The 144,179-nt window shown below is 38.0% G+C and overlaps 9 protein-coding genes and 5 long non-coding RNA genes across 19 annotated transcripts; 6 read left to right on the top strand and 8 right to left on the bottom strand.

Annotated features, from left to right (window-relative positions):
* Nucleotides 1-31,849: 31,849 nt before the first annotated feature.
* LOC122757346 lies at nucleotides 31,850-32,392 on the bottom strand. The gene is made up of 2 exons (XR_006357352.1): nucleotides 32,165-32,392; nucleotides 31,850-32,110 (listed from the first exon to the last, which is right to left on the bottom strand). It is a non-coding gene; the product is annotated as an uncharacterized LOC122757346 (long non-coding RNA).
* A 750-nt stretch (nucleotides 32,393-33,142) lies between these two features.
* On the bottom strand, nucleotides 33,143-33,793 carry LOC122757342. Its single transcript, XR_006357343.1, has 2 exons — nucleotides 33,655-33,793; nucleotides 33,143-33,584 (listed from the first exon to the last, which is right to left on the bottom strand). It is a non-coding gene; the product is annotated as an uncharacterized LOC122757342 (long non-coding RNA).
* Nucleotides 33,794-43,462: 9,669 nt separating this feature from the next.
* On the top strand, nucleotides 43,463-45,035 carry LOC122757338. The gene is made up of 2 exons (XR_006357337.1): nucleotides 43,463-43,512; nucleotides 43,626-45,035. It is a non-coding gene; the product is annotated as an uncharacterized LOC122757338 (long non-coding RNA).
* An 8,046-nt stretch (nucleotides 45,036-53,081) lies between these two features.
* On the top strand, nucleotides 53,082-56,231 carry LOC26527340. 2 transcript variants are annotated; one of them, XR_001449474.3, is made up of 3 exons: nucleotides 53,082-53,428; nucleotides 53,983-54,129; nucleotides 55,759-56,231. It is a non-coding gene; the product is annotated as an uncharacterized LOC26527340 (long non-coding RNA). The 2 variants fall into 2 exon arrangements; XR_001449475.3 differs by lacking the exon at nucleotides 55,759-56,231 and adding an exon at nucleotides 54,186-54,400.
* On the bottom strand, nucleotides 55,139-58,110 carry LOC122757352. Of its 2 annotated transcripts, none has more exons than XR_006357361.1 (2): nucleotides 57,917-58,110; nucleotides 55,139-55,301 (listed from the first exon to the last, which is right to left on the bottom strand). It is a non-coding gene; the product is annotated as an uncharacterized LOC122757352 (long non-coding RNA). The 2 variants fall into 2 exon arrangements; XR_006357360.1 differs by having other exon boundaries at nucleotides 57,928-58,110.
* A 395-nt stretch (nucleotides 58,111-58,505) lies between these two features.
* Nucleotides 58,506-60,793, bottom strand: LOC6577931 (conserved oligomeric Golgi complex subunit 8). The gene is made up of 5 exons (XM_002003826.4): nucleotides 60,655-60,793; nucleotides 60,114-60,589; nucleotides 59,798-60,011; nucleotides 59,557-59,735; nucleotides 58,506-59,500 (listed from the first exon to the last, which is right to left on the bottom strand). Exons 1-5 carry the CDS (start codon nucleotides 60,725-60,727, stop codon nucleotides 58,721-58,723), a joined length of 1,722 nt encoding a protein of 573 aa, XP_002003862.1. The 5' UTR covers nucleotides 60,728-60,793; the 3' UTR covers nucleotides 58,506-58,720.
* Nucleotides 60,794-62,895: 2,102 nt separating this feature from the next.
* LOC6577930 (protein spaetzle 4) lies at nucleotides 62,896-71,225 on the top strand. Its single transcript, XM_032728444.2, has 3 exons — nucleotides 62,896-63,948; nucleotides 68,949-70,258; nucleotides 70,333-71,225. The coding sequence occupies exons 1-3, from the start codon at nucleotides 63,898-63,900 to the stop codon at nucleotides 70,808-70,810; spliced, it is 1,839 nt and encodes a 612-aa protein (XP_032584335.1). The 5' UTR covers nucleotides 62,896-63,897; the 3' UTR covers nucleotides 70,811-71,225.
* On the bottom strand, nucleotides 71,226-81,490 carry LOC6577929 (disks large homolog 5). Of its 2 annotated transcripts, none has more exons than XM_015165904.3 (10): nucleotides 81,186-81,490; nucleotides 78,909-79,016; nucleotides 74,792-78,829; nucleotides 74,363-74,734; nucleotides 73,324-73,578; nucleotides 73,040-73,259; nucleotides 72,741-72,979; nucleotides 72,449-72,678; nucleotides 72,176-72,392; nucleotides 71,226-72,112 (listed from the first exon to the last, which is right to left on the bottom strand). In XM_015165904.3, the coding sequence occupies exons 2-10, from the start codon at nucleotides 78,961-78,963 to the stop codon at nucleotides 72,009-72,011; spliced, it is 5,730 nt and encodes a 1,909-aa protein (XP_015021390.1). In that variant the 5' UTR covers nucleotides 78,964-79,016; nucleotides 81,186-81,490; the 3' UTR covers nucleotides 71,226-72,008. The 2 variants fall into 2 exon arrangements, with proteins under 2 accessions (XP_015021390.1, XP_002003860.2); XM_002003824.4 differs by having other exon boundaries at nucleotides 81,248-81,490.
* Nucleotides 81,491-82,017: 527 nt separating this feature from the next.
* On the bottom strand, nucleotides 82,018-94,224 carry LOC6577928 (ALX homeobox protein 1). 2 transcript variants are annotated; one of them, XM_044009146.1, is made up of 6 exons: nucleotides 93,707-94,224; nucleotides 93,265-93,441; nucleotides 90,944-91,266; nucleotides 87,723-87,780; nucleotides 82,398-82,699; nucleotides 82,018-82,335 (listed from the first exon to the last, which is right to left on the bottom strand). In XM_044009146.1, the coding sequence occupies exons 1-6, from the start codon at nucleotides 94,128-94,130 to the stop codon at nucleotides 82,159-82,161; spliced, it is 1,461 nt and encodes a 486-aa protein (XP_043865081.1). In that variant the 5' UTR covers nucleotides 94,131-94,224; the 3' UTR covers nucleotides 82,018-82,158. The 2 variants fall into 2 exon arrangements, with proteins under 2 accessions (XP_043865081.1, XP_002003859.3); XM_002003823.4 differs by having other exon boundaries at nucleotides 82,020-82,335; nucleotides 90,944-91,272; nucleotides 93,707-94,192.
* Nucleotides 94,225-95,973: 1,749 nt separating this feature from the next.
* On the bottom strand, nucleotides 95,974-97,539 carry LOC6577927 (MOB kinase activator-like 3). Its single transcript, XM_002003822.4, has 6 exons — nucleotides 97,403-97,539; nucleotides 97,165-97,315; nucleotides 96,694-96,817; nucleotides 96,529-96,632; nucleotides 96,351-96,466; nucleotides 95,974-96,290 (listed from the first exon to the last, which is right to left on the bottom strand). Exons 1-6 carry the CDS (start codon nucleotides 97,442-97,444, stop codon nucleotides 96,162-96,164), a joined length of 666 nt encoding a protein of 221 aa, XP_002003858.1. The 5' UTR covers nucleotides 97,445-97,539; the 3' UTR covers nucleotides 95,974-96,161.
* Nucleotides 97,540-97,964: 425 nt separating this feature from the next.
* Nucleotides 97,965-100,906, top strand: LOC6577926 (double-strand-break repair protein rad21 homolog). The gene is made up of 2 exons (XM_032728810.2): nucleotides 97,965-100,586; nucleotides 100,643-100,906. The coding sequence occupies exon 1, from the start codon at nucleotides 98,054-98,056 to the stop codon at nucleotides 100,232-100,234; it is 2,181 nt and encodes a 726-aa protein (XP_032584701.1). The 5' UTR covers nucleotides 97,965-98,053; the 3' UTR covers nucleotides 100,235-100,586; nucleotides 100,643-100,906.
* Nucleotides 100,802-102,012, bottom strand: LOC6577925 (probable transcriptional regulatory protein Pmob_0807). 2 transcript variants are annotated; one of them, XM_002003820.4, is made up of 4 exons: nucleotides 101,524-102,008; nucleotides 101,274-101,448; nucleotides 101,081-101,176; nucleotides 100,802-101,026 (listed from the first exon to the last, which is right to left on the bottom strand). In XM_002003820.4, exons 1-4 carry the CDS (start codon nucleotides 101,955-101,957, stop codon nucleotides 100,922-100,924), a joined length of 810 nt encoding a protein of 269 aa, XP_002003856.2. In that variant the 5' UTR covers nucleotides 101,958-102,008; the 3' UTR covers nucleotides 100,802-100,921. The 2 variants fall into 2 exon arrangements, with proteins under 2 accessions (XP_002003856.2, XP_015021389.1); XM_015165903.3 differs by lacking the exons at nucleotides 100,802-101,026; nucleotides 101,081-101,176 and having other exon boundaries at nucleotides 101,338-101,465; nucleotides 101,524-102,012.
* A 1,877-nt stretch (nucleotides 102,013-103,889) lies between these two features.
* LOC6577924 (N-alpha-acetyltransferase 20) lies at nucleotides 103,890-104,734 on the top strand. The gene has a single exon (XM_002003819.4). The coding sequence runs from the start codon at nucleotides 104,026-104,028 to the stop codon at nucleotides 104,638-104,640; it is 615 nt and encodes a 204-aa protein (XP_002003855.1). The 5' UTR covers nucleotides 103,890-104,025; the 3' UTR covers nucleotides 104,641-104,734.
* Nucleotides 104,735-104,772: 38 nt separating this feature from the next.
* On the top strand, nucleotides 104,773-105,324 carry LOC6577923 (N-alpha-acetyltransferase 20). Its single transcript, XM_002003818.1, has one exon. The coding sequence runs from the start codon at nucleotides 104,773-104,775 to the stop codon at nucleotides 105,322-105,324; it is 552 nt and encodes a 183-aa protein (XP_002003854.1).
* Nucleotides 105,325-144,179: the final 38,855 nt, after the last annotated feature.

Genomic DNA, 144,179 nt, shown 5'->3' with positions numbered 1-144,179 from the left:
GGCAGCGTCAGCGACAGAGGCAGCGGCAGCGCTCTCCCTGCTCCTTCTGCTGTTTCCTTCCGCTTCTGTGGCTCGCTCACCTTTTGCGCCATTGTTTTTGTGATTGTGGTAAGCGTGCTCTTGGCGTTTTTAACAGCTACAGCTACATATGTACATTGATTCGGCTGCTCGGCACACTCGGGTGCGCTGTCTTCTGTCTGACGAGCTGCCCTCTCGCTCGCACTCGCACAGTCTTGGTTAATAATTTATCATAATTCATATGCCCCGGCAACTGGTTGTGTGAGCGCCCGCTTATAAATGTACGGCCCTTTTACAGCTGCCATCTCGCTTCCACGCACGCCTGCGCTTCGGTCGTGTGTAGCGCGTACTCTTCCCACCTTTGCCACTGCCGCACTCACTCTCTCGCTCTCACTCTGTCTCTCTTACGCGCAGTTATGAGCGCCGTTTCTGTTGTTGCTTTTTTAATTTCGGTTTTATAAGATTTTCGGTTCTTTGCTATTGTTCGCCCCCGACTCATTGGACCGTTCGTCCGCCTGTCTGCTTTGGGTGCTTCGCTTATTCGTCAATTTTGTTTTGTGCGTATGCGTGTGCCATGCATGTGTGTGCATATGTGTGTGTGCGCTGAGTATTATGAGCCATTCATCAAAACGTTTGGTTTCCTGTTTCCCTTCATTGTTGTTGTTGCTCTTTTTTTTTATACAACTTTGGGCAACTCCCACTTATTGTTTTTTATTTTTATTTTATTTTATTTATTTTTTATTATTATTATAGTCTTATTGTTCGATTCGAGGCTTTTTATGGGTTTAAGCTAGGCGAATAGTTTTAAACTAACAGCTCAAAAATGCTGAAACAAATAAAATTTTGCACTTAAAATTCGAATGAATTCTTTTGTGACTCAAAATTGCGGACATCTGTTGATAAGCTGGGAGAGTTCTGTTTTTGATATAAACATTAATCTTCTTTGTTTTTTATTCTTATTGTTTTCACGATTTTTGGTAGCTGCCAAATTTGAAAAGTACAAGAGAAACTCTTCAAAGCGCTTTGAGTAATTGCTAAAAACAATTGATGAATGATGGCTTTTTGATTACTAACTTGAATTGTTCAATTGCCAATTTAATCAAATGATTCAATATTTAATTTTAATTTATATATATTTAACATCCATATACATATATAAAATAAAACTCATGGCAAGGCAGAGCTGCTTAAAATAAATACTTATATATAGAAAGAGAGTTCGAATCGAGCTTAAAGTAAAGCAAAGAAAAGAGTCGAAGCGAGCGCAGCGAAAAAAAAAATAAGGAAAGAAAAAAGTCGACGCCAAAGCCAATCGCCACCTTGCGCACCAGTAAGAAAACAGAAAACGGCAAACGGCGCACTCATAAACCAACAACAAGACGCGGCGAAATGTATACAGTACGCCTCCTGCCCACTCATATCTCAGCTAGCATGCATATGTGTGTGTGAGTGTGAGGGTTTGTTTATGTACCAGACCAATACATAATTCATAACGCTCATATTCGCTCATTTTGCGCCGCCGTCAACAGCCAACCGCCAACCGCCGCTGCGAGCGTCGTGTATGTAGCTGCCCTTTTCATATCTGCCATTATACTCAAACTGATACGCCAATACAGATACGAGGCGGACACATAGTACGGTATGTTTTTTGATAGACTCTCATAATCATAACGAAACCAACAACAACAACAAGGAATACAGCGTTGCACGCTCTGTGAATTCTTACAGGTTGCTCGCCTGTCTCTCTTGCACTCTCTGGTGAGCGCATTTATGTTTACTACACTAAGGCAGCGGCAGCGCAACAGACGCTCTCATTTTCGAAAACAAAAAGCCTGCTATTTCAGTCACTCTCTCGATCTCTGTCATGCGCTGTTAGCAGTCAGTCTTATACGCTGTTAAAACGGTTTGTTCGAAAAACAAAGCACGCTGCTAGCGATTACCCCTCCGAAATGTTAAGATAACATGAGAGTGTTAAATTTTACATAGCACTGTGTGAGTGCGCGTGTGTATATGCGTGGCTGTGTATATGAATTGGCGTAAAGGTTTTTTTTTTTTTTTTAAATTACTGATGATGTTTCGGTTGGCCTTTTTTTTTATAAATTCCATTAGCTCATAATGCTAAACAATAAACTGATTTTTTTATATTCTATGACAGCCATAAAAAAACTTTATTTAGCAAAAAACATTTTACATTTTGACAACATTTTGGAATTCTTCAACCTCTATCTCTATAAAGATCTATAAACTATATCATCAATATGCAGCCTGGCAACCCATCCGATTTTCTCGCTCCATTTTAAGTACCCTTTTTTTTGGGTTGGGGTTATATTCTTCTTATCGTGGTTTCGGGATCTGGAGGTAAGCGGTCTCTTTGTTGCCCTAATTAAAAATCGAAGCAAAAGAAGTTAAGTGAAATAAAATATGTAATTTACAAAATGCAAACGAAAGTGAAATAAAAAACATGAAAAAAAAAAAAACGGAATCGCTTCCGCCTGATCGAAACGAATTTTATTCGTCGGTCTCCGCTCAAAGGCTCGAGGAAGCCGAATGGAAATGTGGAAAATAAATAAAAACAATTGAAAATGCTCCAGTCGGGTGCACCTGATCGGAATATTAACACGCACAACAAGGATATGAGGAAGGGGCGACATTTTTAGACATTTTCTAGCGGAAAAAGGCTGTCTTGGCATTCGATAGACAAACATAGCCGAAATTGGAAAAGGCTAGACAGCTGCGGAAAAGGCCAAGCTAAGATAAATATGATAGAATTCCAGAGATTTCCGTTTTCAAGCTGGCACAGTAGCAAGACACATATATATTTTATTCATAGTCATATTCTAGGATAACTTATGGCTATGCCTAAATAGCTAAAAGTTTAAATTGGCAACACTGACATCAGTTTCTATACCGCAACTTTCTGTAAAAAATAAATAGTGGAATTTGTCAGCTGAAAAGTATTTCAATGCTAATTCCGGGTCAGTCCTTAAGAAGATCTATTTTTATCTGATTACAAATCTGATTGAAATGCACATATCATTTCAAAAATTGGCTAAGTCACATATGATCAACTGAAGTTTACATAAAATGAATATAAATTTATGATTTAGCACTGGCTACTGGTCCCTTGTGCTTGAACTATTTGGGCATATATTATTAAAATTATATATTTTTTATTTCATATGAAACACTTTATTTTTAATAAGTATGGGCAAATTAGTCTAAATCTGAGAACTAACCAAACTAATTTTGAATTTCTTTATTTTATTTAATTATATATTATATAGATATAATATTATATCCATATTTTTAAACATATTTTAAAATGGCTATAGGCCCATTCAGGTAAAAACTCGCTACTCCGCAACTCTATGTTCTCACATCTCGCTCTTAAATTTAAATCAATTTTAAATAATTTAAATCAATTTAAATAATAAATTTAATAGTCTAAAACGCTAAAATGCTAACATAGCAGAACTGCTGCTGTCTATTCCTGCTTTAGATACCGTAAACTCAACCTACACTTAATTACACTGCTACAAACATATAGGCCTATCACATAGCATTAAGACAAGACATCTCGCCAAAAAAAACAGACATATTGGCAGCTTTAAAATTTTGACAAGCTAAACGGTTATTGATTTTTGCTAACAGACCTTTGGTAACTAGCTAAAAAAGGCTAGATATATATTTAATTGATAGCACTGCTGTTTACTCTTCAGACACACACACACTCATACACATATGGATATGCATGCACACATACATATTCATACATTCACATAGAGATGCACATGAATCTAGCTTTATTTAGCCATTTTCGCTGTCGGCTCACATGGGAGGCAAATCAAATAAATAAATAAATAAAAGTTATTGCCAGCTCGTTGCGCATGCGCAATGAATTCGAATTAGAAATGGAAATTCTCGGCGATCCTCGCTAAAGGATTTTCATTTGTTTTCCCGAATTTCCATTCGTTTGTTCGGCCCGCGTTTTTCACACTTGTTCGCCTCATCCGAAATTATGCCAAAAACAATTCTAAGACGCCGCTCTTTAGCGTCTCTCCAGACGTGCCTCTAGATGGGTTCGAGCTGGCCGAGAGTTATGGATGGGTTTTCTTTTAGGGGCATTTTATGGCCACGTCTCTTGCGCTTGTTTGCGTTACAGAATTTTAACAATTTAACAAATTTTTATTTGATTTTAATGTTCACTATTTTTGCCGCCTTCTTCGCTTCATTTCGAGTTATGGGCAAACGGGTTTCATGGGCATTACCCAGAGTAACCCGCAGATATATTACTTTGTATTCCAGGCGAGTGCTACGAAATTTCTATAGCAGCGCGAACTCGATTAAATGGCCGAGAAACACGTTTAATGTTTGCTTTATGAGCTTTGCTTAATTTCACCTCACAAATTGTATGCAATATGGATATGGATATACACAAACATAAATTATATATGTATATATGGATAGAGATATAATTGTATCAAAATATATGTGTATGTGACTAAGACATAAATCAATGCTTCAATATATTCATAGTTTACCCATCAAAAATGCTTGTAAAGAGGGCATACTGTTATATGCAAGTAGAAAATATATGAAGAAGCAGAAATAGATCTGTCTGTGCATGAATTGTGATCGAATTATCGATATCTCTAGAGTTACATATGATCATCTTAAGAGTTATCTTAGACAACAAATGTTAGTGGCAGATGTAATACTATTATAAGCTCATCCTTGTTAAGCACTACATATATTTATATATACTTTTTCTTTCAAATCATAAAAACTCGTATCTACAGTTACTTGAGTATGTCTGCCATATCTAGATGTCATATATATAGTACATATACATATATATATATATATATATATATATATCACTTTTATGTAAAGGGGCTTTTTCAACAGAGAGCACTTGTGACAAATCAAATGCAGTTACTCATAATTTCATCAGCTTCATTGTGTGGACAAATCAATCACATTGCATTTATTTGACGAATTCTGTCATTACTATAAAGCAATTACTTATATTGAACATTTCGATAGATTCACTGGAATTATAGCAGACACAACTGCAAATTGCATTGCAATCCGTTAAGAAACGCAGAAGTTATTAACGAAAACGTTTGCTCACATTAATCAAAGTGCACACACACGCACACACACACACATGCACACATAGGCAATTGGTACACACATACGCACACTCATTTAAATGCTTTATGAATTCTCTATTAATAGAATTAGGAGCGCATTTGTATTTGTGCAAGCTGTGATTCCGTTAGTTTTACACTGAAATTCTGAGTGTTGTTAGGTGGCGTTGTGGGTAGAGTTGATGGTTGAAGTTAAATCTATTGCCATGCAGGAGTCGTGGGCTCGAATCCTAAAAATGAAATCTAGTAAAACTTATTCTTTTTTTTTAAATTAATTTTATATATGAGCATGTCTATATGCATATGTAATGTCTAAAACACTTTAATTATTTTTTTATTTGGAGTTTCAGTCTGCAATCAGCGAGCCTCATCGGTAGCCGAAGGTAAATTGATTTTAAGTGTTTTGCTAAGAAGTGGTCAACATAAATCTGTCAATCAAGCATAGTTATGGCGTTTAAAAGTGTCCTTTAATGAACTCGAGCTGAAACGATTTTATAGAACACAATTTAAATATTGTTGTCAAGTGGTTCAGGTAAAAGGGAAACCAGAATCGAATAATTACGCATAAATCAATGCAGCGAGGGTTCCCAGCCGAAAATGCATAATGATATCTTCATAGAGGCACAAGCACAAGCACACACACACACGCACAGATAGTAAAACGAGTCGAACAATATTTCATTGATACGGCTTAAGGTTGAATTTACAATTGGAAAAGAGATAAGAAAAACGTCAACAAGTTTTTAAAGTCTGGCCCATAAATTTGGGCCAGCGGCTGCCCACAGCTGCCAATGCAGTTTAAACGATATTAAAAAAGGATTTCCTTTCGCCTTTGACCATTTTCCAAAATAATAATTACAGAAAACAAAAAAACAAAACGAGCCCTAAAGAAAACACACGAATCACCTTCTTCTGGTTTTTTACCTGCGGCTAGCGGCTAGCGGGCCTCTCAATGAAATGCAGACAATTGGCGACAACACTTGACAAAATTATGAAGGTGTGTTACGGATCAATATCAATGCGGATCAAGGGCAGCGAGTCCTTGGCAATTGCGCAATCCGGGCAGGTAAACGCAGTCACTGGGGAGAAAAGGAAACGTCGCTTAGGTTCGTGAGGCGCCGTTTAGCTCGCAGCAATTGTGAGAGGAGATTTAATAACCGTTAGTTTGCTTGCTTGCTGCCTGCTTTGCGCTCAATTGAGTGCGCAAGTAATTCAATAATAACTGTTCACTGGCCAGCCGACTCCACGCAACGGGAGTGACTGCGACCGCAACATGCCTTGACAGCTCTTCTCGCATGCACGCATAATTTCTGAAGAGCTCCTCGACTCGACTCTGGCTCATCAACTCAATTCACGTTTCCTTTGTCAATTGCACTCACTTAGCGCTCGCCTGCGGCCTCTCGCTCTCTTACGCACGCCACACACTGCCGCTCCTCCGCTCTCCCGCTCTCCAGCTCTCCCGCTCTATCGCTCTCCTTCTCCGTTTGCCCATCCACCCGCTTAATTCGTTTGCTGCATTTATATATTTGATGTGCAAATTATATTTGCACAAATTCTCAGCTCTCAGCTCTCAGCTCGCAGCTCTCGTCGAGTGCTTTTGCTTTAGCTTCTGCTGTGGCCAACCGCAGCACAAAACACTTCAAAACGAAAAGGAAGAAAATGTTGACAGGCGAGCGCAAGAGAGGAGGGGCGGCTCGCTCGCTTGCTCGCTCTCTCTCTTATGTTTGCCCATTGAGTGCGCAATTTGCGCTCTTTCAAATTAATATTTCTATTCAAAAAATTGAACTATTCTTATTCCATGCGAAGTTAAGGGCGCTTCATTTGTTTTGAGTGCACGACTAAGTGCTACCCTCTAAAGATACACGAAACAGTGGCTCAAGTGCCATTGACGCCTTTCTTCGAGCAGTTAAGCTCGACAGTTGATTAGAGCACAATTAGTCGCAATTAGCTACAGCTCCTCAGAGATAACAATATGGGAATTTGTGATAAAGGCTGAGCGAGCAATAAAAACTTTTAATTGTAGCGTTGCCAAGTATTAGAATATCTATTTACAAACTATACGTATACATATACACACGTATGGGTTTTATGAGGCCCAGAGAGATGTGTGAAGGATAATATGTAGACACTTGATGGGCTTGCGCCCAGGTAACACGCGCAATATCCTACCATTCGACGAAAGGATAAAGGATCGCTGGGCCGGCGGCAATAAACGGAGTGTTTACGACCAGCCCGGGTCGCTGATCGCGCATTGTGATGTCTGCTCTAAATGCAAACCAGACGATTTATCTTCTATTATTAGTAAACATGCCCACCCGTCCGTAGCTCCGCTGTCCGTCTGTCCCAAGGCCAAGGATGATCTGGCTGCACTCGGAGGAAAAATCAAATTTTTACGATCATGTTAGAGAAATGTTTCCTCGAGTCTGCGTAGTTGCGGAAACATTTGAAAAGCCATAAAAACTCAACCCTATGACACAAGTTCTCCGTCCGTCCCTCTGTCTGTCTGTCCCTGAGTTTCGGGAGCCGTTCGACCAGCGCTAAACAAATATCCATAAAAATGCGTGCGCTTTCCATCAAGACTTGTTTTCCTTCTGTAAAATTTGTTTCAATTTTCCCAAATTTTATGCGTTTTCTATTGAACCAATGACAGTTGATGATGAGACGGCTCATAGATCCAGGAGGGGGATCATTCCTAATACATATACATATTATTAACGAGTGTTCGGATCGAGCGACTCTACATGATCCGTTTTTATTATGCAACACAATTGTGGTTCATCATTGCCGTTGCCCTTTGCCCCCCTTCCTCATGCAGATGCAGTTGCAGTTGCCGTTGCAGTTGCAGTTGGAGTTCACCTTGCCACAGGCCGCGCTTTACGACTCGTAATTGATGTTAGTTTTAGCATAATTTATCGTTGCATTTAACGGCTTCAGCCGAAGCCTTTTAATGACACAAACGTGGCCTCTGCCATTCAGCGGAATCAAAAATTATGATATTTTTAAAAATTTTTATAGCCAACGCTTGCGGGACCACAAAATTCTGTTCTCTTCATCCCTGTCATCATCGGCATCATCGGCCGCAGCATCATCACGATTGCTCGATCGCCCACAATATTTATGGCATTTGTGTGGAAATATACGCAATATCGCATCGCTGGGGATTGAACATGATATAGTGTATACATTGAGTTAGACAGATATGGCTGTATATAGATCTTTATGCGTATATGTATGCTGGTATGTCAGATCCAGATGGAGTTCGATTTGATTCAACCACAACAATTTGAAATTTACCTTGAATTCATTGAAATTGGAAATTCAGGGTAATCTGTTTTTGGGGAATATATATGTATGTAACTGGCAGAGAAAAGCATGGGAAACTCCATACTATATTCTTCATAAGTTATACAGGTTGAGCCTATTTAACCATTTGTCCTTCGGTATGAATCCATCGATCTCGAAAACCAGGGGCTTGAGGTCTTACATATATATTCCTTAATAATAATTGCAACAAAAGCTTATTTATTTTTCGATAGCTCATCATATGAAGGGAATAGATAGTATAATATCGCTAGCAATCTAACATTATATCAGTTATTTAACTCTCACTTTGATACCACAATAGCTAGAAACTTATTATTAATATTTTTCAGTTCTATGTCTTTACACATATCTTCTTCTTTCTAACGCACACACACACATACATATAAAGACACAGTGTTTAGCCTTTTGCTTCTCACAGCTAACCGACTATTGGAATGACTTCTTCAGGACGTGAATAGGACATTTATATATAAGCCCTTGATGAAATAAAATTTTGCTTTCGATAATGAAGTTTTGAGATACTTTAAGTTTGGCCTTAGATTCAAAATCGTAATTTAAGTTGGTACGTTAGAACGACGCTAAAGCAATTATTTGAGATATAGAAATATATATATTTTGATTTATTTAGAGCTTATAGCTTTTATGAAATGAAAGCTCACTTAAAAGGTTAAGGGCTACAGCGACCTTCAGCTTGAGAAAGATTACATTTATTAAGGATTTTCGTAGTGCAAAATCATAAAATAGAAATTTCAAATATAGAGATACAAAACGAACAACCCGAGTATCCCGATAGTAAAATTCTAAGCTATTAATACATTAAAATTACTCCATGCAATTTAATACAATTCATGTTTTTTTTTTATTATCAGTCTTATTTTATTTTCCTTTTAATCATACATTTTAGCTTTGATCATGAAATATTTCGATTTGAGTTCTCTGAGCTGGTTCGTTTCCCGAATATTTCCCTTAAATTGTTGATATTAATTTGCTCTCATTTGGGGATCATCTGAAATTTAGATGAATGAGGTTTTTCAATCGTTCGATCGCACAATTTGCAAAGAATTTTATACATATGTATATGAAAAGTTCAATGACAACTTCGGCCGCATTCACTTGACATTGACGATGAATGGCGCCCGGAGCTCCCTCCGCTCCTGTCCCCCGAATCGCCGACCCTTTCAAATGACATTCTGGAAACCCGTTGCTTCAGTTGACGTCGACGCCGAAGATGAAGTTTAAGTGGCGCTTAGACTGGGCTGACAAAGTCCCAGCGCCAGCTCGAGTCCAACTTGAAGTCCGAGCTCGGGACAATTTTTGGACATTTTTCGGCTTTTTTGCTGGAGTTTTTAATAAGTTATGCGGCCTGGAGCGCACTCGTTCGTTCGTTTTATAATGTGGCCAAGTTAATATGATTTTTGTCCCCAGCGGACATTTCTGACATTCCAAAAACCCGCAGTCTTCAATGCTGCATTGCATCTATATATCTTTGAGTTGTCTCCGCTGTCTCGGGCCGTTTGTCAAGCTGTCATATGCTTGTCGCACGCTGGACCCGAAAACACACACACACACACACACACACTGATGTATGTATATACCTGAAGATATATATTAGCAGAAATTTTAATTACTAACTGAAGTTTTTTGTGCCGCTGCATTCGGGAAGTTTTATAAAAATTTAATTGATTGATTTATTTTGAGGCGAAGTTGTCATACGGGAGAGTGGCTCAGCTCGGCTGGGCTCCGGACTGGACTGGACTGGACTGCGGTAGTTCGGCCTCAGGTAGTTAGGTAGGTGGTCAACGGAACAGAATTTGACAAATCAATTGAGGTTGAGCAGGCAGCGAAAGCCGAGCTAAATGCACTGTAAACTGTCTCAATAGTAACGCCTACAATGGGCACTCTTCTCTAATCCCGGGCGCAGACTGGCACAGCTGGACTTAACCCGGACTTGGACAACAACGGGCGGCAACCTTTGTTGCCTTTAGAGCCGCCTCACCGCATCCCACAAAACAGGATCAATCAGCAAGAATGTCTCTGATCCTGCGGATCATGCGCGAAAATTAGTGCAAAATGTTGAGAATCCTTTTGAGACTTGCGAATCGAGAAGATGGTAGATGGTAGAGCTGCAGGTAGAGCTGGGTGACCGCTCGCTGACCGGAAAATCCGATCGAAGGGATTATAATTCTTCCTCTTCGCCTTTGGGTTTGCTTTCCACGACAATTACGGCAAATATTTTGCGTACTAATTAAGCAGGGCTCAAGCCGGAGCCAGAGCCGGATTGTTCGGCAGTCTGGAGTCTGAAAATTTGCATACAGCACGGATAGCGCATCGGATTTGCAGCAATTACCCTTTTTGTTGTCAAAGGATATGCCGGTGGGCGTTACGTTTGTCCCGTACAGGAATGCGAGCACGAACATTGCTTGACAATTTCCCAGAACTAAATGCAACGAAAATTATCAAAAAGAAACAAGATGAGAAAAGAAAAATCCTTCACGCTTCAGTCGATATGCAAATATTGACAGAAAATCATTTTTCAATTTCTCAAGCGTGAACGATTAGGCAAAAGGAGTGGAAATACGACTCTCAAGGTTGGGAAATCCTAGAAACTCCGAAAGTATTGAAGGTCGTGCGAGATCGTTGCATGCTTAAGCAGTTAACATAAATCAAAATTTTATTGCGTCTATATTTATAGTATTAATATTAGTTTTCAATCTGTATTGGCCCATTTAACAGTTATTGATAGGGGCTTTCGGGTAGATATTTTGCCATGTCATGACAGAGTTCCGGAAGGAAAGAAATCATTCGAGCAAAACGGGGATTGCAGCAGGCTAACAGTTGACTTGAGCAGCAGGCATGACTCCAGAGAAAGTTTTCCGTGCCCGCCCCAATCTGGCGCACAGATAGAGGACACGAGGAATATGTTCGCAGGATAATAGACGCTAAATAGTGACACGCGTCGCACATTTTCCGGCAGCTAGCGGCTTTATGAATATAGAATCGATTTGAGATATGCCAAACAGATAGAGAGAGACAGAGAGAGAGAGAGAGAGAGAAGACAAAGAATATGTTGACTTCTTGTTAACAAAAAAAAAAAAAAAAAAAGGAAGGAGGAACAGGACGAGGGGTGATACAAAAGGACACACGCTCATTATGGGAAATAATTTCATAACTTCTGGGGAGTGGGATGGAGAGGGGAGAGGGGGTTGTTGCAGCCAACCCTCGTACAATGTGCGAACAGGCGTCAACGTTGCACGAACAGCAACTTGCAACACGCAAGCGCTTGGTGTGGCTATAATTTTATGAGCGATTTCATTATTAATATGTTACGTAGTGCAAGCAGCAGGAGCTGGGGCAGCAGGAGCAGCAGGGGCATGTGGCACGTGGCACGTGGCAGGAAGGCGTTATGTTTACACAAAGCACTTGCCCACTCTGCCAGCAGGAGCAGCTACTGGGCGTTGCGAGATTTAATAAAATGATTTCGTGGCTAATGTAAATATTGGCTTTGCTGCCAGAAAGGATTCACACACATACACATAAATATACATATATATATGAGTTTGTATATATCCCCATTAATGCGCAGTTATTAAATGCCGCCAGCCTTTGAGCACTGATTTATTTGGCCCTGAAACGGAAGCAATAAAAAATAAAAGAGATTCGGCCACACGCCGGCTACAAATCAAATCGAGTGCAAATGTTGTCTGAGGCTCGAGACGCAGCGTAGCTTAAAGACCCCGAAAACTGTGCCCCAAAATCTGAGAGATAGCGAGAGTGCATGTGTGAGGGAGAGAGAGAGAGAGAGACAGAATGTTTGCCCCTCTGTCTGCTGGCATCTTCTAATGTGACAAACAAGCAAACGCATCTGTTGCCATTTCATTTTCATTTCGAATTCATTTTATTCGAGTGCTTTCACTTTCACTGCCAATGCAGGCGACCTACCCCCCTCCCCTCTCCCTCCCACAGACAACTACTTTGCCGCCCCACACCCCGCCAGCAGAGCACAGGTCGGCGGCATGTAAACAAGGAAGCGTGGTGTAAAATGTCGCTGGTGCCAATTGAACCTTCTCAAATGCCATCACTTGAGCATGGAAGCTGGGTCAACAAACTGTCTTCAGTTCCAGCTCCAGCCCCAGCCCCAGCACCACTCTCCGTCTGCTGCTGTTGCTGCTGCGGCTCACCTACCCTGAAAACTAAGTCCAAGTCGAATCGATGCTCGCCTCTGTTTTCTCTGTCCATGAAAACAAGCCGATGTTTAAATATAAGCAACTGTTAAGCGTGTGTGTGTGTGTGTGTGTGTGTGTGTTAAGGATATGTATCAGATAAATTGCCAAATGTTTTGAGAGAGAGGGGAGAGTGTTGAGGGAGTGCAGCTGAAGTACTTTAATACAAACATTCTTTGTTGAAGTTTGCATTTGGCTCTACAGCTGCGTAAAGCTGTCTCTGCATCCTTGTCAAATACCTTGCAAGTGCCGAGAAGCCTTGCTGAACTTTGGCTAATATTCTGCAAAAGAACTTTACTCTGCCGACTTTGTTGTACTTTTACGAAGATCGGAGTGCGGATCTTGATTTTGAAAAGTAGAGCAAAGGTAGTTAATTATTTTGTCTGCGATATTAGGTAGACGTCTACTTTGTCTTGTATTTTATCTTGTATAGACTTCTAAATATCCCTCTGTAAAGGCAGCAAAACAAAGTTAAACTTTGCGGCAATTACTAAATTAAAATTTCATATATATTAGTCTAGTTTCATATAAATTAGCTATTCCCTAAAAAAGAATACAATCATATTATTATTGAATTAATAGTCAATATTTCTGTAAATAATACAAAATAACAAAATATGAAACCAAATTTAATGTGTCGAACGCAGCAGTTAATAATCGGACCTCTAATCTACTGTTTTCAGTATTCATATAGAGTAGAGTCCGGTTATAACGACACTGAAGGCATCGTCGTTATACCCGGAGAGCGCTACAACCGTATAAGTTTGCTCATAAAAGTTTGTCTGGGGACCAGAATTTTCGTCGCTATAATCGTACCGTATATTCGGATTGTACTGTATATAATAACATATAATAATCATAATATAATAATATTATATTTATTTAATATTTTGCTGAACTCTCATCTAACAGAAGTTAGTAGTAGTAAAGTTAGTATAAAAGCAGTTTAAGCAGTTTATCTCTCTTCGATTAAATAATATTCTAATTCAATTAAAGAAACAACACCCTCACTTGAGTGATTGGATTCTGAATTTCTGAAAACAACTCTACAATCTTCTACACATTCTATTTATATATAGACGTCATATTAAACAAGTTATAACTGTTGATTCTTTTCTAAGTTATTTGTTTTTTGTTTTTTGTTTTTGATAAACCATAAACTTATAGTTTTGGGGTTTATTTCTCTTAATGACTAATGTTGACAATAATATTTAAGACCAGGAAATTCCATTCTAACGATCTCCTAAAATGTTCGACTCATAATGCATAGACATTGATCTTTTGTTCTTATAAGCGAGAGATTTTTATTAACAAATAGCCTGGCTAGAATTAGGCATATTAATTAGCTTTTAATATGACTGGGATCATATGCGGCTCCATTTCGAGGCCAAAACGAAAGAGAAAAGGATTAGTGTGGAGAGTTTTCTGGGTAGCCGAGAAACATTAACGTGGATTACGCTGCGGATGTGCAGCATCCGAAATACACTCGAAGAGCAAAACCCAAAATAGAAGTGATCATTAGTTGGAGAAATTTATTAGAGACGGAGGCAGGACCGAGGGGGTTCGAGCTTCGAAGCAGCAGCGGCACGTTCCAAAACAATTTAGAAAATAATAAATGGCAAGCATAAATTAAATTATTGTAATATGAAATTTTCGTTCTAAGCTTCAAAATGAGCCGCCTTAATTAACCAAACTGTCAACTGTGTCTAGTGCGCAATTTAATAGAATCTCGGGTCATTCCCCAAAGACGCGAGCTGCCCCAGCGCTATATATGGCGTATTCAGTTCTATTCTGGTGAGGCGAGCGAGAAATTATGGAATTGACAATGCGATGGGAATGTCAAAATCCGAAATTATTTGTACAGAAGAGGAAAACATTTTGAAATCAATTAGAAAATGTGGCGACGCATGGCAGCAGGCAGCAGGAGAGGGCAGCAGGCAGCAGGAGACGGCAATGCGCCTTCTTTGTTTATCCATGCGCTACAAATGAAGTGCTTCGATGCCCATTGAAGTGTTGCAGCCTGATTGTCTGCATCATTCGGGGGCAAGGCTGTTCTCTCAGCTCCTCGATACCTCCGTCCCTCCGTCCCTCCATCTCTCCATCCCTCACAGCGACCATAACGATGTCAATGACAAATCACGGGCGCACGTCAAAAATCTGTACTGAAATATTTGAGCTGTCAATCTATATGTATGTTGCACACACACGCACACACACATATCTGTGCGTGTGTGTCTGGCTCCCAAAAAAAAAAAAAAAAAAAAAATCTTCTGATTGCTTCGAATTCATTCATTTCTAAAATTAGTTATCAAATATTGTTACAAATGTGTTGATTCTAAAACAACTGGAAACTAATGATGCCTGCCTGCCTCACAGCTATTCCTCAAGTGGATGACAACAATTTATGCATTTTATGAAAGACGAGGGTTTGATCCCGCCACTAAGTGACTTAAATACACAAATACAAAAGCAAGACAACATAAACTAAATTCTATAAATATGCATTGGGAATGTCTAATACTAACTGATTGAAGCCACAAATTTGCAATAAAAATGAGAATTGAGATGGTTTGTAAAAGGATATTATCAATGTGTGTACCATATAATATCTATATATAACTATATATATATACCATCTGCCTTAATTCTGCAAGTAAGTTGAGTAATGCATTCACATGCATAGCATCTATATATTATCCGTCTGTATATATATTATCCGTCTAAGAGCTACAAATGTTTTGAGTCATCCATTCATTGCAATCCATTCCGTCTATCTATTCATTCAGGCCATAGTATCCTTCCTTTACTGACTTGATCAAGTTCGTACCATCTTTATGTCCTTTCTTCTCTTTTATATATCTTTAATAGAGTTGATCTCACCTACTTCATATATCTGACCTTTCGGCTTTTATATTCCATTTCAACAAATTCAATCACGAGGCTTCACTGCACTTAATAGAACTCATTTCATGTTTAATGAGCTAAATTTGGTATTTATAAGGGAATATTTCTATTAATAATTAAAATGTGTTTTCCCAAATATCCATCTTATAATGTTCATGGAACTTACTTACTCCTGTGTAGTATAAAATTCAAGCTGATGTAGTATATAAAATAAATAAAATGATATCTTCATATTGATAATCAATTTGTAATATAGATATTTCTTTGTGGATTACTTTAGGAAACCAGCTAAGGAGACTTAAGGATCTGCACTTGTGCACATGTATATGTATAGATTCTTTAGATACAAACTAAACTGGATAAATAGAATTTCATATAGCATGTTCAGTGAGTCTTCTAGTCGGGCACTTCCGATTAGCCCGTACTCTTGCTTGTTGTTGGGCCCAAGGCAATGGACTTTGGGCACACAGCTGCGGGGATTTAATATCAGCTCAAATACAGGGAATGCTCTCAAAAGAGAGCCTGTAGCCTATTGGAAAAGCATTTCTAAAGACGCGCATCAAATCCTTTGACAGTTGACATGAAAATTCGCTTTTTGCGCGAGATGACTCAACATTTTATGCCGTGTAATAGATACTCTGACACACACACACACACACACATGATGTTAAGTACGTGTCTATGTCGAGCTGGAAACCCTTTAGCAAAATTCTTTGCACACAACGAAGCAATATTAATCTCATGTTTTTCTTCTCTTTCTGTTCACGGTAATGCATCAAACAAGATTGACAACGCATTATTCAGATCAATAACTGGGCCTGGCCAGAAATTCAGTTAGCTGTCGTTGCGCCAACCCTCCACGTAGCCCGAGTTTGGTGACAGTTCGAGCTAAATGCGAAATGCGAAATGCGAAATAATGCGTGCAAGGTTGTCGCTTTTTTGCAACCCTTTCGGCAAACCGAATTTGAAACGGCGTAAAAAATTGCGCCACTCGAGGGCGAGCGGAACAAACAAGTGCTCTATACGGAGCCCTCTGTGGAGAGGTGGGGCAAATGCAGTGAAGCGGAAATGAAATTAAGCGAAATATGCTCACGACCCGCCGCCAACATTAAATTAATCAATTTAATCTGTTAAATGAAAGGAGCGAACGAGCTGCACTGGAATGGGAAGAGAGCGAAAGAGAGCGAGAGGGAGAGAGAGGCTGAGAGGATGCCCGATCGAGGCGGACTGGCGGCCATTAGCATGATTTAATACGGGCGCTCATTAGCATAGCAAGTTCTTATCGACATTCTTAGAAATTGTGGCCATCAACACTTTTCTTTCAAATTCTTGACCAATTTACAGCTTACAGATTGTGAAAGCTGCGTATCTCAAGGCGATGCGAGCCGAGGCGAACCGAGGTATCATCTCAATCGCTTACTGTATAATTTTTATGATATTGTGTGAGTGGTGTTTCTGTTTTTATTAGTCGTGCCTTTTGCTTTCAACATTTTATACTCAATTAATTCATCATTATTCGAGTTTTTCTTTTCAATTTTAAGTTTGATCCAGCAGTCACCTCAGCATCTCAGATGCTGCGACCTGTCCAGAGATCGTTCGTCTGTTCGACAGTCGTTCAACATCAGAAACGAAGCCATCAAATTTTGTTTTTATGATTTCAAGCGAATTTTTGTTCGTCTCTTTTATATTTTTTAATTTTTGTTGTTTCTTGCTTTTAGTTTATTGTGTGTGTGTTTGCTCGGTTTGAGGTTTTGTTTAATTTTAATTTATTTACTTTGAAATTCAATATTTGGTAAATGTATTTTTAATTTTATTGCTCTTGATAATTATTAACCCAAAATGGTGTTAGATAGGCGCGTATCGCTCCCTCCGATGTGGAGGAATTTGTAACAAAATTTGTTTTTTTGTTTTTTTTTTTTTTTTTCAGATGCTCCACAAGCCCACTGGAAATAGTTGAATAGGCTTATTTAGGCTATGTGTCAATGGATGAGCAGGCCGATTGAAATGATTGATCATGATAAAGATGATGATGGTGACGAACAATTTTAACGGTAATGGCGATGATGAGGTAATGATGATGAGTTTGACGATGTTATAAAGCTGACATGAGAATGATGTTAATTAGGATGATAGTTGATGTTGATGATGATGATGATGATCTGATGATGATGATGATGCTGATGTTTTTGATAATTATGACGACAACATGATGTGAATGATGATTATAAGCATGACGAAGCTGTTGATGATGATGTGTTGATGATGATGATGAAGAGTATTATGATTAAGATAAAATTACGATTATTTTATTATAGTAATTAGATTATGGTGAAAAGATAAGATGATATAAGATGATAGTGAAAATGAAGAGGATATTGATTATAGTAATAAGGATGATGATTATGATTAAGATAATGATGAGAGTAATACTTACAATGATGCGAGGGAGGATATGGATAATGGCAATGATCATAAATGGATACAGATAATTATGATAACTGTGAATTTAATAACGACAGTTTTATTATGATGCGGATTATTAATATATGATGAGTAGAATGAAGAAATACAAAAAATGGCATGCATATATGTGTGTATATAAGCATTTTAACGCCCACACATATATTACTAAACTTTAACCAGATTTATAAATATTTTTGTATTGACATCCGTTTCAAAGCTGTTAATAGTCACATTTATATTCACATAAAACATATTATACATAAAATTATTCATTAGCTTTTGGTTTACGTCAGTAAATTATGAATTTGAGGGCATTTCGTCATAGCAACTGATTGAGACAACAAATATGGATAACATAAATATAGCTGAATTTTAATATCGATTTTATTTGGGCTGTTTTTTTTTTTGTTTTTGTTTTGTTTAAAGCCCATTTGCTCAACTATAGGAAGTTTAATTGCATAAATCACTTGCGAAATTCCTAACAAATGCCGATAAGCTGCTGACTCGATCAGTTTCACGGTTTGAGCGGCCATCAAGTTACGAAATGTTCCAATCTGGGCCCACAAAAACGGAATAGGTAATGAGGGGGACGCACCAATGCACCACTGCACCGCTGCACCGCTGCACCACTGCACTATGGCACTATGGCACCATTGCAGTGAAAACCCCATTGCAATTTCAATATGCACCCAATACCAAACCTAAACAAAACTTTGAGTGTGTGTGCGTGTCCGAGGTCGAGTGTGGGCGTCCCTTCATCGAGTGGGCAGGGGCCGGTCGCGGTAGAGGTAGGTGCATTTGCGGAAATGTGTGCACAACATGCAACATACATAAATGGAAATGCCGTTTGGAAAACATATTGTTTTTGGGCTCCAAAATGCACTCATTTTCCTAACGCGCCCCCTGGGATTGGGTGTTGGGCCCGTTCCGAGGGACATTGGGCTGTGTTGCCTTAGCCAGCAGACAATTTAGAAATTGGACGGCATTTTTCGTTGAATTGTGTGCTGATTGTAATTCATTCGGTGCGTGTGTCTGTTTGAAGAGTGCACACAGTACCCCAAATGCTCTGTGAACGGCCCTTGACTCTGCTCTACCGCTCTACCGCCTACAGAGGGAAAATTTGAAAATTTTGATTGCATGTTTCGATACAAAATGGCAATGCAAAGCGAGCCGTTGCTGCTGCTGCTGCTGCTGCTGCTGCTGATGATGATGATGAGGCATGCCAATCCCGTTGACGACGAGGACGACGAGCTGGCTCTACGTCGAAGATTGCCAAAATGTTGGCCAAGGGACTGGGACGGCACCGGGGGAACTTACCAAATTGCAGTGCGTGTGTTTTGTGCATCGGTCTTTGGGATGCTTGTGCATTTTCAAACGACGAAGCGTAAATTAGGATTTCAAAATGACATTTGGAATATTTACGACTTTTCTAACGGAGACACAGCCAGGATACAGAGCACAGAGCACAGAGCACAGTGCACAGTGCCGGACGTTGTTGTTCATGGTAATTGCGTAGCCGGTTGCCTCGTTGCCAATAGTTGGATGATTGAGAAGGCGAGGGGTGTGGCGGTGCTGGTGCTGGTGGAGGTGGTGATGGGACGCATAGGCCTAGACCACTCACAGAGTTGGGCTGTGTTTGCACACAGGTAAACCTGTAACGGTACTAGGGGAACGGTAGCGGCGGACTGGGACTGGGTGAGCTGGGAGGTTATTGAGTGCGTTTGACGTTCTTTGTTGAATTATGCAACTTAAAAGTTGCACACGTCGACTCAAAATTGGCAAAATAGAAGCTTTTGATTGGAAAATTGTTTGATTGGTTGCAATTTCAAATTTAAATATTTTCACAAGCCCACAAAGGCACCTACTACAACAGCCATTGCTCTTGTTGGCTTTGCACTCACTCACACATACACACACACACACACACACACAACACAAATACAAATACAAATGCGAATGGGAATGTGAATGCGAATAGATTCCAAAAAAATATTTCATTTGAACATGTGAAAGCACTCACCGCTCCATGAGCTCTATGGGTAATCAATCTCTTTTTCATATAAGTCAAACTTGTCGTGTGTTCAAAGCGGAAAAAAATGAAATGGAAATCGGTAGACCAAACAATATAAAGATGAAGCTTCACACATACAAGTACTCACACACACACCCACACACACGGCACACAGCACACATAGACAATCTGCCTGGCAGGCTGAATAAGCTTCCATCAATGTCTCCTGACTATAAAATGTTTTGCAAAAAGAACAAAAATAAAACAAACTACAACAAAAAATAACAAAAATGACTAGAAAATCAAACATGGCAAAGAAAAATTACCAAGTACCAATATGCAAACAAACACATACACACACTAAGTCAGTGTGTGTGTGTGTATTTTGTGTATATTTTCCATTTTCACCAAAATAAGTAAACATCATCAATGTCAAATGGAAATCAAACGCATTGGGGAGGGCTGTCGCTGCTGTGGCTCTGGCTGTGGCTCTGGCTGTGGCTGTGGCTGGGGCTATGGCTGTGAGACAGGCATTTACTTTTTATGAAACTATTTCAAAATGCGAAAATCGTTTCGCATCAAATTTTGTCAGCGGCATGTGTCAACATGAAATAAAAGCAAATTCAGCAAACCAAATAAAATAAGAAAGTTTTGCTCTATGTGAAATAAATATATATATACAAAAAATAGAGTACCACAGGCACTGAAATAGAGAGAAGGGGAGGGAGAGAGAGAAACATACACACAATAGAAACAGAAATAAATAAAATAACAAAAATAAATTCCGTCCGAGTTTATTGACATTTTGGCAAACGCAAATTTAAATCTGAAATAGCGACAGGAGGACGCCGAATCACTGGGGAGATCGTCCGTATTATTATGCCCTATATCCACAGAGAGTGTGCGAAAGGGTATATCTATATATCTGGGCAGAAAGAACAAACAGTTGAGTCGACCAGTCATATCTCTTCGATTATATATTGATAACTTGGGAGCTGTAATCACTAGAGATATATAAGATTTAGAATTCGAAATATACTTTATCCTGCGGTATTTTAATCCATTTCTGATATGGATGAAAATAATAGAAATTGTTATATGACCTAATGCTTCAAGAATTACTCTAAGATAATCGAGGTATCGACTTCAAGGTAGGATTAAAGGTTTCCACCATTTGTTGCTTTTATGTACTCATTTCCACCTAAAATTATTACATAAAGTAAAGCTGAAGCTCTATGGAATATAGGAATATATATGTATATATGAACTCATGAATCAATTTTTATACCCTGAACCCATTGAAAATGGGAAATCAGGGTATAATGGTTTTGTTAAAAGTATGTAACAGACAGAAGGAGGCGTGGCAGACCCCACAAAGTATATATATTCTTGATCAGGGCGACGAGCTAAGTCGATTTGGCCCTGTCCGTCTGTCTGTCCGTCCGTATGTATGAACGCGTCGATTTCAGAAGATATAAGAGCTAGAGACTTGAATTTTTTTTTCCTAGGTCCGTGTATATCACGCGCATATCAAGTTTTTCTTTTTATATCGATAACTACTCCCGATAATTTATTATCGATCAAAAACCTTATCGAAAGCTAGTTATTTAATTATACCTCCTACACCTTTAGAGCTAGAGCTTCCAAATTTTAAATGTAGACTTATATGTATTTTATATAATTTCGATTTTTGTTGTAATTTACCCCCCACCCCTATATCCACCCCCTCACCATCACCTTTGTAAAAGGCGTATTTCAAGTACTAGAGACTTGTGCTTTGGAATGTACATACATTTTCACTATATAATTTCGCCCTGAAACTTTCATTAAGATTGTACGTCTAGAAATTAAAATATTCAACAAATAAATCCTTATAATGTTGCCCACACTGCAGCGCAGCACAAGCGCAGTCGCTGCTTACTGCGCAGCTAGCAGAGCGCGTTCTAATACGTGGATGTGTATGTACGTGTGCCGAAAAGAAGTGCAGAGTGATTAGAATATCAGATTAGAGGGTTCAGGGTATCTCCTAGTCGAGCAGTCTCGACTAGAGTCTTCTTACTTGTTTTTATTACTTTGTATAAAAAAATATATACTCCAAAAATATAATATATATTATATCTTTGCATATGGGAAAACATTTCAAAAACTAAATTGTAGATTGAAAAATATCCTTTCCGATGAGGTATATATCAATTTAGTATATTTAACAAAACTAACCAATATTAACATAACTACGGAAATACGGAATATTAATATTAATCATTGTATGTAAGCCAAATTTAATCAGCTCTAATCCTTTTTATGTATATATGTAAATATAGATATAGAGCATACTCTATATTTTTCAGTCATGATGGGATATTCTCTAGAAAGGCTTTCTCTCGACATATAGATAAATATCTCTATCCATACATAATAATATAGGATATTCTCTAGTCTGGCACTCTCCAATGGATCTAGCTCTCTTTATATATATCATATATTTTCCAGGATATTGCCTCTCGAACGATTCTCGCTCTCTCTCTCTCTCTCTCTATATATAAAAATATGTTCAGGGTATTCTCTAGTCGGGCACTCTCGACTGGCTTATGTTTTGCTTGTTTTTGGGCTCGATATCCTATGTTACTGCAAATATTTCAGAGCCATTGGCACATGTCCTTATGAATGATGTGTTAATGTGACAGCGAGTGACGAGCGCTCCCACCGCGTATCGCTGTGTGGGTGAAGTTTGAATTGACAGTCGAGCATCGAGCATCGAGCATGAGAACACAAGTACCCAGACATAATCGTACATCCCGCCCACCTTTCGCTGCTGTATATTCCCCTTGATTAAACGGAGTCTATTTTCTAACGGATATTCAGTATTTGGAGGCGAGCTAAAAATTGCCTGCGCTGCATTCGAGTCTCAGCGATCTCAATTACATTCCGACTTATTCGAACTAGAGCTAATTACAGACAATCTTTAAGCATTTACTACTCCTCCCCACACACACACACACACACACACTTATACTCACCCAAATCGTAAAAAATCAAAAATCTCCCCAGGGCTGCATAAATTAAAGGCTTGACTCGCAAGCTGTGTCGCAGCGTAGATTGCTCCAGCCACGTGCTCCAAAACAAAGCAACTGAAAGGAAACAAGCAACAGAGAGAGAGAGAGAGAGAGAGAAATACGAATAGAACAAAAAATCGCTCTGGGGCAATGGAGAGCCTCCTGAGCTGGCGCACAGGACACACATTGCTCTAAGTGTAATTTTGTATCCTTGGGAGATTTGATACCGCTGCTGCTGCTGCTGCTACACTCCGCATTCAATTCAAGGAAATGCGACAGTTTTCACTTTTGTGGGAAGCTGACAAAAAATACATTCGACACGCGTGCAACATTTATCAAAAAAAAGAAAAAAGAAAAGAAAAGCAAAAAGTATTGAATACATAAAAAAGAAACTTTTGATATGCGGAATTGTGATTGATCGATTGGTAAATGTATATGGTTTATATAATAAATGTAATTCAATATCATATGTATGAGGTTTTTTGACCTTTAGGCGTGCCATCAATAGCCTCTAACTAGAAACCCTTTTCTGCTTACCATTTTATTGAGGGAATCAATCACTCAACTCAACTCGCCTCAACTCTTATTGCCTAGAACACAAGCGCGAATTCTTGTTGGCAATTTAAGGCGATTGCGTCGATTTGGTGTTACCATAAACTCTTGGCCTTCTTTCCCCATAAATAATTTGATTGGCGTTCTCTTGCGATTTATTTTTAACTAGCCACGAATTTATTAATTGCCAAGTCTCATAAATACGAGGCAGCCGCTTTATGACCTTTGACGAACGTCATCAACGTCTGCCATTGCCACCACATGCTGCTCTGCTCACCTCTGGCCAATTGGGTTTTTCTATCGATTTATGTGCAGGGCTCCGTTGTCTTTGCCATAAAATTCGTATTGCATCATATTTTGTGACATGGCCATAACTTAGACAAGAGATAACTCCAAGTTCACAATTACACGCCGAATCGTTTAAAAACTGCAATTCCTTCCCTCTCTCTGCAGATCTATCTACCTGTTCTCCTGCGCACACTTATGTGGAGCACGCTGTGTCATATACTGCGACTGCGACTGCGACTGCATTCATTCATTTATAATTTAATAACGGCCGGTGTCGGAATCGTTCAGCCTCTGATGGATGGCCAGCCTGACTCGAGATGAAATGAGATGAGATGCTCCGCTGCATTGCTGGGACACTTGGGAATCGTAAAAGTTTATGTTTGCCTCGTTGCCAGGTTTATGGGCCGCAAGAGTTGCAGTTTCCACTCTCTCTCTCTCTCTCTCTCTCTCTCGCTCTCTGTCTCTCCAGCTATCGACTCATATTTTCGTGGCCTTTATGGCGTTTGGCAAATCGAAGGCCATAATTCACAATTTAATTAAGAGCCGTATATAAAGCGAAGTACATGTTTTCATCATCATCAACAGCAGCAGCAGCAGCAGCAGCAGCCGCTGCTTTATCACAGTGTCCCATCCATCGGATAGCGAATCGAATTTGCTGCTGATGTATCAAATATAGTTTCCGTGCCTTTCAGGCATCTTCATAAAAGATCTTGATTGAACACACATCTCGATAAAAGTTATTTGATGTTAAATTGTAGTTTGCGTCTAATAAGAAAGGTCGCTTGTATTGTCTTAGGACTCGACTTGCAATTTAAGTTTGAAACTTTTCGTATCTACGTCGTATCTGGTCTTAATTTCCGCAGAAACTTTTAACCGCACATAAAGAAGGCGCCGTATCTATCCGGGCATAAAGCAAAATGCGTAAAAGTAATTTTAATCGAAAATTGATTTATAATTGAAAAATCTCATTTGCAGAAATTGATTTACCGCATCAACCTCAGCGCCTTCTCTGCACAAGTTGCGTGGCTGCTGCCAGATGCGTGCATTATTTCTGCTGAAGCGGGTGCTGGAGCTGGAGCTGAAGCTGAAAGCAGTGGGAACGAGGTGTAATGGGTAGATAACCGAGCGTCAAGTGGTTGGGCCAACAAAAAGTTTCGCAAAGCAGAAAAATGTCTACTGAAGTCGAAGCAGCTGGGCAAAAAAACATCTTGCGGATAAGAGATACCGGCCTCGCAGCATCCTTTGCCTTCGCCAGTGCCTTTGCCAGGCGTCTTAGCTGCCTGCCCTGACAGCGCCAGCTCTTGGGCTTCTTTTGCTTCTGCTTTTGTTGCTGTTGGCGTCGACAACTTTTCCGATTGACTTTGCTTACGTTTAGATTTTTCTAGCTTCAATCTGAGGCTCCTCCTTCTGGTGCTGCTGCTCCTTCCTGCTCCTGCGCTCCTGCGGTAAGCGCATGCTTGCGGCAACATTGTAATTTTGAAAATGAGTAAAGTTTGAAAAACCTTGTGGTCTGAGATCCCAGTTGCTCACTATCCAGAATCCAGCTCAAACGCTTTGCTCCTGTCTTCGCTGCGGCCTGACTTCAGACAAATCAAATTCTTATACAAAAATCCCACTCACTGACTGCGTGTGGCACCACTTCCGGTTCCGCTTTGACACTTGTTTTGATGATGTGCTGACCCTCACCCCCAGTCCCATGCCAAAAGTGCACAAACTTTTAAGAATCCTTCAACAAAGTTTTTTTTTTTTGCGATTTATGTGCGCCGTCTCAAGTGTCATCTTCCATTGTCTCAAGCAATTGGCGTGTGAGAGCTCTTCGCTTGTCCTTTGACAATTATTACACTGTTCACGCTCAGCTCCTGAAATTAAAATTAATTTTCTTTCACAGGCGTCATTGTCTGGCTGAGCAGCAATCAAATTACTGAGCAATCACTTTTTCACAAAGTTAAGATGCTAACAAACGAAAGAGATTTCATTAGACAGTTTACGTCCGATGGTTTCCAGCGAATTAACAAAGATTTTTAAATATCTGGCCTAGCTACTAAAGACATTTCTTTCAAAACGCTGAATTATTATGTACAAATGTGTTTAGCACGCATGATTTCATAGCACGCGTCACACTTTAGACAAGGAATATTACAAATTAAGTAAAATTACTCAAACCAATTTGGAAATCAGCCGTCATTTGTTTAATGACAATCTACAATGCGCTTTGTGATGACGAAGCCTACAAATTGATTGACGGCTGTCGTTCTGAAATGGAAACGACACGGCAAGTAGAGCTGCCACAGATATAGATACACACATAAAGATACAGCCATTGATACATATGTATGTGTAAAGAGAAACAGATAAAGATAGACGCAGATTCAGATGCAGATACAGAGACAGATACAGATACAGATACAGATACAGATACAGATACAGATACAGATACAGATACAGATACAGATACAGATACAGATACAGATACAGATACAGATACAGATACAGATACAGATACAGATACAGATACATATACAGATACAGATACAGATACAGATACAGATAGAGATACAGATACAGATACAGATACAGATACAGATACAGATACAGATACAGATACAGATACAGATACAGATACAGATACAGATACAGATACAGATACAGATACAGATACAGATACAGATACAGATACAGATACAGATACAGATACAGATACAGATACAGATACAGATACAGATACAGATACAGATACAGATACAGATACAGATACAGATACAGATACAGATACAGATACAGATACAGATACAGATACAGATACAGATACAGATACAGATACAGATACAGATACAGATACAGATACAGATACAGATACAGATACAGATACAGATACAGATACAGATACAGATACAGATACAGATACAGATACAGATACAGATACAGATACAGATACAGATACAGATACAGATACAGATACAGATACAGATACAGATACAGATACAGATACAGATACAGATACAGATACAGATACAGATACAGATACAGATACAGATACAGATACAGATACAGATACAGATACAGATACAGATACAGATACAGATACAGATACAGATACAGATACAGATACAGATACAGATACAGATACAGATACAGATACAGATACAGATACAGATACAGATACAGATACAGATACAGATACAGATACAGATACAGATACAGATACAGATACAGATACAGATACAGATACAGATACAGATACAGATACAGATACAGATACAGATACAGATACAGATACAGATACAGATACAGATACAGATACAGATACAGATACAGATACAGATACAGATACAGATACAGATACAGATACAGATACAGATACAGATACAGATACAGATACAGATACAGATACAGATACAGATACAGATACAGATACAGAGACAGAGACAGACACAGATACAGATACAGATACAGATACTCCAACACTGTCAACGATTTCGACAAACGTGTTGGGTGCGACAGCCGTGACAATACGGAGAAAACTATAAAAAAAACTACAACCGTTCACTGAGTTGGGGCTGTATGTCAATCTGTGTATCTCTGGTTGCTGTTGATGCATCGATTTGAGTTTAATAAATTGAACAGTTTGCAAAAGCAGCTGTCCAATTCGGGCTGGCTTGGCAGTAAATCAAAAACAAGTTACGAAAATTTGTGTCACCTCTGATCAGCAATCGATCGCTGGAAATTGGCGACAACGGCATAGCAATCGTTTACGTACGTGATCATTTTATTGAGCACATTTGACTATTATTAGGGAAATTGCATTCGCTGTTTTCGGTATTTATGGAAACATGATTTATATGTATCGTCGCCCCATCGGCATTGCGCATACGCGCCGTGTTGCGCCCAAATTGGTCAAAATTGCATTTCGATTAAGTCAAGCGAGCTAAGCGATTACGATAAAGATTCTGACATGGACGCAGCCCATTCTCTGAACTTGTCTGACTTATGGATATATTAAATACATGCGATGGGAGCTAAGAGAAACAGATACTTCCATTCATGCTCTAGAGCCGATCAAACAAGTCCGATTGCACAAAAAATGCTAGTTATTATAGAAATACAAATAATTAAAGTCATAATGGTCTCGGCGTCAAAGGCAGTGCATGACAAACGGCTTTTCATTATATAAATACGTCTAATTAAAAATTAGTGCAGTTTTTAATTAGAGAAATACAAAAATGAGACTTCATAACCAGTTGCCAAAAATGGCACAAGAAAAAAAAAAATCAAATCAAAAAGAGAAACAGAAATTAAATAAAATAAAATTGAGCAAAAAAAATGAACTGAATACCGAAATGACGCAAAAAAGGCATAAGCGACAGCAGCAGCAACAACAACAACAACAAAGCAACAGCAGCAACAACAATAGAGAACATAAAGCGTTGACAAAACGCTGAGCGCTGCTGCCATTTATGAAAACCATGTTGACATGCGCCGGGCACAGGCGGCCAAGCATTTAGAGGGGGGAGATGCTGTCAGGGGGACTCGCTTTGGCGGGGGACTTTAAGCTGCAACTTGCAACGAGTATGAAATAATTTCTAACTTGGCCTGCGCTGGCATTTTTGCCACAATTTGCTGCTTTGCCGCCAGTTGCTGTTTTGCACTTTATGGTCATGCGTTGTGCCGACTCGCTCCAAATTCTTGAAGCGGCCAGCTGCTGCTGCTGGCCGAAGCGAGCCACAATTCGTACCGCAACGCAGGCCGAGAGGAACGTGCCATATAAATTGGCTAATCAAACTGATGCTTCGCTCGTTCTGTGCGTGGCAAAGCGACTGATTGTTGTCCCTGTTAAGATTCAATTTGGATATTGCAGCCACGTCCCCTGGGCCAGCGATTCGCGTGAGAATCATTGCGTCACTTTGTAATTGGAGACTTGTCACTTTTATTTACTTTATTTTGTGAGCCTGCCTAGTGGGCTAATAAAGCCAACAGCTGATGAACTCGTATACTCAAACGTTCATTGAAAAAATACACATAACATACAGTAAAGTAATAAAAATATAATTACACAAACTTCTTAACTTATCAAGAAAATCATTTGAAATTTTGAACCTGAATTGAAGTTTACTTTTACGAGTAATTTCTGCATACTGGAGTGGAATGTGGACAAAAATATTGATATCATCTTAAGTTATCGAGATAATCGTAGTTCAGTAGGTCATGTGATATGATATATCCTACTAGATTTTTATTTTTTGACATGAATTTAAATGTAAATAATACTAATGCTATAAGGTCTATTTTAAAATTATAAATAATTAGATTGTAGCAGCTGCCAAATACAATAGATCTTTCCACTACCCTATTGAAATTCCAATTAGAATTTTAGATAAGCGGTGTAAAAGTTGCAAATACTTTTTAAGAAATTGTTTCTGCTTTTCTTGAAACTAATATTCCGATGGGAAATTTAGCGCTTTTTTATTGGGATTATCTGGAGAAGCTTATTATCTGCTAATCTGGTTTGTAGTTTTATTCATTCAACTCAAAAATCTCAGCAATGTCGATAGAATACGTATATAATATTAAATTTAGTATCTAGTTTAGTATTTAGTGTTAATTATTATTAATTTTAAGTATATTAATTCTTATAAAAAATATGCATACATACGAAGTATATATTATACTATTTTGTATATTTTACAGTATCTAATATATAGCTCTATATTTAGTCTATAATGCAGTAATATAGTTCATAGTCTTTATGGTATAGTATAAATTATAATATTTCCGACGAACGACCCAATATGTACTTTTACTTGCTTATATTGCAGTATTTAGTATATTTTGTATTTAAAACTGTATTTAGTACAGCTGTACTATACAGCACTTAGTAAATGGAACAGCTTTAACATATAGTGAAATATTTAGTATCGACTTTAGTTTTAATCTCGTATTATATTATTATAAGGATTAGTACCGAGTATGCCTGACAGTATATAGTCGTTAATATCAGGTTAGTATAGTATTTGATATAGTATAATCAATTTTGCTATACATTAGTATATTTCCACATATGTACTAGAATTTTGTATATATAATATATTGTACTTTGCTTGATTATACCATTTTTAGTATTATTATAATGATTTTTGCATTATGTTGTATCTAGTGAGGAAAATAGTATTTATTAAGTTTCTGTAGCTATTTATTGGAAAACACACACTCATGCTTAAGTAACTTCTTAACATTTCTTTCATATGTAGGTTAGACTCTGCTGTCAGATATAGTATTTGCGCTTGTATAATATGTCAAATGTGGAATAGCTTATCTGCACATTGCCTGCACAGTGTTATACATATGTGTAGTAAGTAGCACTTACACTTGTGTAACCACGCAATTCCATATAAAATTGTTACTACTGGGCATACAAAGTATGACAAGTATGCGTGGTTTCACCTTGCGGCAGTTATCAACACGGTCGAGTTGGTCGAGTTGTCGGGTCAAATAGTCGTCGTTTGGGCACAAATTTATGCATTCAAGTCATAAAAAACAAATCCAAGTGAGCAGATAAGGTTAACGTGTTTTTATAGCTATTTCACATTATAATTTCACATACGCGCGGGTGAGCCGAGCTCAAGAACGTTCGTCATATAAAAATTCAACGACTTTTACAAGAAAAAGCGATAAAATTATGAAAATTTTAACGACTTTGTGCGTGTGCGTACCTTTAAAGAAAACAAGTAGAAATGCTGTGGTCGGGTGTAACCGACAGCTTAATACCCCTTTGTGAGTCTTAAACTGAATGCAATTCTATAATTGGCTTGATAGTGACAGTTATATAGAGATGGATATGGAGCTATATGAGGTAAAGGTTCTACAAAAGCAGATCAGGCTACTGATCTCAATATATAGAAGGAGTCTCAACTCTTTGAAAATCAACCAGGCGAACACTGCACAGAGCCCGTATACTCCTTTCACTCCACGAACGAGTATGAGAGTGAAAAAACCTCAATACATATTTAGCCATGAGCCGCATGCCTCGTATGTGGAGCGCGCTAAATGTACATGTAACTTGTCATAAGCGCAACTTAGTTCCCAGTTGCAGTTGGGCTTGAGCAAGTGGACCTGAACACGTTCCATGTTGTCGCTGCTTGGAGCTGTTGTCAATGATTCCGAGAATAACAGCCCAGCACGCGCGAGGCACTTCGAGCTGCGTTTGTCCGCCGGTCCGTTTGTCATACAAAAAATGACAAGCAGACCTATCGCGCCTTTTGAAGATCATCACGTAGCGTGCAGCCCGAGGGGCTCAGCATTAAAAAGTCGTTGCGTTCACGCAATAGCCAAAATTAAAATGAAATAACATAAATGCAGTAGAGGGGAAAAGTCAACACCTAGACAAGATTCCTTAATCGAATTTGCATTAAGCGATGAGCAGCTAATAATCTGTAAACTAAATTAAAAAGAACTTAAGAGCGCGTTCAACAGAAAAAACACCAACAACCAAAAGAGAAGGCCGACCCAAAAAATAAAAAGGGAGCTTGGGCTGGAAAATATTTCCAGAAAATTAAAGCTAATGAAAGTGCTTAGTTCCAGCAGAGCAAGGACCACCTTACGAAAACACTGAAAGCGATAATTCATGGATGTCTGCAAGGACGGAAGGAAGGAAGGACGCCTTCAGACAGCAACAGCTCCAGCTGCTGCGCCAGCTCCAGCTCCAGCGACTGACGCTGTGAAAAATGTGCCTTGCCTTGCCGGGCTAATGATAATGATAACAAACAGGCCTCAAGTCTTGAAGTCAGAAACTTTTTGACATGCCGCGCCTCGCAGCCGTCGACCCCACCCACCTCCACCTCGCTGCTGCCGCCGCCCACGCGCAGGGTATTCCGTAACTTGGGGTGTATTTGACGCATATTTACATATAATTCATTCATTTGCCCGTTCATCCATTTTGAAAATGTGAATTCTTGCGCATCATCATTGTTTGATTACTCGTGCTTTATTCCTATACATATATATTTCAAACTTTCTTCCTTCCATCCCCATCCACTCGCTTTCACTGCTTATTCGTTTTGTTTCGCCTTTCGCGGGGCTCGGGAGTTACGCAGCGACTTTTCATTTTCATTGAGCTCATTTTTTTGTTCGCTAGAAAATAGCTTGATAAATTGGGGTCGAAATCATTATAAGCGTTACAGTTACTCATAGCCATTAATTTTTTGTAAGATTGCCTTAGAGTATCGCATGAAGTACACCAATATACATACAGCATGCGAATATACCAAAGAGTTTTGAGTCGAATTTTATGCAGGGTTTACCTCGTTAATATTTGCTGTTTCAGTCAAACCTGAATATTGAATTTTAATATTTAATATAAAATTTGGTGATTCTAGGTTCATGGAATGTTCGAATTGGTGAATTGGTAAGTATTTGTTTTTTGCTATTTTATAGTTTTGTAACTAATGAAAATAATTCCCATTGGATTTTCTATCCTAAAATGTGTATATATAATTGTAAATATACGGAAAAGTAAAATAAAAAAAATTGTTTTTCTTTTAAATTTTAAAAACCATAACGATTATAACTTTTTTTTTTTAATTATTAAGAAAAAAGATTTATTAAATCTAATTTATATGACAAATATAATTAATTAAAATTTCGATCAAGATAAGATATATTCAAAAATTAATAATTATAAAAATGTTAAATATTGACAAACTTATTTCCATCAATCAAAAATAAGAAATAAAATACAAAATCCATATAAGAAATATATTTAAAAAAAATAAATTTAGTAATATTATGAATATATGTATTTTGTGTCAGAAATTATAATACAAATAATTATTCATTATTATTTTGCTTAGTAATGTATATTTTTATAAAATTTATTTCTATAAATATATATTTTTTATTATGTATATTTTAATAAATAAATATATTTTAAGTTTATTTTCAATATTTTTATATTCAAAATATTTCAAGAGAAATCGCACCGAAAATCTCGAAAATAATCAACACTTTTATAAAATATATTTATATTTATCTTTATTAAATAACGAAAAAAATACTGAACATAAAATATTGTGAAAACTAAATAATAAGAATAATAAGTAAACTTATTTCTATACATATTTGTTTTTTGGCTTGAAGCTTCAAATATAAATATCAACATGGATATTTCTGCTTAGTCAAGCATTTCGCCAACGTATTATTCTAAAAGTTTTCATATGTATGTAGCTCTACAATGTGTTCACACCCTTCGTAGCCATAGGAAAACAAACAAACAGCCAAATGCGAAACACCCGAGCGAACACCGTCTCTTAGGGTGACTTTGTGCATGGATTACTTTTTAAGTGACCCATTCCCAAACAGCCTGGACCATGCCCGAGGCCGAGGTGGTGTTAAAAGGACAAGTGTTAGGACAAGCCGTTATGAAAATTCAATTTTGTGTCGAACTTATTAAAAGCAGCTTAAAAATCGCAAGCACATTTCAAAGTAGACATTTGGGAATTTCGACAAGTGCAGTTTCCATCAAACACGGTCTTCATCTGGGGGCGGGTTTTCATTTCACTTCTCAGTAGCAAGTTCCAGCCTTATGCTTTATGCCGCAGGGTTTGCCCTAATGGAATAATTTAGGTATTAAGTTAATCAAATAAAAGCGAACAATGCGAGTCGAGCATAATTTTTACAGCTATCACTGATGACATTTTGAATACTTAAATAAAATTTTCGATCATGTGTATACCAAGAAAAGTTTAATGTTGAACTAGAAAGTGAGGTCTAAGGCAGAGAAGTTAAATTTCATTTTAGAAAGGTGTTTCAAATGCCCTTAGTTGAATCCTTTGTAATATTTAAGAAATTTCGGAATAGTATAACTACTCCTATTTCTCTATTATTTGATCAACTTTTCTCAATAATCATTAAATTATTTAAAATTCAATTTAATTTACTTATAATTAACTTTGCCTATTATTAATGCTTAATTAACAAGTATCTAAAATGGGCAGTTGGATATCTCTGTTTTCCGAAAAATGAAAGTCTGTTAAAATGTTCATACAAACAAAGAATCCAGAGAGTGCGTTAGTATAAAAAGAACGGACGTTGAGGGTTAATTCCGCCCTGCCTATTATATGTAGCTCATCTCTTAGCGTTTCATCATTTACTAAACCAGAATTAGTATTAATCTATCGGAAAATCATAATATTACTCGTTTCTTTTTAGTTTCCGAATAATTTTAATCTTTTAATTTCCTTTGAAATAAATAGAGAATCAAATTGACTAATTTAAGTTTCGACTGTTAACGATTTCCTCACGAATATAACTACTTCAATTCATTCATTATTTTCATAAATGTATCTTTCATCATCAATGGTATTTAAATTACAGAAATTATCGTCTTATATAATACTAAACATTAATTTAAAATTTATTCAGTTCTTAAATATTTTCAGTTTTACTCAAACTAGAACTAGTGCTGACTACTTAAAAACATTAGAAAGAGAATGTTTGGGGTTCGTTTTCATTTTTTATAGGTTTACTTTTCTTTAATTAAAGTTAAATAATTTAATTAATGCCATTGAGTTGAGGATCAATTTGGGTTCTAGTTTCAAACTTATTCAGATAAGCAAAAAATATTCCACAAGCTATGTGAAGCTAATTATGAAATCAAAACTTTGACATACCATTAAAGAGCTCTCGCTATTTTTCCATTAATAGAGCTCTCGAATAAAACGGAGATATACTCTTATGCTATAGAAACGACGACAAAAGTAAAAATATTTAAACAGGGTTCATCAAGGCTATTCAGTTGAGCAGGACTGTATATATCTGTATGACTTTTCTACATATTAGTCAAATCTTCTGTTTTCAGTTTTATTACTATCAGCTAAGAGCCTGCATAAAAGTTTAGTCTACTGTCTCTATATACTTTTTATTCAATTTGGATCATTTCAATTCACTTAAAAATAATGTATATATTCCAAAAATATATTCACTCAACCTTCAGTTCATAAGCATTTCAGGAATATTTAAATTTCTACCCCCAAAGAATGGCGACCACGCCTTCTAGCACCCTAAACACTTTGCCAACACTTGCTGGATTATTAAGAGCATACTCCGAGGCGAACAAGTGCATAATATTCCAGTTGCTTTGTTTTATTTGTGACGTTTTTTTGGGGATGTTCCGTTCGGTTCCGTTCCTTTATGGTCGTACAATGTAAACAACAAGACTTTCAAAATTGCATTCATTATATTAATTTAATATGCAAAAAGCAGAAACGAAAAGGGAACGTCACGAGGGTTAACAGACATTTTGACATATTTTCATTTTCATTTTCATTTCTTCACTTACCATAATTTCCCTTTTCATTGTGGAGATTTTAAAACCAGCCTCGAGGGTGGTCCACGGACCCACAAGTGCGCAATTTCAAACGCAGTCGACAGGTTGACTTCTCGCAGGGGTCTGTGGGTAGCAACCCTATGGATGGATGCAGAGCAGAGGGTTGAAATATGTTAGAGAAGATGCCGTGCTTATGATTATGATATTATTTCGAAATTATCCGCTTAGTTTCACGGTGTGGAAGCCAGCCATATGTGCTGACTATTGTAAGCAAACGAAATCATTTCGCTGTTAATAATGATGACATATGATTTTCATTGTCAAATTTGTTCATGTTCCGATTGTTGTTGTTGCTGTTGTTGTTGTTGTTGTTGTTGCTGTTAAGCGAATTAGGCGTTTTACCATTTTATTGAGTTGCGTTGGGCACAAAGTCAACTCGTCCACTTCGTCTGGTTACGACTCCCGGAGGGGGGTTTGTAAACGGGTAAAGTCTAGCCGGTTGCGTTAAATTTGTTGGCACATCATTAGTCATTGACATTAGGGCACGATGGTAAGGTGCATGGGCGTCTATCTACGCATCTGTCCTGAAATTTGTTTTTTTAGCTGAGTCTATTTTGAGAGAACAGTGACAATGCTACTAGGTTTTTGGGTTGAATTGATATTGGTGGGAGGGGGCGGATACATTAATGAGTTTGATTTATTATTACCATATTCAGCATCGATTGATTGGAAAAAAACAAGCATTTAACAAAAGAGTTAAAGTTTTCGGTAGTTCACAAACTGAGGAGAATATATTAGCTTTGGACAATTTTGTCCTACACTCTGAGACTAGAAGCTAAATGAATGTTAGTGACATGTATGTATAGTATTATTGTACAATACGAAGGGTTTAGTATAGTGCGTTAGTTAAGTAAAAGACTACAATTCTAAAATATACTATACATCTTCCTGGACTGGAGCTAAGTGGTTCGTGAGAAACATAGTTCTACATAGGGACCTAGAAGTTACAGCAATTGCAGAACTGATTGATTTAGCCTCGAGAATCCAGAATCTGGATCGTTGGGGATCCAACTGATCTTTAAATAGAATTAGGTTTAAGTAAAAAATACCGGTATTCTAGCCAACTACTTGTTTGGGGTTTTGAGCAAAGTGCGCTGTAGTGCCTTACAAAATAAATAATAGTACAATAGAAACTTGTAAAGGAAAACAATAACAAAAAAATCTTCATGTTCTATTTATATCCTATTTAATATCAAATTCAGAGTGTGGTAAATTATCTGTCATTTAGCTAAGGCCTCCACACAGCTAAAACGGCTTAGATCTCAAGTCTATATATGTAGGTCAGCCCATCCATCGTGCCTTAATTGTGATGAACTTTAATGTATCAAGTATCTCCGAACTATCTTTAGGTTTACTCATTTCAGCTTTTAACAAGAGAGACAGAGATAAACTCTTAGCTCTTTGAGGTGAGGAAAATCTAAATACTAATTTTTAAAACGTGAACATGATCTTGATGATGATCTGATCTATGATTTATGTACGACGAATGTAGGATGTACAGTCATAGAAAAACCAGGTACTTATAGACGAATCGCTTGTATAAAAGAATTCATCAAAAATAAATTAAATATTATATGCACAATAAAACTCGCAGCTGGGCTCATTTATTCAAGGATTTAAAAGTGATTCAATGTAACAGATTTTAATATAAATTAAAATTTTTATAAATAATTTGTAACCCTTAATATAGGTTTACATATATGTATACTCACTGTGACTTTATCTAAATGCTGTAAGCGAATTAAGTCCACATCATCAATCACTTGCCCGGCTCGGAGGCACTCGCAAAATTTTTAATGGCCGCCAATCACGGCGTAGTCGAAAATTACGTTATGTCACACAGTGACCAGAGCCCCCTCGCCCCACTCTCCCACTGTTACACTCTGTTTCATATAGGCCTATGTTTCAGTTTCACCTGCTGTGCAGAAAATTCTATAAATGTGTGTGTATGTGTGTGTGTGTGTGTGTGTAGCACGTGGATAAACGCACAATTCACTGGCTAGGATCAAGCCTTGGCCAGGAGTGGACTCAACGTATGCATGTATATAGGGGTATTGGGGGATTAGGTTTACTGCCGAGCAGTACATGACAATGCGTTCTTGCTGGACACAGACGGCGGAGGCTCTGGCTCTCTAGGCAAATTAATAAATAGACTGCAAAGGAGGAGAAGAAGTGCCAAAAGGAAACCGCTTGACAATAGACATTTACAAATTTCGTGCTATATGTTTCGCTGAGTTTTTGTATCCGCAACTTCCGTGTCCGTGCGGCGTCTTCGTTGCTCGTTGCTCGTGGCTCGTTGCTCGGAAGGAGGGTTATAAAAATAAAACCTGCCTTTTGCCATATGCCATTTAAATGATAAAAGGATTTTAACGTTCCCCACACACACACACACACATACACACACAAACATACAGTTAACAGTTACACGCTGACCACCCCAAAACGGTAAAGCACACGTGGTCAATTGCGTTTGGGGTCAACCCTTTCGCACGAACGCCATCATTCTGCACCGGCCACTGCCGACCGCCCCACGTTTATATTCCGGCCTCGAAGTGTCAGCACATTTTTCAAAAGGAGCATATAAAATGGCAGTCATACATTATGCCCATATCTGCCCGCCGGCCGTTGTCCTCTGTCCTTTGTCCATTTTGCCCATTGTGCCCGCTGTGTCCGCCTCAGGGGGGCGCTGGGACAAATGTGAACGCTTCTTCCCCACATTTTCAGTGTGTGTGTGTGTGTGTGTGTGTGGGAGTGTGTGTGTGTTACCTCGAACAGATTATGCATTAAGCGCTTATTTAGCATTTTTATACCCTGCACCCCATCGAAAATGAAAAATGCAGGCTATATCGCTTAACTCTAAATGTTTGTAACAGGCAATGAATAAGCTGATGTAGAGAAATTCGTATTGTCCGACCGACCGTTTGTCAATCTAGACAGATCTATTCGACAGAGATCTTAGTGACCACAAATACTAGAAGGCATGACAGGTCTGTGAGTCCGTTCCTCGTCTAACTGTCTCAGCGATCTCAGCATCTATAAATACTGGAAAGCCCAAGAGACACGGTTGAGTTGAGTCGAACAGCTGTCTCAGCGATCTCAGCATTTAAGAAGTTAGAGAAACCGAAGAGAAAGGGATGAACTGAATGGAACAAGACCTGCCTGTCCGTCCGTCTGTTCGACATTCTGTCTCTGCGATCTCAGTGCTTACTAAAGCTAGGAATTTTACATTTAAAACATATTGATCTACACAATATAAAAATGGCAGGATCAAACCAAAATTGATGTGGAAGCGCTCTACATGGCTATTCAAGCTAAATCACACACATAAGAGTACATTCGTAAGTTAGTCATAAGGTTAGCTTAATTCTAATATCTAATAAATAAATAAACCTCTTTTTTCTTTGCTTTTTATTTGAAATCTGTCTTATACTAATATGAATAAATAAATCAAGTTTAAAATTATCGATAACATTTATGTTCCCTTGATTCGATTAACATCAAAAGAGAATATTAATTTATTTGAACGGACAAAAATGCTAAAAGGTCTATATTTCAATAAAAACTCATCTAAAGTAAACAGAAAATGTTCAATATACATGCAAATTCAATATATGAAAATTCAAATTTTCTCTTCAGATACCTGATATACTCATACTAAAGTATACCATATAAATTGACTTATTGTTTACATTTTCCGATTCCACTGCAGGGTATTTTCTATTCGTGCCTTGTCGACTCAGACACTCTAACTTGTTCTTGTATAATTTAGCCTCTGCCACTTTGCAGATGGTGTGACTCTGCGCAATCCCATTACATCCCAAGCTCCATAAATGAGTTTAAAAATTCACATTTTCTGCATACACAAAATAGGGTTGCAAACGTGAGAGGCTTATCAAAGAACTCTGACGCTAAATGTAAGCTTTATATATAAAGCAGTTATGTGTATATAGATTAATTGAAAAGACTCCAATAAATTGAAGTATGTTTTATATTGAAAAATAAATTTCAATTGGTTGTTCAATCAATTTGAATCGTCCGAAAGCTGAGACAAAGCACGAAACGAATAATTGCTTTTTGCTAATTAATTTGTTGTTTTGACTCAGTCTTGGCCTGCTTCAGCTGACGAGCATTGTCTTCATTCTGATTTCATTTTTTGTTCCTTTTGCCCCATTAGGGACGGGATTTTATCATGCCTAGGCGCAGGATGTATAATTAAATAAGGCGGACGTAAAAATCGAGGGATGCAAATGGAAGTAAATCCTCGTTTTTTCCCTATTTTAATGAAAATTGCATTTTAATTTCATAAACGACTGCTCGAGAGAGAGAGAGAGACGTTTTAGTAGAGGCTGTAAGCTGGCGAAACTAATTGCGAGCTCTGGCGAGAGGAGTCATTAGAGCAACCGCAGAAAACCTTCATAATTTGGAATGGAATAATTACGAATGCGGCTAAAAATAATTGCCAAGTTGGCTTAAAAGACTCTTAAAGTGAATCACATAGTAAGTGCCGTTATTTGAGCCTGTCTCATGTCCTTTGACAAAACAGAAACCCAAACCCAAACCCAAAAGCCAAAGTAAAAAAAATGGTCATTTCTATTGTTTTTTTTTCTGTTTTTTTTTTTTCGGCTAGCTGTCGCTCACGTAGGCAGCGTCCATGTAATTAAATTAAAATGGAAAAATTTAGTCGAACTGCGGATTAAATTAATTTTCATTTGCATTTGCATAAGTTTTGCCACTCGCCAGTTCGTCTGTTCATTAATTCCTTCATTATGCCATTTATTGCTGAACTTAACTAGAAATCTGCCTCTATTTGTATTCCTTATTCATTAGCTGACCAAACAGAGCTGGGAACAATGAATGCCTTGGGCCGATAATAAAAAACAAGTACAGTGCACTAATTTAATTAAAGGAAGTCCTCAAATATATTTATAGAATTCAAATAGAACTAATAGGAGACAATTATCCTTGCCATAAGTTAATTTCCTTACCCATATTGTTCTGTATACTATCGATCAATTTTATCGAATATCAGGAGTTGATCAAAAAAATAGTTTGAAGGGAAATAATATTTGAAAAATGTATATCGAATTTGATATTCGTATCTCTGCAGTTCCTCTAATTTCTTAGCATAGCCGAAGGGGCTCGCACGCTACAAGAGTAGATTATGCTGGAGAAATGTCTATATATAAAATAGAAATCGGATAACTTTAGATGATTGATCGAAATGTTTTAATTGATTTTCAAGTAATATTGATATATACTATATATTATGTATTATATAGTCTTTAGTTTTATTATCCCAAACTCCAAGTAAGTCAACTTTTTTTTTCATTTGCCAGATACATTGGTATGTATCTTATATGTACTTGGTTCGGCGTTGTCTGAAATTGGAAGTTGTTGTTGCTCGTCACCATGAGATTAGTTAATTATACGGAAATGTGCATATTGTTGGGAACTGAAGGTTTAAAGGTTTACTTTTTTAATTACTTTCAAATGGCAAACAAATACCAGGCAATTTTATTTTGGAACCTTCCTTCCCTTTTCATTTTTGTTAATTTTTTTCTGAAGAAGAAAAGAAATGTTTACAAGCTGGACCCAAATAAGGGAGGAAAAAGGAATGAAAATGCAATTTTATTTATTGTTATGTAGCTGTTTATTTTTTTGTTTTTCTTCCACCGAGCTTATGTAAATTTATTTATTTTGCGTAATTTTTCTTGTTTTTACATAAGAATAAATTTGCCTTGTTTTCCGTTGGCACCCAAAACAATGCCGCCCAAGCTCGATTCTGCGTTGGAGGCCTTTCACGGCCAAAAAAAATTTAATTAGAATAAAAGAAAATGAGAAAAGCGAAGCAGAAACAACAACAAAACTCAAATGAAACGAACAATGAAAAAGCGGATATTACCTTCCAAATGCAGAAGGCGATATGCTCTTCCATCCCAAATTTCAGGCAGACCTGTTCTTACGTTTTATGGTAGCTTTCAAGATATTGAAATACTTCCTATTATCTGGTTTAATGATCAAAGTATTGCCTTATAGAATTATTAAAATATTTAAAATTCAAAAATATTTGAAATGAAATCGATCTCGATCCCGTCTAAAATAAGTACTTTATTAAATATTTTATGGCATTTCTTGGTATGTTCAGTAAATCTCCCTTGAAATTGATCTTATGTAATAAAGATATTCCCAATAATAATTATCATTTCGAAAACAACAAATATCTTTAATAAAAGTATTACAATCTCGAATCGTGTTTTATTTTATTTTATTTTAAGTAAACATGTCCTAATTTTTATTATAGGCAATGAAGATAACTGAGCTAAATAAAACATCTTGATCTCGATATTCCACCTTACCTCTATTAAAATATTTTTAATTTTCTGCGTACAACCTCTTCAATAAATGCTAAATTTTCCAATGAGTCGAAAAATTTCTTTCGAATTATCCTGTTTGGATAAGATACGTCATCAAATAAAGATATTTCAAATGATATTTCTCACGATATCTCTGTCTCTCTCTCGAAATTAAAGAAACAATAAACTATCGAATATTTTTAGTATATACGATATTTTTTAATACTTTCAATGCTGTTTTCTTACATCGTTCACGATTTTATCAAATCATAATTTGGTACAATCTTTTCAAAAGAGAGTATCGTGTGAAATTTCTTTGCATTTGGAATTGTTATGATATATCGAATCAGCATCATTGTTACGAAATATGGAATGGAATATGGAATACAAATTGAAATTCAGACAAATGGAGTAGTTCATATATATTTTGATGTAGAAAAATATATATATATTGTCAAGTCAAAGAGATCTAGATCCAATTGTTACACAAAGCACGCCCGATTCACAAGACCTTTGGCAAGTGTATAATAAGGCGGCTACAACGGGGCTTAACGTGGACCTAGGAATTCTGTTCTGTACATTTTGCGCTCTTTGCAATTTTCATGTGTAACTGACAACTTTCGTTGGCTGCAACATTTTGTAATGAGATCCGTCTCGACTGGTCAAGCTATGTGCTTTGCGACGCCTTCTCCTGCTGCGCGGACAAACAACAACCAAAAAAATAAGTGAAGAAGGGCTCTTTGTTCAATTTCATCTCTGACATGTTAGGAATTTGCTGCTGGGCTCTGCATCGCATGGCAATTAAATTTTAATAACATTTAATAAGAAGTAGCTGTGATAAATTGCATTACAGCCGCTTTCAACAAATGGGGATATATGTGTGTATGTGTGTGTTTGTTTGTGTGTATGTTTGGCCAGTCAGTTTATATGTACTGCGTCTATTCTAGCTTAATTACGCACTTAGTTTATGACTTAATATACCATTCGAAATTCTGCTCCGAACATCCAACAGCAAAAAGCTCACTGAGGCTTGTTCCTCATATGCGTCGCTCAATTATAGAGAGCTTTACGTCGTTATGTCGTTTACGTCGTTTGGCCTCGCATGACGTTAGTTCGAGGGAAATTTAATTACGTCGTATTATGGAATTTATATGACAATGGCAGCTGGCAAGCACACACACACACACGCAAATATACATACATGCACATGTAAATGTTGGTAGTGGTAGTGGGGGAGGGACAGGAGGGGGATTAATTATGATGTGCCTAAGTTGTGCAACGAGTTTTAAATGAAATGCCATAACTTTTGTTGAGGGATTTTAATTTGGAATTTGAAAGTTATATATTAAATAAATTTCTCAGCTTTTACAGTTCAATGCCAATAGACAAAGGTGTAAAGTTATGTGTATATTCTTAGTATTTTTGGTATTTTAATTAAATAGTCTTTAAAAATGAAAAGTAAAAATATTGTTAGACCTAGACCCAAGGGAATCTGTTTTTGTGACAGTAAACTTATATTATGTCTCTTCACAATAGATAGAATATTATTTTTTATTATTTGATTATAGGATATTTATTAAATATGTGAAAAGATTACAATTTTTCCGTTACTCCAGTAAAATAGAATTTATGCTGAAATTACTTTTCACAAGATTCTGAATAAATAGAACAAGGTGTTATATGTATATTTGTGGTATTTATTGGTATTTTAATCTTGAATTTTTGCCATTGACTTCAGACTAGATTCTGAAACCAAAAACTATTTCCTTGTCAATTTTATTAGAATTTTGAGACATGTAAACTTTTATGCATAACTATTTACCTTTCATTTACCTATTTCCAATTAAACTTAATTTTTTCGATTGTTTTTTATTTTCATTTAAAAAAAACGCTCAATTGATGCCACTAGCGTAATGCAAATTTGTTGAATAGAAAAAAGCAGCCAAGGACTGGCCAGCTTAGGACGCAGCGGGAAACATTCCAATCCGGCCATCAAAAGGACATAACAATAATTAATGGCATTTGCTTAGAGAATACATAATGGGAGCTCGGCCACCGTCAGACGACGCAGGTGGCAGAGCGACAGGATTCTATTTTTATTATTTTCCGATTGGCAGTGAATTAATTTACAATCTATTTTTGTTGCTGTTGTTGTTGTTGTTGCTTTTCTTGCTTCTTCTGCTGCTGTTTTAACATTTTGTGTCAGCTGTATTGACACTGGACAAACTTGAATGTCAATAGGATCGCTGCGAAACAATGGACATATAATGGAAATTAACATTAATTTGGAAACAGAAACAAGGAAGCGTCGAGAGAAACATTCATATGCACGGAATTCTCACAAGTGAAATATGTAAATTGTCTTGTAATAAAACTTCCAAGACCAAGAACCAAGACCACGGAGCTGGGACCAAGAGCAAGAACAAGAGCAAGCAGCAAATATAAATTTTATGAAACATTCTCCCGCCCCGGAGGAGCGAAGGAATTAAAACAACGCGACAATGGAAAAAATGTAAAATAAATAAATAAAGCACGAAGGAAATAAAAAGAAAAACAAAAACAAAACAAAATAACACCAAGTGAATGCGACAGAAATGTGCTACAGAAAAAATTATATCCCTGCAGGACATTATTTTAAATACTAATCCGCATCAGTTTTCATTTGAATCTTAGTGTTGGGGCACTCGCTGTCGTGGCGCTCGTCCTGCCGGCAACCCCAGGACATCGACATCACTTCGTTGTTGTCCTTTTATTTTTTTCTTGTGTTTTTTTTATTTTTATTTTATATATTTTGCCCTCATCCACGTCCACATCCACATCCACGTCCACGTCCTGTTCTGCGACGTGCCTGCTGCCATCTTTGTTTGTGCTGCGCTGTTACATAAATTCAGATGTTATCCTAAATGCACACAGCATGCACGTTATTAAAATAAGCGTCAAGCATCGTCGTGCGACGTTCTAGGAAAACTCGTATTACGTCCGAGGAGCAGGAGGAGCCGGAGGAGCCGGAAGTTAACCAATATAATAAAATATCGCTCGTTGCTTAATTTGGACTTTGGACAGAGGACTTTACAACGCAAGGAATTCCACATAGTTATGGAAAGTCTGAATTTGAGGGATTTCAAATGTAGCATACTTTCCGGCGCTCTGGAGTAAAGCAAATATATTAAGTATACACGTCTATTGTAAAATTACATTAGATATGAATTATCTATCTCTTGAGTCTCGCACAATTACTTCAAATAGTTGATTCAAATAATACTTACAATAAATTATAGTATTAAGAGGAATGAAATAAATAGAAATAAATATTGTAAAATTCTAAAATATTGTAAAATGTCATTAAATGCGAATTATTCATCCCTTGAGTCTCGCACAATTATTATAAATTTTAATACCATTCGCAATGAACTGTTATATTAAGAAAAGTAAAATAAAGATATAAATAAATAAATGAATATTGTGAAATCGCATTGGATGAGGTTTACTATCCTCAAGATAGATAAATAATATCGAATAATTATTTAAAGTAATGTTTCCAGAATAGTATATACTTCGAAGAAAAATGGTAAATAAAATCAATATAAATTCTTAAGCAATTGATATTTTTTCAACCAGGAAAAAAAATTGAAATTTTAATTCTTGGTTAGCTTGATTATAAAAACTTCATTTTCATATTATTATTAAATAAGCCTTAATTATTTTTTCATTTGTTTATAAAATTGACTAAATTGTTTCTAAAGAATACTAACTTTAACTTTCAGTGAATGTTGGTTATTATTATAAAGATTTTTATAAATAATAAAATATTATAAAAGTCTTTGTTTTTACTATGAAAGTCTTTTCAAACTATTTTTTACAAAACAAAAGCAGTCAGAAGATAGAAAAGAAGTGGACAAGCACTCAACAAACATTTACTATCTTTAGATACATGTTTGTTTAGTGATTCTCCCAGAACTTGTTTATTTACATCTGTGTATATCTATTTTTTAATCATAGTAGCTCGTGTTTTATTCGAGACATTCGAGACAGGGACAAACAGATTGTTTATGCTGCTGTTGGCCATAGAAGAGGCTTGGCAATGCTTCAATCAGCAATTCGTATTATTAAATATTAATGCCAGAGAGCTCAAGTCGACCTGTCTCGCACTGACCCTTTCGATGTTGGTACAAAAAGGTCAACATGTGTCTGTTTGTGTGTGTGTGTGGGTCATAGTCAGGCATGTATAGAGAGACTGTGAGGCAGTACAGTAATGCCAATTGTACACTGACCGTAGCTGGAATCTTGAACATTTTTCATCATAAAGTTGGGCTGCTGCTGCTGCTGGTTCGGCTTTGATTTCAAATTGGATTTGAATTTGGAATTCGGCTTTCAAGCACATCTCTGCCTGCAGGCGTCTAGCTGGAGCTGGTCAACACATAAATATTTCTCTTTGTTTAGGCCAGGCTGAAATGAAAGAATGAAAGATAGATACATACATGCACATAATGCCAGACCTGTACCTGTATAGCTGCTCCAAAAGAAATGACACCTGACCAGCCCACAACACAGGCAAACAAGCTAGCCACCAGATAGTCAGACAGACGGACAGACGGACAGACATAGGAGGAAGGTTAGAGGCGAGGCTGGGCTAGATATGAGCAACGGTCGAATGGTCAAGTCAAAGTTATTGTCTTGTCATGTAAGTGTTCACTCGATATTCCACACATTCGCAGACCAATTGAATTGCTCGAGCTTTTCCGTTCTCGCTTTTCTCTTTTCCCTTGTGGCCCCTCACCCTGCTGCAGGACACTACAATTTATATATGAGATTTATGCAAAATCTTAGATTGCTTCTGCCCTGGCGGAACATTTTTATTTGAGAAGAGCAAATCTAATCGGGTCACTTAAACACATAAAATTGATTTTAGTATTTTTCCGAATTTCCAAATTTCCGCCCTCAGCTCAAGACAAGTGACGCTGGTTGCTTCTGGTGCCAGTTGAGGTAAGACCCAAAGCGTAAGCCACATCACACGGCTACCACACACATACACACATGTAAATACATCCTTTCTAAATACATTTGTCTGGCCACTCCCAGGACTCACAGCCAAGTTCGTAACTAACTTTTACGCATTCTTTTTGCAAAAGTTCAAAGTCACTTAAGTGAAATTTTTGAGCATCGGACAAGCGGCTAAGGCTCTGAAACATGCATGAGAATAAATTGATTCCCCTCGGTCATTGATAAAGTTTTATGATTTCTTTTTAGTTTTCGCACAAATTGCCTTTTCATACTACAGCACTTTACACCACACTAATAACACGTAAGGTTATCTTCGTTATATTTCTACCCAGAGGCAAATGTTTCAAAGGGTCTATTTTTTTTTTTTTTTTATTCAATTGTATGTATAATATTGATATTGAAAATAATATATTTTGTATTAAATCCCATAATTTCGATACCAAATGTATATGGATAAGAATACTTAGTAGTCTCATGAAAATAATCTGTACCTTTTTCTTCCCTCTTTTTAATTATTTTCATTTTATAAAAATCGCTTCTTATTTAGCTACTCATTCATTTGCTTTCTCTTCTTTGGTCTTTAATAATGAATATTCTTTCTTCTCTATTCTTTAATGTTTAGTTATATTATAGATAAAAATAGATAATAATTATATCTCTATATCTGCCTATTTTATTCGCTATTCACTGTTTTCTATTATCCATTATCTATTTTGTATTTATCCATTCTCTATTCTCTATTCTTCATTATTTATATTCTCCTATAGATATAACACACATTCAGTCTCGTATTTTCTCTATTCTTTTGTCAAACATGTATATTAAAAAATCAATTCTCCCTTCCTGTTTCTCTCTTCTCTTATCTGTCATATTTTTCTCGACTTTCAACTCTCTTCCAATTTCATCTTTGGCCTTATACCTTTCACTTTCTCTCTTGCCTCTTCTTTCTTCCATTGAATCTATTATCTTCCTTGTCTATCCAATCGTTCCATTTTAATTTTTCGAATTCCCTATATTTATATTTCATCTTTCGCCATTTGTGTCTTTTATATCTTTTATACCTCTCATCTCCCTAAACTCTCTTCTGCTTCTTCCATTTTTTCTATTCTATCAATATATTAACCCCTTTCCACTATTCTCACCCAAATAAGAAAATCTCAATTGAACGCAGTGCAGGGTATTTCCAAGTCGGGCACAGCCCCAACAGAACTACTCTTGCTTGTCTTATTAATAATTATGTGACACATCAAAGTCATCATGAAGATAGCAACTGCTCAGTTAAATTTCTACCCACCCCGAACATAATACAAAGAAATGTCCCGGCAATTAAAGCGGAATTTAGATATTTATGCATACAAGACGGAGAGGAAGACGTCGACGTCGACGTCGACACCGAGAAAGACGACAGACGCGCAGGAATCTTCCATTCATTTCAACGCTTTGCATTGTTGCTCATCTATCTGGAGTTGAGCTCCTCCTTGGCTCGTTCGCCTCGCTTTCGCATTCTTATATCTCTTTTTGATGTAATTTTGGCATTTGCCAAAAAATGCCTCCTGGCTGCTTTTAATAGATGTCTATGTCGCGATACGGCTCTCCTGTCAAGTGCCGGGGAAGGGTTCGGCTGGCTGACTGCCGAGCCTTCTGTTTATCAATCTAAAAGGGTTCAAGTGCTAGGCGGCGTCCAAAGGCGCCGGAGCGCAAGCAAGCGATTTTCCAAAATGAGACACGCTTAGGTAAATTAAGAAAATGAATAAACTCGAAGTGAGCAAAATGCTGATGGAGGTACCCGGAAGACATTTATTCCTCCATTCTGAAATCTGAAATTACAATTTTACCATTGCGCACGTTATTATTATTCAACCACAGACGAGTTTTACTAACCAATTTTTCAGAGTGGGCAGAATAAATGAGTGAGCTGTTAGACTTAAAGTCAAATAAGAGACTGGATGTTAAGCAATGAAGGCTTAAGAAATAAATGTTGACTGAGTCAACGAGAAATTTTTAATTATTTTACGTATTTGATATCAGCATATTAATATTAATTTACATTTTTGAGGAAGTATTTTCTTTTTCTAAGATAATAAAATATCTAAAATAAATATAAAAATAAAATAATAATAATATTAATAATTATAATAATAAAATGAATTATTACAATAACATTAATAATAAGACAGACTATTATTATATTTTAGAATGTAATGCTGAAATTATAATTTAAAAAAGAAATATATTTATATTTAAAAGTAATGCATAAATAGTTGACTAATAAGATTATTCAAGTTTTAAAAAGGAAATAAAGAAATACTTAATAAGACACATAATTATTATATTTTAAAATTTCGTGTTAATTAATTCTAATTTATATATCCTTAAAGAAAACTAAAATTTAAGGACTGGCTATATTTGGTGATCAATGTATGTATTCAATTTGGAACCCATATTCTTTTGTACGGAAGTTTTTACCTTGCCTTATTCCTAATAATTTGAATTCCAGAAAATTATCAATTAATTCTTCACTTTAGTTACAAAAACAATATTCCCTGTTAACCCTTTTCAATGAGTAGATAGCTGAGGAAACAAGAGACAAGCTACGTCCGTGTTATCAACTCCATTTTGATTGCCCGGGCTTTTTGCGTATCACATTTCGTAAATAACCACAAAGAAATATGAAATTGTGACCAATGCGAGAGCCGGAAACGAGGGCGAAGGCAATCGTGGTGGGCCCTCGTTACATAAAGTTATGTATATCAATATCCATAACTTTATATAAAGTGTTGGCCCATAACATATATGTACATGTATGTATGTACAAGCTAATACGTTTTTGTGTTTTGTTTTCGGGCAACAAATTACGACCGCACACACGCACACATACACACATATGAGTAAATTGAAGGCCTTTAGTGGCAATGGGTGGGTGGGGAAATCCATAGGAAAAGAAACTTCGTCAGCAGCAAGAGCAGCCCCTTAAATTCAACACAAACACGCATACACACACGCACATATATATATATATACTGTGCGTATGTATGGGGGCGCTTAAATCAACAAAAGAAGAAGGCAATGATAAATGCAACGCGCTTTGGGGGTGAAATTCAACGCTGTGGCAAACGCGACGAGTGCCACCCTAAGCAGCACCCTAACCAAGTCAATGCCACCCAATTATAGCTGTATACATGTATGTGTGCAAGTGTGTGTGGGTGTATGTGGATGTGTGTGTCTCGGATAGAGCTCATTTGAAAATAGATTTCCAGTCGGATTGCGTTTGCTTCTCAATGTCTGCTTGTCCATCTAACGCGTTCGTCCTTTTATTATTATTGTTTCATTTTTTCCTTCTTCAATCTTTCTACCAAATATCCTAGGTGTGAGTGTGTGTGTGACTATATGTAAGGAAACCCATATATAAAAGGCACAAAACAATAACAATAAAAATCATGTATGCTCGCACATGCGTGGATATATGTGTGTACTTGATATACTCTATAAAAGATCCTTATTTTGAGTGCTGTATCTTTAACTTTATCTAGAGTTATTATACATTTGTATGCGTATATGTTCGTTTCTTTTCTGTCTATGTAGCTATACATATAAAATTTAATCAGAAAATATTTATAAGTTTATACAAGAGATGCAAGAGTATGTTATAGTCAATCACTTTACAGGTAGAGACTTGACTAGAGACTAGAGAGAAGAGAGAAGAGCGTAGAGCGAAAGATAAGAAAGACAAGGTAGGAGGGAAGGATCAGAGGAAAATGAATTAAATGGGTATGGAAGAGGGAAAAGAGTAGATGAAAGGGGGGAAGAACAAAAATGGAACAGTAGTAAAGACAGAAGAGGGGAAGGAAAGCTTTATTTTTGTCGCTTATTCTATAATTTAATCTTTAGTATATTATATGATATTAGCATAAAAAGTCTTGCTGACCTGATAATACTCGCACAAGAACTTAAACTTAATTTTTAAAAATTGTTGAGTTGAATTATTTTTACTCAACAACACAATCGATTAATTTTATGGACTAAACATAATACTGGTACACAAAAACTCATAACATATGATATCTCCTATTGCTGTCAGTTTTCTAAATCTAAAATTCTTGCCAAATGTTTCGGAATATATAGGTTTATGTACACATATATATTCTCACATAAATATAATATACACAATATAGACACACACACATATATGCATATGTATGGGTACATGTGTACATAAGATATTCCCCCTCAATATGCGAGACACTTAAGCCATCGCAATTACACAGCAACAAATAATGGATAGTATATGTGTGCTAGCGCCCCCTTGCAAGGGCCAGCGAAATGGTCAGCGCCCAAGTTTATCTATCGATTTTTTGCACATTTACTGCGAATAGAAACACATTAGACAAAATAAACTATATATATGTATATATATGGAGCACTAATCGGGGCTGAAGAGGCAACTGGAAATGCGCCCTTCTGGGACGAAATGGAAGGTAAACCAGCTGAGAGTCAACCTAATGTGGTCCGTCTTGATATGAAATGCGTTAAAACGAAAATTAAGCAACACACAATTAATGGCCAACGGTTTATCATACAATTTTAATGGCCCAAATAAATTGGTCAAAACTAGCCAAGAGCAAAATTGCCAAACGCAATCTCTCACAACTTTCCGAATGACTTTCATTGAAGGGGAGTAAAAATTTATGTTTGAAGTTAGAATTTTAGTATAGTTTGGTCTGAGAATCATTGATTCGTGAACTAATTAAACTGTTCAGACAAGATTATCTGTAAGATAGGATAAAAGATATCAAAGGTATTATGAATTACCCGTAGAGGTATGCAACACATTTTGACAGACATTAAGAAAACCGCATAAAATAACAGAAAGTAGAATTAAGTTTATATTCTACGTATGCTACGACAATATCCATATATTTAAACATATATTGCCAAAGAGCTATTCAGAGTATGACATCATATTTTGCTAGCAACCGCAGACTCAGCTCTGCGAGAAAGAGAGAGAGTATAGTGGGTGGGGTGGAAAGTACATATTTGACCACATTTGGCCCTGGCGTGACACCACCCACAATCCGCTAACATTGTTATAAAAGTGCAAACAAACACATGGCCAGCAGTCGCTGCAGCGGGGGGCGGGGGAAGTGGACGAGCGAAATGACTTGGGACTCACGCTCTGGACTTGGGACTCACGCTTGACTTGGGACTCACGCTCTGCCGCCACGACGCGACGCCCAAAGGACTTGAGACAGAGCATCAGACACATACGAAGAGCAGCAGCAGCAGCTCAATACCAATGCCCCGTTAGGCACACTCGATGCGAGTGCGAGCGAGAGAGAGTGAGAGAGTGGGGAGAGTGGGGAGAGAGCGACGGCGAACACGGCGAAAAAATTATGAAGCTGAAGCACGACGCAGCACGGCAGCGAAAGCGAAGAAGAAGACGAAGAAAACGATGACGATGACGACGGTGATGGCAATGGCAATGGCGTCGCCGACCTGTGGCCGCTGGAAAAAGGAAAAAAAAAAACACGAAACGAAACGAACGAAAGAAGAAGCAGATGAAGGAAAAAATGAGAAACCATGTGGTCCGCTGGCTGGGCAAATAAATAGCTGGACATAAAAACCGAGCGTAAGCGAAACAGAAAATCAGCAAAAAGGGAAGCTAGCCCCCGCCCCTCGCATGATGTACGTGCAACAGAGCGAGAGCCACCGAATGTCGGCAGGAATAAAAAATTGAATGAAATATTTTTATAACCAGGAGAAAAGAAGAGCGAGAGAGAAAGCTCGAGAGATAGAGAACAGAGAGAAAGAGTGAGAGAGTGCGAGCAGAGATATGGAGGGGCAGAAGAATATTGATGGCGTGCAGCAATAGAAGTAAAAAAGGAAAACTTGCTTATCAAATATGAAGGAGCACACACAAAAGCGAATCGCTCGATGTGTGTGTGCATGTGTGTGTGGGGGCATCATAAAAGCCATGAGCTCACCTTGCCGACCGCACCTAAGGGTAGTTAAGTCCAAAGTTTTATGGTCAGCGAACAGGTAGGCGGTCAAAGTGACCCAACTAACCCAACCAAAAACCAACCATTCCAACATGGAACGTCGTCTTCCTTTTTCGTAGTCATAAAACGGTACATTGTATGTGAAAGTGTGTGTGTGTGTGTGTGCGAGAGTGACTCTGAGCTGAGCTATGGGCTATGGGAGGCTGCCTGCACACGTGCGGATAATAAAAAATGTTTTACTTTTCAATCGACCAATAATATGGCGTTCAATGGACAGGCCAAACGTGCGCAGCCCGGACTCGTAACAATGGCTGCCACCAAGCTTACAGACACAATTACAAGCGTATCTGCAGCGCGCACACACACACACATCCACACACTCACACGCATACTTTGTTCAATCATCGTTGCTACTAAAAAAAAAAAGGAAAAAAATTCATTTTGAAAAATGCTAGAACTTCAATAAATTATATTGCTTTGGCCAGAACCAAACCCAAGCGAATCGTAAAAAAATGGAGGTGACCTCAACGTGAGGAGTGGGGCGTGTGGGGGTCCGAGTGCTTCATCCAAGCTGTAGCTCGACTTGCTGGCACCTTCACTATCTCATGGCAACAATACAAAGGAGACGAAGAAGAGAAATAACAGAGCAAAATTCGCATGGCGGACAGGTGAATCGGGTCAGAGACGGCAGCAGCAACAGCAGCAGCACCTAACGGTCAGTCATTCTACCTTCACTCACACACACACACACACATACACACGCTGGGCAGCAGCTATGTGGTAAAAAAAAGCTGAGACTGAGATGTAGCTCTGAGTCTGGGCTTGAGCCGTTGCCGCAGAAGGACGAGAACGAGGACAAGCCAATGGCAAGCTGAAACACGCTGCCCGGTCGATGGTTATTGGTTCGCGTCGCAATAATATAATATACACACAATTGCACATACTCATACACAGACAGACACGCATACATACAGACATTGCCACATACTTATGTAGAATATAAAAATTGAGAATATAAAAAATATCACAGGACAAAAAAAAACTAAGAAAAAAATTTAATGATGCTGGGGTTAAGTATATGTAGAAATACCCTGTGTAAAGTAAACTATGGCTATATCAGATAGATATATGAATATAAATGTATGCCTACATACACACATGCATACATACAAATAGTTCCTCTTTGTATACTCAACATATCTGATAAATGAATATATATTTTAGATATGCACGCATTAATATAGCCTTTTACGAACTTAATGATTACAGGGTATGCGGAGAAAAAAGCTTTGCTGTCAAGTGAGCGTGCAGAAAAGGAAGAAGAAGGAATTGTGCTGCCTGAAGTGAAAATGTGGGTGGGGTGTGAAGGCATGGAGCAGGGGAGGGGGATCAGTGCGATGCAAGAAAAATGGAATGGTGAGTGAAATTTTACTCAACTTTGCTGCAACGAAACGCTTTTTTTTTTTGCCTAGGTTTCATTCTATTCTATTCCATTCGGCGGTTATATAGAATGTTGAAAAAATGAGATGAAGGAGAAATAAGAGAGAAGAAGAGAAAGGTGGAAAGGGATGAGAAAGGGAATAGAAGGTGCATTAACAATTGTCATAATTACAATAGAATATTAATTACGATTTCCACTAGAGACAAAGATGCAAGACTTAAATTTATATATAAATATTATATATAGATGTATTAGATATAAGATTATTGATATTATTGAATTGTTGGGTATATTTATGTCAAACATTAGATCTATGCTTATTTATTATAGCTATTTTCTTAGATCAGTTCCAGCCTTCAAAACTTGGCTTGGGTTTTCTTTTATGATTATGAAGTGGAGAAACGGTATATCGATTTCACTTTTAGAAATAACTTAACTAGAGATCGTTTTCGTTCGACGGACGGACAGATAGAAATATGGATATTGCGCAAACCCAACATTCTCATTTCTATTCGTGAATGAGTATATCGAATCCCGAACAGTTTGTCAGCATAGATATTTCAAACAATATAAATAACACAATAAATATAAATAATAAAGAAAGTAAGCCATGATGGATTCATTACATTAATGTTTATTTTTATACCCTGAACCCATTTTCATTGGGAAATCGAGGTATAATGGTTTTGTTGAAATGTATGCAACAGGCAAAAGTAGGCGTGGCAGACCCCACAAAGTATATGTATTCTTGATCAGTGTGACGAGCTGAGTTGATTTGGCACTGTCCGTCTGACTGTCTGCCGTCTGTCCGTACATGTTTGAACGCGTCGATTTCAGAAGAGACTTCAATTTTTTTTAAATGTCCGTATATACAGCACGGATATCGAGTTTATCACCAAAAATCAATAACTCATCCCGTTATTTTTTATCGATAATCAGATAATCATATTTTTATCGAAAATCAGTTATAAAACTAAATCTCCATAATGCATGTATTCATAATGTTTATTAATTTCGCTTTGCAATCTGCAATAACAAAGGTAACTGCACATTGTTTTCATTTAGACATTTCTCCGGAAAACTCTTCTATAAGCGTGAGAACTCCTTTGGTTTCTTTTAGCCATCTTCAAAGCACACCAATACAGCGCTAAAATATGAAAAGAAAAAAAATAATAATAGTAATAATAATATTGACAAATCGTGAATCTTATAGCTCTTGAATATCACTATAATGGTTTCGTTTTCAAGATAATTACCAAATAGACTAACCACTTGAGAATTATAAGGCTCTAGGGTATAATGAAATGAAGACAGTTTCAGTATTTATACAGTTACTTTAAACAAATCTAGTTTTATGCCAAATCTATAATTATTTTCCAACTGCTTATAAAACTGATTTCAAATATATAATATTCATTGTTATTTAACAAAATCAAAATCTATAGGATTTCTTAGCCATATCATAGTCGCATTGAATGTCCTGCGGGCGTTGGTTGGCATTGTCGTAATATCAGCTGACAACGACAATAAACCCAAATCAGTGACAGATATGCCGAAAAGAAAAAAGCGAAACAGAAAAAATAACTAAATTTATCAATTTCCAGCGAACCCCAAACTGAGTTTGAGCAAATCAGATACTTGATGGCCCAGCGCCCTGACAAGAAGCGCGTCAAAGTTTCCTTTGCCGCAGGCAATAAACAGAAAGAAGAAGAAGAGGGGGAGGTGGAAATGGAACCCGTGTATGTTTCGTGTTTATTTGAAAAATCGCTAAAGGATAACTAAAGGATTCCCCTAAGGGCATTTGGCGAGCACGCGAGTGATTTGTATGCGAATTTACATACGCACGCAGCGAGGTTCCGCCAAAAGGAACTGAAAGAACCCTATTGAAATCGAAATCCCTGGGTGTTTTCCAACTCGTTGAGCAGACCCAAAAGTCGTCATCGCCCTCGAAGATTCCCATGCGTTGCGGTAATAATTTTTGCATACCGAATAGGCAAACGTGGCCAAATTGAATAGACGCAAATAAAAAGCCCCGAAGTGCCGTTGCCACTCAAGGTGCGCTAAGTACTAAATTTAATTTCTAGCTGCGATAGCAAAAACAATTTCATCTCATATGCGAATATGGCCAGAGGAGTAAACCACTATAGAACTTGCTTTTTCTTTTGCTTTTGCTACTGCTTTTCCTTTCTTTATTTTTTATTTTTATTTTTATTTTTTTTTTGTGCGAAAATCAACCTGAATGGAATTGCCGTAGCCAAAAACTAAGAGACACGGCCACACAAATTGCAAAATAAACGAACGCTTTTCAAAACGAAGCGAGCAAGCGTGTAAAAGAAACATTCAACTCTCTCAACCCCGCCCCCAACCACTCATACACCCCTGTACACCCAGCTGTGCATTCAATTCAATCAATCAATAAATGAACAAAAACGCGTATACGCAATGTTGTACCTGGTTGCAGCGCCAAATGTAACAAATGAGCCCCACCCACAGGGCACCCACCCATCCATCCATCCATTCGAAACACTCACACAATCGCCAGCTGGTTGGCACTGCTTTGCAAATACCACAAAATCTATTTCGATTCGCAATCAAAATCGCAACTTCCATTTGCAGCAGGCAGCAGGCAGCAGGAGCCGGGCAGCTGGCAGTAGGCCGCTTTTTGTTCCAGCCTAAAAGGTGGCACTCTCTGTTGTCCATTGTCCGCTGTCCACGGTCCACGGTCCGCTGTCCGTTGTCTGTTGCCCGTTACCCGGTTGCCCAATCGTGACCAACTTGTGCTTGAGTGCTTTCGTTTGTATTTAGTGGTGGACTTAAAAATACAGAAACGTCCGTGCACCCACAAAGGCCGTGGTCGTCAAACCGTCCATTCGTCCGGCCTCTGACGTTCAACGATAAGCCGCAGCCGTGTTCATTTCCACATCCCCATCCGCATCCGCATCCGCGTAAGCGTCCATGTGCTTGCATTCAGCTGCCATGTTTTCCAATTTTCAGCACAGTGCATTCACATACGCATTCGCATTCGCCATCGCCATCGCCATCGCCATCGCAATCGCAATCGCATTCGGATGCGGATGCAGATTCGGCCGAGAGCAACAACAAAGAAAAATACTCGCACGGCTTTCTCCAAATTTAGTCATTGTACGCGAAATTTGCTTATAAACGTTTCCCGGTCGCCTAACCGCACTCAATCTGCCATGAACGGCCATGTCGGCGCTTCACGCACCACCTACACCAGTAGCTACACCACTCCCAGCACCACTGCCCAATCCCCCTCTCGGATTTGGCGGCCCACTCTCTGATTGTGCAGGAGGTGGCATCAAAATATTATTCCACTCTCGCAGGCTTCAAACACATATCCCAACTAAAATTCGCAACTCGTTTCATTGCGTTTACGTTCGATTGAGAGAAAACCAAGACCAACTACAAATTAGCATCGTAATCGACTGCTGTAGACATTCCAATTGAGGTCTATTTAAAATTCATCAGTTGATCTATATTTTTAATTACTTCAATTCGATTACCCAATAAGATGTGGGATCTTTTTCTTAAGACTTAGTCGAGGATAATAATTGAGAATATTATGGTAATCGACTCATTGATAATATAATTGATAGGACTACATTCAAATTTAAAATATTCCGAAAATAATTCAAGTCAATAGATAAGCTTAAGCGTGATTTAGTCTTTAAATTAAAAAAAAAAAAAAAAAAAAAATAAGTGGCAAAACAGCTAAGGATACAAAAGTGAAAGTATATGTACTTTTGATATACCATATGACGTTGTAAAAACTTTTTTTGAGTTTTTAATTCTCTGGCTTCAAAATCTTAGAAGGTACGCCCAGCCAATATATGTATATATTCAAAATTTCACCAGAACCTAAGACATATGAGTATATAGCATATATGTATATCTATATGCTAAGACTTCAAATAATAATGTAAGTTAAGCGCTCCCGTACTAGAGCACTAGTGATTGGGGGACGCTGTGTTGGGTTCTTGTGAATATATAACAACTTCGTGTTCAATGAAATAATATATTTTATATAATTTGGAACAATAGGTCTAAACGCTCTCTAGTCCGAATATAAACTGAACTAAATCTGTTCAACTGGTTAGGTTCTCCCCTTGAATGTCTGACTGGACTCTCCAGCCTCCTTAGATTGTCGAAAGTCTTAACTTGTATCTTGACTTATGTTTATATAGTATATACTATATAATCCAAACCTCAAGCCTCTAATTTCAATAACGATGAAATAGTTTGCATTATAACGGACAAACGTACAGAAGGACGGGCGGAAAAGTGAGCATGAAATGAAAAATGAATATACTCTGAACAAGTATAAAAGAAATTGATTTCATAATAACTTTAATATATGTATATATGTACGTATTATTTTATAAACAGTTTATGATAATTCATAATGTAAATTATTGCATCCCTCAATTTGATTGGAATAAATTACAGCCATAAACATTTTTTGGGAATCAAGCCAAGGGCTCACACAAGTGAATATAAATTTAAAAGTTAGATAATCTACATAAATGACGCTTATTTGACCATGGTTTAGCCCTCTGTAGCAATTGGCGTAGGCTCTGTAGTAGCCAATGCAGCAGTGGAATGAATTAGAACTTTGCTGGGCAGCAGGTGCTTCAGGGGTTCCAGTATCTGAGGCTGCAGCAAGAACGTCAGCTGCTGCTGCTCCAGCTGCAGCAGGCTTATGCCAAGGTGCACCGTTATGGACTGGGGTGGGAAGACACCGTGGATGCAGCGCTGCACATAGGGCACCAGGTCGTAGGCGAAGCAGGAGCAGAGTTTGGCAAACGTCTCGCGCTCGTTGGGCGTAAAGGCTTGCTGCTCCTGGCGGTAGAAGGCGAGCACGCGTTGCGCCACCATTTGCAGCGAGCTCTGCAGGCAACAGGTGACATCGGTGGCAACGGCAAAGGGCGCACACAGGCGCAGCTCATTGAGGGCATTCAGATACCCATTGCACAGCACCGCAAGTGGATAAAAGTCGAGCAATGTCTCGGGCGGCGCATACGATTCCACATCCCGCTCGCTGCCAGACAAGGCAGCCGTATCGAGTTGCTTGCGCGTGTGCAGGCTCACTTTGTTGATCAGCGTGAACTTGTCCAGCTCCTTCTCAAAGTTCTCATTCACTTGCATAATGCTCGACTCGAACTTGTTGCGCACCACGCGCACGAAAATGGGCGCAATCAGTGCTCGAAAATCAGCACCCACACGACTGAAGGACAGGCCGAAATACATGCATTGCCCCAGAACTGTTTCAATCGAGCTGACGCCACGTTCCAGATCCTCCTCAAGTGTTAGCAGGAATGTGTTTATCTAAAACAAGTTTATGTACATTTATAAATATATATTTGTAAAACAAATCAGCTTACCTTATTATGCAGCCAGGCCTCAAAGAGTCTGTTGCCATTGCAGGAGACTCCCTGCAGCTGCTTCAACGGGGTCGACTTGCTGCCGTGCTCCGCCTCCGGAAAGATGGCGCGATATTGCGTTATAATGTTGAATAGATTGATGCGCGTTATTTCGATGGTCTTTGTCAAGTGCTGCTGAGCTATAAGATTATACTTGAATATCTTTATAACGGTCTTTAATTGGTGAATTACTCTAGCGTACCGTCTGCTTTCGGTATGGCCTCCAAGCACGTTGTCAACCAAGCGTCACGCGCCTGCAAAAACTTCAATTTCAACTCGTTGTCGCCAAACGCCTGCATGCGTCGCAAATACCCCACAATTTGCAAGCATTTGGGTAACTGCAGATCCAGGCGCAGCTGGGCCACTAGCTGCGCCAGCATCGTATGCCACAAAGCCTCCACTGAGCGCACAATACTCTGAAAAGAAGAGAACATAGGTTAGAGTGATCTTGTTGGACATATTGGACTAATAGATACGCGGCTCAAGGGAAGCAGAAATGCCTCTCTATTCTTACTAACATTGACAACGGGTATAAGATGACCTTGATGCTGGCCCAAACGCTGGACGTAGCTAGCCAGCTCTAGCGCCTCTTCATAGCGACCTTCGCGAATGCAACGTTCCATTAGCTGCGGCAGCTCGAGTATCTCCAGCAGTTGAGCATTTTTGTGCAGTGTTATGCTGTTGAGGCGCCGCTGCTCGGTCAGTTCAGCTGATTCGGCCAGAAATTCCTCACACTTGGCGCTGAAGGCAGGCAATTTGCCAATCAGGGTATCCACCTGATCTTCGGCCTTTTTAAATTCATTGAATATTGAACGAGAGTTCTCGGCTGTTGTGATGAATGTTTTGTAATTGGATATGGCCAGCTCTTGGGTTCGCTCCAATATGCGCTTCGTCTCGTCGGCCAGCCGCGTTTGCTCCTTCTTCAGTTGTTCCACCTTGCAGGTGCCCAATTTGGCCAAATATTTATCCAGCTCCGGATTGCCACGCAGATTATCTTGAAAATGTGAATAGACCAAGCTATGTGGGGTGTGTGTATTTTGAAAAAGTTTAAATGCTAACCTGGGATTCCATTTGGGAATATTAATTTTAATACTCGTTCATTTTCCAAGTCCATACTTTCTGTAAATTCCATTGTAAATCAAATTGTTTCACTATTTATTTCTATTATTGTGTACAATTTAATATCGATAAGTCACCTCATACAAGAATAGCCGCAAACTATCGATATAATTTTACTTTGCTTTACAAAAGCTAGTCGATATACCATGTCGAGCTAACAGCAAAAGCTAAACGATATATAATTATACCATTTTCTAGACAGCCAATAGCTTTCTGCTATAATACACATATTTAAATTTTTAACGGCGGTTTCGAATTCAATAACAATTTGTGTTTTTATTTCACATAGGCATTCAGTCAGAATAACTAATAACTATTAAATATTATTATTATTCGCCTGCAATGACAGCTCGCGTGTGTGTTCTATGCTGTAAAAATTTCTCTTTAAAGTTTATCGTGCGTCTGCTGCACCATTGATGCATTGGTGAAAGTAGAACATTTATTTGTCTATTTGCTGAAATTTTAAAACATAATCTGTATGTTAGACAGTCTACACCGTCTACGCCGTCCACGCCGTCTATGCCGTCTACTGCGTCTCACTGCATCTCGTAAGTACAACGTCGCAACGATGACGCTAATGAACTGAGTTGTAGTTGCATGGGAAGCAAACCAACCAGTCAGTCGCGCACTTTCATCTCGTCAGAACCAGAATCAGTATTAGCTTTACCTCAGACATTTTGGCGTCGTGCGTCGCCACGTACATATGTATGTATGTAGTAAAGGAGACGTTAATGTTGCTGTAATCGTAAATTATAACCACTCCAGCGCTTAAGTTGCCGAAACACGATAAAACGGATAAGGTCTAATGTAGGCACTATTAAATAGGACTTTCAATACTTTGCGCCGAATATTCTATTTCTTATCTCGTTGCAACACTAAAGAAAAAAATACTTTTTTATATTTGGTTGATTATGCTTTTGAAAGGTGGCTTAGCCGTGTCTTTATTTCTACACTTTCACTTTACTCCAAATATAATGAAGTGTGGGTACACACAAATACACACATTCGCATATACACGCTGAAGGTGCGCGCCTGAGTGTGTGTGTGCGTGAGTGAAGTAAATGTGAAATCATTGTGTGAAGAGAAACATAATTATTAAACTCGACGGTGAGTTACCCTTTATGTTCGCTTATGGGAATCTATTAATAACAAAAGCTAATGATATATATGTAACGATAAGATAAGTCAATAAACGATAGTTAAATAATTTTAATCATTCCTGTGATTTTGTTGCTATCTTAATTAAGATTAGCCAAAGTTGTGCTTTTTCCTGTTAATCTAATTGCCAATCTGTCACTCTCGCTCTCTCCTATCCTCTCTCTTTCTTTATCGCTGTTTCAATCAGTTTTAAGATTAACAAATATAATTTCTAGCCGAACTTTTACTCTAATTTACTCTCTTTCTTTTTCCCTCTCTGTCTCACTCTATCTCTCTCTTAATGCGAATTTCGTGATCCCTCATCGCAATGTTAGCTAATGTAAATCAATATTAAAATATCATATATATAGAATATCATATATAATAGATTATATCTTAGTGTGTATCACATTAATTTACGTTTTACTGAGACACGATAATCGAAGATAGCTCTCGCCGGCGTGCACATTAGATCTGCACGCAACTTGCTTGAATAAAATTATTTTCACTGCAGAGCATGTGAATATCTTAACACAACAAAGAGCATTAATAGTTTTTAGCAGCTGTTAGACCGGCAAGCTTTGTGTTTGATTAGTGACAAACACGCAATGCAACAAGATATAGCAATAACAATATCAACAGCAACTAAAACAACAGAAGCAGAAACAAGCGGCAGCAGCACCAGCACCACCAGCTCCAGCAACAACAAAGTTAAAGGCCACTACTGACCTACTAAGCGGCGTCATCGTCTTCGCTGCTCGGCAAAACTCGGCACCAGCTCCAGCGCCAGCACACCAGCACGAGTACCACCAACACTTGAAAAGAACAGCAACAATAACAGCAAAGCCGGCGTGAGGCGCAGTAGCAATCGCTTGGTCGGTCGGTCGGTCGGTCGGTCGGTCGGTCGTGCCTTCGTTTCGTTTCGGAGTCGACCATCTGTTTATCTTCGGGGTTTGCGCTTTGCTCTCTCGTCGTGTTGTAGCTTTGTCATTGCGTGTGGCTCTTTGTGTGCCTGTGGTTTGTTGTTGTTATTTTGTTGTTTTTCTTTTCATTTTTGCGCTGCTGCTGTCGTTGCTGGTGCTGCGCTCGCTTGTTTTTCAACGTTTGTTGTGTTTTGCTGCGCCCGCCCGACGCTAACGTTTCGAATAATAAATAAGAAAAAGTTTTCCTGCAATCGCAAAAAACAACCATAAAAAGCTGTAAAAATAACAACAATGGTGATCAATGGGACCAGCTGAGTGACACCCTGGAATAGTTAAATGCACCCTGAGGCTCTACAAAGTGAAAAACATAACTTGTATAACGGCCATTGTGCTCTTGATTAATGTTTAAATCAATTTTGAGTAAATAACAATAGTTGCTAATAATTTAAACTCTTCGTTTCGGGCTTATCATACCCATTTGTTGCTGATATACGAAGGGTATAGAAAGCGTTTTCGCTTGCGTCGCGGTTTAGCCGTCTTTCTGGCTCTGTCGTGAGTCGGGTTCCGATTTTACGGGTTGGCGGGGTCGGCACTGCCGCTGTCACCGTCGCCGTCGCCGTCGCTGCCGCTGCCGCCGTCGTCATTTGCCGACTCCGCTTTGCGATGGCTTTTTCGCCTTAGCTCTTGACGCAGTTGCAAACGTGAGTGCGAAGCGTGTAAACGTGATTTGGTTTCAAGCTTCAGCTCTGACAGCGCTCTTGTGGTTTATGCGCGCCTGTTAATCCAGCGGGACAGATTGCTAAAAAAGTCGCTGAAAGCTGAATCAAAGCAAAATTGAATACGAGTGTGCACTGAAAATAGCTATTTAAATTATTATGAATATTACGAGTGTCAATAATGTTCACACAAGCCACAAGCCAAATCGAAAGCTATATACGAGTACGTGTCTCAATATCCTGTGACTCTTCACACTGGCGATAAAACCAAAGTGCGAACCTATTGGGCCCAGGCCCCAAAAAACCAAGGCAAGTGTAGAATCATTGTGAAAATCCTTTACAGCAATTTCTACAAGCCGCAATTCTGTGTGTGTCAGTGTGTGTGTGAAACAGAGTGAAAGTAAATAATGGATTTTACGAAAATGGATAAGGGATTGCAAATTTCAAAACTAATAAAGGTAAATATCAATAAACGTGTAACCAGAAATATCGACGTTGATGTTGAGCTTCCAGCTCATATTGTAGGAAGTCTGTGAATTAATATTAATATCAGCTGAAAACTTAAAATTTAGTTAAATTTATATATTATATCTTGTAATTGATATATATTTGATATCTACATGAATGTGTACTTAAAGGAGTTGCTCTTGTTCTTTCCAAATTTGTAATTAATTATTGAATAAATTGAGATTCGGGTGTTCGAGATTAATCAATCTAAATTCCTTATTAAAAATGGGAAATCTTTCCAATTTGGATAGAAATGGATTACTAAATTATATTAAAAATTAAAAATATTTATAGTCTGTTTAAATATATAGTAATACCACATTTCTCTTCTGGTTATATAACCCTATACTTATTCGATCAGTTATGAGTTCCAATGGTTATTGATAGGAAATGGTTAGAAATGTGAAAAAAAATCTATTCATTCTACTGCGAAGGGTATGCAAAAATATATGAAGTCTATGTTTTTTCATAGTCTCAAGTATTAAAGTTCAGCCAGATCGATAGATTGGCAGAGCTTTTGATTCTGATTAAGATTTTAGATATTTATTGTATTCCCTCATGTTAAATGTTGATACATTTCTCATAAGTAAAACAATATACCCTTTATAAATTTTCAATGGGTTCAGGGTATAAAACAGTATTACAAACCATGGAAAAAAAGTTCCGCTGCTGCTTTTGTTGATTCGTTACCGGTTGGGAGACATGAAAATAATAAAACAAAACACAAAAAATTTCACTTTCTTCGAGCGTTGACGGTTTGGAGCGATTTCTTAGTTAGGCGGTATACATTTTGTTTGTATTATACCTACATATATATATTCGATTTTTTGTTTGTACGTCATTTGAATTTTGAGCGCGCCGCAAAGAGCAAGAAGAAAACAAATGAAATATACTATTGCCAAATTTGAATACGAACTGTTTTGATAATGGCCTGCTTTTCCGGTAAGGTAGTTAAGTGAAATTTATGACATTTCGATTTAGCAATAGTTTTATCTGCTACATAAAATGTTCGAATTGGCGTAGCATATTTAATTAGCATTTGGAAATTGGAAAAGGCTCGAAGTGGCCTTACATTTTGGTTAGCCCCGAGTTTCACCAGATGCTGCACTCGCCTGATCTCTGGCAGATGGCAATTAGTAAGCACAGAAACGGCAATAACCGAAACCAAATTTGGTTAAATGTAACATCAACTTCATTTGCAGTTGGCATTCTGAATTGATAAATAATTCATTCTTAGCCGCAGTATATGCCACAGCGATCTATGTATGCCTGTATGTTTGTCTGTTGGCCACAGCAACTCGGCAACTCGGCAACTTGGCAACTTGGCAACTTGGGGGAAATGAAGACATACACGGCAAATGTCTCTCAGCTTCTCCAGTGCTCCAGCTCCAGCTGGACTCTCCATCCAACTAGCCATCTATCAGGCGGCCAGCGCGCTGATGGAGGCTGCCTTTGGCAGCGTCTTCTTAGAAAGTCGCAATCCTAATCGCACTGACACATTAAAGTAGCTGCAATCGAGTCATGGAGTGACAAATGTCTTCCTCAATGCGACTTGACTTAATGGCCAATTGGACATATTGATTTGTTAGACTGCGCTGACAGCTGCCCAGCTGTCCAGCTGACCGTCCACCTGACTGTTGCTCCAATTTTCACATGACTTTTTCTCCACTTACTTGGAAATATGACAATGTTTTTTTTTTCTTTCTTTTCTTGTCAGAGAAGTAATTTTAATCACTTAGATTTATTGATATAAACATAAAGCTCTAGCGAAAGCAATTTTTGCTTTTGCTTTCCATTTCAGTTTAGAGGCTTTGACCCAATTCGTTGCTTTACTTAAAATTAATTTCAAACCAAGTTTGTTACTTAAGTCTTTTGTTATGACTTCAACAAATTTAACAAGTGATATTATAGCTCATTAAATTCAAATTTAATATATCATTTGGCTTAATAATTTTCGCGTAATTGAAATTGTAAATTAATTTTGTTGTTAATTGGTAAATTTTTTATTTATTATTTTTTTTTATATTAATTGCATATATTTATTACAAATACTTATCGTTATTTTTTGTTAAATATTTTTTATACTTTTTTGCCTTTGCCTTTGAATTTTGTATCCCTTGTAAATCTTGTATTTATTTTAGAATCATTTAAATGTTTATAACTAATAAATGCTTTTATTCATTTATATTTTTTTTATATTTATCGAAATATTCATTATTATTTCTGCAAATATTTTGTTTACACATTTTTGTTTTAATTTTATTTTATATCTATATTTTTTAGTGTCTATTCTTCTTTGTTTGTTTTTTATTTTTTATTATGATTAAAAAATGTATTTTTTATGGGTTTTGTTTTATATTTATTTATAGTTTGAAGATTCAACTTTTATGTTTTTTTTTTTTTTTTTTTTTTTTTTTGTGATTCTCAATAGTTTTTAAAGTATTACTTATACTTATACTTTATACTTTTTCTTTATTTATTTTTAAGTATAAGTATATATTCCTTACTTTCCTTATTCACTTTTAAGTTTTTGTAATTATTTTATTATTATTTTACAAACTTCTTTACATCTACAAGTTAATAATTATTTATTTTTTTATTTTTTTTAAAGCTGTTTCTTACATTCCAAATTTCTTTTAAAGGTCGTCGAAATTCTCATAATTGATTAAATAAATTTAGTTGTAAGCGTCGACTGCGATTGAGTAAGTCCATATTGGGACAGAATTACCTAACCAGTCGATAAAAGCGTTGCACAGACAAATTTACGTGTTAAAATTTCGGGTAAGGCATATAACACTTTCTATTCGACAAACGCAATAGAGGTGATTCATGCGAGTTGAACTATAACTAAATGGATTACAAATACGCGAGGCCAGGCGACAAACCAGTTTCTAGAGAGACCTAAAACGGAGCTCAGCACCTGAGCAATTGTGGATTAAAAATGTTGAATGTAGTTCAGCAAGTGCTCCTGAAAGGGAAAGGGAAAGTTGAAAGGGATCAATAATTGGTCCACTGTGGACGTTGATGATTTTTTACTTTTACTTGACGTTTAACTGCGCTCTCTTTTGCATCTCCTTCACTCTCTCTCGGTATTCCTCTCTCTTTCTGTATCCACTGTCCAGCATCTGTAAATCAAGGTAATTGCTGGCATTCTCTATGCTCCGACCATTCATTGCAGGCTGCCCGCATATGCAAATGCAGATGCACATCGATCATCGTTTCATGTCTGCTGCAGTTGGCACTGCGTGAAAGTAAAATTTGATGAGACTGAGCTAAAGACATAAACCAAGACAGAGATAGAGTGCAAGAGAGAGAGAGAGAGAGAGAGAGGGGGGCAAAAAGCTTGTTTGGTCCGTTCCGCTTTTAAGTTTTTCGTCGTGTTAGCCGTGAATTGTTTGCCAGAGTGAGAGCCAGCTAAGTGCATTGCTCGATTGGGTCTTGAACAAGAAAAATAATGGATTATTAACAACTAAAGTTTCTTCAAATTTGAGTCAGAATATATTAGTCATGTTCACAGTATTTTTGATTTATTATATTTTAATTTGATGTTCGTCGACTCGTCTGTAATTTCCTCGCTATTGTCAGATACCTGAAATATATATTAATGTGCACATTAGTCTGATAAGTTACAGAATATAATATCTCCAAGCCGTTGCAGATGTGGTGCAGCGTTTTTTACTATATTTGGGAATTTATATTTCATATGGGTATTTCTCCAGCGTGCGAACCCCTTGGTTTATTTTGAGTAATAAACAAGTACATAAGAAGGCTCTAGTCGAGACTGCTCGACTAGGAGATACCCTGAACCCTTCAAGCTGATATTCTAATCATTCTGCACTTCTTCTATTCACACATACATACACATGCATCCATACGCACTTATAACAACGCGCTCCGCTGACGGCGCAGTAGCAGCGACTGCGCTTAGGCTGCCCTGCAATGTGGGCAATATTATACGAATTTATTTGTTGAATAATTTAATTTCTAGGCGTACAATCTTAATGAAACTTTTAGAGCGTAATCATAATGCACAAATGTATGTACATCCCTAGTATTTGAAATGCGTTTTTTACAAATTGGGGGCGAAGGGGGCGTGGTATCCAAAATCTGTAAATTACAAAATCTTTGTATCCATTAACTTTATATACAACGCAAATTTGAAGTCTCCAGATCTAATAGTATTCTAATGAGGCTGAAAAAACAAAATCAATTTTTCGATTATTCTCGATAAAAAAGTTATCGGATGATTTATCGAAAACCTAAAGCAAACTCGTACTGTGCATGGTACACACGAGTATGCATGCCAAATTTCAGCTCTCTAGCTCTTGTAACTTCTGAGATCGACGCACTCATACGGACAGACGGACGGACAGACGGACAGGGCTATATCGACTCAGCTCGTCGCGCTCATCAAGAATATATATACTTTGTGGGGTCTGCCACGCCTCCTTCTGCCCGTTACATACTTTTTCACAAAACCATTATACCCTGATTTCTCATTTTCAATGGGTATAAAAAAAACATGTATTTTCAAGATCATTACAGAAAACCAAGGGTCTCTCACTCTATAAGAAAAAAAGACCATTCTGATGAATTATTATATATATTATACATGTTTGTTTCTCACAGCTAAAGACTTGATTCTTCAAATCTATGTAATCCTATCATGTAAGCATAGATAGAGATGAATAACCAAATTAACACATTGTAATTTCTTAGAGAGCGAAGTAAATAAAATGAAATATGTATATATTTCAATATCAGCTTATATCATCCACAATTCTAGGGTAAGGATCCTAGAGATCACCGATTAAATCACTGTGCACCCATTGAAAATTAAGTTTAATATATATTATAATATTGGCAAGACAAAGAAACTTAGTTGATTTTAAATATTTAACGATTTAACAAAAATATTAATTGCATTCTTTAATTTCTCCGTCACTTTCAGTGCGATTCGCGGCTGCTGCTGCTGCTGCTGCTGCTGTTGCTCACGGGCATTGTGAGCTGCTCGCAGGGCAGCAACAGCTTTGGATTTGACTCGGCCAACTCGTGCAGCCCGAACAGTAAGGTGTCGCGGCGTGGGCGTGCCCAGATGCTGGCGGCGATACCGTGCGACCTGGCCAAGCAACCGTTCTGTCATCTGCCGGGCTCGATTTATCCGTGGCACGCCGTGCGCCGGTTCGTGCACGAGAATCAGGGCCTGATGAAACGCATGTATGGGGATGTGCGTCACATATCCATACTGCGCGATGAGATCCAGAATAATGAGGTCGTCGACGTGGACAGCATGGAGGAGGCAGCACAGCGCTACTCCAAGATGCCGCGCGGCGCCAAGTATATGCTGCATGGCAGGGATGCGGATCGGGATGAGTTCAGCAACTACAAAGGCAACGATGTGCTGATGGAGCCACATTTCCGGCCAGTGTCCACGACGAGTCCAACGACCACGACGACACCGACAACTCCAGCGACCCCAACGACTCCAATCACGACGAGTTTTGCGTCGACAGAGCCGACAGTGGCTGCAATTGTGCATCTGGGCGAGGAGCAGCCCAGCGTCGAGTCGAACAGTGTTTACGAGGTGGCCAATGCCACTGGAGTAACTGCAACAACCACAACAACAACATTAGCAACAACAACAAAAACAACGACGACGACAGTGCGGTCTAAGCAAACAAGCGCAGATGAGCTTCCAAACAACAACATGAACAATATCGACAATCCACAGCCGGAAGTGGTGCAGGGCCCACGCAATTTCACGAGCAACCCTCTGCCTGGGACACCTGCCCCAGCCTCAAAAGCAACTGCCACACCGTTGTCCAGTCACAAGCAAAAGGTGAATGAGAATGCAACCACGACAAGTCCAGCTATAGATGGAGCAGCATCTGCTAGCAGCTCCACGGCACAAACTAAGACAACAGCAGCAACAGCAACTTCTTCCATAGCAGCAACAACTGCAACACTCAGCAGCAACAACAACAACATTAGCGGCAGCAGCTTAGTCCCACGCAGAAATGTGACTAAAACGATATTAGGAGCAACGACACCTGCCAGCTTTGCATCGCTCTTCTCGCCCACATTCACATCGCTGATTGCGGACAAGCAGCGCAAGCCGGGCGCGCCGGGCGGGCCGGGCAGCAGTACAACGTCGACACCTGCCAGCGCTACGAAAGCTGGGCTGCTGCGCGAGGGAGGGCAGCTGTTCCAGGATGCCATGAAGCAGGAACCGATGGCTGTCACAAGCAATATGCGTGGAGTGTAAGTGCAATCGCTTATTGCTATCGATCAGTATAGCTAAATGGACTTCATTAATGTTCCTCTCCATTCTACAGCAATGCCTGTCCTGTCAAGGACGAGGTGGTTGCTCCGTTCTGGGCGAACAACACGCGTGGCGAGGTCCTGGCGCTGCTCAATCTGTACCCCTTCGAGCAGTACGTACACTGGGAGAAGTGCACCCAGGAGTTCAAGCAGATGTTCTGTCGTGACGGCTGTCGCTGCGAGCAGCAGTACCGGCTGCACCGCCTGCTGGCCTACGACCCGCACAACGAGTGCCGCGGCATCTTCTCCGACTGGTTCCGCTTCCCCTCCAGCTGCATATGCAAGTGCTACAATATCCCAATGGAGTTCCGTGCAACGTCGCGCAGTCCTCGCTCCGACAGCAGCTTTGATGCCACCCAGTCCCAGTCGCATCCTCAGCCCCATCTCGATCCAATTGATGCCGCCGAAACCGAGGTCCAGCGAGCTATCTATGAGCATGCGACCGATCAGTGGTATCGGCCACGCGACGAATACGATTTCTTTGAGGGCTAGTTACGATACGATAGTTGAGTCCCTAAATATAATGAACAATGAAAAATGTCTTCGACTGAGTATATTGCGTTTCAACCTAGTCCCTCTAAATGTACAGTAGTGTAGCAACCCCAGATTTAGCTGGAAGATAATATGACTTATTTCCGTAACCAACTGTAACTAACTTATACTAAATCTACTTATGATTTAAGTTTCTAAAATATCTTAGATCTTCTTTTGTAGCCTAAGCAAGTCATTATGTTATTGTATATATAGACCAACATAATGTCTTTCCCAGCGAACATTGACCGAGCAAGTGTACCTAGAAATATCTATTAAACGACAGCGCAGAGCAACGTTTAATAGTATTGCATTTTATGAGTAAGTGCGGCCATAATATACATATATTTTACACTGTAAATAAAGCGCAACGAAATAGACAATTTTGAAAAAATATTTATTGCAAAAATAGATATACGCGTAATAACATTCTTACGCAGATATGTAAGTATATTATGGATAAAATCGTTTATAATGTATTTAATACGTTTACATAATATACTTTTTGATTTAGGTATATTTGAATTATGTAGCATTAATTTTCGCTAAAGGCATTTTCTGTATCAGTTTTACAATTACATTTTAAGTGATTTAATAATAGTAATAGCGTTTTATCAATGTTCATCGAATAAAGAATTTGAATCTGAATAATTATACCTAATTTTACAATTTTGATTTCTTTTCTTTTCTCTTTCTTCAGAGGCCCAAAGTTGTTTGAAAACTATTTGAATTAAGTAAGGCAATATGGTTGCAGTATTATAAAGCCAATTTTTCGATTGCCACACAATTAAATATATATAATATAAACAATAGAATTGAGTAAGGTTTGCACAAAATTTGATTTGAAACCCTACAGAGAGAATTTTGAAAACTCTCGTCCAGACGAACAACAATTATTTCACAAGTATTTAAGAATTACGTAAACTAGATCAGACATGGAAAAAACATACAGAATACAGAATACGGCGCCCTTTTGCAAACGAAATATGTGGGCAAAATATGTGTTTAGCATAGACGACATTGAATACTCTATGTTAAGCGAAACGAATACAAAAACTTTGTATAATATTAATACGCACTCCAATACTATTATAATATATGTATATATATATCTGCAAATCCTTAACTCTACGTAAACCTCACAACTCGATTAGTTGTGCTAGCCATTTGTTACAGGGACCCAGAGAAGTTTGTCTTGCTCCTTATCAACAGCATCCTTGATCTGTGTGCACATGTGCTTAATGCTGACTCCAGGAATTACGGCTAAATAAGGGAGAAAATATAATTATAATTCGAGCTAAGTTAAGCTTCCAAAGCATTACTCACCGGATATATACTGTTTGTAGTCAAACTCCAGTTTCAATGCCCGTTCGTACATCTCCTTAGCTGCCTTGGCTGATATTTTGTCGGTGCCAAAGTCTCGGATATCGCGAATTTGTTTGGCCGACTTGAAGCGTAGCAACAAAACAATCGGATAAATTTGCAATCGTTGCAGACGCTCCACCGCTGAGATCGACACATCCAGAATGCAATGACGCCGGTCCTGTATAAGAGATGTGTTATCTATATGTTCTTAATTTCCTTTCACTAGATTCTTACAATTTTGCACGCATTACTGATAGCTTCCACGGTGGTGCACTCGAACTTATTGCCACGTCGACGATAATCCACGAATATATTCTCTTTGAGGCCCTCCTCCATCGCTTCCTGTGAACAGTCCATGGTCGTTACCTCGCACAGCTTGAACAAATTGGAAAAGTCTATCTTCAAGCGATCTATCAAGCACTCAGACAGTGGTCCAATGATCAGCACTGGGCGACGTATTGGTGCTGTATTAAAGTGACATGAAATTAGCTATAAAAGGAATCCTTAACAACAAACGTGGACTCACAGTCTAGAAGCTCAACCCGCTGATAGCTTAGGACGCCGCCATCGTCATTCAGAATGCCCGAGTCGGGAAAAAAACTCAGCTGAGTGTTGCTAAAGCTTGCTATCTCCGTTGAGTCGCGCGAGGAGCTTCGCTGGTTTTTCTTGCGCCGAAAAAAAGATCGACGTGCTGATGTGCTGCCGCGTCGCGCAGTTCCTGTATCACAATCAACAACCTCGCCCGAACGCAACTCCTCCTCCACCCTTCAAGAGAAACGAAATCACTTAATAATGGACCATCAAGCAGTCTAAAGCAGGACTTACTTCATTTGGCTTGGAATGACGCCGCACTCCTTACGGTGTCCCATTGCATCTAGTTTCCATGCGCGCCATAGACCAAACGTTCCATTGAAAACCGTATTATCCACATAAAGCACCTCGTCCTTGATGAAACGCAAGTCCTCCTCATTCAGTTCACCAACGCGATCAAACCCCACTCGTATGTAAAACGAATCGCCTGGTTTATCCTTGATTTGCTTGAGTGCTTCAAATAAAAAGAATTGATTTATGAGATTTACAATGTTTGATTATCCAAAAATACAACTTACTTTGCAATTTGTTCTGCACTAGCATGGTAACGGTATCCGTGAGCTTCGAGATCTCATTGGCAGCCTGCTCGGCGGTGACTCCGCTCAAATCGACACCGTTGTACTCCAATATGAGGTCACCCTTACGTATGCCGGCGTGATCCGATGGAGAGCCGGGTGCCACATCGTGCACATAGATTCCCACCTTGTTACCGCCAAAAAGCTTAATGCCCAGATTCTTCGACTTATCCATGTGCAGTGTGACAAAACGCAGACCTAAAGACGAAACATTCAAATATTAAAATTGATTATTGATATAGCAATATATAAAGTAAAGATGTATTTTTAAGAATTAAGTATAGTTCGATTACTCGAATGTAAGCTTGTCTTATATTAGTTTCTAATTCGTTTGAAAATAATATATAATTATAAAATGATGGAAATCAAAGGAGTATTAGCTTGACTATACGATATATTGAATAGTATGGTATATTCAGTATGATATATTATATAGCTAACATATTTTCTCATTCATAACTATTAAAACTACATAAGGAAGTATAGTTCGATTCAAGGAGTGTTAGTTTAACTAAACAATCTTTTGATAACATATAATAATTAAGGTTTATGGTAAATTCAACTAACTTATTTGTTAGTACCTCATGCGTAACTATTAAAACAATATTATTATACATTTCAATATAGTTATTTGATTCGTATCTGTTACAATATGCTTATAGCAAATGAGTATAGTTCCATTAAAAGGAATCTTAGTTATACCAATAAAATCTGATGCAAGTCAATGATAATGTACAGCCAATGATATTGTATGCTTAAGATTTGTAGCGAAAACCGCCCGACTCCAGATATAAGACTAAGACTAAGAGCTTAACATTTGCTTTACATTTTATCAACTAATTAATTCATGTACTATATATACTAATTAATATAACAATTATATTTAATGTAACTAACCTAGCTTTAGCATTTACTTTCCATTTTATAATAATGAAATGTACTATATATACAAATTGGTATACTAATATTTAATATAACAAACCTTCTGTAGACACTGATGTCGCAGCTGATGGCAGACTGATCTTGGTGTCCTCGTCGTAAACGGTCGAAGTGGCCGAGGCAGTTGTCGTGGTTGTTGTGGCCGCCGATGAGGGCATATCTTGGCTACTGCTAATATCCGATTGATTCTCCAGACTGTCAGTGAAGCTCTGATCCTTGATGGACTGATGGGAGAGCGGCGCACGTGTAACGGAGACCGCGGACGGAAGCAGAGAGAGCGGCTGCATCGGCATTGTCGTTTGCACACTGCGAGCCGGCGGTCGCGGTGAATTTCTGGGGGTCGGCGAGCCCGAGTGATTAAGAGGAGATTCTGGTTCCAGATTGTGTATGCCTTCGTACTCAGTTGAGTGAAACTCTGCAAGACAACTCAGTTAGCGATAGTTAGACAACAGAAGTGTTTCGGTTTACTCACTCTCTGGATTGTACTGCACCAGCATTGTGAAGGAATCACCGCACTGTCGCAGCACATTGGCGGCTATTTCATTGGTGGCCGCACGCATATTGATGCCACATACTTCCAAGAGTTGATCGCCCACCTGGAGACCGGCACGCATTGCGGTACTCTTGTCGGCAACAGTTGACACGAAAATACCGCCACCATTGTTGTTGCACTGTATGGTAATACCTAGCGACTTATCGCGCTTGTCGATCGTGACTCTTCTAAGGTCTCCAGGGCATAAAAAATCCGAGGCAACGTTCGAGTTCCGTTTGCCACTGCCACTCGGCCCGCCGTGGCTCAGCACCTCCACGTGTACCTGCGGCATCGGCGAGCCCCTTCCGCTGCCTCCGCCGCCGCCTCCACCGGCCACGCCCCCATTGATGCTGCTCACATTGCCTGCATAGTTGGTGTGCAGCGACGAGTTCATCAGCGAGACGGGCACCCCTGTGCTGCCGCTGGTGGCGTAGTGATGGTCAATGGAGCCGGAGCTGTTCTTGACCAGGCTGCTGCTGTTCTGCCTGTTGCTGGCCACGCTGGGATTCGACGGAATGCGCAGGCGCTGATTGTCTTTCTTTCGCGGAAAGGTTCCGCCCTCGTAAATGACACCATTCCCCGACCCGACGACGCCGGCGAGACTGTACGGGTAGTGCGACTGCGGCTGACTGTAGTCAATGTACGGCGGGTGCTGGAGGTGCTGATGTGGGAGTGGATGCTGTTGCTGCTGCTGCTGCTGCTGCGTGTGCTGACCCGGCACAAAGTCCAGATCCGTGGGTATGCCAATGGTGCTGTTGTTGCTCGTGTTCTCCAGCTGTGCCGCCTGCGGCGCCTGCAGTATCGACGCCATCGTTGAGGGCGGCGGCGAGGGCAGCGTCAGGGGACTAGAGCGTCTCATGTAGCGCTGTCCATGACTGCTGGGCTGAAAACTGGGAAAGAGTTGCGTGTGCCGATTACCCACCGTCGCCATGTGCGCCTGATGCGACGGCAAATAGTTGTGTCCGCCGGAGACGAGAATGCCGGAGCCAATGCTCTCGCTATCGCTGGGATACTTGGGCACGTGCTTCGGAGGCATAGGCGGCACATTGCGCTTCCTGTAGACATTGCACTCGCTGATCGGCGGACTCTTAGCCGACAGCATGGACTCAATTGAGTTTTGTGACTTGAGCGAGATGATGTCCACGGGTCCGCCCGAACTGGACCCAGCCGAGCCGCTGCCGCCCGAGACACGAGGCGGCGGGTGGACTGGCATGAATGTGGCGTTCACCTTGGGCAGTGGCAGGGGCAGTGGTGGCGCCGGCTGCTGAAACATGTCGAACATCTGTTGCTTGCGGGTCGGAAACTCTCCGGCAGCCACCGCCGGGACGACCTGCTGCTGTGCCTGCTGGCCGCTCGTTTTGGGCTGGTAGAAATCCCCGCCGCTGGGCGGAATATTCAGCGAGAACCGGTGTGGGTTGTGCGAGCGGATGGAGCGCTCTTGGCCGTGCAGCTTCACCCGGGCATTGGCACCCATTAGCGGTGCGGGTCGCTGCATCGGCGACTGCTTGTCCTCGGACGAAGTGGGGACTACGCCCCCATATAGTGAATGCCGCGGATAGGTAACGCCCACATTGCCGGGCTGAAAGAGTGTGGAGGCCACGTTGCTAACGGGATTTGAGTTGCGATTGGGATGCGTTTTGATCGCGCCGCCATTCAGATTGCGCGGCTTCGACAACTGCGGCGGCAGCGGCGGCGGAGGCAGCTCCTGCAGCTGCATTGGCGGCTTCGACTCCGTCTGCTCGACGACATCGTCGTCCTTGTCCACATTGATGGGCCCGGCGGTGAAGAGCGACATCAGCGCACGCTTCTTCTCGCCCCCACGCTGGACAATGGTGCCTGTGGGATTGTCGTGCGAGATGTTGGTGCGGGGCCAGGTGCCCATGCTTTTAGCCTCCTTTTCGCCCTTTTTGCCGCGCTTGTGGCGCTTGAAGAGATTCTCTTTGCTCTTCTCCGAGCTGTTCTCGCTCAGCACCGAGTCTAGCGCCGCAATGGCCACGTCGTGCTCCTGCTCGAAGCTGTCGTCGGCCGTGCCCGGTTTACTGAACTTCAGTTTGCGTAGAAAGTCTGCGAATTTGGACGGATGTTTGGCGGCGCCACTGCCACCGCCACTGCCACTACCGCTAGCCACTCCGCTGCTGCTATTCAACTGCTGCATGGAGTCGATGGAGCTGTCTGTCTGCGCCGACGAGCTGGTCATGCGGCAATGGGCGTCCGACTGCTGCTCCGGCACATACTTCAGGGCGAATATGTTGACGGTGTCGGTGTTGAGCAGCTGCATCACCTCATCGATGGACTGCAGCGAGTCCATTGACTTGTTATTAATACTCAGCACGCGATCACCCACATCCAGCTCTGGCTCGTAGAAGGCCAGTGAATTGGGTTCGATCTTGGCTATGAACACGCCCATATCCAGCTGCAGTCCGATGGCATCACGGCCGTTGGTCTTCAGCTGCACCGCGTATGAGTGCCGCTTGCTGTGCCGGGTGCGGGAGACGAGCAGCAGACAGCGGGGCGCACAGGCGCGAATCTCGTCGAGGACCATGCGCTTCGACAGTCCCTGGCACTCCAGGTTGTTCACCTTGCAGATAACATCGTTGATTTTCAGCTTGCCAAACGCCGACGAGCTATTGGTGACTCCGCAAACCAGCTGACGCTTGTTGCTGTCATCGAGGATTATGCCCAGATCCGAGTCGTGGTAGTTGCACAGTTCGATTTCCAGGAGATCTTCGCCGCTCTCAAAGCTGCTCAGGCGGAAGCTGCGACGTGATGCACTGTCGAACGGTGTTGCTGGTGTCGAAATTGTCTGGCTCTCCAGCTGCTCCTTGAGCGCATCGATTTTTTTCTGGGCCTCATCCTTTTGCTTCTTGATCTTCTCACTGTCGCGAATGGCCATTAGCAAATCGGATATCGCCTTGTCCCGCTCCTTGCGCAGATTATCGCAGAGCGTCTTCACCGAGTCACGCTCTTGGACGATCTTCTCTCGCTGTGAGATGGCCCAGTCTCGCACGCGTTTTGCCTCCTCGGCGTCTTGCAGTGCGCGCTCGACTTCAGATTGAGCCTTGTCCAGGCTCTTGCGCAGCTTTTCCAACTCCTCCTTGCTGTCATTGCTGAACTCCTTCGACCAGCTGCTTTCACGCGACTTCAGGAGATCTCTTTTCTTGTGCTCGGCGTTTGCCAACTGCAACGATTTCAATTCGCTCTTGTATACCAGCTCATCTTTCTTGAGACGATCGATCTCTTTGTTGGCCAGCGCCAGGTCATCCGACATCTTTTGATGCTCCTGCAACACATTGTCCTTCTCAGAGAGGAGCTGATTGAGTTCCTCTGTCAGCGAAACGACATGCTTCGTCTCCTTGGACAGCAGAACTTTTAAGGTTTGATTCTCTTCGCCGCGTTCACGATAGAAATTGCGCTCCTTCTCCAGCTCAATGTAGGATTTCTTGTACTTCTCTCTCTCCATAGCTATCAAATTGCGCTCCTTCTTCAGTTCGGCCAGCTTCTCGCTGCTGTTGCAGCTGCCATCGCAGGGTGTTTGCATTTTACCGTAGTAAAACGCATTGCTGCCGGGCGTCGACGGCTGCGAAGCTGATGGATTTCCATTGTTTTGATTCTGATTCTCGAGCAGCATCAATTTGTGTTTCAAACGGGCACTCTCGGCCACAATATCCGTATACTTGTTGCGATCAGCCATGTAGTGCTCCTGATAGAGATTTAGCTGTGTGGCGAGCTCATCACAACGCCGCTCCGAGTTTGAATGCTGATGCCGCAGCGTGTTTAGGTCACACATCGCCGACTCGTACTGCGACTGCAGTAGTTCGTATTTCTTTCCGTTGCCACCAACTCCTCCACCGCCGCCTACGTTGTTGACCACCTTTGTTGGCCCATTGTTGTTGGCCATATTGGCTGCCGTTGTGCTACCGCTTGAATTGGAAGGTGGCCGCAGCGTATTATCATAGCCCGCATATTCCGAACTTTCTTCTGGAATTATTGTGAATCCAATGAGAAAATGTATTTGAAATAATCCTTGAATTCATTAAAAATAATCATGTAAGCTCACCTTCTTGACTGCTTGTGCTGGTCAACGAGAGGTCACCAGATGCCATTTTCGCCATCACAATATCATTTCATCTTTTTCCAATATGCAATAGTTAGATTTGAAGTTAAGCTGAAAGCAAATATTTAATTAATTAAATTAGATACAACTTAAAATTTCAATTGTCTTATTGCTCTTGACTCTAGATTTATCTGTTTAAGACAGAGTTATACTATGTGTCTAGTGTTTTTAAAATTTGTTGGTTAATTAAATTTGGTTTATGGATGCAACAATAATTTATTGTTCATTATGATACGCATTTATCCTGTCTATTTAGTTATCTATTAGTTATACTTTATTCATTATATAATATGTAATAATTTGCTTTTTCTTTATTTATTTATTTTTTTTTTTATTTATTATTTATAATTTTTTTTTTTTTTTTTTTTTTTTGCAGCAGAATTTTATTTTATTTATGTTAATTTATCCTGTTTATCCTGTCTGTTATTTTATTTTATTTTATTTTTCTATTAATTCAATAATTTCATAATAATTATAAAACAATGAAATTTCCGGTTACAACGGACAGCGAAAAGCCAAAGACTATGCAAACTGAAGACTTAATGGAGTAGCAGAAGCTTTAAACTAGCTATAAAGCTAGTTAAGCTTTTAAAAGGCTAATGACTCTAATATCGCTAACTGTTGTTGCTGCTGCTGTTGTTGTTGTTGCGCAAATTGAGTGCGCGGTGTATCTCGTAAGTAAGCACAAAAAGTGGGAGAGCGGCGACAGTAACTAACTAAAAGAATTAATTAAGCCAGCCAAGCAGAAAGTGTAAATTAAACGCACTACGTGCATTCCCAATCGAAGAGAAAAAGTTGCCGTATAATAGAAACAAGTAAGAAAGCTCTAGTCGAGACTGCTCGACTACGAGATCCCCTGAACCCTTGGAGCAATAGATATTTCAATACTTTTTCGCGACTTTCAGCTTACACAAGAAACACGCACACACACACACACGTACGCAAACACAGGCATACATACACACACACGCATACTGACACACATACACACACACACGCATACATACACAAACGCATACACACACACACATACACACACACATACACAAACACATACACACACAAGCAACCACGCATAAACACGCATGGGCTGCAGTGTGCGCTTACTATGAGAACTTAATTGCTTAATAACTTTTTTTATGGACGTACGATCTTCATGAAACTTTTAGATTATGATTATAACATGAATATGCATGTAATTGCCAAAGCACAAGTCTCTAGTATTTGAAATACGCTTTTTACAAAAGTGAGGGTGAGGGGGAGAATTTAGAGGTGGGGAGTAAATTTTAACAAAAACCGAAATTGTATAAATTGCATATAAGCATACATTTAAAATTTGGAGTCTCTAGCAATAAAGGTGTAGAAGATATAATTTTATAACTGGGTTTCGATAAGGTTTTTTATCGATAAAAAAAGATCGAGATGAGTTATCGATTTTTAATGATAAACTTGATATGCGCGCTGTAATTACGGACATTTAAAAAAAAATTTGAAGTCTCTAGCTCTTATATCTTCTGAAATCGACGCGTTCATACATACGGACAGACGGACAGACGGACAGACAGACGGACAGGGCCAAATCAACTCAGCTCGTCACCCTGATCAAGAATATATATACTTTGTGGGGTCTGCCACGCCTCCTTCTCCCTGTTACATACATTTCAACAAAACCATTATACCCTGATTTCCCATTGAAAATGGGTTCAGGGTATAAAAAGGAAAAATGTGAGAGTTAGAGAAAGAGAGAGGAGAGAGAGATACACATCAGGAAATTTGCCAATTGGAGTGAGCGTTATGGAATAAACATATGGACATATATATGTGTGTATATGAATGCATATATGAATATTCGTTTTTATGTACATGTATGTATGTATGCATGCATGTCGAAACACATACACAGCCGCATACGCAAACGCAACAAATGAATGAAAACGAACGACTACACCCCATTTCAGCCCCTGTGCTTGACTTAACGTTGAGGATGCGAATGCGCAACTGGCAAGTTTACCTTTTACGTATGTTTCAATATTTAATAATTACAACAAAAAGGCGAATCAGGATATTAAATAGACTAAAGGTCAAACTTCGAAAGAAAAAATATTTTTTGCATTGCCCACACACACGCACCTTCACACCCACAACATATGTTGATGAAAATTATCTTGAAAAATAAGTTAGAAATCACAAATACAACGAACAAACAACGTAAAAAACAACCTTCAGATTTTAGACAGTGCAAACGTCACTTCTTTATTTTCACTCTATGTTCGTTTCATTACTTTAGGTGGAGATCGGATCTTGGTGGCCGATTAAGCGGCCTGTTGGCTCGATTTTTATCACTTTCTGTTCATTGATATTTTTATTTACTTAGCTTCCGACATTCACGTTTCTTAATCAGATTAATATTGTATTTTAAATAAAGTAATTTTATTTCAACGAAAAGAAATATTAAATAAAAATAAAAAAAAAGTTTCACTGCGAAAGTTGCAGTGCGACCGTATGTCCCGAAACCGAAATACTGATATCCGATTCATCTACGAATATATTTATCAGAAAAATACCAATTCGTCGAAACCATAGCTCACATATGAAGTTTGGGGTATTCCGTGAAATGTTGGTAGGTAGACGTAAAATATGCCATGCTTAGTGCTCATATTAAACTAATTTTGTTCTAACAACTATAATTGAATATTAATTTTACTGTTTATGTGCTGATTCAAAAAAATAGTAAATTGATTCTTTTTGCTATTGGCTTGAACATTTTCTATCGCATATTGTTTTTGTTGGCTCAACCAAAAGCTTTGCAAGTTACATAGATATCTTGAGTGATGACTGCTCCTCCCGTTAACAGAATGGTTTTCTGTTAAAAAAAATATTTTCGTTCCAACTGTTGCCTTTTTGGTATTTTTCGTGCCAATCGTTACCAGTATTTTTAGTTACTAATTTATGCTAGTATTTGTGGTCATTTTTGATTTAACTCGATTTTGAATACATTAGGCAGATTAAAAAACAAGACAACTAAGCATTTATTTATTGAAACATATAGATAATATGTATATGTTAATAATGTTAAATGTAATTATTGTAATTTTTCTTTCAAATATCAGTATGTATATGTAAATAGTAAATTGTCTTAAAATAGACAACTCTAGACTAATCTAAGCCTAATTTAAATACACAAAATTATGTACTAAATAACTATATCTGCTTCAAGCCCCAACGATTCCGAGTGCTTTTTCGCTTTCATGCGTAAATCCGCTATGCTAGAATTTTTGTGCGCTGCAGCAAAGGCAGCCAAATGAAGCGGATATTGCGGCAACGGAAAAAGTCCAGCGGGTCTACTTCTATTGTTTATTGCGGCTGCATACTAAAATGGTATATAAATATATTTAACAAAATACAAGTTTAATTATAAAATGCTCAATTTACCTGATGAGCTGCAGCTGAGAGTATAGCTGGATCGAAGGCGGAAAATGCAGCCGCTGCTGCAACGCTGCCTGAAAAATGTTCGGCAGCGGCCGTTACAACGGATATCGGAGATGGAGGCCGTTTATTAATTATATTGACGGCGCTCTTTCCGCCAGTTTGTTGCGGCACACTGCAGAGTCCATTCGACGAAGGAAGCATCGTCGTATTTGTGTTTCGGATATTGGCCAGGTTGACATAAGGTGCAACACGACAAGGCTCGAGCGGCGTCGACACCGGCGGACTTCGACTGCTCAATAAAATCCCTGAAATTTGCAAACATATTTTTAATAAGAAATGCTTAAAATATAAATATATAACAATTCTATTTTTTCATTTAAATTCTTAACTATTATTTTGAAAACAAACTCTGTTATTATATTAACATATATATTCATTGTAAGCAATGAGCTTTCCGCTCCAACGAAACCGACGGCAAAAACTTTCTGCGTGGTCCAAAAACAGACAAATAAGACTACAAACATTTTCTGTAAGAGAAAACAACACGAACCCTAAACCTTGATAGTTCTATCTCTAAAACTTTGAAAGATATAATTTTCTTTCTCAGTTCATAAGATCACAACTGAATGTTATTTTCGGTTTATTTAGGGAGGAGGTAAAACGTAATCTCTTGTCTAATTTAGGGATATGGTTTATATAGGCGTAGCTATGCAACACTGAATGTCTTAATTAAATAATAACCTTATTGTAATCACAAAGGAATCGCTTTAATAATTTTAGTCATTTATGCTAAATAGAAGATTGAGGCTGGTGAAAAGAAGAGAAACTGAAACAGTTAGCTAGCTACTTATAATATTCCATATAAAATTATAAATAGCTTATTGTCTTGGACATAAATTGTTGAATGAAATGGATTTGTTGGAGGCGAAGGGACGTGGTGTCTAGAGGGCCGTGGTAGCAAAAATAAAGTAATCAAATTAAAATTCGAATAAAACACACACAAGCTTATGTTCATTCTTAATTAGCCTCAAATTCAAATATAGTTTAGATTTATTAACATAATAATAGGTTGTAGCTTTCAAGTTAAAATGAAAGACTATTGAATAAACAATGAGCAAAGTATCAAAATAAATAAAAAATAACACTTATGACTAATGTGGGAAATTATATAGACGAAAGCGAAAAAGAGGTACATTCGTAATTCGATCTAATTTTTAAAGCATTCGTTTTTATGCAATAATACTATTTTATTAAATTAGATTTATAGATGGGACATAATCCAAACCAAATGTTTTAAGGTACCATTAGTAACATATTTAAAAAATCGTTGTGCAACCTTGGATTGGAGAGTTTCTATTAACCTAAGTACTTTCACTCATTAAATGAAATAAAGTTTAGTGTTATATCGGTCAGTATATCCCATATATGTATGAAGTGAATGCATTCCCATGATGCTTAATATTCCGCACAATATGTTGATTTGCTTATTCCAACCCAGTCCTTAATTGCATTTCCTGTTTCCCTTCTCTACTTGAGCAAGTCTGATTCTATGTGTAAATAATTTACATAAGGACATACCTTAATACAAGTACATAAATACAAATGAACATCCCAATTTGGCAAATCGGTACAAAAATTCGTGACAAGTAATTGAATTCATTTTCTAATTTATTGCCATGAAAACACCCTCGGGCTGAACTGAGCTGAGTCGAGGGCTGGATTCGCCGGATTCTCTCGCACTTACTGCTGCCACAATCTGCTGCTGGGGTCGCCCCCAGCACTCGACCAAGGCCAGACGGACACATATCAAAATGACACTCCAGGGAGTACAAGGCCAAGACCAGGTTGGCCTCGTCATTTATGCAGTGTTTTGCTTTTGGGGCGATAAAAAGTCTGAGAATTGATATAAGTCCATAAAACGATTCCTTACTCTGTATGAGAAAGGTTCTGTGTGTGTTTTTTTATTCGAATTTTAATTTGATTACTTTATTTTTGCTACCACGGCCCTCTAGACACCACGTTCCTTCCCCTCCAACAAATCCATTTCATTCAACAATTTATGTCCAAGTCCATGCACTTTAGTTAAACTCGAGCAAGCTGAATCCTTGATATATTGTAGGACCTAATGCTATTTCTTAACATGCATGGAAGTTTTTCGTGTTGCTATGAAATATAGCTAAAAGAAAATCATAATAATAATAACAAGTAAGAAGGCTCCAGTCGAGACTGCTCGACTGGGAGATACCCTGAACCCTCCAAGCTGATATTCTAATCATTCTGCACTTCTTCTATGCACACATACATACACATGCACTTATAAGCACGCGCTCTGCTAACTGCGCAGTAAGCAGCGGCTGCGCTTGGGCTGCGCTGCAATGTGGGCAATATTATGAGAATTTATTAGTTGAATAATTTCTCTTGTAGTAAGAGTATCTTTATGAAACTTTCAGAATGTGTTCATATAGTTAAAATGTGTGTACATTCCAAAGCACAAGTCTCTAGTACTTGAAATGCGTTTTTTACAAATTGGGGGCAAAGGGGACGTGGTATCCAAAATTTGTAAATTACAAAATCTTTGTGTCTATTAACTCTATATACAACGCAAATTTGAAGTCTCCTGGTTAAAAAGTGTTCAAATTAAGCTGAAAAAACAATGTCGATTTTTCGATTATTCTCGATAAAAAAGTTATCGGATGAGTTATCGAAAAAATAAAGTAAACTCGTACTGCCTATGATATACACGAGTATGCATGCCAAATTTCAGCTCTCTAGCTCTTATAACTTCTGAGATCCTTTTGCTCATACGGACGGACGGACGGACAGACGGACAGGGCTATATCGACTCAGCTCGTCGTCCTGATCAAGAATATATATACTTTATGGGGTCTGCGATGATTCCTTCTGCCTGTTACATACTTTTCACAAAACCATTATACCCTGATTTCCCATTTTCAATGGGTTCAGGGTATAAAAATAATATATAAGTGGATGTTAGAATTACGTGCTACTAAGGCAAAGTAGTCCTATTCTACATATAGTCCTATATTGCATACAGATTACATTTTGTAGCTTAACAGAGCACTGTTGAGTGGCTTTAGATTTTGCAGTATTTTTTTTCGAAAGATCACTTTAAGTTTTTACAAAAAAGGAAGTTACTATTAAATGAATTTATTATTATTGATCAGCTCAAAATGAAAATATGTAAAATTACATGGACATTCTTACCAAATAGAATTATGCCAAATAGAATTATAGGTGCAAATATTACAGCAAACTAATAATAATAATAATAATAAATGTAGGATATATTGCCCTACATGGAAACAGAGACAAACTTTATCATCCTGAAATATACAAGCGTGCATATTTTGAACATCTGATTTTTATTTAATTTTAATACAATAGCCTTTAATTTAAGGCTTCAAAATAGGAAGAATTTGACAATCGCGTTTTCATTTTTAGGTGAACTTTTACAGGTATCGTTAAGACTACAAGTAAATAAAGTCTTCCTCGTACAACTTATATTAATTTGCCAGTGATAAGTACGTACTGCCACATAAGAGCACCCCCAGCTCAATAGCTTTAAAGACTTAAAACAGTGCAGCAGTATCCAATAATTGTTATGGCGCAACAAACTTTGCCTCTTGCACAGCCATAAATGAGTCTCAGAGCAGAGTCCCCGTCGTGCACTGTGAAGCCAAATTCAAAGTTATAATTAATAGATATCTTACTGCCAGACCAGCAGGATACTGCAGTGTATAGCTGAAGGCAAGAGCGAGAGAGCAATATGTAAATTTAATTTACATCAATTTAATAATTTTAAGTGTGTAGGCATTTTCTATATCAAGAAGCTGCCCGGCCTCAAGCCAAAACTTTTCCACTTTTACGTTTTCTCTTTAATTTCTATTTGCACCCTCCTTACGTTCGTTAATGCCGTGCTAAGCCACAATCCTTCCTCGTCGTTATATCGAACACGGAGTTGGTTTGAATTTATGCAAATTTAAAAGAACACGGCAATTAGTTAAGTAAATGTTGAAAGTTTACAGCTTAACTGTGTAATGCCGCAGTTGTCTTAATGTACAGGGTACCCTCTGTGAAAATATTTAACCAACTGTTTAACACAATATGTCATGGTTTCGCAGTTTATTCAAATGTATCATCATTAATATATCAAAACCTTCACCCTCTTCTTTCTCTCTCTATCTCGCTCTTTCTCTCTTTGATTGCTTCCTTCCCGTTCATTCATCAACGCCCCCTCAACCGGGCCGTAGCTCCGCTCCCCTCCGCTCAATTCACCACGGATAACATTTTTATTTTCCACTTTTACGGCCGGAATATTTAATTTGATTAAGTTGGCAATGATTTGTGTCGCTGTCACCAGGCCGTAGCTGTATATACATAGATATAGCACATATATACGAGAGGGTATATTTGGTTGCGATTTTCGAAAAATCACAGCAGATGCGAGATGCAGAGTTTCAGATTTTAAGCAATAATTTTAATTTTATGTTTGATTACATACAAATTTGCTGTTACACGATTATGAAATGAAATGGGTATATGTATTATTTTTGCAGAGTATCGTATCGTGTATTGATGTCTATCTAGAGTTTTGAAATTTAATAGTTTATTTATTTATTTATCCTTTGGCTTGGGCTTTAAAATTTAATAAACTTTTTATAATGGCTTTAAAGTGATTTTTCTTGGGATTTAATCATTCACACTTCTTAAAGATAAACTCCAAAACGTAACTGCTGACTACAATTACAGATTGATCAAGTTATATATTTGTAAATATATTTGTCTAATCGTAGAAAACTACATACTACACATCATACATTTGAACACGAACTCTACAATTTATACATAGATGGTATACCTAGCACGCATCAATTTTATTTTACTCGTCCACATATAGTAATGAATATGGAAGAAGTGGAACCATCTGACAAATTTCCATTTATTACATATATGTATATATTGAAGTATATTTCGGGCAGAGGAGGGCAAACAACACCAAGTTTAGCTACATTTACAGATTAAAAGCCAGGCTTATCAATTCAATCAATTATATGTAATGCTTGGATAAAAATCAATTTCGTAATGTGCAAGAGTGATATGCTGTCGGAAACACCCGATTTATTTCTTGTTTTTCGTTCGATTAAAATATGTCGTAAAGATGTTTTATGCGCACATTTAAAGATATAATAATAACTAGTTCGTTAGTTAGTGATAGACTCATTTAGTGCGATATCTTTAAAGAGCAAAAAACACTCGTTAAGGATAATCCTGAATGTTGCAGATACATAAATATACAAAAATACTTACCCTTATGCATTTGATTTTCATGTTTTCGACATTTCGCTCTTCTATTTTGAAACCAAACCTGCAAAAAATAGAAAATGTAATCAAATTTTTAATTCATGTTATATTACAGAGGAACTGAGTATACAGAAAGGGGATATAAATGTAGTGTTTTGCATAATTTAAAAATATATTTAAATTTAAAATAAATAATTTTAATTAACAATAATATCAAAAAAATTATTTTAATTTAAAATATAAGTATAAGAGAACTAGTACCAAAAGAACTAGCACCTTATATTATTGAACAGCTATAATCAAATAGCTGTTTATTTATATTTGAGATAAGGTATAAATATCTGGAAATCCTAATTCATAAATTTCCGTCAAATGACTTAAGAGCTTTTACCCAACTATAATATCTGAAACTAGCCAAACATATATCGAGTGTCCATTTGTGGAAGAGCTAGAAAAAATTTAACGAGCTCTAAGTGTAGGCATTGCTCATTTCCATTAGTTAGGATAAATTTATTGTAAATTGTCATGTGTAGGACGGGACTTGTAATTTATAGTGCTTGCTGGAGGAACCAGTAGCTGGTTCATATATTACCACACAGCGGTCCATTAAGAGTCGCCCTGATTGAGCATTTAACTTGTAATCGGCCCCCTGTTGTTACCACGAATCTCTTACTTCCGTATAATTGTAACGAAGGGCGGCGTAAACCACTTAACACCCCATATCGTTCTCTTCGTAACTCTGGTGGTTGCAAAGACAAATTTTGTTACACAACTAACTCTTGGTGTAGAGTAGAAAGCACCGTTATAATGAATATCAATTGTATTTCAATTTGTGCCCAGTACTTTGGCTAACTTCTGCATATTAATCATTATTCTTTATTTGGCAGTCCAAAAATTTTTGATGACAACTCTTAATACTCTCGCTGAAGGAATGAAAGGCGTTTATTGGTTTTGTAGAATGTTAATACAAGTACGTCATAAGCATTTTTTATTAGAGCTATTATCTTAAAAATGAATCGATATTAAAATAAAACGAAATAGTGCTCTCAATTGAAATTGTGAATGCTTCGCTCAGTTTTGCACAAAATTTTTTGTTCTATAAAAAGTTATTTTTAATTTTTACACCCTAAGCCGAAAATCAGAAATCAGGGAATAATAGTTTTGTAGAAAAGTGTGTAACAGTCCGAAGGGAGAAAACACTCATTTGAATTTTATTCATCCGCAGATCGAGTTTTTCTACTTCAGTTTGACTTTTTTGTTATCGATTAAACCTCTTATGGAAAATCAGTTATAAAACGAGAAAGAAAGCTCTTGTGGAGACTGCTCGACTACGAGATCCCCTGAACCCTTCGAGCAACTGATATTTCAATAATTATTCGCATATGCAGACATACACGCACACACATAAACATACGTACGCCCGCTTAAACACGCGTTGGCTGCAGTGTTGGCTTACTATGGGAACTTAATTGTTTAATAACTTTTCTTGTGGATGGACTATCTTGATGAAACTTTTATGTTATGAATATAAAATAGATATGCGTGTACTTGCCAAAGCACAGGTCTCTAGTATTTGAAATACGCCTTTTATAGATGTGATGGTGGGGTGGGGGTGGGGGGTGAATTTGAGGTGGGGGGTAAATTTTGACAAAAACCGAAATTGTATAAAATGCATATAGGTATACATATAAAATTTGGAGACTCTAGCTTTAAAGATGCAGGAGATATAAATTCATTACTGGTTTTCGATAATGTTTTCAATCGATAACAAAATAACGGGGCAAGTAATCGATATTTAAAACAAAACTCGATATGCGCTTGCTAACTAACTCTTATATCTTCTGAAATCGACGCGTTCAAGCATACGGATAGACGGACAGACAGATAGAGCTAAATCGACTCAGCTCGTCGCCCTGATCAAGAATATATATACTTTATGAGGTTTGCCATGCCTCCTTCTGCCTGTTACATACACTTAACAAAACCATTATTGCCTGATTTCCCATTGAAAATGGGTTCAGGGTATAATTATGTCTCCTACCAATTCGGAGCTAAAGTCTGCAAATATTAATATAGATTTGGGTTTATTTTGTAGAATTTTTTGTTATGTTTAATAACCCTCACTCCCAAATCTACCCATTTCTTAATGGTTTTTAATTTGAACATTCCTTCTAAGTAATTCTTGTAAGTATTTCCTCTATGTATATCCACCAAGTATTTACTCCAAGTATTTCTTCCAAGTTTTTCTTACACGTATTTTCTCCAAGTATTCCCTGCAAGTATTTTTTCCAGGTACGTCCTCTAAGGATTTCCACTAAGTATTTTTAGTAAGAATTTGTAGTATTCCAACAAATTTTTCCAGTGTATATTTCTACTAACTATTTCCTGCAAGTCTTTAATGCTTAGCTGAACGATCACACACATAACTCTGCTTTACTGGACTGCACGACTGACCTCCACCAAGCCTGGGCGACTGAAAAAATGCTACAGCTGCCCTTTATAGGGCAACTTTCACTCAAAGCCTAAGTCGCGCTCAAATGCTGAGCCCGACGCCAGGTAGGAGTCGTTGAAGTCGTGGCTTAAGTCCCCAATAGGAAAACTCGCTGCTGCTGCAAGAATTCTAGCTTCGTTTTACTGCATACATATAGATAAGTTAAATGAACTTCTATAGTTCTTCTTCATCTCTTGCGTTTCTTAGGAAGCCAGAATGAGAGATAGAGAGATAGACGGAGAGACAGACATAGAGATAGATATACAAATAAACACTCATAGTTAAATAAGATTACCTCATTACGCTGCTCAAGAAGATTTATGCTTGATAAGGCTAAATTTTGATCTGTTAAATATCTTATGTACATTAACATCTTTTGCTCCATAATTCTCTTAAGGACTACGCCTTCTGCATAGTCTGCCTCGATTTCTGGCTAATTCGAATAGGCTAGATCTAGCCTAAAATAGGCTAAGCTGGCAATGTACGCGTGTGTATGTGCATGTGCTGTTTGTCGTGTAAGCAGAAAAGACGTGAGGAATCATTGGAATACCAGTTCTTGGAAGGATTAAGGAAAAACTAAAATTTATCTCTCACAATTTTACAGAACGTTGGATTCACAAAGACTTGATATAGCCTATGTTTTGTTGATCATCAAATGCCATTGATTTCTTGTATAAGTCCACCAGTAGACAGTCGGTTACAACTGACTTCCACATCGTTACTTGCTGCTTCTTACCTGCACTCGTGCTTCGCTCAGTCCCAAGCGCTGACTCAGCTCCTCCCGCATAAAGGCATCTGGGTAATGGGTCTCTTCGAACAGTCGCTCCAGTTCGTTGAGCTGCTCAAGCGTAAAATTTGTGCGCGATCTTCGCTGCTTGCTGCTAAGTCCAGAGTGTTCCATGCGGGCGATATTTGTGTCTCCTATGTTTGACTGCGGCTCCGGCGATATTGATATAGACTTCTCCGAGCTGACCACCTTATGCAACGATAGCTCCGGGGAATTGCTATCATTGGAGCATTCATTGTTATTAATATTGATTGTTGCAGATGTTTTCATTTCTGTTGCTTTTGCAAGTAAAGTGAATGAAATGACAAATTTATGGTGTTAGTTACTTATTTGTTAGTAAAAAAGTTTAAAGAAATATATATATATATATATATATATATATGCCAAGTCGAAATAAACACAAATAGTACACATACATTCATATGTGTGCGATAAGATGTGTATATTCCAATTGCAAATTGTCTTCTCTTGTATAACACTTATCCTCTTCAGCTTTTATAATGTGTTGCACTTTTATTTTATCACATACAATCCACATACTATTTATTTCGCATCTAATACACAAATCACCTTTGTATAATCCATTTCCTATATAATAAGATGAAGTTATATATAGTACATTATATAGTATGTAATAGTTATACTATACAGTTGTACATGAATATAAGAAAATGTGTTATACAATGATATCACGTATTCATGATATTTTTTAAACCCCTATGTATACCAAACTTCAATTTCAAACGTTTCATGTATAACAATACTAAACACAATATCTTTGTTTCATTCCCTGATTTGTATGTATAATACTTTTTGAATCTCTAAAGTGTTTTTAAGCATAGGCATTCCTAGATTAACTCAAAACAAATTCATCTAACACTTCTGTTTACTACTCTCTAATAATATTAATGCCATTTTTGTATACCGTTTGAGTATTTCTGTTAACTCATATATTATAAATTTCGTATATATACAAATTTAATATAGCCTGGTGTATATCACGAACATTTCCAATTTTTTATACACTTGATCGGTATGAACCTCTTTATCTCCTCTCAATTGTTTTGTACCACTAATAATTATAAATTATATATTTCAAGTCTCTTTATATCGAAAAAATAGAAGAGGAGGTGAAAGTCTAGATATTTTCCAAAGGGGTAATTCGATTTACCATATTTGCTTTTTATACTCATTCACTAAAGTGAATCAGTATATTGTTTTTTTGTAATGTCCGTCCGTTTGTCAGGCTGTCCGTCTGTCTTGGAAGAAATCTCGTGTATATCTCCGATTTATAAAGTATTAAAATTTTCCCGATCTGCTCACTGGGGCTTGGCAAATCGGAAAATGCATTTTCCGATATACCAGAAATCATATTAGTCGAAGAGCCAGAAAGCTGAAATTCGGAATGAAGATCCGCATCGACCACCCAAGATTACGAGCTATGACGGATATATCTATGCCCATTGGGGGCATGGCAAATCGGATAAAACTGTATCTCTTAGAGCTTTAAAGCTAGAGCGCTGAATGCTATGATTCTTTAAAGATTAATGAATGGAAATTAGGGGCGTGGCAAATCGGACCTGAAAATATAGTGATTTTTTAAATTCTGCTTTATTTTGAACACTATTAAAGCTAGAGACCTCAAATTTGGTATATTTACTCGGGCTGACCATCCAAGACCAAAAAGCTTTGACGTGTATATGTCCGCCCACAAGGGGCGTGGCAAACCGCAATAGTTGATATCTCCTAAAGTATAATAGCTAGAAGCTTCAAATCGAAAAACACCCTGTAAATTTAACAATTTTGCTGCTAATTTCTGATGGGATGCGAATGAGTATTCCGTAGTCGGTAACGCCCGACTGCAACGTTCTTACTTGTTATTATGTGTATTTCGTTTCATTTACAGCTAGAGCGATGCAATTTGAAGCTGCAATATATTCTGATTTATATGCAGACTTCGAATTCGGAATACAGACCCAGATGAAAAAAGTTTATATGACTACGCTCATGTCGCAGAATTGAAATGTACTGCAAGTAGGTTACTGTAGAATGTTTTTCTACACAGTTTTTAGTAAGTATTTGGACCAGATTCCTCAACATTTAACAATCAGTCATCTGCTTTAAAAAGGGAATCCTTATATTATTTATTGTGGCCATTGAAAAAATCAATTCCATTATCTTTTTTGTTGTTCAATCAATAGCAAAGAATCCTCTTTTACCATTTATTGTACTATGTTCTATTTACGAATTTTATACTTATTTATATTTACTTGATGAGCTCTCGATGTCAGGATCTGCCATATTATTCATGCACTTGCTGCTGGTTTTACTATCCGAGTCTTGAAATTTTACGATCAGGTCACCATTCAGTTTCGAGTTATTCGCCGTGCTAGAAATACATGCAGTTGAATCATCGAAACGGGAAGATCTCTTTTCACACTTTTCATCTGAAATTATAGGAAATCGGAATTAAAGACAACTAAACACGATAATCTTGAGAATCAACCGCATCCTAGACAGGTAATAGGTAAGATACATATTTATATCAACTTCTTTTCGGTAATACATTTATATGTTACTTAAGTTTGACGAAAATAAATAAGTTCTACAATATATATTTAAAAAAGTTCCAGTTTTTTCATTCTAAAACGAAGTTATCTTATCACAATAATCATAATTAAGGTATTTATGTAATTAGGCAAATAGACTTACCTTCTGATTGTGTATCCGATACCAATAGATCGGAAATCAACCAGTTCTTAGGCTTTGGGGCAGGATCAGTCTTACGGAGCTCTTCACTATCCGAAATAGTTGCAATCGATTGCTGTTGAAGCGAACGGATTTTGACTAGAGAGAGGGGCTTGGGCAGACTCGTATCATCCTCCGCGCTGTTCTCTTCGGCTACCGAAATATCGGTGATATCAATGTCCATGGACTCTTCACCGTTAGCACAGTTATCAACAGATACACGGCCCAATCCGCTCGGGCTCACTAATATGGACTTTGTTGCCGTTGTTGTGGCGTCGGCCAGTTTATGGATGCGCGCACTTGTCATCGAGTTGAACAAATGGTTGACTCGATTATTTGTTAAATTGAACTCAAATGATTTATTTACAAACTGTGCTAATTGCTCCATACTGGCTCACTATAATTACAAATTATGTTTTTTTATCCAATATCGAAATCTTCTTCACAGCACTTTCACTCCGATGCATCATAGTTGCTCTTACAAAATAAAACGCTCGACTACTTCGCAGGAAACGCCAATGGCATTACAGGTCCCCATACAGTTTCATTCCAATTCAAATAAAAAAACTTATATCGAGCTAAAATCTCTCTCTCTAAGTTGATTTTTTTCGCTTTTACTCTTAACGGCTGCGCATGCCATTCTGCTTCTGCTTCTTCCACCTTTCGCCCCCACTGGGAGAGAGCAAAGCACGCACACAAACACAGAAACACACACACTCACACATGCATAGAGATACCTTAGATCAACAAGCATTTGAGATTTGGCACATATTTAAATATTTAGTTAATTGTAGTTTAATTAACATATTTGAATTATTTTATGCTAATTATGCCGAAAATGAATACAAATATTAACAAATATATTTATTAAATTAATATTTAGTATTTATTGTAGTTAGACAGTACAAAATGAATTAAATAACTATAAAGTTTATTATTTTTATTTATTCTCTAATTATTTAAATTAAATAAATACAATTTCATATGTATAAATATTTTTATTTCTTAGTTAAGGGACGATACTTCTCCCCTCAACGCTCATTGAGTAAATCTGCTCGCTCCCTTTTGGCCTCGCTCTTTATCGAGCGTTCGGAACAACCCCTAAAGAGCCGTAGAGTCGTAGAGTGGAAGGTGTTGCTCCCTGTCCGACACGTATATGTATATTCAATTTATTCTCATTGGTCTTTACGTGTTGGCTGTTGTTGTTGTTGCAAAGTGGTTGTAGGCTGCTTGGCTCAACCCAACTTTACTGTTATTGGTTATAGCCGCTTTATCCTGTATACACATTAACTGTGTATAAAACACCTAATAATTTTCTTTGCAATCGCCTATGTGGGTGGAGTTTCACGTTGTTCTCACTTTATCCCTGGATTAAATTGATGAAAATATCTCGCAGGCATTCGCCCAAATATGTAGCACTTAGGTTGGTAATTGAATTTTAACTAAAAGTATATAATTGCTTGACTTTCATATATAATGTGCGGATTATAAGTGCTTAAAGATTCGTATTTTAACTTTGGCATGTGGAAACTTCACGTCCAGACCACCGCCGACTTTACTGGTTCGAAGTATTTTAAAGACTCATTAAAGTAATTAATAGTTAAAGAAATAGTTTTGTTTTATATTTTTTATGAAGTATCATATTCTAGTCAGTGGAATCTATTTGAAATTCGAATTAATAAAAGGAAATTAATATTTTCGTGTTTGCTATAAAGTTATTAGTCTTTAAAGTTTTGATATACGATATAATATGGATAATAAATCTTTATTAGTTAAAATTTACTTATTGGCTGTGGGAGGCCAGGCATCTAGCTCATTCTCGTTGAGACAGAGGGCAAACTCCTCGTCGACTGATTCAACAGCTCTGAGTGATAGGAATGCCTTTGGACAGATGCGGATGCTCAAAGAGTCAATGGCGTTATCTTACTCTCACAAATTTGACGACACTTAGACCTCTCATAATAAAAGCTGTTAAGCGAATGATAATACAGCTAGAAGTACTTATTGGATTTGTTCATTTAAAATGCATTTCGATTTATTTACTAAGTTTAGTATATACATTTTGAGTTTTGTAATATATTTTTGCATATGTCATTTGAAATCTGCATTTTAATGTAGATATAGGTTTTGCAGCTGCAAATCCAAGCATCCCACATTGCATCAACTTTAGTTTCCAATTAAATTAAACAAAATTTGTTTCTGTTTTAGATCAATTTACTTCAAATATGAAGTTGTTTGGCAACACACTTTCTGGATCTATTTTATTGTATACTTTTTGACATAACAGACTTATAGCTAATACACAATCATATACATATATATGTATATCAACTAAATTTAAAAGCAACATAAAATTATGACTTGAGATTAATGGTTCTATATATAGATATATATAATAGTTAGCTTTATGCCTGCGCAACTATTGATCTTTATCTTTACAGATTCTGGATGTCATTTCCTGCAGTGGCTCTAATTCCTTCGCGGATATCAGTTCAAATTCCTGGACAAAGTAATAAAAATGCTTATAGCAAGCATTCACGTGTGCTTCCTGCAGTTGAAAATATGTAATTACTTAGAGTATATTTAATTATCATTATTGTTTACTTACCGCACCGATGGTCACAATTCTATCAAAATGATGGATGTAAACATGTACGAAGACCCGAAATAATCGTGTTAATATTTTTCGACTTAGTGAGCTAAATGATTTAGGAAAAGGAACATCTAAAATCGAACAAAAAACATTAACTATATATTTATAAATCTATAATCATGACTAGACATACCTGTAGAGACGGGAAATATTGCTTCATTGTTAATTTGAGTCTCTATCCAATCCATTAGCAACTCAATATATTTTTGTGCAGGCAGAGCAGTGGGTTTTTTGTATCTACAATTTAATATTGCAAATGTGATAAATTATATTACAGGAATATTGGTTTTTCACTTACACATCTCCGTCCACCCACAAGTATTCATATTTCGAGCCACCAGACATTGTCGGACAGGTGGTTTCATTGCAAAATTCAGACACAGTGCCATAAATGAGATTGATGCGATTGAAGAAGTCAACAACTGTATAAAAAGAATTATACAAAATTTATACCATATATAGACGGAACATTTGCAATGAATTCAACTGCGCACAGGCATAGAATACAGTTATAGTGGAGTGTAAATGTATGCGCATCTCGATAGTTTCTTTTATATGTTATAATAAAATAAATAAATAATACGAGCGTGACAAACGGAAGCATCGGAGCTCTTAGTCAGCACAATGTCAGCCAGGTACCCATAATTGACAACTCAAGGGCGTAAAGCACACGAGTTATACTATATTGGGCGGAAGGTGCCCCTGTGTAGTTCTGGAACTCTCATCAGCATATGAATATACTGTACTGTAAATAGTCGAATTTACGCACCGTGCACTGCTAACCAGTCGTTCATATTCTCGCCTTCTGGTAATCGTACCACTTGACGTAAATTGATTCCAGAGTTCAAACTAGCCTGGGCCTGTTTATGAAGTGAATAGCGGATGGTACCGGCCGTAAATCTTTTATTTGGCCTAAAAGTCTGCAAGCCGAAAAAACATTTCCATATTAATCATAGAAACATTTCTCTAAATATAGTTATCTTGTAAAGATTATAGCAATAACATACCTTTCCCTTTTGGAAAAAGTCTAAGAACCCGTTAAGGGCCATTTTACGATAGTCTTTTATTTATTTTTGTATATTTATATTATATTAAGAACACTTTAGCACAAGAAAACATCTGTTTAAACAATGTGACCAGTCAGACCAAAGTAAAATACCAAAAGAACTTTCTCGTCTGTTAATTAACAGTAAGCACTGACTAAGTGCAGTAAGTTTAAATATTTACTAAAAGTTAAAAATTTTATTTTAGCATTTGGGAAGCAATTTGCATTAATTAAAATAAATACTCATTAAAGAAAAATTAATCTCAACCTAAATTATAGTATCGATAATCGGCTAACAGAACATTAATGTTTACAGTAGCCAGCATATTCATTGGTATTTAGGTATTTCATGATTCATGTGCTTATTAATTATTTTACTTATTTTTTGATCCAAAAACGTTAAAATAAAAAATATTTATAATAAAAAAATATTTATTCATAGAAAATGCACTCAATTATATCGGTACATTTTTAATTAAATACAACTATCGATATATGCTATCGAAAATATCGAAATATACCAGCATTTAGGTCGCCATGTTGTTTAGTAATTTGTGCGTCTCTGTTTTGTTTGTGTATTAAAACGATTGAAAGATTAAAACAAAAATAAAAAATGTTCTACGAACACATAATATTGGCCAAAAAAGGCCCGCTAGCCAGAATCTGGCTAGCAGCCCATTGGGATAAGAAAATAACTAAAGCGCACGTCTTCGAAACAAATATAGAGAAATCAGTGGAGGGTATTTTACAGCCAAAAGTAAAATTGGCGCTACGTACGTCAGGCCACTTACTGCTTGGCGTTGTGCGAATCTACTCAAGGAAGGCAAAGTATCTATTGGCGGATTGCAATGAGGCGTTTGTTAAAATCAAAATGGCATTCAGGCCAGGAATGGTGGACTTACCTGAGGGCCATAGAGAAGCAAATGTTAATGCAATTACGCTGCCCGAAGTTTTCCACGATTTTGACACAGCCCTGCCCGAACTCAATGATATTGATATTGAGGCTCAGTTCTCTGTCAACCAGTCCCGAGCAGATGAGATAACAATGCGAGAGGATTATGGTAGCCTGTCGCTTTCCCTCCAGGACGACGGCTTTGGAGACATTGGATTTGAGGCGGACACGCCCGAGATGATGCGTGGCCCCTTGTCCGGGAACATAAATGATCAGCTCTTTGATGATGATGTACTCACAAATGTCGTTGAGCCAAACGATCCCAACATCACGTTAACACAGTCCGAAATGCCGAATGATCGACTGGACGGTGATGGCTTTGGTGATTCCTTTGGACAGCCAGCATTATTCGAGGACGATCTATTTGGGGAGCCCCCGCAAACAGTTGGCATAAATACGGCAATTAATGAGCCCAACAATCCGCCAGATTATTCAGATGATGATGGCATCGACAACTTCAACAACCCTCCGTCTCCGGCGTCGTCCTGTGCCGATTCGGTGCACGATGACAAGGAGGACAACTTTCAGGCAAAGGATAACAGTTTTAATGAGGACGTCAATGCAGCTGGCGGGGATGCGGCTTTAAATGATCTGACCCTGGTACAAAATGACGACGAGGGATTCGCTCTGGCGCCCATTGATGCAACCACTTACAAGGGCGCCACGAAAGCCAAGCGCAAGCGAAAGCTTATCATTGACGAAATCAAAAATATATCGGGAGAGGAAATGAAGGCCCAACTGGCGGACACCTCCGATATACTGACGACTCTCGATCTGGCCCCGCCCACAAAGAGATTGATGTATTGGAAGGAAACGGGTGGAGTGGAGAAGCTGTTTGCTCTGCCCTCTCGGACAATACCCGCCAGAGTTCTACTTAACAACTATAACCGGCAACTAGTATCACATTCGACGCCTCTGGAGGACTTCTCTGTGATTGCCCCCATGGACGTTCTGGGCTTGGAGATGTACGCACAAGAAGGCGAAAGCTCGGTCATAATTGTGAACAAGAAGGGACGCAAGCGAAAGAATGACACGTCTGCAAGTTTGGCTGCTGACCAAAGTGCAGATAATAACACACTCACTCAGAGTCTAGCGGCACCCGAGATGCTTCGAGAGCAGGAGAAATCGCTGGGCGTGTCGGCTGTATCACTTGAAATTACCACGAAAGAGCAGGAGAGCCTTGGACCTCAGAACGAGGCAGCTATATTTGAGAATATGCGTAGTCCTGCGCTGCTCTCGTTCAACGACATGGAGAACTTCTCAAACCTTAACGAACTACCGCTGACGCCGCGCGATGGCCACCAGGATATGGGCGATGATTTCCATCACGGCGACCTGACACCGGCTGGACTGGAGCATGGACAGATGACGCCACATCATGGAAGAATGGGAGACATTGATTGTATGCCAAACCTGCCGCCAGACCAAGTCAGCTCGATATTCAACGAGACCGAAGGAAGAAACATGCCCGCTGGCAACAACTTCAATAAGTCGTGCGATATTTCCACAGATTGGAATGACTACGACTTTCCGCCTTCGGCGGGTTTGCCGCACACCACAGCCGAGGAACAAATGGAGAATGAAACGGATGAGCAGTTTGAGGAGCGTGTGCTGAATAAGCGAGCGGCGCAACTCTTCCTCGATGTCAGAGTTCACTTCAACAACCAAGATCACCTGACCCTATCGCAGCTGACGGTGCGAAACACGAGAAAACAGGCGGCTCAGAAGTTCTACTCGTTGCTCGTATTGAAAAAGTTCAAGGCCCTGCATATAACACAATCGGCGCCGTATGCCGATATAACGGTAACGCGCGGTCCTCTGTTCGACAATCCCAAATTGTAAAGATTAGACGAACGGCCTGTTTGCATGATCTTTGGGCAGTAAGAATCCAAAACAAGAATTGGGAGGATAACCTGTCATGATTATATAAACGATTTTAAATTAAGTTAAAAGTAATTATTTTTTTAAATGCAATTAATTGTAATGTTAAAAAAGTATTGCTGCATTGATTATATAATTTACTACCAGTTCATTTAAACTATTTATAAATAATTAAAATCTTTTAGGAATTTTGAAATGAGTGTTAAACATTGTGTAAACCCTATTTAAGTACTTCCGTCGCCTATATAGATTATCGTAACTCGAACTTTCGTCTAGACAATCTAGGCTTTCAGCTGCTGAACCTCCACAAACTGTAAGTCTAAGCAAAGCACATTCGCATCAGAAACTAATCTCTAATTTCTTCAATAGGTTGGATCTTATTCAGGGAACTTCAAGTTAAATAACTGTTAATGAGAGACAAGCAAGGAAAGACTCCCATTACCGCATTGTAAAGAGCATTTGATATAAGAGATTTCATAGTAAATGTTGTTCCGTTGTATCCAGTAGGCCGAGCGAGCACATTTGAAATAGTTTGTAATTTTATAACATATTTATTCACATCTTTACAGACATGTAACAATTGAACATAGATTATTGCCAGTTATGTACAATAAACATATATATATATGTATAGCTGAAGACGTGACTTTATTCGACGTTATCATATATGTCCTCCATACCAGGAACACCTCGCAGTTTCTTTATAAATACGTGGTATGCCTTCTTTTCGTCCTCGTCCAGCTGTACAAGACTCTAAAATAATACTTGAATTAGTATCCGCATCATATAGAAGAGACTATATATTACATTTGGTGTAAATACATGCTCGCTGTTCTCGATCGAGTACCCATTTTGCTCCAAAGTTTTACTGAGGCCAGTCAAGTGAGTCGGACTGCAAATGAACTAATCGTATACAAAATGTTAGTAATGGCGGTTATTCTAAAGTAAACTAGAATCTAGATAGCCCATCTTGGATTAGTTATCTCCTTTGATTACTAACATTCACTGCGGCTGTGGCAGCATCAACAATTTCCACATCTTCAGCTCCTAGTTGAATTGCGTCTTCCGTGACCTTCTCCTCTAGGCTGGTTTCAGTGCTGGTCAACGGTGAAGCATAACGGGCTTCTATAAGTCCAAAATCCTCGAACATATGGCTCACGTCTACGAATTCAGCGCTGCAATAGATTTTTGACTTAAGTGAGGGTTTAAATATACTTGAATCTCTTTATTAGTTTAATTTATGAACTTACCCAGATTTCTTTATCATTGCCGTCACATCCATTTTGATCCCAGGCAGATTATCGCTATATATGCTGCAAATCATATAGACTTTTCTTCTATATCTTATGTCGAAGCGATGTTTCTTCAGTTGTGCTTTGTTATGCTGGCATTTCTTAATTGTATTTTGTATTGTTCCCATGGGCATATTTCTCTTCAGGGCATTGTCAATTTCCGATCGCAAAAGCGAATTCACAGCCGGGTCAGCCGATTTGCCTTCCTGTACTGCCAGCCGCAGTTGTCTTGCAATCTTTTCAAAAAGAGCTGCCCGTAATCCATCTTTCTGCGCCTTAATATGTTTTATGTTGGCCCATTTGGAATGTCCAGCCATGTAACGCACAGGTTGTACTTCATTGAAACTTAATTTAATATTTTTAATTCCAATTCGACTAAAATTTCGTAACATTTTGTTGTTACGGTGTATTTTATGTTAAGCAACAGAAATACATGCGGCTGGCCACAATCGAATTGGCATATATCGATATCAGAAATTTTAACAGAGCTTATTAGACAACTATCGATATGATTTAATATACTAATTGTACACCACTGTGCAAAGACTAAGTATTCTAAAAGCGGCAATTGCTTACTTTACTGAGCGTAATTAAAGAACGTTTAGAGGAATTGACTTTTTTTGGCCACCTGTCTAGTTCTGTATGTCGATTCGATTTCAGTTATCAGATACGCCTTTTGTATATATGTTTATTTTAAATATATGTGTTTAAAATATAAAACTTCTGGTAATTGCGCCAAAACGAGAATTTAAATAAGCTGAAATAGCAGTAAGCTTTTGTCTGTAAGCATACGTCAATAGTGAACTTGCCTTCGATAATCTGTTCAAATTCAGCAGGATGGATTTTAGTGCGTTTGCTGAATGTGCAGTTTCATTTCAGATTACTTGGGTTGATTGCTTTTATCGAGATTGGAGATGGCAAGGACTCAAGGGTAATTTCTTTTGGAATGCTGGTAATACTGACGACTATATATTCAAGACTCCAAATATCGAGCTACAATAACGCTTAAAAATAAAAATAACGCTTATAACAGTGAGGTTGGGTACATTTTTAAATCCTGAACCCATTGAAAATGGGAAATCAGGGTATAATGGTTTTGTGAAAAAGTATGTTACGGGCAGAAGGAGGCATGGCAAACCTCATAAACTATATATATTCTTGATCAGCGTGACGAGCTGAGTCGATATAGCCCTGTCCGTCTGTCTGTCCGTCCGTCCGTCCGTCCGTCCGTATGAGTGCGTCGATCTCAGAAGTTATAAGAGCTAGAGAGCTGAAATTTGGCATGCATACTCCTGTGTACCATACGCAGTACGAGTTTGCTTTAGTTTTTCGATAAATCATCCGATAATTTTTTTATCGAGAATAATCGAAAAATTGATTTTGTTTCTTCAACCTCATTAGAATACTATTAGACCTGGAGACTTCAAATTTGCGTTGTATATAAAGTTAATGGATACAAAGATTTTGTAATTTACAGATTTTAGATACCACGCCCCCTTCGCCTTTGTAAAAAACGCATTTCAAATACTAGGGACTTGTGCTTTGGAATGTACATACATTTGAACATTATAATTACGTTTTAAAAGTTTCATTAAGATTGTACGTCTAAAAATTAAATTATTCAACAAATAAATTCGTAAAATATTGCCCACATTGCAGCGCAGCCCAAGCGCAGTCGCTGCTTACTGCGCCGTCAGCAGAGCGCGTTGTTATACGTGCGTCTGGATGCATGTGTATGTATGTGTGCATAGAAGAAGTGCAGAATGATTAGAATATGAGCTTGGAGGGTTCAGGATATCTCCTAGTCGAGCAGTCTCGACTAGAGCCTTCTTACTTGTTTTACCTTGCATTAAAGACATACATAGCTACATGTCTGTATTCGGAATTTCAAGTCTATAGCATTTTAATTAAATGTCTTTGAGATACCGGATATAGTATTTGCCACGCCCCTAATAAGTATTTCTACATCTTCAACAGTTACGAAAGCGAATGCGTTTTTAAGGACGAATATAGCAAAGACCAATATACTCTTTCGTGCCTGAAGTAGGATAATTACAAATACTTATTTGAACATGTATGTACATATACAAAACTTGCGACCCGCATTGTATACAAATGATTTAAAATGGAATTCTTCCGCGACATCGGAATTTTTCTAGCTGCGAATTTTTATTAAACATGAATGTTAATAGACTTCTAATATTTCTATTATTAGTTGGAAATTGTATCACTTTCAATAATTGGGATTGATTTTGTTCGATGACAGCTTTCAATTTGCTTTTAGTCCTTTAGCTTAACTTTCATTGTATATGTATGTTATCTTGATATTTACAGACATGGCTAGCTACGAGTGAAAAGTCGAAGTATGTCAATAATATTGCGACACATTTTTACTGTAGAAATAATTTCTACGTTAATATATTAAAAATAAAAATATATCAAAAAGCAGCTCCTTGTAATATGACGGCATTACGGGAATTTGCATTCGATGATCTGTTCAAGTTCAATAGGATGCTCTTTGATCCCCTGACCGAGGTCTATTCGAATGCGTTCTACGCCTTTAGACTATTAGAGTTTCCGATGCTCAATGAAGTCGCCGTTGCTCCCAATGGCCAGTTAACGGGATTTATCATGGGCGTTCGCGTTCGTAATGAGCGATGGGTCGGAAATGGCAAGGACCCAGAGAAGATGAGCAGCCATGGCCACGTCAGTGCCCTGGCCATTGACAACGACTTCCGACGTCTGGGAGTGGGCACGCTGCTGATGGAAAGCTTCAGGGTCAAACTGGAGGTCAAACGGGAGTGGTACATCGATCTATTTGTGCGCTGCAAGAACCAGAACGCCATCAAGTTCTACGAGCTGCTGGGCTATGCGAAGTACTCCTTATTGCCCAGATACTACCACGATGACGATGGGTACGAGATGCGCCTGCCGCTATCCCAGGACGTGGACGGCACTTGCCTCAAGGGACGGATGAATGCTATAGACGGCCTTTACAGTGCCGGACGGGAACTGGTGAAGGTGCTGAAAATGCTGTTCGGCATGCTTCGGGATGCCATATTGAACGTGCTTTGAGAATGTTCTCAACTCGTGTTGAGTGTCATATGCCATGTCAAACCCAATCATAAATACTCAGTAAACAACACGCACTTGCCATCATCAAAATCTATTTGTTAAACATATTGTTTACCGTATTCGGATATCATCATGAGTTGCCTGCGGGAGATGCATCTCGATGATCTTTTTAAATTCAACACGTTAGTCTTCGATCCATTCACCGAGGTGTATGGCCTCAGTTTCTTCATGCGCCACCTGGCCCAGTGGCCCGAACTGGCGCTGGCCGCCCTCTCGCCTCAGGGCCAACTGGCCGGCTTCATTTTTGGCAAGTGCCTGCCCGGCACGGATGCCGCCGACCTGCACGGTCACGTTTGCGCGCTGACCGTCGAGTCGCACTATCGCCGGCTGGGCGTGGCCTCGCTGCTCATGAACCACTTTGCGCACTTGCTGGACCTGAGGAACGCCTGGTATGTGGATCTCTATCTGCGCTGCAGCAACCAGGCCGCCTACCAGCTCTACTGCGCCCTCGGCTACTGTCTGCGCCGCGTCCTGCTCGAGTACTACCCAGGCGATCCCGACGAGGATGCCTTCGACATGCGAAAGCCGCTGGCCATAGACGTCCTGGGCCACTCCCTGCTGGTCGCCAGCAAGCAGTCGGTGCACCTGCCCAGCGACGAGGAAAGCGACGACGACTACAACTAGGGCGTCTGTTTCTCCCTTCCTGTATCTTTCTTTTTTTTTTTATTGTTCTTATATTTTCTCTTTGGCATTTCATTTCTCTCGACGTTCAACTAATTAACTAAAATATTCAATTGCGCTAAAATTAAATTTCCGCTTACGCACAAGAGCTAAACTACAAATTTCATATGTATAAAAGAAGTATATATATACATGGACCATATATACTCATGCGGTTTTTTATGCCAAACTAATTTACTTAGGCCAAGGCCTATGTTAAGTTTTTTTATTGGCCACATTTTGTTATACCCTGAACCCATTTTCAATGGGAAATCAGGGTATAATGGTTTTGTTAAAAGTATGTAACAGGCAGAAGGAGGCGTGGCAGACCCCACAAAGTATATATATTCTTGATCAGGGCGACGAGCTGAGTTGATTTGGTCCTGTCCGTCTGTCTGTCCGTCTGTCCGTATGTATGAACGCGTCGATTTCAGAAGATATAAAAGCTAGAGACTTCAAATTTTTTTTTAATCGATAAAAAACCATATCGAAAACCAGTTATAAAATTATATCTCCTACACCTTTATTGCTAGACTCTCCAAATTTGTTATGTATGCTTATATGCAATTTATGCAATTTCGGTTTTTGTTAAAATTTACCCCCCACCCCTATATCCACCCCCTCACCACCATGTTTGTAAAAAGCGTAAAAAGCGTTCAAATACTAGAGACTTGTGCTTTGGCAAATACATGCATATCCATGGTGTAATCATAATCTGAAAGTTTCATGAAGATCGTATGTCCACAAAAAAAGTTATTAAACAATTAATTTCTCATAGTAAGCGCACACTGCAGCCCATGCGTGTTTATGCGTGGGTGCTTGTGTATATGTGTGTGTGTATGTGTTTGTGTGTGTATGCGTGTGTGTGCGTATGCGTGTGTGTATGCGTGTATGTGTATGTATGCCTGTGTGTGCGTGTGTGTGTGTGTGTGTGTGCGTGTTTCTTGTGTAAGCTGAAAGACGCGAAAAATTATTGAAATAGCTATTGCTCCAAGGGTTCAGGGGATCTCGTAGTCGAGCAGTCTCGACTATAGCTTTCTTACTTGTTTAAGATAATATACATATATATAGTAAATGAAAATTATATTAATAAACAAATTATTTTCGTTGCAAATTATTGAAAATTTCATTCGAATATGAGTCAGAAATGGTTAAATTATAACTTGTGGAAGACTCTTTTATGATTAAGAAAAAGAATCATAAGCGACTTATCAAGATGAGTCGCGGCTAGGGTACCATTATCTCCCGACAGAACAGTCTTTTATGATCAGAAAATGAACGCAAATATGACTATTTTCAATCGTCGCGCGAATCTTTTCATGTTTCATGTTGTTATCATATCATACTCCTGTTACGATACGATTACACGTCCTCGTGTATACAGTTAAAAACTCATATCTAATTTTTAATCAAAATAAAATAACTCGCTTACATAGTTTCATTATCCAATGTAACATATTCGCATCATTTAAACATTTACATTTGCTCTCATCGATATTATCAAAATAAATCTTTCTGTTCATTACCCACATAATCATTACTTTATCTCATTACACATTTTCCTAATGTCTTCAAATGTTAGTTATTGCAAATAAACTCAACCATTTGGATTTCACTTTTATCTCTCACCTATGTTACATCATCAAATGGCAGTGTTACGGGATATCTCACTTACATTCTTAAAGTACATCATACTCTTCCGCAACCACTCGCCAAAAGGGCTCTCCATCGAATGTAAGTTTGGCAGGATATCACTCAAATTCAGTAGCTCGTACTCTTCTGCGCAAACCCGACCATTTGGCTTTCCGTCTTATATGCCCAGCATCGATGCACTCTTGGCGTCAATTCAGCTTTTGTGCGGCTTGCCTTTCACACATTGCAATCAGTATATACAGAAGAATTTGTGCCATGTAAATAGTGTCGAAAGTGCTTCACAGCATTGTACACTGCCAGAGTTTCCAACTCAACGAATGATATTTGGATTCTGACTACGACTACTCTACATTTCTCTTCTTACTTATGCATGCATCTTAACCGTACGAGCTCGCATCTGTGTGAAGTTCTTTTGGGAGTTGAGGATCAAAAATATTAAGCACTGGGTCACTTGTCAACATGGAAATGATTTTTTGATAAAACGGACAACGCCTCTATTTTTCTTAGGTTTGGTTTTATTTCACAGTTTTATTTTTTTATTTTTTTATTTTGTAAAATCCAAGATACTCAATTCCTGTTCTCAAAACTCACATTTCTTTATATTTAATGAAAATCCTGCATTTGCCAATGCCTTTAACGATTTTCAAAAGCTTGTTCTTTTGATTCAGCCACAATCAAAACATTGTCAATATAAACAACTGCGTATGAATATGCCAATTCACCTAAAGCTCTCACAATCGCACGCTGAAACACCGATGAGGCATTCTTAAGAGCTAAAAATTCATATTGACCCTCTGGAGTCACAAAAGCGGTTCGTTCAATAGAATCTTCGATAAAACCCGCTTGCCATGTCCATACTGGAAAAATATTTTCACCTCGTAATCTGGCTATCTGATCTGATATCAATGGAAGAGGATATTTATTCGCATTTAGTTCACGGTAGTCTACACACAGTCTATCACTACCATCTTTCTTCCTAACCAATTAGATTTTATGTCAGCTTCAATTATCACACTGAAACCGAGCTGCAAGATTTCTCGACTGATATTACATCATGCTTCAAGCAATCATCTGTCATCAAATGAAATGCTTACACATGAAATAATATTTTTAGGTTTAATTGAAAAACTTGCACTGTAGCCAAAATTCGCCAATTGCTCTTCACAATATTTACTCCTATATCTCTCAATATTAATCAGGTTGTTTATTCGCTTGCCAAACCAGTAATTACTACATGTTTCCTTGATTACATAACACTCGGCACCCGAATCAAAGAAAAAATGGAAAGAGCTCACCCAGTTGGTACATATTTCCTTTTCGGCTTTATTATTGTACACAAGTTTACTCTCTTCTCGGTGCTGACCTCTGCGACTCCAATATGCGTTCTGATATCTTTTGTGGATATCCCACTTCTGTGTTTTTTTCAAGGACAGACTTTGGAGGTGGCTCCGTCATGATTTGGGGTACATTTTGTTCATTTGGTACCTTGGAATTGAAGTTTGTAACGAGCCGAATGAACAGTGAAGAGTATATTCAGACTCTGGATAGTAGTTTCATTCCATATTTAAGGGAATTGCGTGAGAAACCAATGGTATTCCAATAGGATGATGCCAGAATCCATGTGTGCAGACGAAAAAAGGAGTATTTGGAGGAATTTCTTGTTGATGTCCTTGACTGGCCAGCATGTTTTTCAGATCTCAGCCCGATAGAAAATGTCTGGGATAATCTAACAAGACATGTGTATACCAAAATTCGCCAATTGGAGACAGTTGATATCTTAAAACGCAAATTCTAAATGAATGACAAAGTTTCGAAAAGGACCTTTTATTAAATTTAGTGGTTTCAATGAGGAAGAGAATTTTTGAGTCACCTAAGGCAAATAGAGGCCGGACTAAGTATTGACATTAGTTTTTCCATCAATCCGCAACGAATTTGGATTGCTTTTTACCAAAGTAAGAATATGGGCTGTAATTTTGATATAGCAAATGGTGCTGTTTTTCTTTGTTTTTTACTTCTTTTTAAGAAATTGTTATTAAATCGTTAATTTGAAGTGAAAAAGTTTTTTGCCATTCATAATTGAAATACTGAACTACTCATTTTGAGGGAATATGCCATTTAGGAAAAATTTTCAGCCTATTCGTTTAAGTGGATTAAAAGTGGGCTATAATTATGATAAGCACTGTAGATTTTTAGCCCATGTTCCAGCTCGCTTTTTATGCCCTCGACAATAAATTGTCAATTGATTTTTGCGCTCATTTATTGTGCTTATGTTGCAGGCAATATATTTACTTACAAATACACACACACCAACACACATACATAGATATGTATAAATATGTTTTATTTTTATTTTCTTTTTATATTCCTTTCTTGTATTTTGTCAATGCCATTTTGGGTCTTGAAAAATGGGAAATAATGTGGAAAATATGTTTAGACTCGGGTTGTCGCGAATCTTATTAGGTGTTGCTCTCTGTTTTCCTTCAAGTGGGGGTTGTTGGGCGCTTGTCAAACAAATCATAAAAATAGCATTCTTTTTATGTATACAGACAAACGGCTGGGCGGGTAGGATGATGGGAGCCTCATCAAATGGCGTTGCATTCATTTCAATTATGTTGAAGGCTGTGCAGATTAAAATACAAATAGACACCCATACATGTACATAGCATAAACAAATACATATAAATATTTATTCATTTTTTACTTTCACATAAATATCAGCAAGAGTGGGCGGGGTTGGCTGGCTGTAGGGGGACTCACTCACATGTTATGCCTTCAGCAATAATATTGTAATAAAAAATTTGTTTGCATTGAAAGCAGAAGTGTAAAATATGCCAGCATTGTGGCTGACGCCTACTCCCACTACAAGCGCCGCATAAAGTCGAGTTTAATGTTTATTTTGTGATTGATAAAAAAATACATGTTTGATTGCTGCTGTTGTTATTGTGGCTGCGGCTGCGGCTGCGGGTGTGACTGGGGATGTGGCTTTTGTAGTCCCCTGTTAAAGGTGCAGGGCCATTATTATGATGATTCCTCTTTATACTTTTCAACAGAGTACTTTAACATAATGTGTAACGGCTAGAAGACCCCGTCTATTCAATGCCATATAGTGAGAGTCAATATGGTCATCTCTTTCTGTTCTATGCTAGCTTCAATAAGGTCACTTTTGAGCTATTCACTATTGACAGTGGGCCAGCTTTGTATATTCTTAGTGAAAGCTCTCCTTTCGCTGCATAGCTATGTTAAGTATTGTATTCACACACTGTCCAAAGTTGGATTCCGTTATAAGTCTGGAGTGCAGGTAGTCGCTTTGGCGTAGGCTTCGTTGAACGTCATTGGTCGTCGTGCTGCTGCTGCGGCATAGAAAGGGGAGCGAGAGAGAGCGAAAAGGAATAAAAAGGAATTCATTTAAAATTTTGTATTTATATATATTTGCAGAGTATTCCTTCTTCAATGCCTGTTTTGTTTTTTTTTTCATATTTTTCTGTTTATTATCAATGACAGCTGTGAGTTCATATCGCGACTATGTGTGAATGGGTGTATGGGTGTGTTTATTGTACTGGAATTGCGGTGGCCTTGGGTTACATCCTAGTCCATTGACTACGCGAATTGTGCGAAAAAACAGATGAAAAGCAATATGCTCTATATGCATGTATAATCTATAAGAGAGTCTCAAGTCAATATAATCTTGATTTTTAAATAGGATATGTGGATGATCTGTTTGATATTATTTAATTGCAGCTCTGCTATGCAATTCTCAATCTGCTATACAATTTTCAATTGTCGCTTATTGCTCCAATAACCTGATTTGTGCTTTTCATATCATATTTTACGTCCTGAACACTTACATAGTTGATAATTTTCTGTGACCTGTAAACAGGCAGCTGAAATTGTTTCATCGATTCTTTTTGTGCTGTTTCGATTTATCAACGTTTGCATTCGATTTAAGATTGTATTTTGTTTGCATTCAGTATTGTCACCTGTGAGAAAACTCATTTATCGCCCCAATGCAACTGGGAATCCATTCGTTATCATCTGGGCGTGGGCGTGGGCGTTGGCGTGGGTGTGGGCATGGGCGTGTACGTGTCCCCCATTTTTCAGTTGCTGCTGCTGCTGATGCCATCAATACAATTAAATTTCCATGCTGCTTGATTTTGAACGTTCGACGCATTTTAATTATTTTCATTGAGAATGCTTTATGAAATTCGAGTGCGCTTGAGTCCTTCAGACGTGTTCACGTCCTGTAACTTTATGCTCCTGCTCATTTTATCGGCTCTGCCCGTCCCTCCGATTCCACGCCCGGCTTCGGCTTGTTTTTATCTGGCAACTGCTTCCGCTGTGCAAACGGAAGTGCAACAAAGAATGAAAAAAACAAGTAAGGGTATCGACTAGGAGATACCCTGAACCCTCCAAGCTGATATTCTAATCACTCTGCACTTCTTTTCGGCATACATACATACACACGCACGTATTAGAACGCGCTCTGCTAACTCCGCAGTAAGCAGCGACTGCGCTTGGGCTGCGCTGCAGTGTGGGCAATATTATAAGAATTTATTTGTTGAATAATTTAATTTCTAGACGTACAATCTTAATGAAACTTTCAGGGCGTAATCATATGATAAAAATATGTGTACATTCTAAAGCACACCTTTCTAGTACTTGAAATACGCATTTTACAAAGGTGAGGGTGAGGGGGTGGATATAGGGGTGGGGGGTAAATTACAACAAAAATCGAAATTATATAAAATACATTTAAAATTTGCAAGCTCTAGCTCTAAAGGTGTAGGAGATAAATTTAAATAACTAGCTTTCGATAAGGTTTTTGATCGATAATAAAGTATCGGAAGTAGTTATCGATATAAAAAGAAAAACTTGATATGCGCGTGATATACACGGACCTAGGGAAAAAAATTTCAAGTCTCTAACTTTTATACCTTCTGAGATCGACGCGTTCATACATACGGACGGACGGACAGACAGACAGACGGACAGGGCCAAATCGACTCAGCTCGTCGCCCTGATCAAGAATATATATACTTTATGGGGTCTGCGATGATTCCTTCTGCCTGTTACATACTTTTCACAAAACCATTATCCCCCGATTTCCCATTTTCAATGGGTTCAGGGTATAAAAATGCTTAAAAGAAGGCACGAAAATGAATGTCATTCATTCATTCGCAGGCTAGCCAGTGTCCTGTGCACATGCAATTAAGCCCAGGACTCAGCGACGCACTTGGCGGGCATTCGATGGGGCTCACAGTGCACCTGCGTGCTACTCCGGTCCAGCTAATTATCGGTGGGGCTTTACAAATGAACTCCTCCCCGCTCGTGCAAATGTCTTTTTAAATATTTTATACGCTCACCCTATGCCATTTTCCAGTTCAAAAGTTCTGTTTGCAATTGCATAAATTTATTTTCTTATATTTAATTTTATTTTTCCTCTTTTAGTTCTGCAAAAACATTTCACTCTTAATTGTTTGGGGTTAATTAATAATTAAAGCAACTGACTGCAGAAGTTGCTGCAGTTGGGCCGAGTCCCCCGACGTGTCCATTCAACGACTTTACCTTGACCACATTAAGCCAACCAGACAAGCATATATAAACATGTGCTTATACATAAATATATGTATATAGATGTGTGTGTGTGTGTGTGTGTGTATATATCTTTGCGCTTTTAATGGACTGCAAAAGGAGCGGTGACTTGTTTGAAGTTCGCCTCGTTTATGCTAATGGGCCAACATTTTTATAGGCGCCTCTTTTATTATTGAAGTCTAGTCTGCTGCTGCTGCTTCTTCTGCTTCAGCATAACTCTTCATTAGCGTGGCGGTAATGCGTTTATGGTCTACACAGACACAATGCGGTCTTTGATAATGATGTTTCATAATTGAATTAACAGTTAAGTTTGCGAGCTAAATGGCTTGCTAAATGGTTCACTTTTAAAGAGAGCGAAAGACAGAGAGTTAGAGAGAATGTGTATGTAGGAGTGTGGGAATGTGTGTAGAAAGAGAGAGAAGAGAGAGAAGGTTGAGGAAAGATTGAGTAAAGAATTCGCCTGCTCAGCTTCTGTTCGACTGTTCCCATGTAAAGACATAGATGACACCGTCATCGTATGTGAAGACAAAGAGGAACTTTATCTCCCTCTATTTTCAAACTTCTTAAATCGTTGTCTTACAAACTTATTTATTTATTAGTATTTTTTTTCATATTAATGGTAAACCACAACGAGCCTAAAATTGAGTATATAGAAGAGGTTGAGCATATGAAATTTGCATAATTTGTGAAAAAGTTCGGTTAATATGTGAATGCCTCATTAAATGCTTAATTGTGCTCGAAATGAGCTCACCCTCTTCCATTTGTACATTTCACTTTTGCTTGCGACCTGGCGGTTACCTTGCATAATTCCAAGGGAGAATTTTATCATCGACGTGTGTAGAGGGTACTACCACGAGGGAAATGCGTTGCAGAAGGATAGCAATGAGCATTTTTCCGCTTTTCACGCCAAGGAAATGGATGCCGAACAAACTGCTAACCCTTTTTAGGCAACCCACGCACCCAGAGAGAAAACAGAAACCGAAAAAAGTGAAAGAAACGAAAGCCAAGTCTAGCTAAATGTATATAAAACATTTTGTTTTTAATAAAAACAAAATAAAATACAAATATAAAGCCAAAGCCAAAGCCGAACAAACAATCTGTTCGTTGGCAAATGGATCAAAGTGAAATTTCCACAGAAAAAAAGACAACAAAATATTATAGAGATGAATGTGTGTGGGTGTGTGTGAGAGAGAGAGAGAGAGAGAGAGAGGGAGAAATAGAGAGAGAGAGTGTGTGTGTGTTGGTTTGGTCCCTAAATTATCAACAGCTGGAGGCGGCGCACTGACTTTTGCTCGCTAAACAATATTGCGTATACGCAATGTGGCGCGCTTAAAAAAGCAGACAAACATACTCACACATGACACAGCACAGTTGGCCCGAATCATTTGTTGTTGTCCAGTGGCTTTTGGGCTGCTTTTTATTATCTCATGAATGCTAAATGCCCCAGCCATAATAAGGGACCACACACAAACACACACACATACACACACACAGATGTGCATGTTCGTATGTAAAAATCTACAGTAATATCTTATACAATTTATCATACAACTGTCGCGCGTGTGTGCGCTGCGTGAGGGTTTCCGGACACGGAGACAGCTCAGTGGGTCCAATTGGGTTGCTTGTGGCTTAGTCTGACCCATTATCCCACTTACTCACGTTGAAGGCATTCACTCAGTCGCCTCGACTCAAGTCACTCAGTTAGCCAGTCGAGACGAGACGAAATGAAACGAAGCTGGGAGCTGGAAACGAGGCTGCAGCAGTAAGTCAGTCCGTGTCATGCTGGGATTGCGATTGCCTCCCATCAGCGTACAGTTTAGATGATGTTTCTATTAAAGGGATACATTATTCCACTCTGAGGCATGTCATATTCGCTTAGCAAGGATTTGCAGCCTAAAAAAATAAGAGAAAAAAAAAAAGACTTCATACAAAATTAAATATATGCAAAAGCTTAGCTGCTTATATGCAAGCAAGTTTATAGAAATATATAATGAACAATTTGTTTCCTTAATCTTTTCTTTAAACTTCTATGCTATGCGTTATTATATTACTATTTCACTTTATACATACATATATATATATATGATAAATTGTAATCTATATGATAAATTCTATTACAGTGTATGTCAAATTCGTTGTAGTAAATTTAATAATAGAGTTATATGGCTTTCTACTGCTTAGCCACTTTAAATTGCGCACGGTTGGTGACTGAGTCTTGAGTAGAGCGGCGAGAGTCTAGCCTTTCCGTGTCAGTGTAATGGTGGTACATCCGTTGCAAGTAAATGCCATTTGTCGAAATAAATTTCCGTTTTATTTAAATCCACACACGCACACGCACACACACATACACAGCACACACACTCACACGTACACAGCTCGCACAGCTGTGGGCCGGCGGACGCACACAAAACGAGGCTTAAGTGTATATTTTATTATTATTTGGACTGCTTGATGACATTTGTCGTCGCTAGTGGCAAAAACGGATGTCCTTCTCTCTACATATGCGTGCTCCGTCCTTTTCTATATCAGCATATATATGTATATGTACCTACATATATATGAGTGTGTGCATGTGTGTATATCCTGTTCTGGCTTTTGTTTGCCGCATTGCGTATGTTTATTTGTATTGCCCAACAGCTTTGCCTTTGTTCCTCTCCCCCTCTCACTCTTTCTATCTCTTCCTTCACACCTTCTCTAACTCTTTCTCCCTCTCTCTCTTTCATCTCTCTTTTGCACAGTCAATCATTTAGCTGCGTTAAATGTTTGACTTTACTCATTGCCCAGCAAAAACATGACCAATCTATAAGCTATGGCTGTTAGTTCGCTATTCGCTAGCCGGCGTGGCACGGTTGGTATTTTTTGTTTATAGGATATTTTAGATTTTTAAGCAGTTTTGTTAAATGAAATTAAATACGAATTTAAAACTGAAAATTGAATGTATTAAATATTTTTATATGCCTTACAATTCAAACAATTTCTTTAAAATTCTATTTACATTTCTTTTTTTATGAAAATCAATATAATAGATATATGACATAATTGCATAAATAACCAATATATTGCTTAATAATTAATAAATAAAATTAATATATTATATTATATAAAATATATAATTGTAATTGGTTATAAAATAATAACTTTTTTTATTTATCTTAAAATTATTATAAAAAATATAATATAATATAAAATTATATTTTCATGAATATTTCTTAATTAATTAATTTTAATCATTTTATTTATTTAATGCTTTCTTTTCTTTATTTCACTCTTGGACATTTAATTAATAATTGTACACCTAATAATAAAAATCTTGTCTAATTGGCCCATTCATACAGATTATTATAATATTTAAGATGTAATCAGAAATGACTAACTGGTTCTTAAATATTCCATGATCGCTTTGTTATGTCAGCTTTCTCTTTATTAATAGTTTTCTCAATTTACCTTCATTTCCCATAATATACGCTCAATTGATTTCTATAGTTAAAGCTACAGCGCAGTGGACGAATAAGATATAATCAAAGAAAGTCGCTCCAATTACGCACGCTTTTAAGCTGAAGCTGCTGGGCTAAAGCTAACTGCCTCTTCGTCATATTGTTTATCGCACAGCCTTTGCTGGCCTTGTTTGATTTTTGGCCGTTTTTCAGCACACACTCATTTGCATATATGGAAATGTCAAAAACATGGCCCAAAAATTGAATTGAACTTGTGCCATGTTCATGTCACTCACTTAGTCCTGTCCGGGCCGCTCGCTGTCGCCGTTGTTGTTGTTGTTGCTGTTGCTGTTGTTGCTGTCGCTATTGCTGTCTCTGTGTCTGTCAGCCATTTAGTCATTCAGTCGGTGTTGGCTTTTGCTTTATAGACGTGCCACGCCTCGCCTCGCCACCTCTCTCTCTGTCTCTCTCTCTCTCTCTCTCTGGCCTGAGTGACCAAAACACTTTTGGCCTTATCGGCAGCCGTTGGCTAACAGATCAAAACCGAGCGTCCATCCGTTGATGAAAACCCCTTTTGACATTTACGTAAATGCTTCATTATTGTTGTTATATGATGCAAAACAGTTGGGTTCTGAATGTTCTCTGTCTGTCCGTCTGTTCATCTGTCTGTCTCCCTGTTTCAGTGTGTGTGTGTGTGTGTGTGGGTCATTCGGCTGCTCTGGCATGCAACATTTGCTGTCGCAGTTGCTGTGAACCCTGTGTGTGTGTGTGTGTGTGTGTGTGTGTGTGTGTGCGTGTGTTTTGCATATGTTTTCAATTTTTAATGAGCAGCACATTTAATTTTAATGTTTTGTGAACATGTGTTCATTAATGTGCGGCGATGCCCACAGGATTCGAGCCTTAAGTTTAAGCACGAATATCCCCTTGAAACTTTGCTGCCTTGCGACAGCTTGACACAAATATTCAATACAATCGCTTTATGCCCGACTCGGGGCATACACTTAAAATAATGAGCGCTTAATTTAACACATTTTCCCAGAATGCCAAAGAGTAAAAAAATAAAAATAAAATAAAATAAAATAAAAGACAGCAATTGCTTAACTTCGTCCAGAGATAAGCGCAATCATTACGCTCGATTAGGCGCCTGATTCGCAGGAGCCGGAGCAGGAGACGACTTCAATGGTTGACTCTGGGCACACAGCTTTGTGATTGATTTGAAAATTGGTTAGCGTTGATTTCACACAATCTATTTGAAAAGGCTCGCATTCTAGATAATAATTAGAAGAGAGAAAAAGTGAAAAACCGATGGAAAATCATTCGCTTTAAGATGAAAAGATGAAAGCTGTTTAATTGGGCGTATTTGATTTGCGGTTCAGTGTATGAAAAGGTAACAGTCGTGCCTGATGATTCGATACCAATTGATGGAATAACGTGCTCGCTAATGGAAGTCGAATGTGTGTGTGAGTGTGTGTGTGTATTTGACATTTAATAAGCAAGAGTAGGCGCATAAGGAGTACGCTCGACTGGGACTACATCAAGCATTCTGGCCACCAGTAAACCAAGTCGTTGAGAGCCAAGACAAAGTTATTTCTAAGACGGCTTAAACTAAAGACATTAGACATTAGGTGGCGGCACCTAATTCGAGACATCTTTCATATTGCGAGGCGCTAAGAGTTGAAAGCAGCTTAAGCACTTGCACAACTAAAATCTGACAATGATAACTTGGCCTGGCCAAGAAAACAAGAGCGAAAGTCGCAGCATTTCTCCAGCTTTTTGTGTATGTATGAATGTCTCTCTCTCTCTCTCTCTATCTTTCTCTTTCTCCGTGTTTGTGTGTGTGTGTGATTGTGTTTGTGTCACTCAAATATGCAAATTAGCTTCTGAAACTTAATCGTGGACTTGTGCCTCCAAAGGACACGTCTCTGTCCTGCCATGCACTCGTATTTAGGTTAATGAATAGACAAACTTTCAACAACCTCAATGTGAAAAGTTTCCAAGATTTCCAGAGATTTTACATGCATATCCGAGCTGGAGACGATGGAAACATACACACACACACACAAAGCAACATTTATGTTTTTACATTTTACATAAGTGGAAGGCAATTCTAGATGTACATCATATATATGGTACTTTCAAGAATTACATATGTCGCTAACCATAAATTTCAAATCGTATATTCCTTTACGAGAGAGTGATAAAGAGAGTGAGGGAGAGAGCCACAGAGAGAAAAATAGTGTGATAAAGAGAAAGAGAGAGAGTAGGTTAAAGCTATCGATAATAAGAAAATAGGGTGATTTATCGAAAAAAAGTACGGACTGACAAACGGACGGTCAGACATATATAGCAATGTATGCCATGAATATAACAACAAGAGCAATTATAGAGATATTTTGCAGTAGTTCTCGTGACATTTGTGCAGAACCTTTTACTAATATAATATAATATGTACAAACGGCTCAGATATATTGCTAAATAGATTTTTAAATCTATTCTTATCTAGCTTGTTCCCTTGACAGTCGGCGCTGAGGTTGATATGAAAGCATATCCTGGCTCAGCTCTATATCATGTATTCGTGTATTTCGATTCACTCAGAGCAGGACGTTTCATTCCTTTATGATTTATATACAGACTAATAGATATAAGTATATTGGTAAGATGAATATAATAATGATAATAAAACTTTATACTCGTTCATTTTAAAGGTGGTTATGACCATTACCTAAGAATTAATTAATGGGGGAAGACAAATCGAAAAATTTCATGGCTCGCGTTTAACGGTAGAGATATTTCTTATTGGTTTTAAAACTGAAAACGTACCTTGGGTCCACCGTTAGATACCAAGTATTATGAATGAGTTGAAGTAGATACTAAGCATTACGAATGAGTTGTTGCTAAGACGACTTAGGCTGATGTCAGAGTGGCCGCGATAAGTGATGCGATAATATGGAGCGACAATAAGCGAGAAAGCTCTACATGCAGATTTACATATAATCGCTCAAAACATGTCAGAGTGCAAGCGAAGCGAGAAGCGGTTAGTTGGTTGAGCCAAAGCGGGAAGTAAAGCGAGTTGCGAGAAAGCATTCCTGAATCGTTTTCTCACTTTATCGCATGATAAAGCTTTTCTGATACGTGTGTTTTCGTTGCGTGCTGAGCTTAAATAACCGTTGCTTAGTAGGTGAAATATATTCTTTTTGGCACTTCAAGCAATATTTCTCTCTTTCACTCTGACATGCCATCGCTTTGCAGATCGCTGCGATAATTATCGCTTTTAGCATCGCATCGCTTATCGCGGCCACTCTGACATCTGGCTAAGACTAAAGACATTAGACATTAGGGGGCGGCAGCTAATTCGTGAAAGCAACTAAAGTCTGATACAGATAAGAAAAGGAGTACAAATAGGTCTCTGTGTCACTCTTTCTGTATAGATACATATAGATATATATGTGTGTGTCAGATAAATTAGCCTCTAAAACTGTTTGCTAGACTTGGATCCTTGATCTTTGTCATTCGCTGTACTCGCATTTAGGTCAATCATTAGACATAAAAATGTTGAGCAAATTGCATCGCAAAAAGTTAAATTCGTTGTCTACAATATACCCGTTATTAAACATTATCAATTGCCACAGGGTATCGACATGTGAAAGTAGTTTTTGTGTTTGAGTTGCAGCTTTCTTGTGGGCCAACTTTTGAGAGTATTTTGGCAGCAGCTAGCTAGATATGGAGCCGTCGCTAAGCCTATTAAGGACATCAAACAAACATTTTGCAAAATTAAATGGCATGCAAGGCAAGCACATGTGGCTGGCTGCCTGGCTCTCTGGCTAGCTTCCCTGGATTCCTGGCTGCCTGGCTACCGTTTCCTTTCCAACTTCAGCTGGCTGATGCCTTTTTAGCCTTTTGTATAACTTTGCACAAAATATTTCAGATATTATGTCACACTTAAGGGATGTCCTCGCCATTTATGACCGCACATGCACAAACAGAGAGTGAGAGAGAGATGGAGGGAGCTGCAGATTGGACTGGCTGCTGGAAGGGTTTATGGCTGGGAGCTGAAGACAGCTTCTCGGAATTTGCTAAACATTTTAAAATATTTATGAGCTATTAACACTTGAGCAATACCCTCCAGCATTAGAGTGTTGATATTGCCATTTTTCCCGGGTGCCTGCTGAGCTGAGCAGCTCTGCTGACTTCAACTGAAAGCCGAAACGGCAAAAGACTCAATGTGAAAAATCTATGAAAGTGCCTGACTGCCAGCCAGCCAGCAATCGGCTGATATATGAACTGTTGCGGTCATTTCAAAGTTATTTATTGCTCGTTCAGGCCGCAAGATAAACTGTTTTCGTATCCCAGATATGGCTTGTGGTGCGTTCTTGTGGCCGTTTCTGCGTTGGCACTGTTCTCAGCTCTTAGCGCTCAGTACTCTTTGCCCAGTTTCCAGTTCTCAACGCTCTGCTCTCAGTTTTCCATTTTCAATTTTCAGTTCATTAATGTGCCGTAAAATCCAATCGAATGGTCATCTATTAAAATCTTGCATATTGCCAAATATTGCTAAAGTCTTTTATGATATCGTTAAAATCAAGTTTATGCCAGCAGATAATTGGCTAATCAAACAAAGGTTTTAGAAGCTACTTAGCGCAAACAGAATCTAGTTTTCAGTTGTGTTTCAAACTCATTATATATCTATTTTAGTTAAACTCATTATAATTTAAGCAGTTTGAGTTGAGTATTCAATAAACCATCTTGTGTCCTTTGTGTCTTCTTCTTTGTTGGAATCTTAATGTCAAGGAGCGTAGGGCTTCTAGATTGTAGCCAAAGTTTAGTGTTGAGTTCACTCATAATTGCTGACACGTTTGATGGAGTTACTTATTTCGTTTAGGTGACATTTGAATGCTATTCTATTCAATTGCATTCCATACTTATGGGATTTATATATAAGTATTTCGTTTTTCATTGAAAATTTGTTACCAAATCAGGTTTTTCACTTTTGAGATGGAGCAATCAGTTTGCATGGACAATTATGGATCTCGAATGTCAGATTACACTTTGTATGTATATATTAGTTATTTATTAAATAACATTTATCATCTCAAGTTCTTGTTTATTTTTTTATATATATTTTTTTTTATTATTTAAATATCTTATATCATATTATATAATATTTCTATTTATTTATTTATTGTTTTTTTTTTAATTTTCAAAAAAACAATTTTTTTTAAATTTAATTTAATTTTGTTTTTTTTTTTTTTTGTTTTTTTTTTTTTTTTGTGGAAATAAATTCTTAACTATTTTAGTTAGTCTTAAAAAAAAAATTGTTTTGTATCCGTCAAAATCATGTATTAATATTAATATTATATGCTTGGCTAAAATTCGCTTCTGCTCTCATAATTTATATTTATTGATAAACGAAATGATCTATAAATATGCCAAATATTCTCATGGTTGTGTGCTCTACCGTAACTTGATTAAACCATATCTTTAGCTGCCAGACTTCCGGCTGTTGTACAAACTCATCGAACTTTATGCGAACCGTATTCAATGTAAAATTGTGCACACTTTCAATGCATTTTTATGCCTCACCAAACAGCAAACCCAGCAAAAAGAAACCGACAAAAAAAAAATAAAATAAAATAAAAAAATTGAAAAAATTTGTTGGCTCGCGCCAAAAAAGAATGCGGTCAATGAACACATATAGGCCGAGCACACATGCATACACATACATACATATATGCGAAATAGGAATGCACAAAAAAAAAAAAAAAAAAAAAATGACTAGGAAGAAGAAACCTTCGCAGCTATCGTAACAATGCCAGCAAAATTGGAAGTTCGAGTCGCTGCTGGAGTTGGCCAGTTGGCGAGAGTCGAGAGTCGTGAGTCGAGAGTCGAGAGTCATCGTCAGTAGTTAAACGCAAATATGCAGCGAGCTCCGCGCAGGACCTTCGCCCCAAATCGCTGTTTATCTTGTGCGAGCGAGATAGCAGGCGCAAGAGCGGACAGTGCCAAAAAATTGTTGTAAAGCCTTGTGGGTTAGCCACAGGCTTGAAAACTGCAAAATATAAAGCTGAGAATGAAGTAGCTACGCCTGCCGTGCATTTATATTTCTTATACAGGCTCAGACAAGCAAACGGGTATATATGGTTGATAGCTTCCTTTCTCTCTCTCTCTCTCTTTCTCTTGCCATTAAGCTAAGGAGAGAATATGGAGAGCTATCGGAGTTTGTGAAATGAAGCTTGGATATATAATTTGTACTTAATTGGATCAGGTAGCCCAAGCTGATAAGACTAGCAAGCTCCAGACGAGAACTATCGGATGGTATATATGTATATTCTAAGGTCCTTAAGCTAAAATAATTCTTTGTGAAAAGCAGACTACTAAATAGGTTTTATTATTTATTATTAAAATTTTAAAAATGTTAAACACAACAGTATGCAGTAAACTGATTAAAAATAAAGTGTTCCATATAAATAAATAAAATAAATAAATTATTTATTATTTTAAATATTATTTCTATAACTTTCCTTTTAGGACCATTTTGAGTTCGTGTCGACCCTACTGCACTCGCCTTTTGGCCAAGCCGAAAAAACAAGCAAGTGCGGCGGGAAAACATGCAAACGTCCTGACAGGACGACAGGACAACTAGTGGGACGATGTGGCTGAAAACGCCAAGGAAAGTTTTTGGCGCTGTAGAAATTTTTGTGGTCGAGCAAATTTCTGGGCTTCGATGAAATTGCTGCCAAATAGGTTACAAGCAATTTTTACTTGGGTCGCCTGTTTATGGAGTTCTTCTTCTTCTTCTTCATTCTCTGCTTCTTCCCCTTGTTGGTGTAGCTGCTGCTCTGTGCGGTATTTGGCCAGCGTTTTTCACTTAGTTCTTCGTTTCAATTTTTCTCTTTTTTCTCTTTTTTGGCCAGTAAATGAAACGGAAATATGTTTTGTGGGCTCACTGCACAGAAGAAGAAGAGAGAAAAAAAAGGAAAAACAGAAACTGGAAGCGGCTTAAGCAGGTTGCCAAGGCACAGTCCGCCGAGGGGGGAGGTGCGAGAGGGGTTCCGTTAGTTGTGTGGCCTTTGGCTGCCAAGTCGCTTGGCGAGTTCTTAAAGTACCTTTCCGCTTAAAAACCAGCTAGGGAAATGTATAGACAGCAGCCCAATCAATGGGCACATATGAGTGCTATTTACAGCTAATCAATGGAATGGACCTGAATTTGCTCGATGGTCAAGAAGCTGCAGCATCACGGGCCAAATGAGAGAGTTTCTGTAGTTGAAACAAAATAAGAGAAAACTTTATTGAAATGCCAAGAGTTTTTCCCAATTTATATGAAATTCAGAATTATGCAGTGAGTAAAAAAAAAAAATATATATTTATATAAACATATAATCATTTGATTTATTTATTATTTACGTATTTATTAGGCTAGCAATTTTCTTAAATTGCTGTAGGATTCTCTAATTGCCTGAAATCTGAACAGCTTGCTGCTGGCATTATTCGCGCACGCAAAGTTTTATATAGAACATCTGTGAGTCAGCTTGCGAAAAGCCTTTCAAAAATATTAAAATTATTTTCAAATGCCTTCTTCAAAAATTTATATTTTCTATTAGCGAAAAGTTTTTGGGTCCAAATCGTAAAATGCAGCCGCTTTCAGTGGTGCTGACTGCACTTAGGCTAATTTAACCACTGCGCACACAGACACAGACACACACACACACACATTGACATTCAAACAAACATGTCAGTCATTTGTTGTTGTTGTGGTTGTTGTTGGCATTTAAAGTCAGGCAGCCAATAAACGTATACCGCAAAATATTTAACATTTGAATATAATTTTATTTGACAGCCACAAAGAACGTTTAGATGTGATGTCTATGAAAGTGAATTGAATACTCTGACTCGAAAATTAATTTCATTCTATTTAGGGACAGTTTTTAATCACGTCAAAGCTGGCTGTAAAGTTGGTAAGAAATATTAGATAGATATTAGATATTAGATATTTATATATACACAAAAATAGATGAACAGAAGAGATATCTATGAGGATTTACTTTATTCTTTCTCTCATTTTAAAGTTAGAAATTTTCCAGATGTTGCTCAGAGATAGTGAGCTAGACTCCTCACCCGCTAACATACATTAATATAATTGTTTAATTATAATATTTGTTTTTTCGTTGCATAACTCATATGATATTCAATATACCTGCTCTCGCTACTCTACCCTTGTTGAGCAATATTGCATTTATTGTCGATTATTTTGCAGGAAATTAAAAACCACAAATCTAAAATGTTTGAAATATCCGGTGGAACAATTAATTCATTAATGCACAGCGCAAACGCCATAAACGGGGACTCCCAAAGCGGAAGTGTAATCAGCGTCGCGGCAAAAATAAAATGGCGTCGCCGTGCAATGGAAGTAACGGTTTAATTGTATCTATCTGCTGCTGCCCACGCCACGGCCTTCATAATGCGCGCATTATTAATTTAAATATCTGAGTGCATATTGATGGACTTTTATATGCCGCACCTGACCTCTGTTTCTCTCCTTCTACGAATTTGCTTGTATTCTGCTTCTTTTTTTTTTTTTTTTTTTTAATTCTCTGACATTTGATTAACGCAATTTAATGCAATTTAGTTGGACTCGACTGGTTGGTCGGTCGGTCGGTTGGTCGGTTAGTTGGTTGCTTCGTTGGTTGGTTCGTTGGTCAGCCAGCGCCGCCGCGACGCTTATCGTTTATACTCGTTCATAAAGGAAGGTAGATAGAGAGTGGATTGGTTTTGAACGGAGCTCGATTGTTGGCAGGGATTTCGTATTATAAAATATTTACTAGGAATTCCTACAAATCCACAAATATATTAAATATTCCATAATTTTTTAGGGAAAGTGGAAATATTAGCTTTACTGTTGAGTTTTTTTTTATACGATCTTAAATTATATACGATCGTATTTATATATATAGTCATTTTGTGGTGTGGCAAATTAGTAAATCGACATACATATATCGATATAATTTAAGAGCCACAATCCTAGCATTCTATCTACACTATCCACTGTATAGATACTATTTTAGAGCCTTGATCCTAGAAATCTCCTTGAAAGGATCTACACGTAAAAACAAAGTATTTGAAACTTTTTCAACACTGGCACTTTATGCAACTTCAGCTCTTGTTCGACCCCAAACGAGTATTGTGCAGTCGGTTACAGCCAAATGACGGTTTTTTAGTTTTGCGTTGCATATAATTATTTAATGCGTTTTGTGCATCGATTCGAAAGCCATTGAAATGTTTACACTTCAATTAGTCGAGCACGATCTCGGGCTCATCAAATACATACAATGGCGCTCCAATTGACGGCTGACAAATAAAAAATTAATTGCACGTTAATGCACTCGGCGAGGGAATTTCGCAAAAGCAAAATAAAAATTAATCATAGTGTTAACAATGAGCATGCCGGCAGGGGTATTCCCCGAACAAAGCGAGGCATTGTGCTAATAATGCAAATTGTGTTAATTGCCGGCACTTTGTTCAATATGTTATGCCTTAATTAAATATTATTTTAAAGCGCAGTTGATGCTTGCTCTTTTATTGATCTTATGAAAAAAAAAAAAAAAAAAAGTAAATTAATTGTAATTAAAATCGACCTATCATCATTGATTTGGAATAAGGGCATGAGTCGAAGTTGATATGGATCCCGTCCCTATAGATATTGTATTGTCTAATTCTATTCAATTCTACTCTGGGAAATGTTTTTATATTGTAACGAAAACTCCACTGAACCTGGTCTGCAGTTCGAATGCCTTGCAACTGTTCATTCGGAAAGCTCAGACATCTACTAGAACAACATCGTACTTAAGCATACTCGAAATAGTTTTCATTTTTGGCCTGGTAGCTGAGCTTATGGAAAAGTCAGCCGATAGAATCAGACAAAAGAATGTGAATTTCCTCAAACAAACAAACGCCAGAGAAAAAGCAGAAAAAAAAATGCTTTTTACATTACGTATACGCCCCAACAGATGCACACACACACACACATACATTGGCACACATTGACCTGATTTCGCTTATCAATGTAATGCAATTTTTGTTGTTGCCAAGGCAGCCGCATAACAAGGCCCGGTCCGGCCCGGCACAATGATGTGGCAAGGTCTGGACGGGTTGGGTTGGGTCTGGGGTTGGGGCTGGGGTTGGGTGGCATGCTTATCTGCTGGCAGCTGGCTTCGCTGCTGTTGCATGCAATCTGCGATCTGCAATCTGCAACACAATCTCTGCTCAACAACAGAAAAATGAAGTTATTGGAAAATGACTGTCAAACACACACACGCACACACACACAGTCCCCTTCCACTTCTCACATGCCACACACAAACACACACACACACACACACATGGGCACACATATTTTAGCTGCACAAAATGTTTGGCATCTTCGGGCTGTTTTTATGTGGCAGACACATTTACTTTGCTGCTGTTGCTACTGCTGCGACTGCTGCTGCTTCTTCTTTGTGTTTCTCGGAAGCTGTTTTGCTGCTGCCACACTTGCAGCACTTTTTACTGTTAGATTGGTCCATTGAGGACACAAGCCTGCCAGCGAGTTCGGCAAGCGCAGAAAAGCGTGTCGATAATCAAACGTCAGCATATAAAATTCAAAGCTTACTTCTTGCCATCCAACTAAGCCGGGCACAATTGTATGGCATGCCTTCCAGCGGCCTGCCAAAGAATTTACTATTGGCTGCATTTCTTCTTTCTGATATCTATTGGCTAGACATTTCGGCTGGCAGGCCAGATCTTAAGTAACTGAAATGCTATACGAGCTGCAAAATAGAAGCAGAAACGAATTGAAAAATGCAGCGTTGCGGACAGCTGTATATGGAAGACATCTCAGCTTATCTTACTCGAAATCAGATATGTATATTTGAATATGCTATTGACTGTTTATTAAATTCAATTTAATATTTCCATGTTTGATTTGTCATTTGATATGCGATACTTCTTCAAATATCTTTAGTCTGCTGTCTATTCATAGCTGCAGATTTTTACATCATTATATTCTATAAGTTAAGACTATCGACAATCTAAGGAGGCTGGAGAGTCCAGTCAGACATTCAAGGGGAATGATATAGGGCAGTTCATATTCGGACTAGAGAGAGTTTAGATCTATTGTTACTAAATTATACAAAATATATTATTTCATTTGTTTATATTCACAAGAACCCAACACAGCGTCCCCAATCACTAGTGCTCTAGTGTGGGGGCGCTTAACTTATATTATATTATTATTAAGAAATGTTTGATATTCATTTGTCTTATTAAATACGATATTTCTTCAAATCTCTTTGACCTGCTGTCTATGTATAACTTCAGACTCTTCTAATTTTATATTATATATTATTATTATTGTATTATTATATATTGTATTATATTATTGTTATTATTATTACTATAATTAATACATATTTATAGCATTTTTTCCTTTTGCCCTGCATTTATGTCAGCTTAAACAACTAAACAGAATTTTAAAAGAAAACCGCAAATGCCGATTGAACTTTGTTACACCGTTTAGAAATATTTATTTCATCGAAGTCTTCTGCTCTGCAATGTTGCATATTTAAACTTGAATTCCTTTTTCAGTTTATTTATTCAATTCATTTTCTGAGAATTTTTGATATTTATGAAAAATTCGTGTTGTCTGAGCTGCTTGATTTCTATGCCATTAAATTAAGCTTTGCTGCATATTTTTAATGTATAAATTTATGATTATTGTTGATATATTTGTAAACTATATATTTATATACTCTATCATCCACTGCAACACATATTTTCTCATTTCTTCAATTGTTGAAAATTTTGTTTCATGATGATGATGAAAATCAAAAACTTGTATAATTATTTCTGATCAATGTGCAACAGCTAAACGTTCTCCCTCACTCTCTCACATTCTCACTCTCTCACTCGCTCTCTGTCGCTCTCTTACAGTGGCTATTTCCACATTGCAAATTCATTTTTGCTGCATGTTTGCATATCTCTCCGCCGTTGATATTTTCATTGACATGCATTGCTGGCTTACACGCAGCCGAGGCGCCGCCGCCCTCTTTACACTTGCCTACATAGTCCGGGCACCCATTTCGACTTTGCCCGGGGCTCCAAATAATATTCTGACATTCAAATCGACATTTGTTTTCTGACTGCGGCGTTGTTGCAATTTCTAAGCGCAGCCGCTACCGGATGTTGCATGCCAATTTTTGTTGCAGCCGTTGCAATTGTTGTTTTTCGTGCTGTTGTCGCTCTTCTTCTTGTTGCATCTGTTGTTGTCGTTGTTGTTGTTGGCTGCAACAACGTTTCAGATAATTTATTTTGGCGTCGGCAGCAACTGCCCGTATTTATGGGATTTGTGCGCGAACTTTTCGATTCTCTGTCGCGCTCTAAATTTGAATTGGGCAAAAGCCCAGGCGCGTAAGTCAGGAGTTGCTACACGCCCCCAAGACCCACGCCTCCACGCCCCACTCACCGCTGCCCATTCCACATTTTTAGTAGTTCAGCTTAAATTCGAGTCAACTTTGGTTTTCCGTACACCTTTCAAGGCTAAATTTGTATTTTCTTCTCGATGTTTGTTTGTTTCAATTTTCAGCTAACTTTGTTTTCCAACATTCTTCAATGGCACGTAATCGCTGAGCAGTTACTCTTGTTGTTGTTGTTGTTGCTCTGTAGGTAATGTGTTTTGTATGTGCTTCAGTTTACAGGTAAATTCAAGAGTAAAGGTGAGGGGAGTTGAAGAAATAACGTGAGCGGGCTGGATCAAGAATTTCCTATGGAATTTCTATTTGCTGTTCTATTTTTTAAATCTTTTAGCATATCAAATATTTAGAAATTAGTTAAAAATGGTGTCTGATCTTAAAGCTGTTTTGCTGAAATTATGAGAGGATAGCCTGACTAGAATGAAGGTTGTGCTATGTTAATTCAATATTTTGCATTGCCTGATGGATTTTCAAGGGATTTTATCTCCCGATCTTTGCTTGTATATGTCTCTGATTCTCTCTTTTTCGCTGTCCGTGTCTTTCTTTAATCTCTCATTCCATCTGATTCTCTCTCGCTCAGACTCTCACTTCTACTTCTTTTCTTAATTTGTATCTCCTTCCACTTTTAAATTTCTATTTCTCTCATCTTCGTTCTCTGTCTCTCTTTATCTCGCTCTACGTTTTATTTTATTCTGAAGTTAGCTCTATTTTCTCGTTTAAATTTTTAAAATTTTGAATTGAAGTTTTCATATTTTTGTTTTTAAATTTAAATTTGTAATCTTTAATATTGTCTTCAAAATATATTCTATCTTTAAGCCAAACATCTCTTTTATAATTCGCATATTTATTTCGTCTCCCTCACCCCCGTATCGCCGCTCCCTCTCTCCCCCCTTGTTAAGTCTTGCAATTTGTCTTTTTTGTTTGCATGTCTCTCACCAAAAATATCTCTCTATCCTCCTATTTATATCTTATTCGTAAGCCCCTTTGTCTCTGTTATAAGTACCTAAAACTGATGTCATTTCTCAACACAAACTTTTCAGTTAACCCATGTGTCGCCCATCAGCCCCGCCCATCGCCCAGCGCATGTCCTGTCTGTCAGGACTGCTGTTGCACTCTTATTCAATTGCAAATCACGCAACATTGTAAACATTTGTAAAACGGCTTTAAAAAAAAGAAAGCAGAAAATAAGCAAAGTAGAAAAAAAGATGAAGAAATTGTATGCTGTAAGCTGAATGATGAGACATCAATCACCAGCCAGCACGTTTGTCATGCGTCCAACGCACTGTCAAATTCATTGAATGCTGCTCTGGGCCCAGACACAGACAGTGACACGCCCCTCACACACATGCACACGCCCCGAAATGCTAAAGAAATCGCAGCGTTAAAGTTTAAGCGCTTCGATTTTTCTTCATGTGAAAAGTCTGCGTTTTATTTTTATTTTATGTATACCCTGACTAAAGCTAAAACAGGGTGTAATGCAAATTTATTGATATGTTTCAATAAATATTTAAAAATAATTAGGGCTTACCACTGATGATTTTTTAATTAAACTTGTTTTTTCATATTTAAATGAACTTGAGGCTTGGTCTAGGTATCTTATAGTCAAGCATTTCTCGTATTTTTTAGCATTTATATTTTGGGTAACATCTCTCCAAAGCTTTCTATTGCCTGTTAGGCGCTGTGTTTGGAAAATGGATCGTTCGCATTCCATTTACCTGCAGCATTTTCTAATGACATCGAAAGAGCCAACAACAGCAGCGAGAAACAACTTGGCATAACAACAGCTAAAAATTTGTTGCTCGTTGTGACATTAAGATTGATTAGTTTCTCTCTCACTTGCCATGCCTCGCAGTCACTCACTCTCTCCTTCTGTCTCTCTCTCTCTATGGCTGAAACGAACTTTTGGCAAATTTATACGTTTCCGCTTGATGATGGAGAAGCTTTTACAATGTCGAGTAGTTTTGTTACCGTTTGCATACCCTTTCTGTAGGCAATATTAAAAATCGCTAGCAAACATTTTAAATGCACAAAAGTTTCAACAATAACTGAGTAGACGCATTGCTGGCAATGATTGATAAGTTTGATGGTGTTTCTTGTTTATTTTTAGCCTAAGTTTAGGCTGCAGTTAAATGCAATTTATAGTAGCATTTACACAATTTTAACGTAATATGGCAAAATTCTGGTTAATTTTAGTTTATCTGTTCAAAGGATCAATTGACTTGAGATTTGAAGAGTTTATGTAGTGACTACTTTTGTTGGACTAAAAAAAGCTGAAAAATGTAAAAAGTAGATATGGAGATGAGATTTCAATAAGCATACATTAAATAAATATTCAATCACAATACATTTTTATTTTTTAATTTTAATTTAATTTTTTTTTTTTTTCAATTATTTCTTTACTCTAAAATTATTGTCTTTACTATTATTATTTTTTTTGCTGATCATTTTTATTTAAAGTATATTTTATAATTATTTTTAAGCAATTTTTTTGCCATTTAGGTGTATTTGAATTTATCATTACATACATTTTTTTTATTTCTTTTTTATTATATTTTTTTTTTATTTAACGTTTTTTTTAAAGCTACTCTCCATTTTCCTACACATTTAGCTTCAAGCGGATTTTTGTCATATTTTATTTTGATTTTTTTTTTTGTCTATGAAATTTGTTGCTACATTTTTTTTAATGAATTTTATTAATTTATTTATTTTCTTATTTTATTTATTTATTTCTTATTCTACTTTCAGCTTTTATTTAGCTATAATCCGTTTTCTTAAATTATTATTTTAAATTTAAATTTGTTTCCTTTTGAATTTAGGTTTAATACAATTTTTATTAAAAATTTAATTAAAACATACAATATATTTGTATTTTGTTTGTTTATTTTCTTTTTTCTCTGGCAAATTATGGTCAAAAATGATTATCCATTTTGCTCATAGAAAGAGTATTTTAACTTAACCGATTTACAGCTGGAAAATATGTTTGGCTTTTCCTTGTTAGCAGCAAATAATTTGTTGCTTCTCGTCTACATAAATTCAAGTCAGTTTGCCAAAAAAAAAAAAAAAAAAAAAAAAAAGGAGTACTCTATATATACACTCGTATATATACAATATATATATTTGAGTATTTGTATAATTTGCTTTTAATAAGCATAAATAGTTGTTAACAGCGCGCAAAAGCGCTTCATCATCTGCAGCATAAATAATAATAATAAAATGTAAGAGCTGGAGTGTGGCAGTGAAACGTCATTAAGTCGAGTGGCAAGTTGCTAAGTTGTTGCCATATGAAGCACATTTGTTGCTTCTGTCCGTTAAATGTGCTGCAAGAGTTGCTCATTATGCAGGCTAAGAGTGTGTGTGTGTGTGTGTTTGCCTACAAGTATTCAATAAACAGCAGCAGGCAACAGTTGAGACACATTTTGCCTACTTGGGCTCGTGCCACATTTAGTTAGCGAGTTGCTTTGCAGAGAAAGTCAGCTCAAGTATCCATAAACTGTGAGTGTAGGAAATGGACAGGACATGGAACATGTTATGATTTTGGTCTAGTTCCAGTTGTAGTTGTGGCTCTCCATCTTCCCCACTCTCGAGCACAATTACAATTACAATTACCACCTCAGACCACCCCCGCCCCCTCCCCAGTTGATGAGGTAACAGTTGGCAATGGAGTTCAATCAACTGCTGAACGTGCACCATATGTTTGACACATAGAACTGAATTGAAATTGATTACTTGGAATTTGAAGTTAAGTGGAGATTGATTGCAAGAACAAATCAAATAATACAATAAATAATACAAATCAAACTTAAGATTTTTCCCACTGATAATTGAGGGCATTTAATTTAAGAGTCCATAATGGATCTATGAAGTTGTTTATTGAATTTGAAAGCAACCTGAGTCTGAGAATTTTGCCTTAAAATTTTCTGATGTTTGTTATACATTAAAAAAGTATTTGTTTACTAAATTTTCAATAGTTAATAGATAAACGTTTAGAGCTATCTAATCTATGTTGGTGAGAGTAACAATTGCAAATCAGAGTGCATTCGACAAAAATGGAGCAGGGTATATACATTAAAATAAATTATATTAAAACAAGTAAAAAGGCTCTAGTCGAGACTGCTCGACTAGGAGATACCCTGAACCCTCTAAGCTGATATTCTACACATTCTGCACTCCGTTTATGCACACATACATACACACGCACGTATAATCACGCGCTCTGCTGACTGCGCAGTTAGCTGCGACTGCGCTTGGGCTGCGCTGCAGCGTGGGCAATATTTTGAGAATTTACTTGTTGAATAATTTCTTTTGTAGATATACAATCTTAATGAAACTTTCAGAGCGTAATCATATGGTTAATATGTGTGTACATTCCAAAGCACAGGTCCCTAGTTTGCGTTTTTTACAAATTGGGGGCGAAGGGGGCGTGGTATCCAAAATCTGTAAATTACAAAATCTTTGTATCGATAAGCTGTATATACCCAGTAAATCTGAAGTCTCTAGGTGTAAAATTAGGCTGAAAAAACAAAATCAAATTTTCGATTATTCTCGATAAAAATGTTATCGAATGAGCTATCGAAAAAAATATGATATACTTGTACTGCGTATGGTACACACGAGTATGCATGCCTAATCTCAGCTCTCTACCTCTTATAACTTCTGAGATCGACGCACTCATACGGACGGACAGACGGACAGGGCTATATCGATTCAGCTCGTCACGCTGATCAAGAATATATATACTTTATGGGGCCTGCCACGCCTTTATACCCTGATTTCCCATTTTCAATGGGTTCAGGGTAGAAATAGTAAAATAAATAAATAAATAAAAATAATTATTTTTTGAATAAATTAATATACATACTTTTTGGAAACTTTTTTTTTTTTTTTTAATATTATTATATTTTTTTTTAAATGCAAACTTAGTAAAATAAATAAACAAAATTCATAAATAGTAAAATAAATAAGTAAATTATTATAAATATTTTTGGTAAAAATTTTTACACATACTTCTTGGAAATAAATTTTTTTTATACAAATTTAGTAAAGTATTAAACAACTCCGGTTGTTTATGACTTTCCTATTTAATCAAGGGTCTGAATAGATAGTCTTTAAACTGCTGTGTTACATGTAGCTAGTAGTAGTAGTACGAGAAAGCTATGTGGCTTTAATACTTTATCCACATAACTTCAAAATAGTCATTGAACACTGTTAGCCGCAAACAATAGAGTTTCACCAGTTTTGAAGCATTTTTAAAAGTTTATTTGCCATATAAGTGTAATGATGTAATAATGATCAACTCATTATTTGTATTTTTTCTGCAGTTTTTGGCTTTGTTTTCCTGTTCGCTTAGCCACGATTTAAATTGAATTTTCAGCATTTAGTTTGGCCTCTATCGAAGTTGTGGCAAATTGTTTGTGTGCTGCACGCGAAATTAATTAATAAATCGAATCTAATGAACGAACAAATTGGAATACATCGATTGCATTTTGAAGCAGCCAGATTGAAAATTGACTCAGGGCACTTTTCACAGCAGGGGGGAAAATACACACACACACTCACACAGACACACACATACCATGGAAGCCCCAATTGAGCAGCTGGCAAATGAAGTTTCACGCTAAAATGAATTACAAGCAAATACAAAAGCAAACATTTGCTGCTCTGGGGTAAACAACAAATGGGCAGCGATGCGACTGCAGGGTGTGCGAGGTGTGCGGGGTGGCGAAATTAAAATTCGCGCGAAAACATTTTATAGCGAGATATAAAAAAAAGGGCAGCTCGAACTATGGAGCAGCTAATTTGCGCGTTGCTGGCAAATCAAAGCAACATTTTGCTAGCTTTTGTGTTTTATTGGGTCATTTGTGAAGAAGGCCAGTCAGGAGGTGCGAGAGAGACAGAGAGAGGGAAAGGCGCTTGATTGTGGGAGGGGACACCGTGGCAAAAGCAGTCCAAGTCCTTTCGACGATGGCATACGAAATCAATTTCCTGCTGGCTGGCTCCTAAATCGATTTCTGTTTGGTTAACCTGCCAAAGTTGCAGCCATAAAAACAAAACAAAAATGTTCAAGATGGCAGCGCACTATGCAGCGAACCGAATAAGAAATGCCCTAGCAGGGAAAAAGAAGGAGAGCTTAGCAAATGGTAGTAAGCACACTGCAGCTGAGCCTGAGTTTGAGGGGAATATACTAAAGCAAATACAAGCTGTATATATAAAAGTATATCATAAGTTTTGTTGTTGAGATAAATGGTTTTTGGCATCATTGATTAAATCCGTTAATAAGTAGGAATTCTCGATTAAGATAAATTATTTTTATTTATTTAGAAACAATACGTCTGTATAGAATTTTTTTATATTTTCTTTTAAAGGTTAATATTTCTTCTAACGTTATTACCTAAAAAGCAATTAATTAAATATAAAAAATCTAGAGAACATACGACCATAGGATACATATCTTAGGAGATGAAAGAAATTTGAGAGCGAGTTAGTGGTAAAGTTTATGGAATCATTAATAAATTGAATAGATATAGGACACGATTCAGCAGGCCTTGTCTGTGATGGCGTCTACATCTGCTCCTAATATACCTGTAGGGATGAGAATTCAAACTTTCTAGATACTTTGAGTGAAAGAGATGGCAGCAATAACTAGAATCGACTCATAAGTTAACTAGAATATATATGTGTAGAATATGATTTTCATATACATTTTCTTTTTCTTTTATGTTGTCTGTCATTTAATTCAGGTTCTTGGCTATTATTGTTGATCAAACTTAAGCTTCCTTTTCCTTTTCTCACACATTCATTAAAACAATTCAGTTCATCTCGGTTAGGGCATACGAAATTGGTAAGAAAACTTTGGCGCGATGGAAACAAACAAATTTTAACAGGATTATCGTCGAGGTGTTCCAGGAATTGCGTGGGCGTGGCATGGCCTACAATTGTAACGAAAATAAAAACTTTTTGCAGCTTCTGTTTTCCGACTTGGATTTCCTGTGTGTATATACATTTATATATTGAATATGTGTATATGTATATGTGTGTGTGTGTGTCCTTTACACGCTCAAATAAATCAAAAATTTATACATACATATATCCATATATATACAATACTTATTTCTATTGTTTGGCCGACAACTTTCTCTGCTGTTGTTGTTGTTATTTGGCGAGCCACTTGTGCGGCTTATTTGTTACATAATCAAATCGAGAGACCACTGTGACCGCACAACACAAATAATATTACGCATACGCCGCATTTGCTGTCAACTCAAACTTATTTGTTGTTCGAATTCATGCATCCCCCATCACCATCCCCGCCTTCAGCCCAGGGCACAATGCAAAACAAAAAAGGGTTTGCATCTACTTTTGTTTGCCATTGTTTGCCTCTGCCTCGTAGCTGTATCTGTGGCACTGTGTCAGGGCTGGACAACAATTAGGCAGCGCAAACGGATGTAGCTACAACAATAACAATAACAACAACAACAACAGCAACAACAGGAGCATTATGAATACAAACCTAGCAAATTAGTGGCATATTCTTGTACTCGAATACACTACATGCAGCGTATTATAATTATGTTAAATGGGCCATGAATTATAGAGAGCACACATAGGTTCTCTAAGTACATATAATATAATATTGTTAACGTCAAATGAGTGTATTCATATTTAGGTCTCTTTTAAGCAAAAATTACTGAGAAAATTGTTTTTATTATACATTTCTATAATATGACTTACTTATTATATATGTTTTTTTGGGTTACTGAAGTGAATATACATATTCATTAAATATATTATATATAATCGATATAAATTATTGCTATTTCATGTAAATTATTTCAAATATAATATGACTACTAAATGATATTCTTTGTTTGTATATAACCTTAAGGGATATTAAATTCGTTTATATAATTTATAGATGCCATTAAAAACGTAGTTAACTAACATATATTTAGAGAATATATATGTTATATGCATATACATATATGTAGAGAGCATATGTATTTATAGTATAAAATTTTATGTATATAGAGCATTTAATATTCACCATTTAAATTATTTCATTCATTTTGCTTAGTTCATTCTTTTCTTTCTGCTTGTTATCGTTTTCATCATCATATTGTTTTCATTTGCCTTTTGGGCAAACCGTGTCCTTTGGCAACTTAATTTCTGGTTTTCCTTTTTCAGGTTCTATGCTCCGTGTTTGGGAGTGGGAAACAAAAATGAAAGAAAACAGAAAACCAAAACGGGGTCATACTAATACACCCGAGCTTGTGGCTTGCCTTTTGTCAATCATAATTTGGTACATTGAGCTTTAATTGACCTACTCTACGATGGACTTGGATATGTGTTGAGCAGAATTAGACGCAGCCGCTAAATATTTAGACTTAACTACTAACAAAATTAGAAAGTTATATATATAAATGAAAGTTATATATATAAAATAAATTAAAATCAATGGAAATGCTAATAATATAAAATATGTTACAAATTATTTGCAGACTGTTTTTAAAATTCATATAATTCAAGTTTATTAATTAACTTCAGGCTTAATTATCAATTTGAAACAAATAATAGTAATATTGCATTTTGTTCATTTATTTTTTATTTTTTTCTTAATGTGGAAGAGGCTTAAAATGTTTTCGATATGGTAGTCTTAAGGATTAGCCCAGTCTTAGCTTTACTGCCAGCTTTAGATTCAGTCTCAATTTGAGCTTCACTCGGAGCTTTTAGTCTCAGCTTCGCAAGGAGTATCACTCTCAGCTTTAGTTCCGATTTCCCTAAGCGTAAGTTTAGAGACTAATATTTAGTATCAGTCTCACTTTAAGTCTAGACATCAATCTCAGCTTCCCTCTCCGCTTCGCACTCAGCTTCAATCTCAGCTTTGCTCGGAGCTTTTAGTCGCAGCTTCACTCACAGCTTCAATCGAAGCTTTTGGTCTCAGCTTCGCTATTAGCTGCAGTCTCAACTTTAATCGGAGATTTCAGTCTCAGCTTCGCATCCACCTTTCGTGTGTCTTATTCTATGTCATTATGATCATGGTTGCTTTAAAAAGAAGGCGCTTCATCGCTTATATTCAATAGACAAATGATCTTTCATATTCTCCTGTCCATTCGGATTCCCGAAATACATAAATAAATCTTTCATTAGAAATAACTTCAAGAGAGCTTTAAATCTTCAAGTTGCCGTGGGCACTTTTTGCATTGTGACCTTTTGTCCTTCAGCTGGCGGACTGGCGCTTTGTTCAATTGAGAAGTTGGCATAGAAAACTACAACTTGCTTTTGCAGAATGCAATTAAAATTTTTGCCAAACAAGAAAAAACAACAAAAAAACAAATTGCGGAGCCAATGAACTCGTTTGGCACAGGACTTAGGCTAGGAAGTGAGAAGTAGAGAGTGGGAGTGGGTGTGCCGATGGGCGGGGGGCTGCAAGAAAAATGCCTGTGTTTGATTTATGAGCGCATTTTTCGCCTGAACGTTTTACAACAAGCGGCGCACAAAATTAAGCAAAAGCGTAATACAATATATACAAAATATGCTGCGAAAAATTTCATAAAACACATAAAACTGACAAGCTAAAGGGCTCGGGGGAGTGGCAGTGCGGCGGCGGGGCTGCGGGGCGGTCTGCAATGAGAGTCGGAAAAAAAGTGCAGCCTGCACTGTCTTATAAACAGAAAATTATGAAAAGCCGCCAAACGCCGTGGACTGGACGGAGCGGAGTTGTTTGTGAAAAATGACGGCGTACAGACACTGGCTGCAAAATGTATATGCACGGGCGCAACATTTTCTTCATGAATATTAGATGAATGAATGCCAAGGCAAGGCAAGCCAAGCCCAGCTAAAGGACAGTCGTACTGCTGGAAGGGTTTAAGTTGCTCAGCGGCTGAAATGAGCTGAGGAGCTGCACGAGCAGCGGATGGGGAGAGATAGGGCGCGCGGGTGGCGGGCACTGCTGGAGGCCATGCGGTCGGCATAATAAATAATGACCGGCATTCCTTTGTTGTAATTGAAAATGTTGGTCATTCCGAGCGGCTAGCAGTCGCGACGCCTTCTGTCTTAAAGCGGAAAATGATTGCCATACTTTGGTGCAGTTATGGCCGTAGCCACGGACGTAGGTCTAGCCCCGGACGTAGCCGTAATCGTGGATCCACAGCCGTGTTGCACTGCAGCAGCTTGGCTCACTTCACGTACTTTTTCAAAATTCAAAACAGGCGCCATCGTGTTGGCATTAGTGTAACCTCCCCCTCCCCCTCCTCCTCCCCATCCCCCCATCCACTCGCTACGTTGCTGACTCTGACGCTGATTGGTGGCTTAAATACTGAGAACTTTCGATTCGAGCCAGCTCTCTCGCTGCCTGTATTGGAGGCCGGATCATGCATAATTATGCAGGCGCGCGCTGTCGTCGCGCATTAAAAATGAGCCAGCGGGCTTCTGAAATTGATATCCTGGGCAGTGGGCGTGGCTGGCACCTTCTATTTTTGCAGTGACAAATTGCACTTGCCCCAACTTTATTTCTTTCCTCATCTATTTATTTTTTCCCCTATTTGCTTTTTATTTGGCTTAGCTATTTTTGGGGCGCGTTTATTGATTGGCAATTGCATTGCAAAACATTTAATTGATTTATAAGAAAAGCGAAAAGGGAATATATATGTATATACGAGTGCTCTTCAGTGTGATTGCCAGAGCCATATCAGGCAGCCAGCCAGGCGGATTAAAGTGCTCTTAAACTTGGGTACTCAGCCTGATTAAGTAGCCGAGTCATTAGTACCTGAGCAGAGCGCAGAGCATGCCACATAGATACACACATACACACTTATATGCAAACATATATGCATATATAGACGTACTTGCTGTAGTTTGACAAGCATAATTAGGACTCTTTGATTAATTGAAGTTTTATGAAATATCTCGTAACGAGAGCAACGTGACTTTTGCTTACCGTTGCTTTCTCTAGAGAGAGCTTAAGTATTAGACAGCCTAGAGCTCACTCTCTTGCACTCTGTTTACTTTTCTCACTCGAGCTGTTCAGTCAGTAAATAGATCAATTTTATATAAGTCCAAGGCTGTCCTATGAAATATGTTGTATTTTACATTTTTTAATTGTACATTTTTTATTAATATGTATTTGTTTATTTAATTTATTCTATTTTCGATTTTCAAGCTATACACTTAATTTACATTTATAAATTACAATTTATATAATTTAATGTTACATTTTTAAATTGAAAATTTTATTTTATTTAACATTTTTAAATTATGTTTTATATATGTATGCATAAAATAAAAATAAATATAATTTTTTGTTGTTGTAAATTTTATATAATGTACATTTTTTACATTTTTAAATAATAATTACATACAAATTTTACATTATAAAATTATAGTTTTTATATACCTAACATAAGAAAAAATACTTCTATTTTACATTTTAAATTTTATCTACTTACAGTATATTATTATTATTATAATTTTTATATTTTTGCTTTTCTATACTACATATATTATATTATAAAATACTATAATATACTTTAATATAGTACATGGTTAATCTTTATAGCTAGCAATTACACCTCCAATACTAAAAACTCTATCTAATTTCCCAGCACAATGTAAAGGAATCTACCTAGCGTTGTAGTTTTAGTAATGAAAGGAAGCTAAGCATTTGCTGATACTCCAATGAACGAGATTATAATTTTATTCACCTACGCCATTAAAGCTTATCAGCTGCACAATGACAACAATTGCTCTAACGCGTTAATAGCACGCTTTTCCTTTGGTTCTGTGCTCTGTGCTCTCTGCTCTCTGGGAAATCCTTTAGCGGCTATCATTTGGCCATAACTAACCGTCGCCATTTGTGGCCGCCAAATGGCTAAAGTCATAATTTAATGTTGTCTTCCAGCCAACGGGACGACGGGTCATAACTTATTAATGCTTTCGCTATGAAGCTGGAAATGGAAGGCTGATAACCTGCCCGCTGTGGCTAACGAGCGTCTGTTATTAAAGAGCCGGCGTTTTGTCAAAATCAAGTGGTTGACCAACTGTAGTCGAGGCAGGCGCCGACTAATGGCCAATCAAATTAAATTTCTTGCCCCAAAACTTTGATTTAAAATATGCCAATAATTTCTCAATGGCTCGGCCTTACTTTCTATAGATCCAAATCAAAAAAAAAAAAAAAAAAAAAACAAAAAACAACAGCTGCTGAGTCATTGGACAGCTGCTGGCTCATTTGTTGCGATTGCTGTTGCTCCTCCTCCTCCTCCTGCTATTTTTATCAGTAATAGAAGGTCACTTTCTTGTTGTTGGGGCTAAAAAGCAAACGCAAGTTTTGTGGGCCGAAATTGTTGACAAATTTCAAGGCGCACCTGCAAGACAAATTATACCAGCATCGGCAGGAGGAGAGCAGGAGCAGAGCAGGGGGAGCCAACTTTCTGCAAGGTAATGAAATGATGACAAAGCGGCCAAGGCGTTGATAGCCAAACAGCAAGTAGGTCCACTACCTCCGCCTAAGGACTAAGGGCATAAAACGTAGAGCGCCATGTCTAGTCGTGGAGCCGGAAAACTTTTGTTTGCTTTGCGTTTGGACCTGGACTCTTGGCGTAAGATGTAACATTTTTTGTTCTACCGTCATTAATTATATGCTTGCTGAATGTGAGAGTGGCAAGGCGATCGGGAGCAGGGCGAGCAGGTTAAGTGAGGTTATGCACACAGAGCGGGAGAGTGTGTGAGAGAGAGAGAGAGAGACACCCATACATCGTACCTGGGCGCTTTCGGATAGGTGTTTGTATTTGTCTTTGGTCTCGACCATTGCGGACATCTTCAGTTTGCCTCGTAAAAGGCAAATGCCGAGCTATTTAGTTGATTACAAACACAATTAGCTACGGTTTATTTGATTTGCGAATCGCTAAACAAACGTGTTTGCCCGCCCCGACTGCGGCCAAAGATTTCGTTTCGGGATTGTCTGGGGAATTTTTAATTTATTGTTTGCTGCCAACGCGTCAGCTAATCAGAGTTCAATTAGGTCAACAATTTCTGTTTTGTATTTAAATGCAAATTCCTAGAATTTATAAATCTTCGACGAGACGAGAAATACATATTAAATTATTTGGCTTTAAAGCATATACTAAGGCGAAGGGAAACTGATTCTGGTGTTTCTAAAACGATCTTGGCATTTGAAATATATAGAAGCTAGATTATGATCTTATTATTAGCTCTATTATGTTAGCCATTCACGATCTTTTGTATAATCTATAATGCAATATATATAATATATTAAATTAATTCTTAACAACTTATTAATTTGATTTGACTGAAAACATTATATAATTTATATATGTTTTTCTCTATACAAAAATTTTAATACAACATTTTAATTTGTTTAAGTACTCTGAACTTAAAACATTTTACCAAGAATGACAGAACACAAAGAGGAAAGACAACGAGAGCTGTATATGAGCTGTCTTTAAGTCCACCTCAGCTTTAAAGTATAAAACATAATTTTTTGCTTAGCAGCTCAGCATTCAGTTCTTGCTTCATTCAAGCAGTTGTTCTGTTTTTTACACGCTTTGGGTTCAGCTTGATGCGAATACTTGTTGAATTTTCGCTTCTACTGTGCTCTGTGTTGACCATGTTTCATTTTGTGCTCTTGCGCCCTGCCAAAGGATTGCAACTGCTACAAATATATCCTGTAAACGATTTAAGACTGACTAAACTGTTGAGCTTTGAAATGCCGAAGCTCCTTTTTAATCATTTAGTTAACATGTACATATATATATCTTCTGATATGTTGATGCTGATGAGCATACCACGCCAGGCTATATGTACGTGGTATATAGAAACTTTTGGAAGTTTTTGCTGCTGCTCACAATTCGCCTAATTGAAGTCTTTTCACGCAACTTCAGTAACGCCGAAGTGCACTGGGACAACACACACACACACACACACACTCACCCACAGACAAACACACACACACACATATAACTCGAGGGCAGAGGCAGCTGTGAGACAGCTTTCATCATTATCAGCTTCGGCACATATAGCTGAACCACGTGCTGTTCGTGGAGCAGGGGCAGAGGCAATATGTGCAGGTGATGTAGATAAATGAGTAGACTTCGTGTTTCAATTAAAGTGATTGAAGTGCGACTGGCTGTGTGTGTGTGTGTGTGTGTGTGTGTACTTGCCTCTTTCTCTCTCTCCCTCTCTCTCTCTATCTCCATCTCTCTCGCTCTTATTGCCTTGCTCAAGTCTGACTCTCGCTGAAAAGATGCTAAACGTTTTAGCTAGCGCCAACTTGTGCATGGTCGTTAAACTTTGAGAGCAGCTGCCTCGCCGTCTTGGCCAAAAGATGTCTTGGCAAATTAATAAGGCAGCTGCCTCGGCTGCTGCGCTTCGTCAGATCAATCTAAATTTCGCTGAAACTTGTTCAACTGCGACTTGGCCTTAAAACTTGTCTCGGGTGTCAAATAGTTTCGCTGGCATTTGGCGGCATTCATTTAACAGCTAAATGCTTTTGCATGCTGCCTCAGACAATCCATCAATGCGGAGGCGAATACGAATGCGAATATCTGTTGCGTGTGCGAACGACTTTGTTGGCCAAGTTTGTTAAACGAGCAGAGTGTCCACAGCCATGTGTTCAACCAGATTGCTACGCCCATATTTTATCATACTCTATTAAAGCTGTGTTTGAGAAAATGAACAGATGAAGGAAATTGTGTGATAGTATATGTCTTTTTAAGCATATTTGATTTCATATTGACATATGCACACTTGTTGATGGTGAATCAAATTGAGGTTATGTCAATTTATTTGCGTATTTACAAATGTATTTATAGTTGGATTTTTAGCTCTATAAATATTTATTATTATTATTTTTTGTTTTTTATTAATATTTATTATACTTATATTTTATTTATTTTAATTTATATAGAATTTATATTTATTTACATAAAATACGCAATTATTTTTTAATCGAGTTTATTTTTTCTTTAAAAATTTGGAAGAATTTAAATTAAAATCTTTAATAGTTTCTTTTCTTGCGTGTATGTGTGTGTGTGTGTGTTTTTTTTTAATTTAATGCTCTTGGATGCTCGATAGCATAGGAATTCCTTCATGCAGATTTTAAGTTTCCCACTTTATATGGATATTATTATTGTGCCCACTATCCTCATTACCATCTAGATATAGACAGGGCAACCCTCGGCTTGCAGCTTGTTTAAGATTGTAAATGTTAAAGCAAAGATGCAGCTGCTTCATCATTTGCAGCTTTTGCTTGTGGCTACCTGCGGCTTATTGCATTCTTGCGTCATTTTATCGCACGTTGCAAGCATTTGCATGCGAAATGCAGCAAATGAGACAGCAGAAGCAGAAGTAGGGACAACAGCAGCAGCAGCAGCAGCAGCAGCAGCTTCTGGCAAAAGTTGGCAAAGCTGGCATCCTGCTGCGCGGCAGGACTCTGGCCTCGACTCTTTGAGCTCCTACTGCTGCTGCCGCTCCTGCTGCCTGCCATCTGCCCCATTGCAGTCGTCGTGGTCGTTGTCATTATTACCCTGCTGCCATCATGCATCAAGTGTCGTTGTCATTCCTCTTCCAGCTGTTCTCCCCGACTCCGAGTATCTCTCTCTCTCTCTCTCTCTCTCTCTCTCTCTTTCTTTCTTTA

The sequence above is a fragment of the Drosophila mojavensis genome, unplaced genomic scaffold, assembly GCF_018153725.1.
Source record: "Drosophila mojavensis isolate 15081-1352.22 unplaced genomic scaffold, ASM1815372v1 contig_49, whole genome shotgun sequence".
NCBI classification, from domain to species: Eukaryota; Metazoa; Arthropoda; class Insecta; order Diptera; family Drosophilidae; genus Drosophila; species Drosophila mojavensis.
This window is presented reverse-complemented; position numbering and strand designations above follow the sequence as displayed.

Excerpts from the sequence above, each read along its gene's own strand:
- LOC6577928 (XM_002003823.4), bottom strand. The coding sequence starts at position 94,130 with ATGGAGCAATTAGCACAGTTTGTAAATAAATCATTTGAGTTCAATTTA. Across the intron at positions 93,442-93,706 it reads ATCGGATACACAATCAGAAG|ATGAAAAGTGTGAAAAGAGA; the intron begins GTAAGTCTATTT and ends CTATAATTTCAG. Across the intron at positions 87,781-90,943 it reads TGAGCGAAGCACGAGTGCAG|GTTTGGTTTCAAAATAGAAG; the intron begins GTAAGAAGCAGC and ends TATTTTTTGCAG.
- LOC6577929 (XM_015165904.3), bottom strand. The coding sequence starts at position 78,963 with ATGGCGAAAATGGCATCTGGTGACCTCTCGTTGACCAGCACAAGCAGT. Across the intron at positions 73,579-74,362 it reads GACATCAGTGTCTACAGAAG|GTCTGCGTTTTGTCACACTG; the intron begins GTTTGTTATATT and ends TTTCGTCTTTAG. Across the intron at positions 73,260-73,323 it reads AGTGCAGAACAAATTGCAAA|CACTCAAGCAAATCAAGGAT; the intron begins GTAAGTTGTATT and ends TTTTATTTGAAG.
- LOC6577925 (XM_002003820.4), bottom strand. The coding sequence starts at position 101,957 with ATGTTACGAAATTTTAGTCGAATTGGAATTAAAAATATTAAATTAAGT. Across the intron at positions 101,177-101,273 it reads CTGCCACAGCCGCAGTGAAT|TTCATTTGCAGTCCGACTCA; the intron begins GTTAGTAATCAA and ends GTATACGATTAG. Across the intron at positions 101,027-101,080 it reads AGCATGTATTTACACCAAAT|AGTCTTGTACAGCTGGACGA; the intron begins GTAATATATAGT and ends GTATTATTTTAG.
- LOC6577930 (XM_032728444.2), top strand. The coding sequence starts at position 63,898 with ATGGATTTTACGAAAATGGATAAGGGATTGCAAATTTCAAAACTAATA. Across the intron at positions 63,949-68,948 it reads AAATTTCAAAACTAATAAAG|TGCGATTCGCGGCTGCTGCT; the intron begins GTAAATATCAAT and ends CGTCACTTTCAG. Across the intron at positions 70,259-70,332 it reads ACAAGCAATATGCGTGGAGT|CAATGCCTGTCCTGTCAAGG; the intron begins GTAAGTGCAATC and ends TCCATTCTACAG.
- LOC6577924 (XM_002003819.4), top strand. The coding sequence starts at position 104,026 with ATGACGGCATTACGGGAATTTGCATTCGATGATCTGTTCAAGTTCAAT.
- LOC6577926 (XM_032728810.2), top strand. The coding sequence starts at position 98,054 with ATGTTCTACGAACACATAATATTGGCCAAAAAAGGCCCGCTAGCCAGA.
- LOC6577931 (XM_002003826.4), bottom strand. The coding sequence starts at position 60,727 with ATGGAATTTACAGAAAGTATGGACTTGGAAAATGAACGAGTATTAAAA. Across the intron at positions 60,590-60,654 it reads ATTCCCAAATGGAATCCCAG|ATAATCTGCGTGGCAATCCG; the intron begins GTTAGCATTTAA and ends CACATTTTCAAG. Across the intron at positions 59,501-59,556 it reads AGGCCTGGCTGCATAATAAG|ATAAACACATTCCTGCTAAC; the intron begins GTAAGCTGATTT and ends AACTTGTTTTAG.
- LOC6577923 (XM_002003818.1), top strand. The coding sequence starts at position 104,773 with ATGAGTTGCCTGCGGGAGATGCATCTCGATGATCTTTTTAAATTCAAC.
- LOC6577927 (XM_002003822.4), bottom strand. The coding sequence starts at position 97,444 with ATGGCCCTTAACGGGTTCTTAGACTTTTTCCAAAAGGGAAAG. Across the intron at positions 97,316-97,402 it reads ACTTTTTCCAAAAGGGAAAG|ACTTTTAGGCCAAATAAAAG; the intron begins GTATGTTATTGC and ends TTCGGCTTGCAG. Across the intron at positions 96,467-96,528 it reads AATATTTCCCGTCTCTACAG|ATGTTCCTTTTCCTAAATCA; the intron begins GTATGTCTAGTC and ends GTTCGATTTTAG.